This window comes from Simochromis diagramma, unplaced genomic scaffold (genome assembly GCF_900408965.1).
Source record: "Simochromis diagramma unplaced genomic scaffold, fSimDia1.1 OVJJ01000602.1, whole genome shotgun sequence".
In the NCBI taxonomy this organism is placed as follows: domain Eukaryota; kingdom Metazoa; phylum Chordata; class Actinopteri; order Cichliformes; family Cichlidae; genus Simochromis; species Simochromis diagramma.
This window is the reverse complement of record NW_024387040.1, coordinates 4,254,421-4,369,438: the sequence shown is the minus strand read 5'-3', so window position 1 is coordinate 4,369,438 and position 115,018 is coordinate 4,254,421. Positions and strand designations below refer to the sequence as shown.

Below are 115,018 nucleotides of genomic sequence, written 5' to 3'. Positions count from 1 at the left end.
TGCTACTCAGGTAAATTCTCCGAAATGTAAATTTTCTTTCTCTTAACTTAAATTGCACTGAAACTGTGACTTCATGTACCAGCATGCTTGTCAGTCCATATGGTCACTGGTTTAGTGCACTACGTCATGTGGACAGCTGGGACCCTTGCTGACATAGCAGTGATTGACTGGGATTGACAATGGCCTCTGAGCTTGCCACACTCTCTGAAGCCATAAATTTAAAGCAACATCAAGCGTAGTCATTTCATTTCTTTGAGACCACTGCTCCTACCACCCTGTCAATGATGAAACGGCCTCCAGGGATGCGCTGCAGTAAACACTGCAAATGACATAACATCCTCATCCTTGGACAAAAATGTTTTAACCTTTTATTAAGAAATACAAACAATACACAATAGAGATTCATTAATGTAAATCATGAAACTTGCCTTTTGAGGAGGACAACGTAAATGTCTCATGACATATATTGATATTTCTCAAGAGGACTGCAACACCACTTCCACTCATAAAAAATGAGATTGTAAAATACATTTGTTCGTTTTTCACTTGTAAATGTAGATATTAAATGTAAAACATCTGGGCTGAAGGCTTTCCTTTTTTAGAGACTAGAGGCTGGCCTGTCAGAAAGATGGATCGCTATGCTGGTGCTCATTAATTAATTTCCTGGTCTACAAGCTACATCAGTCCTTTCCTCCTCTCATTCGGATGTCTTTCAGCTCCTCCGTGGAGGAGCACAACTTTTACAGAGACACAATGTCCAGGCTTAACATTTGATGTTGTTGTGATGTTCTGACATTGAAAGTTTCCTGTGACCTACACACAGAGAGGTCAGTGGATTCAAACTCTGGACTTTCTTTTTGTGAGGCTGCAATGCTGACCACTGCCTATAACGCCTTTACATTTCTATCCAATGTAGAAAAGTGTGATTATCTAATTATGTCCTATAATATTTGGTTATTATGTGGGTTCAGTAGAGCCACCATTCACCTGGCAAAGTTATGAGGTCAGGACCTCCAACACAATATCTCCATTTAGTTCCAATCATGTGGAATGAATTGTAGATGTTCAAGAAGTATCTGTCTACTCCGCATACTGTATATTCATGGTGTACGGCAGAAATGCCAGATGCTGTTTTCAGAGAGGATAGCAACATTTTAGCCTTATCCTGGGGACATTTGGTTAGCCCATGACCTTTGTGAGAACAAGGAGAGTGAATGGAGACTTCACAGATGACAGGAGCAGCCTTTTCTAAAGGTTAACACGAACACGTTTTCTCAGGGATAGTTTTTATGGAGTTCAGTCCTGCTTTAGAAGAATCTCTCTTAAATGCCAGCAGAAGAACAAAACATGCCTTTTTTGTGCAAAAGGACAAACAGAAATTTTCCCACATAAACAAGCAAATTTGTACCACAAGGGCCTGAACAAGACTGCATTTTAACAGTGGAGCCACTACAAAGCTTTCCTTCACATCTAAATGGTTCCCACAAGCGCTGCCAGCTATTATCACTGCATTGCATTTCAGATATTCCCACCAGTAAGAATTTACAGCCACTTATTATAATGACTGCAGAATAGTTTATTACTCATATGGGGTCAGAAATCAAACTACTGGAAATTTCAATATTGTTGGGCAATACACAGAACAGATGTTTTATGGAGAAACTGATCATTCTCTGCTGAACTGGCACTGAAGAGGGAGACCGGCACTGTGGATTTTTTTAAAAACAGAAGGATTAACTGGAATATACAGCAAATAAACATCAAAACCTTTAGTTTTATTTGTATTTGTAATGTGAAGTAGGGGCACAAACTAAGCGCTGGTCCCTTGGATGAGACAAGTACAACACTACCCTCTAGTGCATGGATGCATGCAGAGTAGCTATTAAAAGCAGCGCTTTTGGCTTTTTAATGATGACCAGTAGATGGTGCTTTGACCTCAAGATTAGCAGCTTCAACCAGAGGATGCTTCTGGGAAGACATACAGCACTGATTTTCCTGGTTGTAGACTACAAATGCATAGTTTATCTAATAATTTTTTTCTGATACTAAATATGAAGATATGCATTAATCAAGAAGAGCATTGCTTAGCCATATCTGCTGCATGTCTGAAAAACTAACCCTTCTCATCTCAGGCTCTCAGATTATTATTAGTAGTAACACCTGAAATGATGAGGTAAGGTAGGTTAGATCCAGCTCTTTCAAGAACCTTCTAAGACACATCTTTACATGCTGGTTACATCTGACTAACAACTAAAAATCAGGCATATCAGATGTGGATATTTAAGAATAAATTGCACAGGTGCCCCTTAAGATTCATTGTGTATCCTGAAAAACAGAAAATGGCTTTCTCACCCATTAAGTGCATTATTTAATTTTTAATCTCCTAGGACCTGGCGTCTACATATGTGGACATCACATTTTGGGTTATTTAGACCAAAACACTACATTTTGCTCTACAAGGGCCTGGTGTCCACTTATGAGGACATTATACTGCCACTGATCTATCAACATTTTATACTAATATCCTCATATGTGGCTCTCATTTTTCTTATAAACAAAAATCAGATAAAAAAAAAATCAATCTGGTAATTCTTTGTTTTTACATTCATTGGGTCCCACTATGCCCAAATATCAAAGAGAAATTAAAAATGTATGCCATGGAAGAGCTCGGGTCTTGGGAGGTTAATGTTTTTCCTAATGTTCTACCTGAAGTATAAGATAAATAAGGATTATTTTGAACTTGACTCATGCAAAGCTACTCTAAGAGAGCCCAAGAATAGAAATCATAAGTGGTAAATAAGCTTCATAGTCCCCCTTTACATAGTAGCCTCATTCTTCAGATTCGGTATTTACATGATGCCGTTACTCACAGTTTGAGTATTTTTATGTCTGAAGTTATGGAAATATCTTCAGAACGTTTTGGTTATGCTGAATAAGCACGGCTCTTTTTCATTCATTCATTCATTTTTCAAAGTTCTCTAAAAGTACACAATGATTTCCAGAGAAATTGAAACATTTACCCATATGTGTTACACAACCTTGCAATACAAACACTTCCCACCCCCACCATAAATTAGTGGTTTGATCTTTCTGGTAGCATCTAAATCACGTGAACAGTAGATATGCTTCTGATTCATTTTCAGTGATTTTCTGTTATTTGTATCTATATATGGACTCTGTCAATCTTAGTTTTTCACAAATGTCCCACGAATGTCTCAACTGAATGATGCCATGTGGTGTACTGATAGCTGCTAGAGTCAATAATGTCAATAGTGCAAAGATTTCCAGGCTCATCAGAACTCCTGATATTATGGGGCTGCAATCCTGTTGCAGGGTTGAATGCGTTTTACATTTTCTAAAATATTTCATTGGTTTTATTAAATGCACATATTCAGTTATTAATGGGAATGGTGGAAGTTGTTTTACAATAACAATCCGGAAAACAGCGAATTTCCTAAAAAACAAACTAACAGATGAACAAAAACCTAACTGTACACTCACTTCATTAGGTACACCTGTTGGACTGCTTGTTAACAGAGACATTGTTGGTGTCAGGCAGGTACCAGGTTGAGTATCCTGACCGTCTTATCTACTGGGATTATTCTGGACAACCACCACTAAGGTGAAAATAAGGGTGATGATACCAGAGGTCAGAGAATATTTAAGCTGACTGGATGTCTACAGTAATTCAAATAATAACATTTTACAAGCAACGTTTGCACAGGAATAGACAACACGTCGAACCTTGAGGCAGATGGGCTACAGCAGCAAAAGAGTAGCTACATCAGGTGTTACTCCTGTCAGCCAAGAACAGGAACCTGAGGCCACAGTTCACACGAATCATTACAACTGAAGACTGGAAAACATTCCCTGATTTGATGACTCTCAATTCCTGATGCAACATTCAGATGGTATGGGTTGGATATTTTCTTGACACACTTTGGCCCCTCAGTACCGACTGATCATTCTTTAAACACCACAGTCTACCGGAGCATTGCTGCTGACAACATAAAGCCCTTTGTGAACACAGTGTAGTCATATTCTATTTGCTACTTCCAGCAGGATAGCATGCCATGTCACAAAGTTCAAATGATCTCAGGCTGGTTTCTTAAACATGACAGTGAGATCAGTGTACTCACATGGCCTCTACGGGCACTAGATATACATCCAACAGAGCATCTTTGGGATGTGATGAAATGGGAAAGTCACATCAAGGCTGTGCAGTCAACAAATCCACAGCAACTGTGTGATATTGTGTGACACTACCGTGTCAACATGGACCAAAATCTCTGAGATCCTTAGTCCTTAAAGAGATATGTTGTCTCATGTGCCCTCAAGGTTAGGATATTTCTACTATTTTTCTAATTAAATAAATACAGTATGACTTCATTATGTGTTTAATTGTTCGTACTGAACCTGGAAATATTACATTTACACATTTTCTTATAATAATTATAATATGTGCAATGGACAGCTAAACTGGGATGCTGAGAATTACCAAAAGAACTTTGCTCTGATAGGGTTGAATTAAAGTGTGAAATGTTTCAGAAAATATTGTATAGTAATTACCAACATCTGGATGTTAAGATGGGAATATGTATTCTCTCAAACATCACATTAAAAACAAATACTCGGTAGGCCTTTGATTTGGGGGATTTAAGCTTTTCGTTGTCCACTGGTCGATTGTACACAGTCTTTACAATACTCAGAGTGCTTCCTGTATATTTACTGTGACAGTGAGATCTCTCTCTGTCAGCTGATGAGTGATGGGCTCACCACCGTCATCAGCCTGGTCCAACACATCCCATGGCCTTGGGTCGGTCTCCCCCTGCCCCATCCCACACTCTTCCTGTTAACCATCCCAACTTTATTGACATTACAGGAATCACTAATGAAGCGCTGTCTGTTTCTTAGCTCACAGTGTCTGCCTGTTACAGGGAACAGCACACACACTGGCATGTTTGTGCATGCATATATATATATATATATATATACTGTACATGCCCATCCCCCACTATTCAAATCCACACTTTTTCCTGTATGTGCAGCCTTGAGCATCATGTCCACCGAGTGACATACGGGAAAAATCTAATAATGGTAGACACGGAGGTATGTGCATCTGTAACTGGAAGTCAGGGGTGTTACTATGAATTCCTGGACCACTGAGCAAATGTGATACTTTCTTTATAAGAAATACTACTTAATCTTTACAATAACAATGCATCTTTTTTAGGTCTTTTGCTGTTTTTGCGTCACTGTTTGAAAAGATATAATTCAGTTTCTGCTGACTGTTGCATGGCTTCATCAGCTAATGGCTTTACAGCAGCACAAGATTTAGGAGAACTCTGTGCTTGAACTATAACCCTCTGTGGTACTGTTTCACCATCTTCTGCTTGCAAGAACGGCATCCTTGTAAATTAGCTCTTCTCTTTGTGCTGCTTTTCTAAGTCTACATTCTTGTGTTGTGGACAGGATCCCCGGTCTGTGTCTTAGGACTACTTCCCAAATTAGTTCACCTATTCACGCAGGCATGCATCTGGAAACTTCGCAGCCCAGAGAGCAACTGATACATATGAATGAGTCAAGCAGGTCAGGACAGAAGGTTGATGTAGTTGCTGTGGGGTTTTTTTAAAAAGGGGGGGGAAAGTGCAAGAACCCTGAAATAAAGACCCCTGGTACAAGCCTGTGGAGGGCCCCTTACTGTGCAGAGCAGTCCTAGCAGATTGAGCCCATGCTTATGCTAAAGTCCTCACCCCGCTTTCCCCAGCCCATCCTCCAAAAAACTCTGACCGCCAAAAGCCTGATTGGTAGTCCTGCTCACCCAATGAGAGCTCTTGTATAGAGGTCTCTCCATGACAAAGGCTCACTGAATGTCCCTTTCCCAATAAATCAGGAGGACATTAACAAATATGTGCCTTGTTAAGAAAAGAGCACAACAGCTCCTTTCCCTGTAGGGATCTTTAACACTGATAGAATACAGGTTTGATTAGCAAAGTTAATTACGCAGTGATGGCCGAGAACCATCTCCTGCTGAGGGCGGCATTGGAAAACATCTCAGAGCTTAGAACTAATCTAATGTGATTATAGATTGCTGTAACAGTGTAAGAGTTAAAAACAGATACTTGAAATCATTATGTAGAATATATAAACAAAGCATCATACAGTTCAATAAGCATAAATAAAATAAAGACACGATTGCGCTACACATAGGTCAAGCTGTTGCATTAACAGCCTACATTAACAGCAAGTGCTGGTAAATAATAAATGAAATCTCTAATCATAAATCTGAATGCATCAGGAACTCAAATGAAATGTTATAGTCGATTATCGTATATCAAAATTTAAAATAACTCTGCGCAGTGCATGCGGAGAAATGATCTCAGCTCGGGGAGTTAAATGAAGAGCAGCTGGCGGGTGAAGGTTAAAGAGTAAGCTGCTGGTATGAGTGCCAGCTTTTCCAGATCCTCTGAAGGGACCAGGAGTTTACTGTAAACAGTGGGATGTTTCAAGCTTTCCTCAATTCCCCCATATGGAAATGGGACATACCTTGAGGGCTTTGTTCTCCACCAGGAGCATCAACAGAGCTCTCACAGTGTTAAAGGAGAGACTGCCAAACATTTCATATTCATGGGAGACAATTACCTCCATATGAATGGAATAATTGAGGATTAAGCTGCTATCTGTAGTATGTGTGAGTGTTTCAGGCCCTCAGGCACAGGTAATCACCATCAGCCACTCAAACAGAGGTTCTGTCTTATCTGTCAGTGGAAAGGAAGGTGTGTATGTGTGGGCTCTACCTGCCTGCTAGCAAGTTAGCAAGACAAATGCTAAACTGATTATTTCTCTTGCATGTTTTCATTTTGAATAGGAAGCATGATTCCTGAAGAAAATAAAATATTTTGAATATGACTTTGTGACTGAAATAAACCAAACCCTCTGAACTGAGTTGGTGCTAGCACGGGTGCTTCTAAAAGGGAAGCTCTTTCCTTTTGTTATCAAGCCACCCAGAAGCACACCAGCTCCACTGGTCTTCAGAAGCCAGGGGTACTTGAGTGTGTGGCTTCTTAACCCTTGAAGAGGATCCTTCTGCCCAGCTCATCCCACTAATTACCTTCTAGCCATACTGTAAATGGGCCACTCCTGATAATCAGCCTGAGCTTGGGGGGGATAATGAAGGAAATGGTAGTATTTCAATGAAAATGACAGGCTGGACCAAAAGGCCTTAGTTTGACAAGTTTTGGTAACAGTTCCCAAGATGCATTTGGTGAGCTAAGATCAATGCACATCTTAGATTGCAAGTGTGCTTCGTGTTACAGTGTGAGAAAACAGTAAGCACTGCTTTGTGCATGCATCTACAAAAAGACACTTAGCACTGATAGTGTAATAAAAATAGGTCAGTTTAGTAGTTTAGAGTTTGTGATTCTGGGGCTTTGGATAAGCGGTTAAGGAAATGAGTGAATGAGATGGAAAAAAAAAAAAGGACAAATGAGTAGTTTTGTGTGCACATTCAAAGGGATATTTTTAAATTCAAACAGGTCTTTTGTTTTTCTCATTGTGCTGTGTAGACTTTTAGCTGATTTTAAGACAATACAATACGCACTTATTTAAAATAATATAACTGTAAATGTAGTTTGGGAATACTAAAACAAACACTTTAAAGGATGAGTCTTCTTTTCTCATTGTCCTCGTCCAGTAAAAGAAGAAAAGTCAGTTTTTTTATTTACTACGTATTTACTAAGAATTTTAGGTATTTTTCACTCGTGAGAAATAAATTTGCACACTGTTAATTTCTGTCTTTTTGAGAGATTTGCTGATGAAGACTGAAATGTATGACATCACTGCCATTTTTTTATATATTTATTCATTATTAGTGCAAAAAACCCTAAACAAACAAAAATACACAAGCTGCAGGTCTCTTTCCCTTTATTTCCTCTCGGATTTTAATCATTCTGCAGGCCACACACACACACACACACACACACCTCTTCTTACAGCGATCAGGTTCTTGAGACACAGCTGCTAACAGAGCAATGCCCTCACTTCTGTGGAACCACATGCACGCACACATACACACATAAACACAATACAGCGGTGTTTGCACTGTAATTGCCGCAACACTGTCTTTGTCTGTACCATAATCCCATGGATCTCATTGTTGGCCATACGTGCCTGCTCCTTCATTACTGCCGGTGCTCACCCTCCTCCTCATGCCCTGAACCAGCCACCCCCCTAGACCCCTCCAAAAGCTCCAAAAGGCTGTCTTTCTTTCGCCCCACACACAAGAGAAGTGTGCTTTGCCACAAAGGGACTAAGCAGAGGCACAATTAGCCCTGTGACAGTAAGCCCCGCCATGGGCCAGGAAGCATGGCCCACAATGGGCCAAACTTTTATACGACATCTTAATGCAAACACTGGAGTGTGCTGCCCCGTGCCTCTGTGTTTAGAGGCCGGCCACTCTCATCACAGGTCTTTTGTCACTGAGAAACAAGTGGTCATTTATTTCATTTATTAGTTACCCATTAATTGAGGAGGTACGGTGTTTCTATTGAGGCACTGAGGGAGGTGGTGTCATGCAAGGTGGATGAGAAAAAGAAATCATCAGTGGGCTGAGCCTTTAATTGAATCCCATGCCAGTCATTTAGAGATTGCTCCGTCAATGATTATATGGGGATCAATACAGCGAGGGCGACTGCTGCCTAAGATGAGATGAGCACCCGGCCCTCGCTCCATCAAGCAGAGTGAGAAATCAAGCTCGCAACTCTCGATCTTGCTTACAGAAACTCCGACAACAGCCTCACACACACACACATCTGGTGCTGGCCTTGTTTGTGCTGCTGAGCTCTTCCAACAGGTTTCCATCCCTGCTCCGTCTCTGCACTGCAGGCCCCACATTAATGATCGGCAGGCTTAAATAAACCCTCAGTGGTTGTTCTCTATCGATCAGGTGATCTGGCTATCAGATAAACTAACAGATCTATGAAGGACCCGCGCTGTAATTGAGTTGCTGTGGGAGTGTGCCTGTGCTCTGGTTTGCAGGCACATTTGTATACGCCCCAGGTATGCTCCATGTAGGATTATCATCATCATTTAGACACACAGTGTTGCTTTTTTTTTTTTTGCATGTGTTTTTCAAACTCTCAGCCCAAATGGGAGATGTTTTCCCCGTGCTAATTATCAGTTGTAAAGCAGATTGTGATTGTGGTTGTTGGTTTTCGTCCCAGAGGGGGATCAGTATTCATCCTGTCCATTGCACTGTGTGATTAGAAAGACCGGGGGGGAGGGGATTGAGACGTGTGGATTGAGATGTTAAACCAATTAATGCAAAGAACAGAAATAGCAAGCACATAGGTCACTTCACTTCGCTTTGGTCATTTCGTTGCATTTGAAAGATCTTAAAAATCATGGAGACACATGTGCTGGAAGGCTGGATGCAGAGGCCTGGGCTTAAATCTGTCCTCAGGCTATTTACTGTGTGTCTTCTCATGGTTTCTCTGTTCTAATGCAATAAAGACTAAAAAAAAAGCTGCCAAAACTTAGAAGGGATGCTAATTAAATTAAACAAGTTTATGTGTCTGGGTATGTGCATCCCACTTGTGCATGTGCGTGCACCTGTGCTTCCCCGTCCACCTCTGAATACCTGTCAGCTTCCTCACCACACACATCAAAACCGCCTCTCAGCTCAGAGACTCGTCTCAAGGCAGAGACATGTTACAGGACAACAACAGTCACAGTTAATGGATGCTCGATCTGGGAGCTGCCTTCATTATGTGTGTGTTTGTCACAGGAGTTGAAGGGACAGTGTAATGGTCAGGTTTAAAAATAATGGGGCACAGGGGGATAGGAGCACCTGAGTGAAGCCCATTGCTCACGTTACACTCATAAGCATGATCCTATAAGCACAAATGATATGAATGGATGAACCAACCCTTTAAAGTTTAATTAGAAATTTAAATAACTTAAATATAATAATATCTTATGCACAGTAAACAGTATTTAACCCCTGCAATGTCTCCTTGTACGTTGAAGCTAATGTTCAGCCGTCCAATGTAGCAAAGTCAAGCATGTTTCTTTCAAAGCAAAACAAATGAAGGATATTTGTGTGACAAAGTTCATAACCTCCCTTATAAAATAACCAGCAGGAGGCCTGTTCGAATGACCTGACACGCACATCTGTGGCAACAGCGAGAATCCATAGATTCAGATGGGCTGTGATTCTAAATCAGTGCATGGAGCCCATTAGAGTTTCTTCCAGCCTTTCTCTTCCCCTGCTCCAGACAGCAGCGACGGCTTTTAAAAATCATCACTCACAGCTGCTGCTGTAAATCTGGCGGGCCTCAGCAATCCGGCAAGAAAACCGAATGAGATCATCCTTTTTCTTTCACGTGGCGCTTCTGTTGCAGCGGTGAAATGTCGAGGAGGAGGACGACGATGATGATAAGGGTGATTATTGGCGATTTCCTCGGCTGTGTGTATCTTTAGGAAGAGGAGGGGTGTGTTGTCCTTTGTCTTGTTTATACACACGTGTTTTTACACTTAGGAGGGTCTGCTCAAGGCGGGATGAATTGTCTGTCCTCGGGTTACTGTTTGGATCGCTTGGTTGATTGTATTTCAGCTGTTGATTAACTAAGGTCGGATTAATGTGAAAGCTATTTCTGGCAAAACAAACAGTGATGACTGTAACTCTGTCATTGCTCAGCCACTGTCTTTATAAATCGGTGCTTTATAAATGAAGCACTTAAGCTCTCTATCTCTCTTCAAGGCAAGCCCTATAGACCCCTGCTCTGCTTCTCTCCCCATCGCTATGTTCCCTCTTCCTTTAATTACTGTGTTCATGCTTGACGGGCACTGATGACTTGATTAAGCCTGCCGTGCACAGTTCCAGTCTCTACCCTGCTGATGAATGAGTCTAAAGCTTATTAACTTACTCATTCTGATCAATAAGGCGCTGGGCCTGAACACCGCAAGGACAGAAGGGAAACTCTTGTGCCGCTGACCCTCTTCACTGGCAGCTGAGATTAAATCAAATCAACACACATGATTAGCATGTGTAACCAATCTGGATGCTCTGGGGAGATAGTACAGAGTACAGGTGGATTTATTTCCTGGACTACTCTTAGTTGAGGAGGCTTCAGAGCTTTCTTCCTCTGAGTTTCTTCAGAAGTACAGAATTATTCATTTCTCCTGATTATAAGTCACTATAAAACCATTTAAATGAGGCATAAACTTAAAGAAGACCTTGACCTGGAGGGAGCCTGAATGCAAGGTTGAAATGAAACCTGCTCTACATATTTTTAAATCAACACTTTATTTTTTGTCTTGATTCACAACAATGTGGTTAATCCATCTGAAGATCCATAGACTTCATATAAAAGATAGATCTAGTACTTTTACGTCATCCATTGGTTTCTAGGCTGTTTTCAAGCCTTGAGTTCAGTGTTTTCTTTTTCTTTTTTTTTTTTAAAGACAAGTGACCTTATTTGAGAGAAAAGGTGGACTCATAAATATGGTACCAATATGTTTTGGACCACCACAAAAAGAAAAAAATTCCATAAAAATTGTCACCTCATGCATTACGATGTCCCTCTGCTTGCTTGTCCTCAGGAGGCCTTCCCACAGTAGAAAGCAGAGGAAGGAAGGGTCACATCTAAACCCTTCTCCCCTGAGGAGGCCTTTCAGGTCCAGCAGGACCTTTAGAGATGAGTGGCTCATCAGTGAAGCTAATTTGGCTTCCAATAAGCAGTCACTATTTTTCAGTGGTGAAGGTGACATCTCCAGTTGTTATCCACTGGTCATATCCCTGTCTGCAAAAAAAAAAAAAAAAAAAAAAATCATATTCAGAATTTTTTGGTGCCCGTGAATCGATCTTTTTATGGTAGGAGGTGCCATAATTTATGTTTTGCGGTCGGTGAGAAAAAAAGAAAACACACACACACACATACACAGCGAGAGAGAGAGACAAGAAGGCTGAAAGGTGCTTGATTTATTTTTCATGTCAAGAAAACAGATGCTTCCTGTTGCAGAGAACATGCAGATCATATGATAGCCACCCACTCCACCCTCCCTGCGATATGCCACCAAGTCTGAGAACTACCGCTGGTTTTGTTGGGGTCCTTAATGAACAGGACCTTGTAATGTAAGCTTCTGACTGTTAGCAGGCCTCGCTAAGCTAAACACTGGACTGACCTCTGTCTCCCCTCTGCTGGCTACTGTGTTTGACGCATGTATCAGAGTGTGAGGAGGAAGGTCTTCTGGGAAGAGCCCTTTAAGATGATACGAGCACCATTATTGCCGACTGCGGGTCGGCTCCATTTCAGACACATTGATCTGCTCCTGGAGCTCGCTGGGCGAGAGCTGAGGTGGAGCCTGAGAGACGGACCCAGAGTGGATATAAAATCATGCAATGAGGGCTACTAATGCCACATGCTTATCTTTGCTCAGACCTGTCATCGGTGTATCCCAAAAAATCCAAACAAATTAACTCTCCTCACACTTTCTGGAAAGAACAAAATGTCTGTATAGTTATTTCTTAAATAAAACAAAATTTGCAGATATATTTAAAAGGTCTTGAAACTTTTAGTTTTTTTATTGGTCCTCTGGAATGGCATTTTAACAGTGTCTGAAAGGTAGCTTAGTGAGGGTCTGGTAGTCTCAGAGTAGAGAATAAATCAATGTTAAAGAAAACTTCTGCAGAAACATGCTGAGTCCTTTATTTGAGTACATTAAAAACGTCTTAAGATCACTTCACGAGTTTATGTATGTTGCAGTTGTCTGCTCCCCTCCTTTCAGTTTGAGACGTGGCTTAACTTCCTATCAGCCTCGTATGTAAATATGAAGTCTTTTCTAGAGGTGGAAAAACTACAGACATTTTTGACTTAAGTAGAAGTACACATATATGTGTTAAAAAAATACAGTAGAAAAAGTCATGAGCTTCAGCAGATGGGGGAACCCTAAGATCTGTTGCAGTTGCTCAGCGCAGGGAAAACAACTACAACTTTAAAAAAAAAATTCAAACGTGAGCTCCAACAGATTTTGTTTGTGTACAGACTTTGATCAGCTGACCTGCTGCTCTTGTGGATTTATACAACTGAATTCAACCTAAATCTGACCACGAGCACCACAGCCACTGTGCAACAGTCCAACACAGTGCTTTACTGTAAATTCACCACAGTACTCCAAGGTAACCTTTTTATCCTGCACAAAAAGTCCTTTCATGCAACATTTGAATAACACAAGGTTGGATGTTTCACAATATGAAAATACATAATTTATGAAAACACATCATATATAGATTATAAATGGTAAAATTACATGTATTCTTTAAATCTGCAGTATATCAAGTGTCACTGATCAGATCTTACCTTTAAATATATCCCCTCTTCTTCCATCCCTTTCCCTCTTTCTTACATCTTTCTCCACCTCCGACTAAAACCGTTCTCAGCCTTATCTCTCCCTGTGAAATACAGCAGGTGGACCTTCAGCTACCAACACACTGTGCGAGTGCGACAGACTGCTCGCAAACAGTTTGTTTTACATTTGAAATAACGTTGCTCCCTTTATGCTAGCCCCTCGTCTGTAGCGCTAGCTTAATGCTAAAGTACCACAACTTGCTCTGGTCCACTTTAACTCCTATAAAACCATAAATTATACAGTAGAACCTAAAGTAATGAGCCTGGTAAATGTAAGGAGTACAAAGTACAGATATTTGTGTTTAAATGTAGGGAGTAAAAAGTTGTCAGAAATACCAAAGTACAGATACCTGAAAACGCTATTTAAGTACAGTAAAAATATACTTGTACTTCATTACTTCCCTCCTCTTGTCTTTTCTCTTCCTAGCACTGCTCAATGCATGATAATTATTGTATACTTATTTTCTTGTCAGTACCACAGATTAGTAAAGCCACAATTCCCATAGTGTGTGTGATAACTCAATTATCTGATGACACCTAGTATCACACTGGCATTGTTTCCAGTCTGCGATGTGTGTTTTCAGGATTATGCCATCTCCCCTGCCTTAGGTGCCACCTTTTTTTGTACAGCTGACTCCCATCCGCAATTAAGAGTGCTTAGGGCCAGAGAAAGGTGAGCCCTAATGCCAGAGAGCTTTGGTGGTTTTGCAGCTAGTGAGCTGTGTGCATGGTGGTTGATTGCTCCTGCTCTGTGGAAATGAGTGTTTTAGTAACTAACCCTTTTTTTTTTTTACTTACTTTTCAGTTTATTGGCCAATGCCTGGGTTTTGTTTTCCTTCTTTAAAAGTTGTCTGTCTTTAGTTAGTAATAGGAACATTAATGAAACCTTTTAATTTATCCATTTTGCCCCCATGTCTCCTTTTTTTCAACCCGAACACCTTTTTTCCCTTTCCCTCATCCCTGGACCTTTTAAGGGAATGTAACAAAGGCTAAAACTCAAATTCAGCCTTTTTAAATTTCAAATGGTCTACTGTTTAATTTAAATAACACATTTATGTCCATTTCTTTTCTGTTCGTGACACTGAATATTTCTGGAATTACTGGACATCTGGAAAAACTTCCTCTTTGCCCTTTATTTGTCAGTTCATATGTGCATCCTGCCTCTTTTTGTAGCCCATCTTCCTTGAGCCTGAATTGAAATGATTTAATTTTGGGCATTATTTAAATTTTTAATTTAATGTCAGCTTAGCATAGATTTTTGTGTAGCAGCTCATAAGTAAAAGCTCACTTTTTGCCTGCTTGTATCGTGTTGTGCTTTTCAGTCTTCAGTTGAAGTGATTTACAACTTGTAATTAGGATCATTTAAATTTAGCAAACTGTTTAGTAAAACAGATACAATAAAGATGTTTGGACACAGTTTTATATCTGGTATGTAGACACTATGCACCATTTCTTCACTTCACTCCAGAAGTGAAGAAAATTCTTGCAGACGTGTGCGGTTTTCTTCTGATGAATGTACATTAAGAGAGATATGGACTGGTCCTTACCGTATCCTGAGGCATTTTCTATGACTATTATCTCAGTCAATAAGAACATTGTCAATAATGTAGTCTGGGGTGTAAAGTTGTGTTGTGTGAGCCTATATGTGTTGTTGAATGCTTAATTAAAAATAAAACAAACCAAGCAACAATTATTCAGTTGACTTCCTGAATTGTAAACACTGTGAGGTAATAGATCACTACCGCTAATTAATTGGTCTGGTGTTACCAAATGAATCAATGAGCATCAGAAGATTGTCTGTGACCGAGATGAATCTCATGTGTTGGAGATTGTTAAAAAAAAGCATAAACAGATCAATGATGTTCTACTTTATAGGCTTAGATATAGCTTAGATATCCATTCTGACTGATGTTGGAGTGTGTGTGGGGCCGATGGGCCGCCTGGAAACCAGAGCCGTAACACTAGCCCATTTAGCATATGGCATTTTTACCACGGAGAGGTAAACACAGTGGGGAGGCCGAGAGAATAGTAAAACACACTGCTCAGGCCAGATCTCCCTGTGGACCCACACAGGGTGGACACACACAGAGGACACGGTCCAATGACACACTGAGGTCATTTTGCTCAGTGCAGAAAGCTTTACAGCACTTTGACTTTTTCTTAAGTTTTATCTTCTGACTTTTTTCTTGTTTTTTTTTTTTTTTTTTAAAAAGCAAACTATGTAACTACACACAGTGGTCCCTTCCTGCTCTTCAACGCCTTCCTGTCTGCTCTCCGGGTCACTACGCAGCACTAACGGATGCTGATATCAACTGTCTAACCTTAAACCCTAATGGGGCTTTTTTTAAAAGTGACAATCTTAACAGATCAATGCAGTGCTTAGGAGTCAGGTTACAAAAACTGTCAATGACCACATGTGAAGGATGAAAGAAACAAGAAGGGAAACAACATGAACCTGGAAGCAAATGACAGAGCCTGCCTTAGCCATCCCCAAAGACATGGAGGACACACATGTGCATATATGCAGCTTTATTTAGAGCGTCTCTTGGAGTAATGACTATGCAGCCTTCCTTTGTCTGCTAGGGAAAACTTCCTAAGACAAGGCCTCTCCAGTAAAACTGCTGAAAGGGCTTAAAAGACCAGCAGGGTGTTAAGGACTTAGATGCCGGGAAGCAGCACTAAGGTGACGCTAGGCTAGAGTGAGGCCATAAAGGCCTGTTAGGGTACATTAGTTGGAGGAGAGGATCATAAGGCTACATGAATGTTTCAGCAGGACAGGGGGCATTTGCCTTCCAAGCTCTACTGTCAAAAAGCCATCATGACTCAGTATTGGGGGTGGGGATGGACGGCTGCGGCTCCAGGGCCAAGACGCTTTATTTTCCTGTGGCAGGGCACAGTCACAAACATTTGATAGACAATACACTTAGGAACACGCATGCACGGCGTGACCCGCAAAGCAGAAGCACATGTACTTTTAGCTGTGGTAGTGCACTCAGTAACCGCCTCGTCATTTCATCTCCATCACTGTCAGCCCGCGCTCTGTTGAATCATTACCTCTGGTCTCCTGGATGAGCAGGTTTACGACTGTTTGGCCTCGGATTTGCCGATGTTTGGCACCAGTGCGAACCATCAGGTGCTTAAACAGTCATGTCAGTCTTGAGGTAGCTGCTAAACATCCACACCCTGGGGCCTTTTAGTTTCTTCTATCCTTTGACCTCACAGACCAGCGGGAGCTGACTGGAGTCACAGTAAATTGTTTCACGAACAATAGAAGCATAGTTAGAATTACAACATTTTTAAAGGCAAGGGAAGAGCATGATATTTACAGAGACTGTACTAGCTTCAGATGACCCTATCACAAATAAGCACCTGGCGACAGTGGGAAGAAAAAGCTCATTTTTACACCCTTTTGCTGTGTTCCCCAAGCTGTTCTGAGCAATTATTGCAGTTTGGTGCGGCGCACTGTCCTCCAAAGGGAGGCTGCTGCCATCAGTGAGTGCCATTACTATAGTGGGCTGTGTGTGGATGACGTTACAGTGCACATTACTGTAATGAGATGATCAATCTTATTCAATTCACCTGTCAGTGGTTTTAATTTTGTGGCCGTCCAGTGTACACTCACTGGTTATAGTAGATTGCACAGCTCACTCCTATGCTCTCGTGATAGTCAGTGGGAAAATCAATCACTGGCTGTCCTGTGTGGCTGGTGACTGTGCATTCTCTGGGAAAAACTGATGAAGGAAACAAGGAAGATGAGGAAAAGACAAGGGTGCTTATTAGCTAATCCACCCCAAGAGGAATGAAATCTCCCACTTCCTCCATGTTCACATCTTCTGTGCTCTTCAGTATTTGTAGAAAAGTGACACTGGTACAGTAAGCTATGTGTAAGACTGTCTCTAAATCTTTATCTCTCTTTCCTCCCCCAAGGAAAGATCCATTCCCCAAGATGTGACAGTAAAAGTGAGAAAGTGAACTGAACTCTGGCACTTACTCTTTGTATACCATACGGGAGCGACACCCTCCAAGTGTTTATCTAAGTGGACAGCTTAGTCAGGATTAGCTGGACTAACGGCAAACATCTTTAGAGGCAGAGAGGTCACCTTGTCTGTGCATGGATGCGCATGTTTCAGGAGTACAGTGTCCATATGTTGTAAATCCTTCCCTCAGGAACACACAAAAAAACAAAACATTAAGGATGCCTGAAGTGCCTTAATGCATGTATGCACCAGAATGAAGAAAATACTCACCCCAGAAAAGACTCATGCACAACTGGGGGTCTAACAACATGAGGCAGCTCTTCCAAAGGAATTACATGGTCAGCGTGTGTCAGCGGAAAAAACAAACAAAAACAAAAAAACATATACAGTATTTACACCAGTTCTCATTGGATCAAATAACCTTAAAAAGGTTCTGAAGAAGTATTTCAATGCATGCACATCAGAGGCGTCACAAGAAAAGGTGGGATGATGTACTGTAGAAACAGAAGCAAAAGAAAGAGGGAGGGAGCAAGGGCAGTACAGTAACACTAAGTCCTCTCCTCACTAACCTACCACCAACTTCATCACCCGCAGGAATAACAGTTGGGCACGGACAAAAGCCTTGCGGCTAAAGACACTCAGATAGCACACAGAGAAAAACTTTTGTAAAGCGCAACGCATGGGGAGGAGAACTCTATAACACTTTCTAACATCCCGAATGACAATGCCACATGTCGGCCTACAAGAAGAATCACTGCTTTCGGCTTAGTTGCATATGAATTGACTCGAAAGAGAAGCCCTGCAATCCATCAGGGGTTAAATAGTTCAAACAGGATGGGTGGATATAAATAGATGGATTGATAGATAGGTACCAGAAGACTCAGATATAATGTATACAGTAGATTCTCATAGGTTGCTTTGTGAGTTGCTGGGGGTTATGTGAGGTGTGTGTTTGTAAGAGTGTGTGTCAGCAAATATGTTGCCCCATGGGACCACAGTGGAACCTCACACCAGCCCCCACAGGGAAGGATAAGGCCATCTGCCCACCCTACACACCAATCCCACCTAGAGGATACACACTCTCAGGAGCAATATGGAGGGGCTTTGCAGACAGTGTTTGATCTGCTTTCATCCAGCCAGCAGCATGCAGGATGCTGATCCTCTCTGTATGTCTACTCCTCTACTGTCCACTGTCCCAGTGGAAATCACTGGCCGAAGAAAACATCTTCAACCCGAGGCATGAATGGCAGGACACAAGCTGATCAGCTTCATCTCTCAGCTGAGGGAACAGGAGGGGGTGGCATAGCTCAGTAGGTCCTTTCAAACTAAAATGACTTAAGTCTAATATTTCTTTGAAAGAAAGGGTCACACAGAGAATACCTTCTCTGAAAGGATGAACTAAATGTCAGAAAGCTGGGATTAAAAATGCAACAAAGTAGATTTAAAAGACTGAATTAACACATGCAAAAATCAAAAACAACTGCAGAGTCAGTGCCTACATGCTGTTGAACAACATGAAACTAATAAAATTAATTAAAATTAAATTAAATGAAAGATGCATTACATTCATTCGAAGTACAAGTGAAACAACAGATGATTGAGAAATAAACAAATCACTGAGAGAGGACCAGAATCTTTCCTCTGATTCTTCTTCGGACTCTCTGGACATGGTGATAAAGAACCTACTTTCAGCTGCTCCCTTATTCACAGGGGGTCTCCACAGCAGGAAGCTGTACATGCTTGGTTTGGCTGAGTTTTTACACCAGACACCCTCCCTGACACGAATCCCTCTGGGTTTGAGCTTTCTCCCAGGACTGAACCAGGGATCTTTTGTTAGTTAATCAAATGGTCAAAACGCTACACCACAGAGCCGCTACGGTGACAAAGAGGAGAACTCTGTCTAAAGTGAGAACCATGATGAACAATGGATCACATCTCACTCGTGAAATACTAGTCGTCAGAGGTTACATTCAATTATTTATCTCGATTAATAATCTGGCAGATGGCTGCCCCTCCCTGACTGGTGTAGACGTTTCTTTCTGTTAAAAGGGAGTTTTTCCTTCCCACTCTCACCAAGTGCTTGCTCATGAGGGGGTCGTCAGAATGTTGGGGTTTTCTCTGTATTATTGCAGTGTCTTTACCTTACAATATAAAGCCCCTTGAACCTGTGACATGTGATTTAGCTCTATAGAAATAAAACTGAACTGTATATTGGCTAAGAGAGTTCAGGCAAGAGGTGGTACAGGAAGTCACCCTTGTCAGCTTTTTCTTTTGTGTATATTTTGTGCATAAATTGCATATTTTGACCGAAATGCAAAAGACAATCAGGTAAATGCTGGATGAAGGGGGCAGTAGCAATCAAAACTAAACTTTGACCATTTGTAAAGAACAAGAAGAAACATGTTTTAAAGTTCTCATGTATCTTTTTCATCAGTGAGTTGCTGTGTGGTTTGACGCAGGCTCAGGCACAGATGGACGCCGAGCTGCTGTGGTTGTATTTTACGAGTCCACTCAGCTGAAGATCTGAGGCCTGTCTGGAGCAACGGCTAGCCTCAACATCAGACTACAGCACACACAAACACACATACACACTGACAGCTATTAGGCAATCGATAGAAGCTAATACATCAGAGCATTTGACTACTCAGCTCTGTATGAGAGAAGAGAAGAGCTAATCATGCGTGTAAATGCATGATTAGCTCAATATTTGAATCATACCACTGAATGTTGCACTCTTACGGGTCGCATTTGAGTGTTACAGAGTATCAAAGTATTGAAACTGCTTTGTGGAATGTTATGCTCTATTGCTTCAACCTCAGAGGGAATTAACTGCCATAAAAACTCCACTCCTCCCATCATTAATATCACATTAATACAGAGATGAAGCCGATGGATTGCCCTTTAGAGGGCCCTGTTAGCTTGCCAGGAGGTTAAGTGTGAAATCAATCCACATAAACGACCTAAATAAAAATTCTTCCACGCTTTAGCGCTGAGTTCTAAATCAGCCAATCACAGAGGCACTAGTAAAACCAGTCTTTTAGCACAGCATGCTAACAATCTCAGTATTTCAGCTCTGGCAGCTCATTCTCGCTTTTCTCCTTCTGTCTTTCTTTTTGTCTTTGTTTCTTGTCCCGTCCTTCTCCTCCACCCCTTTTGCTCCTGGAAGACCACAAAGGGGAGTATCTTGTCTTTTCACAGTGGGCCCATTCATGGTGGCTTGAGGGGTTGTATACGTGGGAGGGGCTGGTCCATTGAAGGTTGATCTACACTTGCTCAAGCATCCATATTTTGGCTATTTGAAGAGAGAGGGAGGCTGTTAAACACTGAGTAAGGAGGTGACCCCTGACCCTGACGACTGCTGTCCATCCATTATAGAAAATAAACAGAGAGGCTGGAGTGATTGCTAATCTCTTTACTGCTCTTATCTCTGCAGACAACCCAGGAGGAAGTCTAATTTTCAGTCTTTAATTGCTCTGAGCTGATGGCAACTTTGAATGTCTACTTTGAATTAGTTTTACTGGTACTTGTAAAATGTCGTGCTTCGTGATGTGTTTTCGCTCACTTTCTTCAGTGTCTTGCTTCATAGTTTTCCTCTTCTACGTTCTACTTGAACCTACCTTTGCAGTGTGATTGATATTACTCCTCCAAACAGTTTGAAGGATGGCAGCCAAGAGGTTAAAGGTGACATAACAGAGCACAGAGACAAAGACTGGACACTGTGTCATCTGTCAGACCTCATGCTGTTGCCACCACCACACTACCAATTGGGGCTTTCCTTAAATTAACCCTAAGACACAGACACAGACACACACACACACACACACACACACTTTTCTCTATCTATCCGATCTCAGGGGAACACATGTGGGACAGTTTGTGCCAGCATGAGGGCAGATGTCAGTCATGGCGACTGCCTTTGTGTGTGGAGAAATGACCCTTACTGCTTCATTTCATTGTCATTCATTTGGTCCTGTGGGGTTTGTTCATTTTTACTGTGAGCATGACGCATCCAATTCATCACGTGGCTTAAAAAAAAAGAAGCTCGGCAGACTGTAAATGCATATGGAGTGACATGTGCCTGACTGGATGGATGCATGTCTGGAATTGGGAATGGAGATTGCATTAGGCATGTTGAGATGCAGTTATGTTAATTTACATAAAATAAAACTCTTGCTTCTTGGTTGTAATGGTAAATAACAACTGTTTAAAGGTTTTATTCATCATGAAAACATAAAAAAACAAAAACAAAAACAAAAAAACCCTTTAAGACTATTAACAAGCCAGAGTGCACAGTGTGGGCAGTGTTAATTTATTTTATTCGTTTTAGAAATACATTTTCTACATTCGGAAATAAACAAGAGCAAAAACACTCTTGTTGCATGCGCTGATTTTTGTTTTTTAGGTTAACCATGAAAAAGTGGACGCTCAAAGTGAACAAACGACGACTCTTGTAGTTGCTTTCTGGCAGCTTAACATTACAGTAAAAAACATTATCATACATTATAAATTAGGAGGGGGTACATTTATACACAAATCGACTCAAATCTACAGCGATAAAATAGGTTTGCTTTTGAAGCGGTAGATGACGCAAGGAAATAATAATAATAATAATAATAATAATAACAATAATAATAATAGGCATTACAATGCATCAAAACTGTCCCGCACAACAATAGTAGAGAAGCTTTAAGCCACATGACAATACACAACATGTTCATATATAAACAGACGCGGACACAGTTGCCCAGCAGCTCAAATTATCCAGTTATTATCTACCTATTTAAATAGGCCTGTACAACAAATTTACCTTCATCTTTCACAGTCTCACCACAAACACTGCGTAAAGATTCTTCGCTGTGTTTGTGCTGTCTCAAATCATCTAGAATATATCACAGGATCAGTCATGTTTACAGAAGAAAGTGGAGTCTAGTTCCAGGGCCGATATTCTGGATTTAAAACTGTTAAGCCGCTGTAAGGAAAGTTTTGTCCGCTATTCTTCTGATGGTCCTTCAGCGGAAACAGGGACTCCTCCTGCAATCCTCTCTCCGGAGAAGACGGGAGAATGGTGCTGTCCAAGATTTGCCTTTCTGCGGGGAAGAAAAATACCAGAAAATATGTAGTTTAAAAAAAAAGTATGCAACATTTTAGTTTGGCAGTTTGCAGTAGTTTTTTTTAAGGGCATTGCCAATGACAGCAGTCTGTAGCAAAGCTAATTAATATTTCAACTGTCTTAGGTTAATTTTATTATGGAATATTATTATTATTATTATTATAATAATAATAATAATAATAATAATAATAATAATAATAATAATAGTACTGAACTTCCATTCCTCTTAATATTCGATTGCTTCAATTGCTCTACTGTAATGAAGCTTTAGACAGCACCCATAAAAACGTCTGAACCCATAAAAAAAACACCTGATGCCATGCTGTTAGCCTAAAACACTTCCCATGCGGGTATTTTAAATTGAGCGCTTACTTTTGTGGCTTTTCATGTGGTATTTAAGCTCCTGCTCTTCTTGGAAAGACACTCCGCACAGCTCGCATGGATACGGCTTGTCTCTGGCGTGCGTCCGACGGACGTGGCTGTCGTGGGCGGCGTGGGAGGCGAAGGCCTTCCCGCAGTGCTTGCACTTGAAGGGCCTCTCACCGGAGTGCTGTCGGATGTGTGTGCGCAGAATGCTGGAGGCAGTGAAGGCCTGGGAGAGTGGAGTTTAAAACACTGGGTAAGCGTAAATAAGCGCAATTTCAGTTGTCAAGATAAAGGCAAGATAAACGTTGTTTATTTTTTTTATAAGCTAACAGTTACCTTTTTCACAGGAGCCATTAAAAAAATATTTTTCAGAAAAAGTTTTGATTTTTGATTTTTTTTAATGCTCCTTAACATTTCGTGAACACTTTTGTTAAAGGATTTTTTTTTCCCTGTTTTTGTGGCATTTTTAGGGGCAGCCTACTGCTCAAAGGCGGCAAAAACCTTTGGGCTCGTGCCACATTGCTAAAATAGTCGAAATAAAGGAGAAAGTGGAACAGCTTGAACAAAACGTCCACAGTCCGCATAAAAAGGGAAGGATATCGAGAACAAAGAACGAAAAACACAAAGAAAAACTTCTGCTCATTCCAGGGCCATAAAATAAAAGTATAATCTTGGCAGACAAAGGGGTGGGTGTACATCTGGCGATAATTAGCATGTAAGTGTCTATGCAGAGCGTGCCCTCCGCGAGGAACAATAAGGAGAGGCGCGTGCCAAATGCACCGTAACAGGAGGAAACCCGAAATGGTTTAAAGAGGAACGAGTAGAAAGCCTGCAGGTCTAATAGAAGCAGGTTGGGAAAAACCTCTCAGAGGACAGTGTCGTTATTGCTGGTAAAACAATTTATGTTTCTAAGATTTTCATTTTATTTTGTTTGTATATATTTATTTTTGGCAGCACACCCATGGCGTATTCAAACTATTCTGGCACCAGCAATTAAGTCGAATTCCAGGATTTATTCCTATTTTTCTTTAGCATCGAGCCAATTGTCAAACGGTCTCGTCTTTGTCAAGCCAAACGCATCTTTAGAAAGAATTTTAAAAAAAAGCTTCTTACCTTATTGCAGTAGACACACTTGTACGGACGTTCACCCGAGTGCACGCGCATGTGTTTGTTGAGACTGGAGGACTGGGAGAAGCTTTTCCCACAGACCGAGCACTGCAGCAAATTCACATACACAAAGTGTCACTCGAATGCATTAAGCTCAAAATAAAGCTAAAAAGAACCTAACCTCATTTTGTGAATGGGTTTAAATACATTTCGGAGTTGTTTTCGCTTTTCAGAAACAAAACAAAATGCAAGTCTCATATAAATGTTATTCTTTTTTTTATTATTATTTTTTTTTTTACGTCCAATAAAAATCTGACGGTCCCTGTGACGCAGTGTAGGAGCTGTTCTTTCAGCACCATCTAAAACTTTTCACAGACCACAACCATGTAAAGGGAGGTTTGTGTGGAAATCCCTCACAAAAGCAAGACTGATGCAGGGATGTTGTACCTTGTGAGGTCTGTGTTTCTCGTGGACGTGGAGGATGTGGATCCGTAATCTGTCCCTCTTCTCGAAAGATCTGTTGCAGAGGTGACACGGAAACTTCCTGTCCCCCTGATCCACGCAGCGGGTGTATTTCAGGTGTTTGTCTCTGTAGTATTTGTACGCAAAAACCTTCCCACATCTGTCACACTTGAAGCCTTCGCTTGAATCTGGGGAAAAACGTTTTTTTTTATAAACAAACTAAATATATGTATGGTGATTAAAAAAGTGAAGAAGATTAAATCCTGACCTTCAGAGGGAGGCACCGCGTTGCTGTCCTCTCTAGGGTCTTTCAGTGTGAGGGGGATCCCGAGGAACTGGATGTAGCAGTCTCCGTACCACACCAAAAGCTCCTGGCCTGGCGTGATCTCCTTGCAGGCCTCGTAAAATATCTGGCCCTGGACCTGCACGGCAACCAGGTTCTGCTCCTCGGGAAAGCGAGCGCACTTCACCAGAGACATCCAATTACCAGATCCTCCTCTCCCGTCCACAAAGTGACTGAGACGGCCGTTCTCAAACACCTGCAGGGTGTGTTAGAAGTATTAGAAGTACCGACAAAAAATAATCTAGATAAAGACCAGTACTGTGAGGAGACAATTCACCACCCTACCTCCCACATCAAGGTGTTATCGTCGTATATTTTAATTTCGCTTGTGTTGACTAGTTTTCCTTGGAAAGGTCCAAAACGGGCGCCTTTAGGAATACTGCGTTTATCCGCAAAAACACCACAGCTCGAAGCGTTTCCCCAGGGTGCCTGGAGAATGGTTAACCCTGCAGCACAGAGCCAAAGCGGTCTCAGATTTCATTACTCTATCATGCAATCAAGGACACACGTAAAGGTGATTCAAATAAATAAATAGATAAAAATGGTGGCTTCTTACCCTCTGGAAGTTCAAGAGTTTCTTTGTCCAGTGGGAAAATGTGTGAGTCAGAAACTAAAGAGAAAACAAACAAATGTGAACAAAATAGGGAGATAAAAAAGGTTTCTCGTTACTATTTCAGCGGGAGTATTTGAGCAGTGTTTCATCTTTAACCGCATTACAAAGATTCTGATCGATGTGTTATATTCGGCTATAATAGTAGTGACAGGGAAACATTTATGTTTGGGAGATAGCGTGAAATCAAGGGCAGTTTTTATTATCGCACACCAAACAAAATGAAACGCCAGTCATTTTAATCCATAGTCCGTAATCTGAATTCTCACTTGAGTTTTCCGGCAGGGCCACTCCTGATATGGCGTGACCCACGCTACGCTCCTGGCTGCCGGAGTATCCGTAGAGCACCGTGAACAAGTCGTCCTCACTGAAGTTGTACGATGCGCCCTTTTTCTCTGTGGAATGGTCCGTGCTCCGGAGCCGAAGGAAGCTCTCCTTGGGCGGTGTGTTGGCGGATGTAGGAGCAGAAGAAGACCGTTCACTGGACGGGCTGCTGAAGTCTGAAGACAGCGGACCGGCGGCGTGTTCGGTCACCACAGCAGCCAGCTCCTCCGGTTTGGAGTAGAGTGGGTGTCCGGGCAACATCTGGCTCAGATACGGGATGCTGGAGGCGCTCAACATGTGTTCGTGGAGGACCGAGGCGTTGTGGCCGGCCTGGCCGAGAAAGGGAGTGGCCCCGCCGTGCAGGCTGAGCGGCAGGGAAGCCTGAGCGTCCGACACCAGACGACCGAGGGACTTGAGCGGGTGGAGAAGGTTGTGCGTACGTGGGAAGAAGTCCACATAGTGATGAGGGCCGGGGAGAGGAGCTGGGTAGAAGCCGCGGGCAGGACTGCCCTTCAGCATGCCGGCTGGATAGCTCTTCTCCTTCAGCATTACAGGGATGCTGGACAGGGACACCGACATGACAGCACAGGAGGTGAGGCAAAGGGTCAAATGGAGAAGATGATGTAGCCTTCTGTGGGGAAGAGAGATAGAAGCAAGTGGGAGCGTGGGTAGAGGGGAGGGGGTGTAGTCATAAAAGTTTAATGTAAGAAATCTAAAAAAGGAAACAGGACATCAAAAGAGGCCGAACCCACCAGAACTGATTATTTTAATGAACGTAAGACTTTACTTCGCTCTCCAGTTATGAACATTTCTTCCAAATATTTTAAGATTTTTCCAAAGGTGTTAAGAAGCTTGGCAACCCTCTGGTTAAATGTGGAACTGATACAAACTGCAGATGATTATGGCTAAGAAATTGAAATCTACAACAGGTTCGCAGTGTTTTTCTTTTAAAATGAAAAGCAATGAAACTGTCGGCGACAGATGAAAATACTGAGCACATATCGAGTAAAGGGGGAAAGCAATCCGCAGTGAACTCGGACAGCCGATTTTGCATTATTTCCAGCTGAAGGGTCACACACAAGCCACACATCAAATGTTCATCAGAGGCTTTTCAGATGACCCCACTGCATGATGGTGTGCTTTTTAGGAACAGTTTACCAGTCAGCCAGTAAATAGAGAGACAAATCAGGGTCATGACACTAATTAAAGAACCGCTGGCCAGAGCAGAGGTCAACATTAATGAAGCTTTTAATGACTTTTACAATCAGCCCGCTGTGTGAAGGGAAATAGGGTCGCAATAGGAGTGCGTAATGCCCGCTGGGGGGGCTTTAAAATTACTTTTTTAAAGGTACAAACAAATATGAATCATGTGAAATGATGACTGAAATTAAAGCGGACCGCTACAAACATTTTGTGAACTTTAATAAAGAAGCTTACCTTCTGAAAAACAATTAGAGGAGCTTCACGCGGGCGATGTGTCCGTCATGCCCACAGGCCAGAGTTTGATCAACCTCCCGTGCTGTAAAATCAAACACTGCAGACAAACGTTCAGATTCTGCCGGGAGCAGCCGAAACTTAAGAGAGGATGTGCTGCTCTGTGGTCATCTGAGGGCACCTATGCCGTATACAGCTATCTCCTTACTCCTATTGGCCAGGAGTCAGCTCAACCTCATGCATTTCAATGCCACCCACCCCATAGGAATAGATTTTCTCAGGGCCAACCCACCCCCGTGTTCTTTGCACTTCGGAGTCGGCTCTCTTTGCCACAGTGAGGCCGATTATGAGAACGAGCCTAAGATTTCAATTTGCTCACGAGGCGTGGAGTGGATTATCGTGCTTAACACTTAGACGCAAGAAATAAAGAAGAGATTTAAAAAAAAAAAAAAAATAGCGGGGAAATGACCAGGCATTTATTAGATCACTGCTCCGACCTTTATTGAATACAGAAAAAAAACTTAACCCAATCCCCATCAATACTTCAGTAAAGTGCAAATGTAAAGTTGTTTGCTTTTTTATAAAAGGTTTTTATTGCTAATTTTAAACAGGCAATTTTCTTGTGCTCTAGATCAGCGGAGCTTCTTGTGTTTTTTTTGGAAAAATAAAACAAACATAAGAGGCCTACACCTTCATAAAACCATTTAAAAAGCTCAGTTTTTACTGGCGAATGAAATATTTCATTCGAAACTTTTGGCGATTCGATGACTTGCGATCTTTTATATTAATAAAAAAAAGTCTACCAATTATATAACATTTACAATAGCTTATCATATACTGAAATATATTTATTCAACTTTGTTACGTCTATGAAAAACTAAATAAAGAGGTCACTAAGTAGCCAGCTAATAACTTTTTTATGTTTCAGTTAGAAAAACAAAACCTGAACACTAATCTTCGTGCGCTGGGAAATGAAATAAGAGTCGCTCGATTAAATAATGCAATAACAGAATTCTTTATTTACAAGGCAAATAGCATCAGCGAAGCCATATTAGTTCACAACTTGCATAACTGTGGTTTTAACTTCTCTTGTATATCTAACTTTGCATAAAACGCTCACACACTAGGGGTACAATGATCGATGCGGGTATACAGTGTGACTCGTGAACAATGCAGAAAAAATATCTCGGGAGGAGGGGGGTAAAACACAACAGTAAGCTTTCTTCAGAAAGTCCATAGAGTATATTACATATTGCTTCGGTATCCCTATGTATCATCACCTTTGTCCATACAAACAGTGAGCGGAGGGCGAGGAGATGACCCAACACGGAACAGAGAGCAAAGGAGAACCGTGACCAAGTTCCCAGCAGCTGAGAAGAGTTGAACAATGATGCACCCATTCAATATTGTACACAAGTCATTATACAAATTTATACAGACAGCGGTGTAATGTACAAGAACGGACAAAATCTAAGGCATTATGCTAGGGTTTTTAGCATTTCAAGGTTGCATCTTAGCTCTAAGAAATTGGCAGACAATACAAAAGGGCATTTAAAGTTCTTCAAAACCATAAGTTACAGAGGAAAAAAATATTTTTGATTGATGGGTCCAAAGCCTGGATATCTGTGAGGGGCAAAAATCATTTATTTGCTCCTGTCCTCATTATAAGTGCTAAAAAGAAAAAAAAATGCACTGCTACCAACATGGCTTTAAGTCTTTTTAAAATCTTAACAATCTTTGGAAATTTTGCAAAGGGCTGTGATTCCTTTTTTTAAAATGGCTCAAAAGGCTGATTCTGCACGGCCGCATCTTTTATTTTTTTCCCTTGTACAATCAAAACAGCATCTATCAAAAAGGTGGGATCTCCTGTAGGTCTACGACAACAACTAGAACAACAAAAAAAGCACCTGCAGAACAACCAAAGCGTTAATGCAGGCTTCCTTTGTTCCACAGTTGAATTGCTACAGCTTCAAATTTCATACAGAAATTAAAAGTGGAAAAAAACAAGGAAAAAGAAGCAACGATGGATAACGTCAGAAACACCGAGAAGAGCACGGTGTAACCGCACATGTTGTCCACACCTCAATGCACCACCAGTCACATCCTTAGGCCTTTATGGACAATACATTCAGAGTGATTCTCTTCCTGTTTTATGATGTAACATTTACATCAGACCCTGTTGAGTGACATCATCATAAATTTCTTGTTTTTCCTGTGGGCCAAACCATGGTAACCATCAAATGGTTACTTAGAAAAAATAAATAAATAAAAAGAAAATGAGTAGAATTCAGAAATCCAATTGAAATGTGAAGATTATTTGGCTTGCTCAAAGTCTGTCCTGGGTTAAAATAGTCGATATAAAAAGTTTATTTTTTTTTTGAGGAAAATCTTCTGAGGTTAGAGAAGATGACTCGCTTTAGATCTTGTGAAGGCCAAACCAACCCCCCGTCTGGTGGGGCACAAGAACAAGCAGGTCATTACTGAACACTTTATAGGTGAACTAACTGCCTGAGGTCATAAAATATGGCTAAGTGTCTGTCAGAGCAGCTCTTGTGAAGCGTGCAGTCTTAACTCTGACCTCTGCTATAGAAGAACGGCTGGAGGCAGAGAGGGCATGTGTCAATATGGGGACCACAAACTAACTCCCTCTCCAGATCTCAGCCTATGCTGCATAATCTAATAGGAACGCTGTGTGTGTGTGTGTGTGTGCTGTGTATGTGTGTGTGTCTGTGGATGTAGACTTTCTTGGTACAAACTGCAATAAAAAACTGTGTTTAATACTGCATCCAAACGCAGAGGAAAAACGTGTCCTTTTTTCCCAGGAAACTGTACAAAAATTACAAAAAAAAAAACCAAACCAAAAAAAACCAAACCAAAAGATTCTCAAGTAATTGTTATTGCTTGTTTACAACACACAGAACAGTTTGCACCTAGCAGCTTGTATGAAGCATTTTTCCACTCCAGACAACATAGAAAGCACACTTTATCTTTTTTTTCCTTTTTTTTTTTTTTTAACTGTATGGCTGTGTTGAATTGATTTTTTTCCTTCTTTTATTTATTTTTGTTGTGTTCTATGCTAAAGGCAGAGAAGCAAGCGATAATCTGTACACTGTATACACAGCACACCCATTTACAACCCTCCCTACCTCCTGCCCGCACCCCTGTCTGCACTGTACCAGAACTTTAAGAAGGTGAAGGTTCTCCCTCCACTTCCTCAAAAAACACACACACACAACCCCTCCCCCCAAAACACTGCTCTGCTTTAGGAGGCAGTTGGGGACCAGGCTGAGAGACGTTAAGCCCCAGGGAATAAAATAAATAGGAAAGAAAACGATTTTACTTATTGTTATGTACAAACTCTGTAATTAATTTCAAACTATATTTGATTTTGACATCTTCTGAAACTACATGACCAAAGCAAAATCCACCATTCAGGTTAATAGAAGAATCTTCTCAGAAAGAATACAACCATTGCTGTTAAAATTATAAAAAGAAGTGCCTCTTTCACAATTTTAGAAATATTCTTCTTCTTGCTACTAAGATAAAGAATAATCTACAATAATTAAAATGAATCTATACAGAAAATAAAACTTAATTTAATACACTATATAAACCTCTTTAATTAATCTAATCTTAGAATTCACCATTCAAACCAGTCTTCTGCAGTGTTTTCTTCCCCCCCACGTTCAGTTTCTCTCTCACTCTCTTTTCTAAACACCATATTTTTCACTCTACATCTTAAATTTTCACAACAACAAAAATACAAACAGAAACAAACAAATAGGAAAAATCTAAAAAAACAACAACAACAACAACAATAATAATTATAATAACAAAAACAATAAAATAAAGAACAGCAAAAAGGCAAAATCGGCTAAGTGTCTGAGCTCCATCCATAAGTGTGAACATAACTTGGGAGTATTTGCTGCCATTCGGAACTATGTGGAAATTTCTCCAACGATCCAGAGGTTGGGGGAGGGGGTGGAGAATAAAGGGGGCTCCGGGGGTAGAGAAGAGAAGAAATCAGTGTATGTGATCTTTCGAGATGAGATTGTAAATGGCCGCTGTCCACTGAGAGGAATACATTCATCTGAACAAAATCCACCCACTGCCGCCCCCTTAAGTCAGTGTACCCCACCAGGAGGCCTACAGTAAGTCACACTACGGTGAATGCAGGTGGACAGGCAGATTGACTGGCTCGTCACGAGGCTCTCCCTCCAGGAGGATTAGGCTTGTTGGGACAGATATCCGCGATCCTTCCCCAGCCAGTGTCTGAGTGGGATCCAGCTGGACAGACGGCAAACTTGAGCTGGGGAGGGGCGAGGGGTCCGGGGGTCAGGGCACGGCCTGGCTGGTTCAAGGGGCAGTCGGTTGATTACGTGTTTTCTTTCTCTCTCGCTCTCTTTTTCTTTTTTAAATAATTAAAGGGCCGACGCGCTTCTTGAGCCAGGTTGATCACTGAGGTCCAGGTGAGTAGCTCCATGGGGGTCAACAGTATTTCTGCAGAGAAACGGCACACTGTAAGTCCCAACTAGAAAGGCAGTTACTGAATCCGCAATTCAACAGCAGCACATCTGACTGGTTAACTTGAACTTGCAGAACCTAAACTTGTTTGCAGAGCGGAGTGCATCGTCGGCTCAAAAACAAGTCGGTAAATCACAGATGCCTGCACTAATGGGCAAACAGTAAATAATTGAAATAATCTAAGTGCCAATATTTTTCTATAATCCTGCAAGGGAGATAAATCAAGTGACACGTATACTGGTGTGTTACAACAGTCTCAAGTGCAGACATCGAATGGCAGCCCCTTGGTTAAATATTCATGGCCCTTTATTGGCTTAAAAGCATCGCGGACAACAACAGTGCTTTCCATATACCAAGCTAACAATGCCAGTGAGACAAAGGAAGAAGGATTAACTTGGACAACATTAAAACAATGATAAACACCAGCAACTAAGTGCTGCCAAAGTGAAAACATTTTCACATTTAGTGAGTGGGAGAAGTAGCTTATCTACATGCAAGTATGACTTCACCTCTCCTAATGACGTAGGGTCACTCTCCTGAATGTGTGTAAAGGCTGTGGCGATTTGACAGATCTGAGGCCTTAAGGAGTCAAGCTCTCCATGTTAAGCCAACCAGCTCGTGAGTCCACAGCTGACAGAGGCTGGTCTTTGATCGGCATACCCGTCTTTAGCCGTCTACAGTCTCAACGCTCCGGCTTGGAAGTGCACATTGCTAATTACATCACTGACCTCCAAGTTCAAGTTATGCAGCAGAACTACAGCAAGAAGAGTTACGTAAACAACTAAATTATTCACTAGCCTGCTGGTTCAGTAAGTGTACCCAAACACTCGGGGTCGTATGATAAGACAAACACTGATAGTAGAAGCCAGGAGTGGAGAGAAAAGCCTTTTAGTATTTCTTGGTCCCCTGATTACTGTGTAAAACTTTGTGGGGTCCATTCAGCTAACCTGGAACTGATTTCTACAGAGTACGACTGTAAAGAGATACCCTGAGGATATTACAGGAGCCCCTGAACACCTCTAATTCGGTCAGGCCAAGCCTGATGATGCCCGACTGTGAAAGGATGAGAAACACCAGTGGGTATTTCCTAAACCACTCAAGTTTCACAATTTTTGCTCTAACCAATTAGAAAAAATAAAAAAGCTTCCTAATGTTGTCTCATTTAAAGAACCAATGTATCTGGACTGGCCTGAAAGTATTTACCTGTTCTTGCCCCATGGAGGGCAAGCCAGGTGAGGGACCCGAGGCCATGGACGTGACACTCATTTGTCCGGCCATCTGGCCCATGCTGCTGGTTGCCATGTTGGAGGCCAGTGACGCGTTGTTGAGGTTTATGCCATTGCCGTTGTACATGTTGCTGTTATTCGGCTGGCTGAACTGCGGCGATGCCTGCTGCTGCGAGAACATACTGCGGAGGAGAGAGAAGTTGTGTAAGTAAACACAAAATCAATAATATGAATGCAGAAAGAAAAGTACGTGACAACACTCACTTTGGGGTGTGACCTGCTCGGTCAGCCAGAGAAATCTGGCAAGTTTTTCATCTTTAACAAGTGGTACAAACAACTCTATGGATAATGGATGTCAATACTCTCTATGGATATCAACAATGTTGTTGATAATCATGAATCTCCTCACGAGCCCTTCCTAAAAATAGCTACGCATATATTCATAGAACTCGAGTTGACAACATGAACTGATGCTGTAATGAGGTGCATCAGCCATCCTTACCTGTTGACTCCCATATTACCCTGCGGCCATCCATTCATGTCAGGGGAACCCTGGAAAGCAGCACTCTGCTGGCCCTGCTGCATCATCGGGGACTGTGTGTGGGCCATGCGGGGTGAAAGCAGAGGGCTCTGTGGTGTGCCGGGACCTCCAAATGTTCCATCTGCCTGTTGGCTCATACCTGTGGATCAAAAGAGGTCAGCCCGACTCAACCCACGGAGACTTGTTAATAAACCAATGCAATGAGTAAGGGAAGTGTAGTCGACTCCATGCAAATGACACAAACATGCCACATAAAGACAAAACACTTTGACGAGCACCTCGCGCGATAATAGCTCATTCCAGAATTATTAGCCAAGATTTTATATTTCCTTCATGCATGTGACAAATAGAAGGCAGAGAACTAGAAAGAAAATGGATTGGGAGATAGGTCAGGAGGGAGAAAGGGGAGAGAGAGATCAAACTATTGCTCTGCAGGCACCCACAAGCCATAAATAAAAAGTTCTCTAACAAACCAGATTACCAAATTATATAGATCATACCCAGGCTGCATGTCAAGCTGTTAGACTGACAGGTACCAGAGATGATTCATGTCCTTACTGATCACAATATTTAGAGTTTGGCATCAGTGTGGAGCATGAAATAATGCTTTATTGTGCTTCTAGTGTCCCCTGGTGGAGCAAGAGTGAATAGCCAGGTCACCCTTTTTGGACAGCGCACAAAATAATAAAGACATATGGCCACACTTACAGACAACTACTCACAAGTTATTCCGTTTTAAAGGGGAGAATATTAAGTATGATTTGCATGATGCAATGGAAGCTGATTATTCTAGTCATCAGTATATAAAGTTACAAATCGCATGATAGCAGCTACCAAAAAGCACATGAAGCAGCTCAGGTGGTCACATCAACACACACATACGCACACGAACACAGGTAGTAGGGTGAGGTGTGTGGTTGGCTGGGGTGGTGGAGCAGTACCTGAGTTGGGAAACTGAAAGGCACTGTGCTGCATTTGGGGGCTGAGTACGGCCCCGTACTGTCCGCCCATCATGTTTGTGTTTCCCATCATCATCTGTGAGGAGGAGGAGGGAGTGGAGGAAGAGGAGGAAGTGCCATGCAGGTGGAGGTTGGGGGTAAGAGAGGGCAGGCTGGGGGAGAGAGGAGAGGGGAAGGAGCTGGTAGGGGGAGGTGACGAGGCCAGGCCTGTACTGGTACCGTAGCTGGGCGGGTAGGGGAGCTGCTGGGGGTTGGCCTGGGGATTCCGAGGGTTACTCATGCCTCCGGCGGCCATGTTGGGAGGCAGGTTGAGGCCCTGAGCCCTCATGGCCATGCTCCTTTGCTGCTGGACCTGCTGGGCCTGTTGCACCTGCTGCTGCTGCTGCCTCTGTCTCAGGTGATTACTCAGCAGCTCCCGCTGACGTTGTGCCAACATCTGAGCATTGATGGTTCCCTTCAAGTAAGAGAGGTGGTTTGAATATAAAAAAAACAAAACAAAAAACCCCACTAACAGCATCTACAAAAAGCAAGTCTACACAACACTGACATCATAGCCTTTAATTTACTGCAAGCTATTAAAGAGATGAACCCTACCTACAGTCACAACATGTCTGTGCAGGCGGCTCATGTAATGATAGTGGGCATATACCTGGTTTGGAGCATTAGTTCTAAGAGGTAGGTTCACATTTGACACACCGCTCATCTGAGTCATCATTGGTTGGCGATTCTGCTGGAAGAAAAAACAGAAGAAAATGGTTGTTACAGAGAGAAATATACACTTTTTAACCCTCTGTAGCTGACGGAGATGCTGTGTGTCTAAAAAAACAAAACAAACAAACAAACAAACAAACAGGATTTTCAAGGAAAGCCCTCAAAGCACTAACACAAAACACAAAAACAAGACACCTTTCCTATTGGTGGAAAAATACATCACATCAACCAATCACACACTTCTATGGCAACATGTGGTATTTGGTTGCTAAGGAAAAGGAGAAAAAAAATGAAAGTAATGGCAAAAGAGAGCGATATAAATAGCAAGTTTCGAGACATTTAGCATGTTTGGATTCTACAGTTAGTGTGTAGTGTGTCAAAACAATGAGGCCACTCGTTGTGTGTCAATGAAGCCACTACTGAATATCAGAAATGGCCAAAAAGCCACCAAAGGCAGATTGAAATGTACACGCTATCTGCAGGTGGACAACAGGAGTCACACACCTCGAAGGTTTCATGCCTGTGTACAAATTTAGCAAACAACAATTTATATTTGCATTTCAAGTTATGAATATGATGCATTAAACATATTTGTGGTTTTCATAGTTTAAAAAAATAATTTCAACTTTATACTTAATTTTAAAAGTATAAAGTAAATTAAAAGTAGGAAAAAATGGCCAATTATATCCATGACCCTGGAGGGTTAAAACCCTTAAATAATCTAATTTTTATGAAGACACTGTTAATCAGGATTTGAAAATAACATAATCTATAGTTTTACATTAGAATTAGGCTAAAGTCCACTGGAAGCCTAATGCGTGGCAGGTAGATTTAAAAGTTCCTATGTTGTCATCGAAGCTGCTAAAATGTCACCCTCAAGGATAAAAACACAATTCCTGTCCGTGTGTTCGATCCTAAAGAGAGAGGTTATAGTAGAGTCAAGAATCAGTGAGCAAGAGTACTTCCAGCAGTGTCAGGACAGTCTAGATTCATGTGCACCTGCTGTGACTGAAGCCGGTGCTGGAGCTGCAGTCGTAGTGTGTTGGGCTGGTTGGGGACGACTCCAGTAGGCCTGAGTCCTGGCCGGGCCGGCATTCGCATCATTTGGAAACCTGGCCGTGGACCCATCTGGCCAGGCATCGGGTGGAAACCTGGCTCTTGCATGGGGCCACCAGGGTAGCCTCTCGGTGCCATGTGTGATGCTGGGGGACCGAACTGCTGGGTGTACATGGGGGGCTTCTGATCCAACATCACCGAGGGCTCCTGGGGGAACTGGTCTGGCTCCAGTGATTGGCTCTGAAAAAGGCAGCCATATATTATTTAAAAAAATGCAGCACCACAAACAAAAATAATAAAACATCACTTAAAAACCAAGAATGTTATAATGTAGGTTTGGCAGGATGGAAATCCCACCTGTTCTACCAGAGCAGGGATCCCCAGAGCACGATCGAGCTCCTCCAGGCCATCAAAGTCTTTTAGTGCGGTGTACAGCTGAGACATCAGAGCCCCCTCGTCCACTGCGCTGCCATCACTTGAGCTGAGCCCTGTATTGCACAGCAGATCATCCTGGGGTGGAGCCCTGAGCGAAGAGGAGACACAAACAAATATTTTAAAAACGTTGTCTTGTATATGCCACAGCAAACATTTAGACCAACAGTTAAACTATTAAAAAATATAGAAGTGTGATGAGAATAAAAATGTTAACTGTGTAAAATTATGCCACTGAGCTACGCTGGTAATGAGCTTACCTGCTCTGGTTTACAAAAGCTGTCTGATCAATTGGCATCATGCTGTCTGGCCAGGGGGCCGTCTGGTTGGGTGGAGCCTGTTGTTGTGAGAAATGGTCACCAACCATTCCAATGTCTATATCTGGTTGGGCTAAATAGAGAAGAAAAAAAGATTGGCTAAATATTAGACAGTGAAGTACTTATGGGTCATGATGAATCAAGAGTGAATACTCTTTAAAATAAAGGAACATGCAGGGTAGCAGATCTGAGTTAACGCCATGTGCTGCACTGTGGTTAACCACTAGATGGCAGCTTTTACAAGTATGACAAGTAGATATCTGCTAAGGAGTTTTAGATGGATCACACCTGACAACTCAGATCTAATTTCCACAAAGTACAAGTAATTTTGTTCTGGGTTTCTATACTGACATGCTGGAGAATCTGTTACACTCTTAGGGGCTGGGAAATAGCTTTATTGCATTGCTCAGTCTGAAAACCAGCAGTGTGGTTCTTTCTGCATTTAAAACATTGTAATATGTATTTTTTTGGTACACAGCGCTCTTACCATTAGGCATAATTGGAGACTGCATCATCTGTCGGGGCCCTGGTTGGCTGTTGGGCCTCATGGGAGTACCACTGGGTCCCGTCCTGCCCTGTATGGCATTTTGATGGCCAGGCCCCGGCGCTCCTATAGGAGGTGCAGAAGCTGGGCCTACCCAGCCCTCCTGCTGCTGCATGCCTGGCCGTGGACCACTTGGAGCCATCAGTGCTGGGGGAACACACACACACACGAAGATAAGAACCAATGAGAAAAATCTCAGGACAGATTTCAGTAGATGCCCGCTGCCCCCATGATGCTACATAAGGAGGAAAGACTAATATGTGGGAGTAGCAGTCAGAGAACTTTGTGCCAGTGTGGGTGATTGTTTCCTGTCACAGGAAGTGAGTCACAGTGCCATGGCATGATATGTTAAAGGGTGAGCGACACACACGAGGAACGAAGTCCTTCCTCAGAACTCAGGAGCAGCTCTAAGTGTTACCACAGTTATCTAGGAGAAGAAAAATACATTTCTGTCTCTACTTGTTTGGCTGTTGTGAGATTGAAAGGTGGAAATCACACTTCACAAAAACCTGTCAAAAACTGAAAAGAGATTCATTACAGACAGTCAATCTAAACTGAGGAAACACATTCAGCGCTATGTAATCTGAGAAACAATGATCTCAAGATTTAGCCTCCGAGCAAGACGGCCAATGTTTCAGGGTTTCCTTCATGCAGCTAAAGCCTGCTCAAATGTGTTTTATCATTAGACTACAAAACTAAAACAAAGCTTCTGGTAGCTAAATACCTGCACAGTAACAAGATAAGCCACTCTTACAGACTGAATATTTTCATCCAGCAATCTGAGCATAAACAAGCATTTAAACATGGATTTAATTCTTTTTTTTTTAGGATATACTGAGGTGTGAAGGCAGTATCACACACATTCAGACAAATACAAGCTTCTAAAAAATCATAACCATCACACCTACCTGCATTGACCATAGCAGCCTGGTTACCCATCATGCCATGGTTCCCCACCATGCCTTGCTGTTGCTGCATAACAGTGTATGGGCTTGTGGTCCTTATGGGGTACTGTAATGATGGTTGCTGGGGGGACATATTCACGTCCAGAGACACACTTCTAACAGACAAACCCCTTCCTGGCTGGCCTGGTCGAACACCGCCAAAGTCTGAAGACAGGAATAAATGCAGCTTATTCCTGCATGCTCATTGGAGTATTTTATGAATATACAGTGTGGTTAGTGTACTTTTTTCTGTTTTTCAAACAAAGAAAGGGACTCACTAGTGGGTCCCATGCCGGGCCCGAGGCCCCGGTGTTGCGGCTGTGCAGCCATGACAGGACTGCTCTCAGACATCTGCAGGATGTCATTGATGATGTTCTGTTTGTCCATGGGACTGGGCAACGAAACAGGCCGCGGCTCACAGAAGAGCTGTGGCTGAGCGTTCTGCAGGTCATTCAGGATGTCATCCAGCTCCGATGACTAGAGGACAGATAGACAAGTGGGGAAAAAAATGTGAATTAAATTTGCTGTTAAGGCTCCCATTAGGAACCCTTCACTCATTCACCTGTAAATGCACAAATCTAAATTATTATTAAGCACATCTACCGAGAGCAAACTTCCACGAGGTGTCTTTCAGTGGGATTGGCCTTGTTTATAAAACAGGATAACTAGAAGAAAAAAAATGGAGCACTTTACATCAAATCTAGGCCAGACTTCACTTTGACTTAGCTTCTGGCTGAGTGGTTCTTTCAGGAGGTTTATTACACGTTCTCTACTTTTAAATCCAAAATTTTACTCCCACTGAACTAAGAAAACAACAAATACAGAAAACATGTGGCTACTTAAACTTTGTCCTGCCAAAGTAAAACAGTAGAGCAGATATAAGCAGCAGTCAGGCTAACGCCAACTGTTTGAACTCCTCTCTGCCTCCTTACTGTAAACAGCTGTACTGAGCCAACTCTTTGCAGCCTGAAGCTGCATTCATACACAGCTGGACTCTCTATACAATTTCTGTTTCATTTCTCCACACAGACTCAAACACAACGGCATGCTGTGGACCTGATCTTGAACAAAAGAACTAGAAGAACCACAAAAGAATAAACTTCTTAGTGTGCGTTTCACAACACTGGCATGGCGTGTATTTATCTTTCTGTCACAGATGCGGAGGACACAATAACAGGAACTCTTGAATAATGCAGCTCAGTAAAACATCTCGGCAACCCACACCCTTTAAAAAAAACAACAACTGTCAAAGCATTAATAAGCAACAACCAAAAAGAAACTACAATTCCACAAAAGTGATCCGGGCACTTTCTAGCGAGGCTTGAGGGACTTTGAGTAAATAAGTTGCACTAGCTGCAACTGTCCACCAGAGTGCAGCACACACAGAATCACTGAATCCCCTGATCATGACATACTGTACAGCAGGAAAGCAGCACACCAGCACTGTTTCAATGTTGTACTTGACAATGACATGTATTTGTTGGGCATGTAACTGCTGCTACAGATAGAAGGCTGCCAAATATGCCTGATAGAACAAATTATCTAGACGGCTCAAGGACTGCAGCCTCATCTCGGTTATGCCCAAATGCACTTCTTATTTATTTATTTATTTTACATCTTGGAAGATTTTATTTAAATAGTATCTCAGTACAGCCGAATATAGACAGCCGCACATAGCTGATCACAGCTAGAAGCAGACAGGATATGTAGGAAAGCTAGAGAGAGTAACAGAGTGAGGGGTGGCGGTGGTGGTGGGAGAGAGAAAAGCCCTAATGAGGTCAGGAATGATGTAATGCTTCTGTACACTCTCAGTTTGCTCTCCTCCTCCTCCTCCTCCTCCTCCTCTTCAATTCTCTCTCCTCCCATTTTCTATTCTCTCCACTTCTCCAGTTGCTTTTACCCTTAATGGGTCCCATTTCTATCAATTCATGTTACACTCCACTTTCAAATGCATGTTGGTGCATGTAATGCAATGTGAGCCCTCCTTTTCTGCATCTCTCACCATTTTACTGTATTTCATTTAAAACAAAATAATGAAAGAAATCAAAGATCTTAAAACCATAAAAAGGATCATTTTTCACTGCAGAGCTGATTTACATTTCCAGCAGCCTTTGTCGGACAAATACACAATATATATATGAAGTGGGACACATGGCTAGTTGTAAGTTGAAGCCACATGTGAGTTAGAAACAGCACATGTATCATAAAAGGCATCAAAGTAAACTGCAAGCAAACTATTCGAGCGCTCCTGTATGAAAGGAGCACTGCAATTTTCAGGGAGTGTAGTAAGATCGTGATGTTTGACCTAACAACTTCTTTACTGAGTCTTTAAAAGGTCTGTTCCAAATAGCAACTACAAAAGGCACTACTTAAAAACTCTGTTATCTGTTGCAATAGTTGTATTCGAAACATTAGTTAACATACAGTCTCAAAGCACGCTTTCAAAGTACTGAGCTGGTATTTAGTAACGGACCAACACTGCGAGTGTGACATGCGAGTAATCTCCAACTCTTCCATTAAACGTCCAGTGCCCTAATGGTGATGTGGACTTCAAAAGGACACAAGAGCCCTCCAGAAGCCATGATATAGCGCATGAAATTTTATAGGAAAGGGAAGTGAGAAAGGCCAAGAAAAGCAGAAGTGGCACTGTCAAGTAAGGAAAAAGGAAAAAGTCACCCCAGAGTCATGCTGCTCTTTTGTTACCTAAATGTAAACAAGTGTTAAATAAAATAAAAGTCAGGACAACACATGGCTCCAACATTAATTGCAACACTTGCACAGACATCTGACATTTAACTGGGAGTACAAGTGAAGATTTTCTGCTTCTGCATTTGGTGCAGAAAAGTTATTTCAGTCATTCTGATTTACTTTTTTGAGTAAATCAGTTGGAGTTTTTTGAAACTAGCTTAATTCCAGCTTTTTAGAAGCAGAATTTAAACCAATTTTCTTTTTTTCCCACCAGTTAGATCCAAAATTAGGTGTCAATTGATCAGCTAGTTCTTGAAGTTACATTGGTGGACGCAGGAAAAATAGGCAACGGAAAAAAACTTGGACTCACTTTGTGAAGAGCCAAAATGTGATAGCTCAAAGAAGCCACCAAAGGAAGTGAAGACTAGTCTGAGAGTTACTGTAAAAACTGGTGAAACCTGCATGCTGACCCATGTCCACTACTGAAAGCACCACTACTGGGAAATGTGGCCTAGTCTGACCACCTGTGGGCTTTTAACCCTGGAAAGAGAAGGCAGAAGGCAAGCTGGTGAAGGTACGTTAATACTCTGGGAATATTCAACTGAGAAACTTTAGATTCACGCATTGATGTGATATATTTTAAAATATATCACCTAGCTAAATATTACAGACCACAGAAACACCTTAATCCATGATGGGAGTGACCTCTTTCGGCTGGATAATGTTTGCATCATAAAAATTCCTCAAGAATGATTTAAGAACGATAGTGGTGAGTTCAAAGTTTTCACTTGGCCTCCAAATTTCACAGATCTCAATCACACTGAGCATCTGTGGAACATGCTGGAAAGAAGAACCTAACAACTTGAAGAAATAGATCTACTTTAAACTTCTTGGTGCCTGAAACTGAAAACCTAAAAGCACAAACTCAGACATAATGTGAGTACCATGTCTCAACGGGGAACACGGTGCACCACAACAATGTAGGTGGTTTTGACGGTGTGGTCTATTGGTGTATATATGGTACAATAAGAAGTCAATTTTAGCTTCAGAGATAGTCTTAAGAAAACAGAAAATGTAAAGATAGTGAAGCAGGTAAGAGAGAGAGTCAGATACAGCCTATTACCTCATTGGTCACCTAAACTTCTAATCTTATTTGGCAGATGTGACACAGCGAACATGTGACAAAGCCAGATGCTTTGGTCATGAGCAAGCACATGAAAAATGAAGTTAAAGATCGGATGAAGGAATAACAAACTGACTTCCTTAAATTAGGGATTAAAGAGCAGAGTCACTTTTACGGATTTAATATCAAAGATTATCATTGTCAGGGAAAATATCTGGTAACTGCCTCGTCAATCGCTAATAGTCGATCTGATCGGCAGTTTGGTACAAGTCTGAACCACCCCTGTTTTCAGCCATACTCATAACTCCATCAGAGCTCTGCTCTGATTTCTCATTTAGCTCTGCTCCAGCCATCAATAATTCAGCCCTCAACAATCATGAGGACGAGAAAGGCAGAGGAAGGGAAGGAGCGTCAGCGAGAAAATAGTGGGTGAGGTTAGTGGAGAGGAGGATGAGTGGACTCAAACTAGTACAGTCAGCTCTCACACATGGCCAAGCAGCAAGTCACCAGTAAGGAAGAGAAGCCCACTCACACACATGTAAAGGCTCTAATGAAGCCTCAGCTTAGTGCACGTCTAACAAAATGCTCTTGTTCTAGTTAATGAGATCTGTTAAACTGGAATGTGTCACCACATTAAGTCGTGAGTGTGTTAAAGTACTAAAGGCAAAAACCCAGAATTCCCTCATTTCAGCTGCACTTTAAATGTAGGGCAAACGAAATCCTTTTAAAATACAGTCTAACTGTGTTCCCTTGTATACTGGCCACTTCCACAAAATAAAACTCTTTGGCATTACACATTAAAACCTGGATTTCTCTCAATTTCTAATTCTCTTTATTGTTTCTTGCACGTTCTGCAAACACACCACTCCCTCTCCCCTCTATCTCCATGGTAGCAGAGAGGACATGCAGGAGCATATGGCTCATCATTTTCACTCTGCCTGCCGAGGCTGGCCTCTCCTGGGGGTATCTACACCTCTCTCCTCTCCCGTTCTTTGTTCAGTTTAACAGCGGCTCTTACTGTATTATCCAACCAATCACCTTTCCCTCTTCTTCACATTATGTACCCCAGCACACGAGCACATACTGTACATACACTGCGAGCGTGCATAGCTGCGTGACAGTCGGTGCCGCTGTCTCTCTCTGAATGGAGAAAAAAAAAAAAAAACAAAGCCTAAAATATATTAAAAAATAAATAATAATAATAATAAAAAAATATTGATTTTTATAAATTCCCTTAAAACCCACTGTGACGCAGGTTATTCTTTTGTAGGCGGACATTTCAAATTGGACAATCAAACCAGGTTATCTGCACTGTCTGATCCCTCAACCACATTAAGCACAGTTTGCACACAGATTACCTTTTTATAAAAAAAAAAAAAAAAATGAACATGCACTTTGACAAAAAAATGTGACCTCTGTTCAGTGTTACTGACATTTAAATGGCATGCATACAACCCAGACTACGTGACTGGTCGAAGAAGAGGAAGCTAATGATACAGAGACAGAAAAGAAAAGGAAGGGCATTTATGTAATTATATGTAATTTGTTGTAATTCTGCGGTTTAGCAGTGAAGAGTACGTGATAGAATGACACTTGCAGGCTTGCATAGGTGTTTAGTAGAGCGTGTCATGCGCAGGTTTCCTGTATGAAAGCTTGTGAGTGTCTGTGACGCCGGGTTTCTTTCCTGCATTAGGGCATCAGCAGGTTGTTCTAAACACTCTGCCTTGCTAGAACATCAGCTACAAAGAAATTTTGAGTTTCACCAGCAACACTCTGCCCGCTCACTTCCTTTGACTCCTTTCTCTCTTTCAGCGCCAGTCTTGACCTGAGCACGGTGCCAAACCTGAGGAATCTGGCCAAAAGCAACCAGGATCAAATGGCTGAAGAACCACAGGGGCTCCTTCCAAATGTCACAGTTGTTTGAAGCTGGCGGATAGATTCCCTCAGCTGCCAACACACAGGCAGTGAAAGGACCTGATGTGTTTATATACATTAATAAAGAGCATACACAATGAGTTCAGTGTATATGATGGTCATTCGGAATGTATATATGCGCAACAAATATTGTTTGCCTTCTGCATTCCCTGACTGTTTGTACATTTAGCTGTAACATCCTGCATGAACGTGGCATCTGCTACCTAACCCAGATTCATGCAAAACAGAGAGAAGAGGCAAGTGGAGCAATAGAGGGCAGAAAACTTTTGCTTTTTGCAACAGGCTAAAGAGGTTACAGTTAGTTTTGGGGTAACTCTAGTCCTTTACTCATTTCAAAGAAGAAAAAGACAGGAAACAAGATTAACTCCGTTAAACTGACCTGTTCAGCGCGGTCGTATCCTGCATCTTGTTTCTCCGCCTTGACCTGCGGGTGTTTGCCCCCTTCAACTTTCACTTCCCCAGGCTCTAGCTTAGGGACCTTGTCCTTCATTACAGTGTCATCCTTATCCAGTAGGTAGCGTAGCAGGGCATTGTCCTTCTTCTTGGGGCTCAATGGCTCCTGCTTAGGAGTAATGTCTGCCGCAGAAGCAGCACTACCGGAACCCTGGGGTTGGTCTTGGCCCATCTCTTTGCCTGTAGCCTCTGCGGTGAGCTTAGCAAGATCCACGGGAGATGTACTGTTCTGAAGCAGTTGGTGGAGGATTTTATGTTTTTCTTTAAGGGACGTGGCGTGAGTGTTGCCACCCCGGACCCCTGTCCCAGCCTGGTCCTTGCCCTCAACTCCTGCACCAGGGGAAAGAGGCGTCTCCAGGGGTTCTGGCTTGGTGGTGAGCAGTTGCAGTAACTTGGTGTGGCCCTTGTTGTCATGTCCACGGCTGTGAGCATCATGGCCCTCGAGGGGTCCATCCCTCTCCTCCTTGGGCTCCACTAAGTTCCCCTCTGTTTGGGCCTGGGTGTGTCCCTGACTCATCTCTGAATGAGGTCCAAATGAGTCTCCTGAACCACCAATAGCACTGGTGGATCCTCCAAGTTTTGACATCAGATGAGCGTTTACCGCTGACCCTGGTGTGACCCCAGCTGGGGAGCCCATTTTCCGGTCTGGAGACCCTAGTGTATGTGCATGAGGGGGTCCATGCCCGTGTCCTACACCATGGCACTCACTAAGGGCCTGCAGAGCTGACAGAGAGCTGCTAGTGTAGCTGTTAGCATGGGTGCTAGCCGTACTACTTCCTGCACCTCCAGGCCCTCCACTGCACATCCCCACTGGTGAGGGTGAATGCAGACCCCCTGCTACACGAGGGCTGCTTGCACCCCCAGGACTCCCTCGGTGCCTGGGTGATAGCATAGAGTTCTGCTGAGGTGGATGGGGTCCTCCGGCTGGGCTTGGGCTGGCACGAGAGGGGCTATTCATCCTCCAGTTGGGGCCCTGCTGTGGTGGTTGCATGCTCCCATTGTGGTTGTGTGGCTGAGGACAGCCAAAGCGGTAGCCCTGCATATGCCCCCCCATAGCTGTTGGTTCTCTGGGACCAGCAGGACCTGGGGGGGAGAAAGGCGTGCTGTTGCTGCTGATGGTAGTGTCCTGGCCCTGAGGCCCTGAACCTGGCAAGCTGCCTGGGGTTGGAGGAGTCATGGAGGGAGTGGAGGAGTTCATTGGTTTGGGAGCCATCCCTGTGGCCTGATTGCCAGGGCCCATGTCCTGACCCATTCCACATACTGTCTGCTCCCTGGATTTTAAAACACAAACACACACATTAGAAAAAAACAATACCAAAAGTTGTACATGGGAGTTAGAAATCTTAGAAAACTGGCTGCTTTAAACTGAAAAGGAACATTTCTGCATTTCTTCAAATACGCTTTTTACTATCATATGAATGCATGCACAATGAGATGCACAGAAAATCAATAGGGTAAAGGGTAAATAATCTATACAGTATAAACTATACTGCAAGAAAAATGTCAATGTGCATGCCAAGGATGGGATATGACATGCAATAAAACTCTTCTGTTTGCCAACAATGAGACAAAGTATGAATACAACTACATGAATTTACCATGAGGAGGAAGTGAGAAAATATGTTTGTTTTGGGGTTTTTTTTTCTGGTTTTGTTTCTCTTTGGGGGGGTGTAACATATCGCTGTCTGATTTTGACCAAGAACACTTGGAAGCACATATTTTGAAAACCGTGCCATCCTCACAATTTCCATGAAGCCAACAGGCAGTGCTGCAGGGAACTCACAGGACAAAACATGCTAGCAAGTTGATGCCTCGGGTTTATGTCAGTCTTTTTGACTCACGTGGAGCAGGTAGGACATACCTCTGTAGGATGTGCAGGGACATGTAGAGCTGAGGTTCGTTGGTGGCAGACGAGCGTACCAGTTTGCTCTTGGTGTGGGCTGAGACGATGGTTCCGTCAGAGAGGGAGAACCGATAGATGGGGCTGAACGCCTGGCCGTGTCGGAGCACTAGGCACACATGTACACACATTGATGGCAAAATAACACTTTTCATTTGACCATTTCCTTAATGTGGCTGCAGCCCCTCTTTAAACAACCGTTTCATGCTAATGCAGCCATCCACAATGACTCTAATATCCAGAGCAAAAAATTAAACACGATTGTCCTCATAGTTAATGGAATTACCTTCCTGCTGGTGTCTCTTTGCAAAAGACATCTCTCCATCATTCTGTAGGTGGAACCTTTGGATGCAGCGCCTCACAAGATCTTCCCAGCCCGGCTTCATGGATGCTCGTAGCAGACTGGTATCTAGGGATGTTATCTTACCTAAGCACACAGTACGGGATTAGAGAGATCTTAGTCATAAAGGAAAGCATTTCGGTTGACATACACAAATGTAAAGATTTAATGTCGACATTAAAAATAAATGTCTCTTCTGTTGACTCGGCCAGGATCTCAGTGGTTTAATATTACTTAAAGAATACATTATAAATCTTTGTTTACATTCTAATTACAGCTTACCCAACGTTAGAAATGGCTTCTGTGTTAGTAAACAGAATAGAAGGTCCTGACTATATAGGATTAGACATGGAAATACAATTACAAGTGCTGTCAGTATAAATTTAAAAAGACCACCATTTAGACACTCATTACAGCAGGTAATGAGTTCAGGGCAGCTCAGCCTCAACTATCTTTAGAGCCCAACAAGTACTCTCATGCTGCGTGTGTAAACACAGTCACAGCAGTGTAACAGTCGTCCCTCACTGGAATGCAATTTAAATGAAAGTATGATGCATTTGAAAGGGTGACAAGCACACTGCTGCTTGAATGACAGCCATAGGGACTGACTAAAGACTTGTCAAACTAGCATCCATAATAGAACTATTCACAGCTCCGCACCATGTCCAAGAAGCTCTTGTAGGCATAACAAGAATGTAGAGGCAGTACTTTCAGCAAAATATGAGAGAAAAATAATGCTGTCAATCTAGAATAAAACAAATCACGGCAATTATTTAAAATTGTGCAGTCCAAATAAAGAGGCAAATAAATAATAGCCCTGCCTAGATGCATGGCTACTGAGGTCTGTGTGGGAAACCACAGTAAATTACTATACATGAGTGACTAAGTGTGTGTGTGTGTGTGTGTGTGTGTGTGTGTGTGTGTGTGTGTGTGTGTGTGTGTGTGTGTGTGTGTGTGTCTGTGCCACACAAGTGGTACGGGTACATCAAAGACCAGGTGAAACACAAACAGCTGTCTGTGTCTGTGTGCCAGCGTTCAGGCAGGTACTTTACCTCCCAGAGAGCAGCCTGTGGTAGGAAGCTGGGTCTACTAAGTTGTTCAATCCTAAGGATCTTTACCGAGGATATAATATTCTTTGAATCCCTAACTGTAGTGCAAAGTGATTTACAAGCTGTTGACATCAAATAAGGTACTGCTGGAACTTTGCCTTACTAGAATCGTTACACCATTCTTTTGATGCAGGGCCAAGTTTTATTTGAAAAGCCACATATGGAAAGATGCTATGCTAAAACAAAGAGGCAATAAAAAAATCAAGAGCAAAGTTTTCTGTGAACAGCGGTTTGTAGTTCACTGCCGGCTGACATGTTCGTGTACCTTGTAGGTCCTGACGTGTAGTGAAGCTCTCGTGCGTGGGAAGCATGGGTCTTTCCTTCGTTGGCACTCTGCGAGCTACACAAATCAGGCACGACTGAAAGTCTAAAAAAAATAAATAAAATAATAATAATTAAAAACTCAGAAAGAGAAAACAGAATAGCACAGGAAAGAAAATAGGAGATGGAGTATATAACAAAAAAAACAAAAACAGGGAGATAAACAGAAGAGGTGAAAGGGGGAAGGGATGGGAGAGAGGGGAGGGATGGGGTGTAAATGATAGAGACAGAGGGAGGGAAAGAAAATGAAATGCATGTTATTCCCAGGCAGCATAATTAATACAGTTATTAATGAGCATGGGGATCAGGGCTCCGCTCCTTTCATGAGGAGGAGCAGCTATCGCTGGCAAGGGAAATGATGAAGTGTGACCTTTGAAGGCGTGTGTGTGTGTGTGTGCACACATGTGTGTAAGCGAGCTTGAATGCCCATCTCTGGCTACTCTCACCTGCAGGAACATCTAACACTGATGACACCTCTCCTGGCTCAACATTAAAGTCTGTGTGTGTGTGAAGCGCTGACTGACTGATGGCAAATATGACACTGCCAAGTCCAGGACTGGGGTGACCCCAAAAAGTCTGCCATCTAACTTTTCGGTGCCAGTAATACCCACACTCCCATACACGTTTCTTGTAAATGAATGCATGCCAGAACTAACACACACACACAAACACACACACACGCACACACAGTCCTATTAAAAAGCCTCTTGGGTGGTCCGACCCTCAAATCTGTGAATCTACATTAATTTCTTGCTTTCCATCGCCTCCATTCCCCCTGTTTCTGTCTATAGCTGGACAGATTCCTGCACTGGTAACCACTCATCTTGCTTAGCCACTTCAGTACACACAAACACTGGCACACCTCTGGCCCGAGTCCTATTTGGCCTACTTGCCAAAGTATGGCTGGCAAACAGCTGGTGCACAAAAAGCAAGCCAGAGAGTAGGGGAAAAGGCTCTAACTAGATTTGGAGTGAAAAATTTGCTTATTGTTTTAATTTGACGCTGAGTTAAAGATTGACAATATAGCCTTTGAACAAAAGGGATTTAGGCCGCTGTACAATCATAAGTCCTGAAATATTCTGGCTAAAGGTAGTTTGTAATGGAATTTTACACTCTTCAGCATCTCATGCTCCCATCTAAAGCCTTGAATACCACTGGAATAGCCCTGTGACCTCTCAGTGACTGAACTCCGAAAGCAGAGCAGAAACAACATACAATTTAAAATCGCTTCCCTGGAAAGGCAAGCAGATGTTTATACAAGAAGCTAACACAAATTCCTCTTCTTTCTTTACACACAAATGCTCCCAAATGTGTCGAGTTTGTTTGTATTCTGTTGTTGTGTTTAAGCTGTTGTGAAAAGTACTGAATGACTGCTTTTGCTGTTGCATTACATGGTTAAAGCACATGGTTCCCTTGGAGTCATAGGCCCAGGTTTGGAAGGGATGTACATGAATTATAGATGAGCTTTAATGACAGCTGCCCAACCTCCCGTCTCCCTTGTGTCACTTAACTTTTCATGGGTGTAAGTTGAGTGGCAGCAGCACTGCTCTTCATCATTTGGCTATACAAATCCAGTTATAAGACAGATAATGGTCAACAATCAACGCCCTATGAATGACTAGCAGCTGATTATTACTTTAAATGATTTTACATTGGGTGGCAACCAGCGTTTCTTAAAGACAAGCAAGCTTTCTTATTTTCTTTCTCCAGGTTTTGTCGATGGTGTGTCTATATCTTTACACTACTTAAAAAAAAGTCTGATCCCGCTCACCTCGACTCAGCTCTCCACTGAAGAGGGCAGAATTCAGTCTAATGTTATAAGAGTAGACAAATCCTTGCTTTTGTTTGCTTTTTAATTGAACGCTCCAAAGCAAACTGTCAGTTTTAATTGAATTACTTTCTGAAGAGGTCTTTCAGTCCTCTGTGAAGTGTTTTAACGTGCTGACATAAGTGTGTGCAATTTCTAAAAGGGTCAGGTTGCTGAATGTTAAAATGCTTCCACCGATGATTCAAACACCTTTGTACTTCAGGCTATATTATTTTCTCGCTCTTGGAACCTAATCATACTATAAAACTATTTAACAAGGTTACTGCAAATGGTTTAGACTTAATCAAAGCAAACTATAACATTCAACGCAATTGTGCCTAGTAGGAAATGCTTAAGTGTGTTTCATAGGGTGCCACTTTAGTCTCCGTTTTTCCCTCCTTGCATACCGTCTCCTTCCTCCTTGATGGACTTGGGCTCCGAAACGGCAAAACACTGCATGGTCTCATATTTCTGCTGCTGCGGCTCGTGCTCGTGGGGCTCTTCCTGGCTCTCGCCGTGTGGATTGACCAGCATTCGGCAGTTGAAAGTGTGGCTGTTCCTTCTTGGACCCTCGCTGGACCACGGGACACCATTTACTAAATCGAGGGGGAGGAAAGGGAACAGGAGATTTTTTTTTAAGCAAATTGTACTGCAGCAAAAACTGAACAACAGAACGCGGAGAATGGGAGCTGCAACGAGCGAGCCAAGAGAGGCTACCACGCTGCAAGTGAAAGACATAATGAGAGCAAGACAGAGAGAATGAAGGCAGAAAAAGTGTAAAAAAGAGAGGGTTGTTGCTGGGTAGAGATCAGTCATAATGAGCAGTTGGAACCCTGAGCCCTGCGCCATCTATCCACAGCTATGCATCACAGCCAGGCCTCCATATGCATGTCCTGTAAAACATCATTGCCAATCTTTCTTCTTCTCTCCAACACTTACACAGGCGCGAGCAAACACACCAGAAAGGGCACACACATGTGTAAGCGGCCGTGCGCGTACGTGCACACAAAGAAAGAAACGTATAGTCACACACGCCACTCTGTTCACTCTAACTCCCATCACACTCCATCTGGTTTGTGATCTCATTCAGTGCATTGATAATCTCCCAGTATCTGGGACACAGCCCACTGATCGTTTCCAGGGTGCTTCGCTCTGCGCTGCTCTCCCACCCAGATGGGCTGGGTACTCAGACCTCAATCCGAAGCGCCACGAGAGAAGGAGAGGAGAACTTCGAGCTCCTGATGAGCTCCAACGGCACAGATCAAAAATCACCTCTCGTGCGGAAGTCATGCAGAGGCAGGATGTTAAATGGCCGCGGCTATGAAAGTAAATTCTATCTTACGTGATAGAATAAATGGAGTAAGGTGAGGATAAATGCAATGTTTTCCGTGTGTGGGCTAAAAAATGGGAAAGTGAGAACATGAAAATAGGAACTTGGTGAGCGTTCGTGGCAGAGAAAGAGAGAATGACACAAATAAGTGAAGAGAAGGAGAAGGAAGGACATGAAATGGAAATATAGGAGGCGCACGATGCTGCTGACAGGGGAGAGAAGCCAAAAAAAGGAAGTTAATTAGCTGAAAAGGGAGGGAGGAAGAGTGCGAGCAAATGTTTGGGCTGAGCGTCAGCAAAAGGGAAAAATGAAGAACCTATAGGTTTTTGCAGCATCCTAAAAGTCTCTGTTAAACAGCTGAATCAAATGCTTTCTGACCGTGACCGTTTAAATGTTTTAATTAATCTGACATCACTGCAACAACAGCCACCTACAACATACCTGTTTGAATAAGGAGAACGAGAGAGGCGAGGGTGTTAAGAGGCAGCGGAAGCACAGCACAAAGGACATACATGCAAAGTCAGGAAAAGCGAGGGACATGGACTAAAAGAGACACAGTGAGACAGAAACTGACAGCAAGAAGAAGAAAAAAAGGAAAAAAAAAAGGGAAAAAACAATCTCTGAACCAACCGAGGGATTTAGGCAGCAGGTTCTTGATGAACTCAGCATGATCCCCGACATGCAGCACGCTGTAGACACTGGTGTTCATCAGCTCCTCCTGGTTGTAGCGCAGGTACTGGGTCACGTTCTCTGACACGAACACAATGTTACCCTCCATGTTCACCACAAAGAAGAAGCCATCCAGAGCCTGGAGGATTAAAAAAAAGACAGTTCAGAAGTTTGTTCACTATGGACTGGGTCATTTTTCTTTCACTGGTTAATGGTCAGGATATCCAGTTTTAAGCATATAAACTCCACAAACAGATGCAGAGAAAGATGTATATTCTACTGAATTCTATTGTTTGTTTGTCTTATTGTAACTTAATTACCAATTAGCTCGTTAGCTCATTATCATTAGGGATGTTCTATTTGCGCCTACTGTGCCTGAGATGTGATTAGTGTGCTCCAGCAAGAATGCTTATACAGCACAAAAATGTTGGCACAAATCATGGCAAATTCTACAATACGCAATACTTCCACAACTCCCTAACAAAAAAGGAAATCTCGCCACGTCTGGTTATTTTCCGCAACATCATCTAATGCACTGTTACCTCTATGATCTCACAGATAATGCCAGGCGACTCAGTGAAGGCGCAGTTTATCTAAAAACTCCAACGACTGCTGATGCTAACATCCCCATGACAGCCGACACATGTACTAGTTGTGTCTGAAGAGGAACGATTAGTACGCCATGTGCCGGGTACATGATCACTCCCACAGACGCTCACCATCGCTGTGGCTGATAAAAAGCAGGATAAAAGCATGTGCCTGCAGAGACGGGCGGATGTGAAGGAGGAGCAGTACTTAATTGAAAGAATACAGCCCCAGGTCAGCCATTACACACAAGGTGGTGTCAATTAGGCCATCAAATCACCGGGAGCTCTTAAAAAGGGAATTCTGCTGCTTGTAACGCTGTAAAGTTGATGTCAAGATAAGACGCAAGAGACTCTTCTCAAGGTGTCTCACCTCAGCTTAAATAAACATTATCTACACTACACACACACTTGTCAGCGTGTAGGGTCACATGAATTGTTCAATGGGTAGCAAGAGGATTTATAACGTAAATGTTTATTTTGTATCGTGTTGGGTTTTTGGCATCCTTGCTCATCTATAACTACAGTGTATATGTCTCAAACTACACTTCCTAACAAATCTACAGTGAACCGACAAGTCTGGATGTAGCAAACCCATATCCCAGGAACACATGATCATGTTGAGAAGAAAGTTTTCCTTTGCACGCCTTAACACAGCACGATCTGAAAATAGATTAAGGAGATCTCATCTATCACTGCATGAAGCAGAGCTGTTCCAAAATGCAACACGGTTGTGTAAGTCCAGTCTGCATGAAGAAAGGCCATGAACTGCACAAGTAGGGCAAACAAAAACAGAGCAAACACTCTAGTGCCAACGCCTGCCTTCCTCCAGACACTCTTGCATAATGTTCTTAGCCAATACCTTAATTTGAAACACCCTCCCTAAATACTAAATATAAACACTAGAGACATTTCTACAGCAACTACAAATTAATAAAGCCTGAATAAATACATTGTGAGTGATATCATAGAACCTATTGTTTTCACATATGATTAAATATTGCTACACAGCAGGTAATGAATTGCAGCAGGGTAGGAATCTGGGAATTTCTCTGGATTATTTAAATCTGAGCAGTGCTTTGCAACCAGAGTTCTCTCTTCTCATAAATTCTCGCTTAATATTAGCCATTTTCTACATTTCTGTCTTAAAGCAATTCAAACATGCCTCTAGTACTGTATGACAGTGATGCTTAACACTTTGTTGGTAGAGGTAAAAATATGCATGAAACACACAACAGCCTCTGTACCGCGTGGGCTAGCAAGGATGCAAACTACATGCCACAATAAATCATGTGACAGAAGAAGACTGCTCCCAGAAGGTTAAAACAACAGCACACTAATGTTTCTTCACAGCCTTGTCCGTCTTTGAGTTGGCATGAGAGTGGGCAGCAGAAGGCCTTGAAGGAGGGTCATGGGGCGCGTGGGTGCATTTCCTGCCGACAGCCATACTCCGCAGAGCACACTGTAATTAGCCTGGGCTGGCGGACGGGGACATGGCTAGAGCGGAGCGGGTGTGAATGGCCGATCGCTGTGTTTTGGGGCTGCTGACAGATGGGAAAGCTTGCAGGCTGCACTGGTCTATATTTAGCTGCGAGTTAGTATGTCGATTCAGTGACGCTGGACCAGGAGAGCTATAAATATTCCATGACAGGACAGATCTAGAGGCGAAGGAAGAGAAGATGGGGGGGGGGAGAGACAGAGAGGAAAGAGAACTGAACAAGCAGGAGAGAGAAAGGGAGGGAGGAAGTGAGTGAGAGGACAGGCTCAATGGACTGATTCATCCGCCAGGCTGTTGCTTTCTTTCCTATTATATGTAAGCACTCCAGTGGTCCTTCGTGGTACAACGGGGCCCATTGGCCCGCTTGTGATTTATAGCCAATCAGGGGCGGATACAAGATGCTGGCAGCTTTAACTCCGCAACGCTCACACACAACCACGGCTGGCTCGTTTCTAATTGTTCTCTGTAGATGGGACACTTTATATAGCAATCATGATTTAAAGAGGAGAGCATCTCCTGTGTGAGTGGTAGCAAATGAGTGGAGTGTGGGGTACGAGTCTGCACGAGTCTGGCATTTCATAACATTTTCTTCACATATGGCGCTATGAGTAAGGAGGAAAAGGCCGTGCACCCACCTCCAGCATCATTGGTCCCAAGGCGTCTTTGTCGATCACACTTTGGCCTGTTGATGAGACGTCAGCCTTCTGCACCTCCTCCTCGTTTGCTGCTGCAGCTTTTTCTGTTAAAAGCGAAGTTAGTAAAAATTTAAGAGACTGTGTCAGGGCTCCTTACTGTTTCACAATGAGGAAGTTACTAAAAAAAAAGAAAACTGTAACATACTGTACTGTCAAACATGGAAAAAGAAAAGGCTGAAACAAACAACTTTACTTTTCCTCTGAAACTAACCCACATACTATAAAAGAGGTCAGCCACTGACGAGTCTTTTAACAGGTATCCATGCTGCTGCAAAGCAAACACATCGGTCCCCTTTGTGAAACCATGTGGCCATGGCTCACACCGAAGCACAGAGCAGCAGCACAGTGCGAAAGGTGTGTTAGAGCACACAGCTGCCTTGTGGGGGGCAGTCACTGTTTAGATTACTCTGTTATGCCAAAGCCCTGACAAACAAACAAACAAAAAAGGCCAATATGGAAACAATTAAGCATTGATGGTGTCCAAGCAATGTTGTTCCAAATTGGAAAACAAGTTGTAGCAGTCAATACTCCTGTTGATTTTCTATTAATGGATATGGAGAGTATGAATTACTGAGCACATAGATGCGTATGGCTTATAATTTACTACTGTTTTCATCTTATGTCCAATCAAAATCCACTTAAAAAAAACAAAACATAAATAAATATAAATATCCTGTAAGCTCCTGTACCTGTGCTATAATGCGATGCATGTGTCCGTTTGAGTGGGTTAATAACCATGCAGAGAAGCCTTATGTTCAAAGCGTAGGCTGCCCTACTTTTAGAGATGATGATGTGAGGCGGAATATCATTGGGTTTTTTGTTGTTGTCGTCGTTTCTGGCTTCTTCTTTTTTTTTTTTTTTGGGGGGGGGGGGGGGCATGTTGCTTTCGCACGATGCCAAGAAGCAGGCTGACCATATGGTGAATAAATATTGTGGTAAGAATCAAACAAAATTATCCCGTCCCTTGTATTTTCTTTTTGGAAGGGTGAAAGCAAATGCAGGGTTCCCTTGGCTTTGTGGGTTTGTGCACCATCGCACAGACACAAATTCATCTCTTTCAGCATTAATGATGTGCGCATCAGCAGGGCCTCTCCGGGCCCAGCGGGGCCCTGTAGACCAGCACAGCTGCCCTGGGTGCAGACCCATCACTCAGTGTCAGTGCGGCCCTCCCTGCCTTTCTGTCTGGAGAACTGTGGAACTGTGCCAGACACAGAGAGGGACTGACCAGTTGGGTAACAATTGCTGCTTAACACACAACTAACAAGACATTTGCTATATACTGTTCCTTCTTTCAGATATTTAACAATTTGCTCAGAGTTTATTTTTATATTTTGAATATTGGAATAAATAATGTACTAGGCTCAGCTTAGCAGCTACACAGACCCCAGTCCACAGTTTTTATGAGTCTTAACTGGGTGCTCCTGCCAACACGGAGTGTTAAAGAAAGAAAAAAAAAAAAGCTGTAAAACTCTTGGCTATGCCATTATTCTAAAGGCTCTATAAGCATATTTCTCCACATATTGTCTGTGAAGGTGCAACAAGCTGGAAAGAGAAAAGACACGCAGAAAATTGCAACCAGTTTCCAAATCAGGGTGGAAAATGTACGCAGACAGTGTGAGAGGAACAAACAGGGATGAATTCATTGCTTTTTTTTTTTTTCTCGTTCCTTTTTCCAAAGGCCATCTTCACCACATGGCACATCTCTACAGGAAGTCACCAATCAGAGAGAGATATTAAGTCACATAAGTGTATTTGAATACATGTAATATTGTCGCTATAAGCAGAAAGTAAACTAAATGTGGACAACAGAAAAAAAAAAATATACTACTAAAAAATAACTACACCTCTGTTTCAGATCACATTAAACACATGAGGTGCAATGAAAAGCAAATAACAGTAGGACATAACATAAGCTCACAGCATCCCCGTTTCACTTGTGCAGGATGAGATGCAGTAGCTTCCTGCTTTAACTACACACACACACACACACACACACACACACACAAAAGGTTCATCTACGTGGCCGCTGACGTATGGAGGACAAAGCAGAATAGGAAAATTTAGCCCTTCCCTCAGGGGTTCCTTCTGTACTAAAATGTTTTGCCTTGAGAGTCAGGCAGAGGATGTCATTATAGCAAAAGGGTTAAAAAAAAAAAAAAAGAAAGAAAGAAAGAAAAAAGATGATAATGCAGAGAGGAAGTGTTGGAGGTAGAAAAGAAGGCAGCACAGAATAAGACATCACAAAAGGGGGTGGGAGCAACAGACACTAGCAAGAATTTGATTGTGATTTTTGCATCACCATTACATAACAGTTGGCTTTGTGAGTCACAAAACATGATGACATCATCAGCTGGTCTGATTCATACACACCTCGAGTGGGCCACTCTTTGTCTACCAGCCACTCGGCTGTTTTTTCGGCTGTGCGACGGTAAAACATTTAAGATCAGCACGTTCCTTCAAATTGAAGCAAGAGAAGAAGCCCTGTTTTTTTTAAAAGCTTTAAGTGTTCTACCACTTACTAAAGACCCCTACTTACAGACACACACACACACACACACACACACACAAAGAGGCAGCAGCGAGTACAACCAAACATGCTGATCGATTTGCCTGATGTTCTGGCTCAGAGCGCTCCTGGGAAAGACTGGCAGCCAACAAAAAAAAGAAATAAAAAAACTGCTCTGGCTCATCCACATTGTATGATGGAGTGTTGGAGGGAACATTAAATCAATTGTGCTGCTCTTTAATAAGAACACCAGTTACTGTGTATGAAACAGATCCCAAATCATAATATTTATGCCATCAGATCTGAGATTTCTGTCAACACAAAGCCACCCGTGGAAGCTGTGTCGAACTTTAAAAGCACAACTAAGAACACAGCAACGAATTCGATTTGCAGCTGTGTCAAAGCCACTGACGTGTTTTCACTAAGGTTAGCCATGGTATAAAACTGGGCTTTATGACATAAAAAAAGCTGAAAGGGGAAAATTACAGAACTTCATGGGAATAAAGAAATAAAAAAATAAAATAAAATAAACAGCTCAAATAACTCCGTATTCCTTTCGCTGTTGCACTGTAGGGATTCTTGATTGTTTCTGCAACAAAGTATCACGTTTCAAAAATATTAGAGGCTGCCATTTGTACCTTGCTCCTTTATTTGCCTGATTTGTTTCACAGTTTCCTTCAGGATTGCACATTTGTCAGGTTTGACATTGAAGTTGTCGATGTCGTTGAAGTTGGCGAAGATCAGCTCGGCGAGCTCTTCGATGTATTTGTTCTCGTGCTCGCGGTTACGCTTCTCGTTGCTCCGTTTGGGACTGCAGAGACAAAAACAGAAGGGTGAGAAACTGCACTGAGGACAGCAGTAACACAACACGGGCGATACAGATTGATGGCTAAAGGTTCAAGAGAGTGGAAGTGCATCAAACAGCTCCAGGGTAGCAAAGTCCATCCATCTATAAAACTACACCAGGGTTCCAGTGTCCACACATTTTTCCTGAGTAGAGCTGAAGAGGCCTCTCATTTTGAAAGCTGCCAAATGACAGCACACTGACAGTGCAATATATCTACTGAGGCATCGAGGAGAGTCAACACTAGTGTCAATTCATCCTTCTAGGAGCTTTCACGCTGCTAACATGGCACAAGGGTAAGCCAATATTACACTTAGAGCCCGATTAAATATAGGATTTTTAACATTCTTGCCGACTTAAAAACTCTTTATTTCAATATGTCGGCCAATATTTTTCTCTTTCGTACACATGAAACAAACATTTCCCCCACATTGGATCTATATAGTTATTTATTTACGTTCTGATTTGCCAGACTCTGCTCAGTCAGCAGGTGGCTGTGTTTGTGATTGGGAAACTGCAGAGTGCCCTCTGGTCCACAAACTATTCAGCATCAGTCAGCTGAAGGGTGTTTCTCTTGTCTTTTCCTTCATTAACAGTTATAAATGCAGATACCGATAGATTGGCAAATAGCTAATATAGGCCGATATTATCAGCCTGCTAATAAATCAGGTCGACTCCATTTATGCTACAATAGGTTAAAGAAAAAGGTGTGCAGGAGATTGTGAACCGGACAACTTTGCAAAGTCGTTACTCATTTGTGTGGACCGACTAAAACTGGATCTGACCTTTAGTGCATGATAACTACTTTGCCCCACATTACATTTAACTGTACACAGCAAAAACTCGCAGAAATGTCAAAAACATAACTCCTAAAGGGACCAAATACCTGGGTCCAAGAAGTTCAGCAGAACATTCTTTGCGTTTCCGTGACTCTGCCCTGCCAGGGTCAGATGAGTTTTCGCCGACTCCACTCATCCTCAATGCATATCAGCGTCTGGAAAATGAACACAAAGAGGCACAAAAGAAGAGTTTTACATTTGAAAGAAATGCTTCAGCACTACAAGCATAGGCCGCTATATAATGTGAAGAACACCCATGCTGGCCTGTATACATGCCAACATCGGAATCTGCATACAACACACGCACACTCTACAATGTGCTGGGGGCACAGGCAGATCCACTCCAGGAGAAATGAGTGAAAATGGAGCAGAGAAAGAGATTCAATCATTTCTCTCTGATGGTGGAGCTCTCCCTAGAGAGACTGAAATGAGAACACAGCACCTTGCCCACAGCACCAGACTGCACGCTCAACCATGTACCAAGAAAAACCCATTTGTTACACAAAACCAAAGCAAAGCTGGCGCACATTAAGAGCAGAGTGGGTTTACAATGACAACATGTGTTCTTTGTTTAAGTGCCTCTGAGAATGCTTCACATTGGTTTGTAAGAGTCGCTTAAAATGTAAATGCAGGAATCATATCTTGCCTGTTCTCTCTGAACTTATGGAACAGACTGTAAGATTTTTAGTGAGTAAGAAATCATGTTGTGACCGTTTTGTGTTATCAGAACTGACAAGGAAGCTGAGACTTTGCTGAATTTGTCTCAAACCCTACATGCCAACACGTTTTGAATGCTGCTTTTACTCCAACCCTGAAAGCAACCATAGGCTGCCACTAAATGAAAGACAATCAATTATTGATCAGAGTAATGTCTTATTAATTACCACCTGATCTGAACATCTGATGGTGCCTAATGGACTTGGGTTTCAACATAAAAGGATATCCTTCTTTATAAAAAAAAAAATGCATTAAAAAAACAACAACATTGCGTTGGCTCATGCAACATGATTAACTACACCTTTTTCTGCTTTCGGAGTTTGACAGAGCAAAGGAGGGGAGGTTAAAGGCAATTAAGACTAAGAAACAGGCAAACCTGGAGAAAGAAAATGGAAAAGTCTTTCCTCACTACAGTGCCCAAGATTGGGGCATGCTGTGTTGTTCTACGCTCTCAGCCACTCTAACCATGGAAACGGCTATGACATACACACACACGCCGCTTTACTGCTCAGCCATTACATAAGGAAGAACAGAGCAGAAAACAACACAATGTAGAGCAGAGTGGAAAGGAAAAGCTCGTCAGAAGCAGGCTAAACTAAAAGGAGAGAAAGTGACCATGCAAACTTGAGTCTGGCTCCCTCCTGGCCTGAAATGACCTACTTTAAGCTAATGGTAGGGTCTGTGCACAAATGGATGAAGCAGTCATGATTGGCCAGAGAGACAGAGGAGAATCTGAAGGGTAAAAGACATTCGGTTGACAAGCGACTTGAGCACTGTTGTTGGCCTGTACAGTGAATGAACAGAGCATGACACACAAACGTCACTGTGCATGTGCCCTTGTGTTACGCTCTTTCAAATGCCATTAGGCTGCTTTCATGCCGAGGCACTGTGCTGTTCACTGAACGTATAACAGTCTCTAAAAAGAGAGGTTACAACTTTTATTAATGACAACGGAAACAGGCAATTAAACCCTAATAGCTAAGTGGCACTCTCTGCTCCGATTGGCTGTGCCCTGGCTTTCAGGCACAAGTTACCATGGGAATTCTAGACCTGATTGGCTCCACCAGCCCCGTGAGGCCAGATATGATTGGTTGCTTCCGTCTCCTTGACATGGCAGTAATGATGGGTCATTGTACGTTGAGACAAATAAGAGAGACTGGATGTAGAAGGCACGTCTCAATGACACCAATACAGACAGCCAGACACCCTGGCAAGCAGGCTGGTAGGCCATTTTTGTTGCTGGGGGAGGGCTCTGATCTTCACATGGGCAAACTAGGAAAGGATTTCTAATCCTGGAGAATGCTCTGGTTCCCAGGGCAGCTATAAACAGCTGGGCACTGGTGTTAGTACTTACTATATGGGAGCTAAGATTTGACTTAATTATCAACATCACCCCCTCGGGAAGAGCTCCTCAAAGCTTAAATGCTCTTGGACACAGTAGGTATGAAGGAAGCGAATAGTGGCATGCTCCCCAAGTGTGTCTCTGGCATGATAAATTCTTATCCCCATCCCCCAGACCTGAAGTGATGTAGACGATTATGATGACAGAGGTAACACAGAACATCACAGTTATAGTTCCAAATGCAGGGATGGCTATGCCTAACGACTCTGCCGTGATCCTTACCGACTTCCCATATGCATATGCTTTATTCAATTAAAAAAATAAATAAATACATAAATAAATAAATAATTTAACACCATACTTGCATTTTGCTTGTAGCAGACTAGGTAGTAGCACGAGGGGAGAAGTGCAATTCAAAACAATTTAATTGGACTAAATGATATTTTAATGCAGGCTATGTTAAACTCTGCAATAACAGGGCTGATGAGACTCAACACAGATTAATGACCGCATAAGAGAGTAACCTCATTATGTAGGGGAGTGATTGGCATATTCTGGAAGGCATCTATCAAATGTTCAGTTCATCAAGCTGTCAGCTCATTTAGTTCATTAGTGCTGTAAGTTGAGACATATGGTCCATCACTCATTACAAGCTACCTTATGTTAGTCATACACAGTGTGACATCTGTGTAAGACCAAGCAGGTTTTGCCAAGATTCGCACAGTCACAATAAAAGAGAGCTGGGCCACTTCTAAACAAATATTCTTCACAAGCCAAAAGAGCTACAGAACTGACGGATAGTACCTCAGCTGGTCATACCACATGTCCACTGGAGTAAGAAAGTGAAATTGAAAAGAGAAGTGTGCCCATACACAAAATTTGGGCCTCTCCATGAACTCTTCCTACGCAATTAGGAGTTGCACCACCAAATTAGCACACATGTACATGTTTTTATCTATATTGTATATTATGATTGGAGTGGGGGGGGAAATCAACAAATAAAAAACAAAATAGTGTTGTGGAATTTTACATGGCGATACTGTAACAATACACAGACACCAAATATTGGTATTTCATTAAATAAATTAAAAATAGTCAGGGAATAGTAGCAACAAGAGGGCTCATCTCATGCACCACCATCCTGAGAAAACATTAGCCGAGCAAATTTACATTAAAATCAACCCCAAAAAACACAAAACCAAATTAAAGCTGCAAGCAGCGTTATGAGGGCCCTCGCACCCCCAGCGCGTCGAGCCACGCCCAACACCTAAAACCAGCACCTCCGATCTGATGTCACATTGATGGAATTCATGCATTTAACCACCAGCTAACATTTCAACTCATTCATTCATGATTAGTTAGTCATTCCACTAGGTGGCACTCTAACCATTATGTACAAATGGCATAACAAACATTTCCGAGCTGGAGTCTCATCACGCCTATGAGCTTTGGGAGAGATTGGACATTGTGTTTTTGAGTGACAGCAGATTACTGCTTTTTGGCGAGTGATTGAAACTCCACGTGCCGCCATGACCACCCCGTTTCCCTGAACGTAAAAAGCTTCGCAATTTAACATCACAAAGGTCTTTAGATTCCACACACAGGAGATTGCATCAATCTGATGAAATCCCTTGGAGGAGTTCGTCAAAGAACGGTGCCTGAAAAGAGGGGAAAATGTTGCCAAAATTGCACATTAATTTTAAAATGGCTGACTTCCTGTTGGATTTGGGATATTGCACCAAGAGACTTTTTTGTACATCTTGATATCTCCTATAAGCTTACCAGGTTTCAGACTCATACATAGAACACAGAGCAGGGGCTGATATTTTGAAATATTGTAGGGGGCGCTGTGGAGCCATTTCGCGCTATTCAATGAAAATGATCACATGACAACAAAGTCTTCATCCATTTGGAGGTGTGTGCCAAATTTCAAGCCTCTATAAACTTTCCAAGCCCCTCAAAAGCCACTTCATCTTTCATGGTGAACCGCGTTGCCACCAGGGTGCGCCGTTCAGTTTAAAGTCACAATTTTTGCACTGAAGCATCACGAGGGACTGATGGTGATATTCACCGCTTTTGAGGTGGCCACGATGAACCTGTGAAAATCAGTACAACAAAATTAAAGCCATGACATTTCCTGTTCCCACTAGGTGGCGCTGTCCGTATTTCCGACAATGGGCACATCAATCTGTTCAGGGCGGGTCTGACATCATGCCTGTAAAGTCTGGTACTGATCAGACTGGATTTCATTGAGTTATACTAATTTGTTTCTTCATGGCGTGACATCAAAGTTCGCCATGCTGCTGGGGTCACACCCTTTCGCGAAAACTCACAGTTTTCACTGTAACCCAAGACCAACTCCTTAAGGCTTTCCTGGAGAAATTTGAGGCTGCAGATGTCACCCATCACTATACTGTACCCCAAAGTGTAAAACATGACATTTCCTGTTCCCACTAGGTGGCGCTGTCCTTGATGTCAAATATGGCAGTTGAAATATGTTCAGGGGTGGAGCCTTATCATATGTGTTCACTTTGGTCAAGGTCAGAAAATGTATGACAAAATGAGAGGCAATAAGATTTTCATGGCGAGTCATCGAAATTCGCCATGGCGCCACGGCCTCATAGTATTGTGAAAACTCAAAAGCTCCGCAATTTAACATGGCACAAGGGTGTAGTTGACACTGTCCAAATTTGAAGTTTATAGGACCAAATCCCAAGGAGGAGTTCGTTAAAGTACAAGGCATGGAAACGGTAAAATCAGAGCCAAAATGTCACCTTCAATCCAAAATGGCGGACTTCCTGTTGGGTTTGCGTCAATGGGCCCACAGACTTTTTTGTTCGACTCGGCATGATACACATGTGTGCCAAATTTCATACATGTAGCTCAAACGATGTGGTCGTAGGGCTGCATTTAACAAGGCATAGGTGGCGCTCTAGAGCCATTTCCCAGTGCTCATATGTAAAACCATTAAAATACAAAATTTTTCACCAGACCTGGCATGTGTGCAAAATTTCATGAGTTTTTGAGCATGTTTAGGCCCTCAAAAAGGCCCTTGTTTGGGGTGAATAATAATAATAATAATAATTAAAGCTGCAAGCAGCGTTATGAGGGCCCTCGCACCCCCGGCGCGTCGAGCCACTGCCCAACACCTAAAACCAGCACGTCCGATCTGATGTCACATTGATGGAATTCATGCAATTAATCACCAGCTAACATTTCATCTCATTCAATTATGATTATAGTTGTCCCACTAGGTGGCGCCATAACCATTATTGACAAAGGGCATAACAAACATTTCCGAGGTCGAGTCTCATCACGCCTGCGACCTTTGGGAGAGATTGGACTTTGTGTTTTTGAGTGACAGCAGATTACTACTTTTTGGCGAGTGATTGACGTTCATGTGCCGCCATGACCACCCCGTTTCCCTGAACGTAAAAAGCTTCGCAATTTAACATCACAAAGGTCTTTAGATTCCACACACAGGAGATCGCATCAATCTGATGAAATCCCTTGGAGGAGTTCGTCAAAGAACGGTGCCTGAAAAGAGGGGAAAATGTTGCCAAAATTGCACATTAATTTTAAAATGGCTGACTTCCTGTTGGATTTGGGATATTGCTCCAAGAGACTTTTTTGTACATCTTGATATCTCCTATAAGCTTACCAGGTTTCAGACTCATACATAAAACACAGAGCAGGGGCTGTGGTTTTGAAATTTTGTAGGGGGCGCTGTGGAGCAATTTCGCGCTATTCAATGAAAATGATCACATGACAACAAAGCCTTCATCCATTTGGAGGTGTGTGCTAAATTTAAAGCCTCTATAAACTTTCCAAGCCCCTCAAAAGCCACTTCATCTTTCATGGTGAACCGCGTTGCCACCAGGGTGCGCCGTTCAGTTTAAAGTCACAATTTTTGCACTGAAGCATCACGAGGGACTGATGGTGATATTCACCGCTTTTGAGGTGGCCACGATGAACCTGTGAAAATCAGTACAACAAAATTAAAGCCATGACATTTCCTGTTGCCACTAGGTGGCGCTGTCCGTATTTCCGACAATGGGCACATCAATCTGTTCAGGGCGGGTCTGACATCATGCCTGTAAAGTCTGGTACTGATCAGACTGGATTTCATTGAGTTATACTAATTTGTTTCTTCATGGCGTGACATCAAAGTTCGCCATGCTGCTGGGGTCACACCCTTTTGCGAAAAGTCACAGTTTTCACTGTAACCCAAGACCAACTCCTTAAGGCTTTCCTGGAGAAATTTGAGGCTGCAGATGTCACCCATCACAATACTGTACCCCAAAGTGTAAAACATGACATTTCCTGTTCCCACTAGGTGGCGCTGTCCTTGATGTCAAATATGGCAGTTGAAATATGTTCAGGGGTGGAGCCTTATCATATGTGTTCACTTTGGTCAAGGTCAGAAAATGTATGACAAAATGAGAGGCAATAAGATTTTCATGGCGAGTCATCGAAATTCGCCATGGCGCCACGGCGTCATAGTATTGTGAAAACTCAAAAGCTCCGCAATTTAACATGGCACAAGGGTGTAGTTGACACTGTCCAAATTTGAAGTTTATAGAACCAAATCCCAAGGAGGAGTTCGTTAAAGTACAAGGCATGGAAACGGTAAAATCAGAGCCAAAATGTCACCTTCAATCCAAAATGGCGGACTTCCTGTTGGGTTTGCGTCAATGGGCCCACTGACTTTTTTGTTCGTCTTGGCATGGTACAGATGTGTGCCAAATTTCATACATGTAGCTGAAACGATGTGGTCGTAGGGCTGCATTTAACAAGGCATAGGTGGCGCTGTAGAGCCATTTCCCAGTGCTCATATGTAAAACCATTAAAATACAAAATTTTTCACCAGACCTGGCATGTGTGCAAAATTTCATGAGTTTTTGAGCATGTTTAGGCCCTCAAAAAGGCCCTTGTTTTGCCTGAATAATAATAATAATAATAATAATAATAATAATAATAATAAGAAACAGAGCAGATACAATAGGGCCTTCGCACTCTCGGTGCTCGGGCCCTAATAATAATAATAATAATAATAATAATAAGAAACAGAGCAGATACAATAGGGCCTTCGCACTCTCGGTGCTCGGGCCCTAAAAAGATACTTCCTAATTCAGAGCAAGTTAATGAGTAAAAATTCATCAGCAATTTCCTTGCATCCACCAAACAAAAATTCATGGCTGCCTGGTCAGTGTACTGATTTTTTTTTTCCCCCCACATTTTGCCAACGACTACGAGTTGTGTTGACTAAATGTGCATTCGCGTGGCAACGATTGACTCCTACCAGGCAACCTGTGCAATCTTTCTGCAAAGAGTCGCGGCATGACTTGGACTGATTGCCACTGCACTCAGAGAGATGGCCACAGGTTTGCAAATAATACTGATTTATAAATGTAGACAACTGGTTGCTGGCTGTATTCTGGTCATATTCCTATAGAACGGGAAGGCTGATGAGCACAAATGTAATAATTAAATGTGAATTCCTATGTATGTAGACAGCAACAGATATGAGTTTTTGATGGGTTATCACAGCTAATTATTGTATTATCAGATACATTTCCAAGTTGCATGTAATTGCCAACTTGACACCATTCAGTTGCAGACTGATAGTAGACCAACTCCATGTTACATTAACATTCTGGTGATTCCCACATCTAATTATGATGTCATTATGTTGCCTAGCGGCCTCCTACCAATGGGTTAAAACCATCTATTTCTAGTTTATGTACCTATAGCACTTCATAATGGTTCATAACAATAAGACATAATTCTACATCTCATTAAAAAAAAAAAAAAAAAAAAAAAAAAAAAAAAAAAATTGCTTTGCTATATAATGTCATTTTATGCTTTTTTTTATGTTGCTCTTGACATTTGTCAACTATAAGGCATGGATCATAATCAAAATTAGATTATGAAATCCTCTTTAACATGTCAGTATACACTGGATTAACACAACCTTTTATACCAATTTTTCATTATACACTTCATAATAATGGATTGGATTTATATAGCGCTTTTCAAGGCACCCAAAGCGGTTTACAATTCCATTATTCATTCACTCTCACATTCACACACTGGTGGAGGCAAGCTACAGTTGTAGCCACAGCTGCCCTGGGGAAGACTGACAGAAGCGAGGCTGCCATATCGTGCCATTGGCCCCTCTGGCCAACACCAGTAGGCAAGTAGGGTAAAGTGTCTTGACCAGGACAGAGAGCCCGGGGATCGAACCGGCGACCTTCCGGTTACAGATGCGCTTCCCAACCCCCAGCGCCACGGTCGCCACTTCATGTATAATGTCTTTCACTTTTCTCAATGTGATTAACTATATCAGTTTTCAAACAAGCCAAACAATACCGCATCATGGGGAGTGTAGTAGTAACTATGGTAGTAAGCAAGTCAGTTTTGTTTGTTTTTTTATATCATGAGGAAGACCATGCAACCATGACAAACATTAGCCTGTAGACTGTAAGAGACTATCTGGAATCAATTTGTTTAAAAGGGGGATGTCTTTTACATACTTTACAGCTGGCTGCAGCGGGCTGGTAGGAGAGAGAGAGAGGAGGGAAAAGAAAAAAGAAAAAAAAAGAAAATCAATGGGAAAGTACAATTCCATATAACATGAAAATGCAGCCATTCCTGTTCTATACTTTTCAAATCCACTTTGAGAAATTCTCCTCAAGGGCACATGCAGTAGTTGCTGCACGTGTTGTGGTCTAGTGTCTTTCACAAACACTCTGGCAGGCATGTGGTCGCCTGCAGACAGCCTTGCATGTACCATCTGATTACAGAACGTCACTCGTGCACAAGCGGGCCATCACACACTGGCCGTGGAAACTATAATGCCTGCATAATAATGCACTTGGAAATTATCCTGTGGTCACTGAGGTCCTCTAACACACGTTTCCATGCAGATTTTCCACAACTTGAAAGCTGTTAGGTCTCAGCTCATGTAAGTGCAGTAAACACTTACCCACTGCCCCAAATTGACACTTCATTACAGTTTTAGATCTTTAGCGCATCTGTGTGGCTGATTCACAAGGCTGAATTAAAGGTCAGGTAATTAAACCTCTGTAACAGCCACACCCACTACCATAGCAACACAACATTGATGACTTTCCAATAAAAGTGTCCGATCTGTTTTAATCAGAATTATTGATTTTGTCAGAACTTAGACAGAAATGCAAATATGTAATGCTTTCCAGCGTATTAAAACACCAAAGTGTAAATAAAAATAAACCAAAAAACAAATGCAAGCAAAAAGCTGGAGAAATCAATTGACTTTGAAAGTACTCTGTGCACTTGAGGGAGGTGCTCATAGGTGAGTGTCATTGCTTATATCTTAGGTGTCACCTAAGTGCAGACTCTCCACAACGGACCTGGAGCCAACCAGTCTGGCGAGGATGGACTGAAGAGACAACGAGGGGCTGCTGCTAAGGTTGCCTCTGCTGCTTGAGGCAACCATCTTTCCTCTGATCAAACTCAGCTGCTTCAACCTTTACATGACATACACTATTAGATGGCAATGAGCACATCCAAAGCACAAAACAGAATTTATCTGCATCTGTGAGGAGAGAATGGCACAATACAAAACACTTCACTTAAAGAATACACAGAACCAGAGGAATTTGCTCTGCAGCGACTCAGCTGGGAAACAGTAAGATGAATAGATTAATGTGCAGTATCTCCACCTTTATGGGGTAATATGTGAGAAATCTTTTGAGCAATTTTAATAATTGAACTTTCATTTATGCACACAAAGAGGCTGGGAAAGAGCATTTTAATTCAGATAGGACTTTATAAACATTTACAACACCCTGAAGTAGGGCTGGGCGATATATCGCGTTTTTAAATATATCAATGTCTAAGGAGCTTGGAAAGAAAAGCGTCTGGACTTCTTTGAGTTGCCTGAAGACGGGGAACTCCCACTGGGTTTAAATCTGGGACTCCCCACCATTTGACCTTAGAACTGAAGAAGCTTCTCGGATGAGAGGTGAAACGTCTTCAAGCAACTCAAAGAAGTCCAGACGCTTTTCTTTCCAAGCTCCTTAGACTACGATGACCTGGATGACTGAGAACCTTCACAGACATAAATATATCAATATATTTTTTATATGTGACAATATCGTTTATATAATGTTACTCTGCCTCGCCTTTCTCCTTCACTGAACACAACTCCCCCTCCCCCATCGCTTCACCTGCAGGCAACGACAAGATGGACACGGCAGCTATCAAAGAGGAGCTGGTCGGTAAAAAGAAAACATTTGGAGATTACGATTTTAGTGCTGTCAGCGTTAATCTCGTTAAAATGCCGTTAACGCCATAACTGCTGTCAGGGTGTCAGCCACGCAGTAGAACTTGGGAACAGAGCAGCTGCAAAATCTGTCTTTGTTATTATGCTCAGCGTCTTTTAGTTTACATTTTGACTGCACAATTGCGAGCTTTTTGTTATGCACAAAACCAACATTGTTTTATTTTATTTATGGAGCATTATTGTTTAATAAATGCTGATAATTTATTTCTGAGTAATTTTTTTTATGTACATCTACGCTCTATGATAATAAAAGTGCCTGTGTGAGATCTGGGACACAGCATGACTAAGAACTCTTTTTGCTCTTACTTTATGGCTTTAAAAAAAAAAAAAAAAATAATCGCGATATATATCGTATATCGCCATCCAACTAAAGAATATCCAGATATGAATTTTGGGCCATATCGCCCAGCCCTACCCTGATGTTTTTAGCTGTATTTCCAAACCGTTAACAATGCAACGGTTTCTGCTACCTTAAATGGGTTTGTAATACTCTTAACAGTATACAGCTCATATACCCACAAAAGGTGAACCAGGCTTAATGCGTGCCACCAAAGGGGGCCTTTAAAAAAAACACTGAATCACCCATCCTAGTCATACTATAATGATGGGGGAAAGGGATGCAACGCAGGGGGGGAGGGGGAGACTGTGTCTGATTGCCAAGAGGAGAGGGTATGTGCCAGTGTGCCATTCCTGTAATCATGTGGGTTAGCAGGGCTTTGATTATAGAGACACACCCAGTGATTCTGGAGCTCAGAGAGCTGGGCATGACTATGCATCAAACTGCATCAAAAGCTACTGGGGAATCGTTTGAAGTCTCCTGCACTATAATAATGAGAGCCCTTCCAGAAAGTGCAAAGCCTCTGTGGGGCACTGAACATTGTCTCGCTGGTGTGTAATCTCTCCTCAGTTGGCTCCTTGGTTCAACAGGCCCCCTGAGAGAGAAACGGAGAGCAAGAGTGCACCAATAAAGACTGCTTCTGGAGCGCTGCAACATGGTCCATTTATTTCCCACAAACTGAAGGGGAAATAGTGAAAGGGGAGGGGCACAGAGGACTCGTGGCTTCTCATTTTACGCTCTCGATATTTGCGATGGGTGAAAAGATGTGCAGAGAGTGCCAAAACACAAAGAAACATGACGGGATCATGTAAGATGGTATTAAAGACAAATGCGTTTGTCTTAAAAACAATATAAATATCAGCAAAATACCCAGTGGGGTGGGGTCTGCAGTGAACTGCTGACAGCTGCTATTACCTTAAACCAGATGTTGTGATATTAGGCTTGGGCTGAGAAAGAGGCAAAAAGAGATGGAGGGATGTATGTGGTGATGGATTTAGTGTTTTGGAGCAATATGACAATGGCGCTTGAGTGATGGGTATTTCCCTGTAGATATATTCCATGTAGAGGAATCAATGGTAAACTGTGATTACAAGAATTCAGAGTCAGTAAATGAACAGAGGGGACAGCAACACAGCACGTTTTGTTTTGTCTTGGCTTTTTTTTTTTTCCCTTCCCCCATTTAAGAGAAGGTTTGCAGAGTGTAATGGCTTGTGTTTAGTGGTTCAAATGAGTGGTTCAAATCCGCAACAAAGGTTAACTTTCAGTTCTCTCCTCAAAAACATAATCACTTACCCACCTATACGCTTACCATGACATTTAAACAACCATTGTTATGAGGGTTAGCCAGTAAACAAAGTAAATTCTTTATTCAAATTACATGTGTCCAAAAAGTTAGACACAAACACACAAACAGACCACTGCTGATTAAATCAACAGAGAGGTAGGATATTTGCCTGCTACCAAGTCCCACTCAAGCATTTGTCCACTCTAGAATCACTGCAAGGTAATGGCTCTAAAGTGCCCGAGTGCAACCAAGAGCCCGGTCCCCATTTACTGAAAGCTGATCGCGCTCATCAATCTTTTAACGCTGGCAGTCACTTCAGGATGTCGCAGGATGCGAAGCAGAGGTCTGTCGGTATAATAAGCACAGAGTGCTGGCTTCTGGCTGTCCGAGAAACACACAAGATTGGTCAGATAGGTGAAGTGAAGTGTCAGCTATCGAGGGATGGTGAAATTGATTAACTGGTATAAGTAAGCGACTCCCCACAACAATCCAGTCAACAATTCATCTGTGGCTGACAGCAATGCCAGAAAGGAGATTCAGATATCACTGCACAAATCAGATTATGGAAGAAGCTGGAAGTAGGGAAACTATGAGCTGATCTTTGAAGTATCAATTGCTTGATTATTTACTTGCAGCAGTATATGGCAGTACTAAAGGAATTACCACGGTTTCTACAAAGGTCAATAAAATGTAGCCTGATCTTCATCTAAACCACAACTGTAGAAATGCACTGATGAAAGTACTGAAAGTGCGTAAATCTCTGTTTTAATGAATCCCCCTAGAGTCAGGTGTTCCAATCAAGGAGATGCTACTGAAAGTGTGACTTGCAGAAGGTTCCCCTCCCTATAGATTAGGCCATTTTTTATGTCATGTCTTAAGATTGAGGCACAATTCCCACCAACCGCTCAGAATTTTCAAATGATCTCAGAGGAAGTGGCATAAAATTTAAGAAAGGTTAGAAAAGCATTTCTAATTACTTTGGCATTCATGAAGTAAAAAAGACACCAAGAATGTCTACAAGTCATGTAGTCATCATCGTCATAGGAGTGGAACAAGTTTAAAAAGGATAAAATTCAGGTTTTTGAAAGGCCGAATTGAAGAGTACTGACCTTAACTGAAGTAAGATGCTTTGGCAAGACAGAAAGGTCTATTCAATAAAAAACAAACACACAAACAAACAAACAAACAAAAAACCCAAAACAAAACACTCAAATACTCAAGTATAAAAGGAACAGGAACAGTCTAAAATTCCTCCTAATAATTGTGCAATAAGTATCTGCAGGAAAGGAGTGTCTTTGTTACTAAAGTTAGAGTTTCATGTTAATAGTTTAGTCTGATTGTGTGTCTAAAACTATGACTTGGATGTAGATGAGAACAAAACAGAGCACTCCAAACAGCTCAAACTTTATTTTGCAACTGTACTGTGCGGTGCTGAGAACTGCATACCTTTTTTTTTTTTTTTTAAATATTCACTGTGCCACTGTGGATCAGCACGTGGCAGCGCATTCAATCCACACAGACACACTTAGAGTGTAGCTACGTTAAACAAGTGCAGGCTGCATCAAAAATACAACAAAACTCAGAACATGAAGAAGAAAATCCAGTTTTAGCAACAGCAACCAAAACCATGCCATCTTATGCAAACTATTATGATGATGAATCCCCTCAGAAAATGGTGTAAGAACAGTGAGCAATACAATAATCCCAGGCCCCAACTGAAATGTAACCTTTAAAATAACAGAAACTTAGTAGTAGTAGTAGTACTACTGGTTCCAAGAGTAAAACATTCTCTCCCCTCACACACAAAATGGTTGAAAAGGTCTCTCACTTGCAAGAACAGCTGCATCTGGACACTGTTAAGCCTTTAAAGCCAGTCGGAGTGGGCATGCTCCGTTTTGCAGAACTATTTTTAAATCCCTGTAGAACCGGAACCATGTAAGCTAGCGCAATAGTTTTTTTTGCATATGAAACCGGAGGAGTTGTACTTACATCTTATGCCATCAGCTTGTCCTAGGTCACGGTTTCCTTCCACATATAGCTTTGCAAAAATTGCATAAAAAGTGCTTGCTGGAACAAAAACATAATATTCCAGAAACACGCTTTGCCGATCCGATCAGCTGTTCGTAAAACTTCCTACATTGAAATAGACGTCAGCGCGAACGATCGCATGTCCGACATGACCTGCCCGAAACCGGAAGTGACGTCATTTTCACGGAAAATGTCCTTTTTTACTTGTAGGCCTTAAAAGCCCATACTGATGTTTTTAAAAGTTATGTTTGACTTTATGCTTTTCTGAATAGTTTCTGGGATGCTTAGAACTCAAATTGCACTGCTTTAAATAGTTTATTTTGATGCACATGCTGGTTTTTTTGCAAATTTGCATCATAGGTTTGTTTTTTCTGCAGTATATAAACATTGGTGTATCTCAAAAATAAAACTATGAAGACACTCAAAATAAATTTCCTGTTGTTGTAAACTATTTTTTGCAACTTTTTTGTATTTAAAGTTTTGAGGGATAAACCTATTAAATTTCTCAAAGTAGAAATATATGTAAAAAAACAAAACAAAAACGATTTTCAATTTTTTTGTAGTTTATTGCACTTTTTTGCAATTTATGTAGTTACTATGGACTTAATGCATACATATAATTAAAATTGGGCTATAATGGTTGTATTGATGTATAGCAACTTGAAATGCTCCCAAAAATGGCACTACAGCATGTAAAAATATAAAGTAAGCTCTGGCGGACTTGGTTCTATGCTAGGTCTTAAAGGGTTAAACACAAAGAAAGGGGTCAGGCAAGAGCTGTGGTAAATCAGGAGAGACGGTTAAGAAGGCCTCGATCTCCCAGTAATATCTGCATCAGGCAGACTGATCCCTCCAAAGGGAGCTCTAACCTGTAACGAAAATCTTCACTGTGTAGCTGCTCTTCTCTTAAAACTACAAAACTGATCTAAGAAGCTGGAGATAATAGAACACATGAACAAGGTGCTGAAGAAGACATGCAAGATTGTTTTCAGACAAGCTTGGAGACAAATCTAAACTCCCCCCCCATAACTTATTAAGGATTGAAGAAAAAAAAAAAAAAAAAAGGTTTGAGCCTTGCATCATCAGTACATCTGGTCTTTCTGTGTTTGGAGAGGAGTGCTCATTTGCCATGTTGCACAGCAGAGTTGCGTTAAACAAGAATTGGCTTTGGCTTTGCTTCTCACCTTGGCTTCAGTCCAGAGAGTCCCTCAGGCCATTGCTGCAAGACGTTAATGCTAGGAAACCTTTATGCATCATCCACTTCTCCCTGATGAAAGAAATAACAGCAGAATTGGGGTCCACAGTCCACAGTGTGAATCAGCACAACTCAGGACAAAAATAAATTAAATCTGTAACTGTGGTATATTAGAACATGTTCTAAGTCAATAATGCAACATCTGCATGTTGTAAAGTGAAGACATATCACGAAGCAGAAAGCCTGGCCTTATTTTCTTGCAACTGTAGCATTAACAGTTTACATTAAGTTAGTGTGAAACTGCAAGTTAGTCGTCTGCAGTCTTATAATATCCTTGGGGATTGTGAAGCCTATTACATCGTGGAAGACAGTGAGCACCTTTTTAATCATGGCATACAATTAATTAGATCCAGAAAAAAAAGGTTTCAATTTTAAATGATATTCCCACTTGGGTAATTATAAAATGCAATGGTAACTTTAAAAAGGACTCTGCCAAGTTATTTGGCTACACTGGGGGGTGGGGAGTAAATGAAAGGCTTCAGTAGCCTCACGCAGTCGTCCTTCTGCATGAAGGTGCCAAGTGAGTCAGCCGAAGGAATTCACTCACGTGATGTCATGTGCTGACATAAGAGTAAACTGATTCCTCTCGTGAACGCTACACAACTGCACGGCTAGAAGCCATGTGGAAAGGTGATATTCGGCATTCTCAACTGCTGCACACGACACACTTCAATACCTGGCATCTAAGAGGAGTCAGGGAAGGGTTACCAAATACTTTAAAGACAAAAATAAATTAACAATTACTGTCAATCTGCACGAATTAGCTCACATGTCTGGAAAAACTGCTACTGTCAATTTCATTTAAAGAAAAATGTCAGTATTACTGTATTTATCAGCTCCACCTTTCATTTCCTCTTTCCTGCATGGCTCTTAGTTTTCCTCCTCTGGAGGAATTTTCACTAATGCGATCACATGCGCACTCACAAAAAACCCTTAATCTGTGGGCTAAGTGCGAAAACACTATAGAGTTGCTTTAACATTAATATTCTGTACATGCTCAACTGGATCAATACATGTCAGAAGCTATAATCAAAAATAAAATGGATCTCACAGATCTGTTGTTTGGATCATGAGGAGTTATTGCTATGATGCACCACAGGGGGGGAAAGGGTGGGTTACGAGTAATGCTGAAGCATCCTTCCCATTACATCACTTTAACTGGCAGGTAGCATCTCTCCAATCTCATCTAACAATATCAATAGTTCCTGTGACACAGGGAACCCGGTGGTGACATTACCGGTGTCATCGCAGACTAGGATCAAGAGTCATAGCAGAAATATGCAAGACACAAGCATACAAATTATGTAATTAAAACTGAGCAGAGCTGCCCCTAAGAAAAAGGCGGTGTCCCTTTAGATCCATGGAACCTTCACGTTGTGATTGCAAAAACAACAACAACAAAAAACCACACACACACACACACACACACACACACACACACACACACACACACACACACACACACACACACACACACCACTGTCAAGACAAGCTACCACTGTGCTTAAGCCGCAACATTAACTGAGTTATGTACTAACATTCATCCAGTAAAACACAGACACACAAAAGACGCTCGCTACTAAAAAGACCACAAAACCTCAGTACTAGAAGTCACAAAGTTGCAGACTCACTAACAGTGCTGGTCACACAAACCTCGAAACCTGTCACTGCGCTCTGTATGGCCTCAGTCCAACCATCTGTTGGCATTTAGAAAGAGGTCAAAGATCATGAGGTCAGAAGTTCAGGTTCCCCTTAAACAGACTTCAGCCAATTAAACAGTTAACTGATAAAAGACAGTTTCATTATACGCAGCAAAAATCCCAGCTGAATGAAAGAGAAGCTATAAACTATGAGGGAACTATGAACTACTATTTTATCAATAGCGTTTACTTCCAGGTTTACACAGCTATAAGGTGGAATCAAATGTGTGCGTGAGACTTGCACTCCACTCTCTGATATGACACATCAGATGGAGAGCTGATGCTGCTATGTGGATCTCACTAAATCAGGGACTACAATCACCCACTACATTTTTAGTTAGTGAAGTTGGGAGTCGACCACACTGGAAGAGGGGCTTACTAGAGAGGCAGCATGTTACCGCTGTGTTATATCCTGACATTAGTTTGCTCTGCTGTGATGCATACTCTGCCACAGGCTCTTCAGATATGCTATTCAAGACCTAATCAGCATTTCTAAGGAGCCAGTTATGGTGTACTTTACATTTGGCTTGTAGTGCTCATTATCCATGTAGATAAGTGCGGTGCTAATTGACAAGATAAGATAAGACAAGATAAGATTCCCTTTATTAGTCCTGGGGTTGGGAAATCATTACGGCAGAAAAATGAAGCGTACAGGAATAAAATAAATAGATATTGTTATTGTTAGTTTGTTCCTTGATTTTTGGTGCCCACTTAGGGCTGTAAGATATGAACAAAATCTCATATCCCGATATAAGAATTCTATCGTCCCGACAACGATATAAATCACAAAAATGTAACATTTTCTGTAATCTCGGGCAGCTCGACTTGCGGGAAGTGTTTCCAGCTGCGCATCATGTACCTGGAGTCGAGTGTTTTAACCGATGCATGAAACTATACATTTTTAGACATAAGTTGTAACGGCCGCCGTTTTTTGTTTTTGAGTATTTATTACACGGCGTGCTGCGGGGAAAAGCCTGTTCTAACGTTTGAGTCTAAGGTTTATTTTTTTAGCACCTGGCGGCTCTTTTTTACTTCTCATCCGTAAATAATCTGCTGTCTATGCACACAGCAACAGATATATGATTATCGACAACTTGTCACAGTTAGTTTCTGTACTATCAGAAACAGATTGCATGTAATTGCCAACTTGATCCCATTTAATCGCAGACTGACAGCAGTCTGACTCTGTCTTACGGTAACATTTATAACAGGTTTTAGTGACCATGTTGCTTTTTTTCAGCAAAAAAAAAGTTAAGTATCATGATAATATTGTATTGTTGAACCTTAACAGCAAGACAGACTATTGAACATTGCACAGTTTGAAAACTATTGTACTCAGAGATATATCAGACCCCAGACAAGCCTTAGTTCATAGCCTTAGTTTGTAGGAACCAGGGTCATGATTCCTGGAAAGACATTGCTGTTAAGTGACAAATGTATTTTTTGGCACATTGAGTACCACAAGGCAAGTGCCATCAAGTTCCATTATACTCAGAGGGCAGAAATTTCTAAAGCCAAAACTGGGTACCCCACACCAAAGCAATTTTGATGGGTAACATTTTTGCTCTGGTTGATGCCGTTATCTAAAGCCAAAACTTAGTAGTTGCAATCCCTTACTGCTTACTGTTCATTTTGAGTCCAAGACTTTGTCATTGAGGCTGGGCTAAACAATGCTACAAAGCCAGCCAATCAGGTTTTCATTGGACAAAGGGTAGATAGTTCATGACCATAAGAGCCAGGTCACACAAGGGTTAACCACCAATGGAGCTATAGCTATGTGCCTTCTGAATAGGGCACTAATGGCCATCAATTTAATTTATGAAAAAAAAAAAAAAAAAAAAAAAAAAAAAAAAAAGGTTGATGCCTATCCTCATGGGAATACCTGGCCGTTAAGTCCTTTAAGCCATTGTGAAGTCAAGATATGGTCAAGACGCTGTGGTAAAAAGAAAGGCAAAGGAGAAACTGCAAGGTGTACAGCATTTTGCCAAACTGAGATTTCCTACGATCTTGAATAGTTGTGGTGATGATGATGATGATGCTGATGGCGAGTGCTAGCTAAACAGAATTAGCCTGAGGTGTTGGGTTGAGATCTAGTGACCGCAAACGCAAACGCAAACGCAAACGCAAAGAGCATTCACATACTTATTTAAACACAGAGTCCCCCCCTCATATCTTATGAAGTGGGACATTGTCACCATTGAATACCATTCTTATCAGGAAATAAATGTGTCATCGTAGGATGATGATAATCACTCTGAACAACTTGTACAGATTTTCATTTACTGCTACAAAGAATACAAGCAGCAAGCACAAAAGGGGAGAGAAGGAAAGAGCCTGCTATCTAAACTATTTGACTAAAAATTCAGTGATTTTTAATCCAGTGATCAGTGAGATCAGCATATACAGAGATATGCTCGTTAATAATTCAAAAGACTGGTGCAGATGAAGCCCTGTGTTTGGTGCACTTACATATGTTGCTCAAATAGCAACAGCTAGCACCTTCAACTGTGACCTCACTGGCAGTAAACGCAAATGTATAACGACCGTAATGACATTAATAACGTGTGATGTAAAAGGTGAGTCACAGTGACAAGAGGAAGCACATGGATACATGTGTGTGTAGCTAAAAGAGCCACGGGAACACGAGGTTGAGAAAGGGTGTGAACAGAAAGAGCAATCTGTGGCCAATTGTATCAAATTTTAGGATGATCTGGAACTTGTCTTGTGACTTCTCTATATATCGACTGCATATCTGTGTGTGTGTGTGTGTGTGGGGGGTGGGTCTGCCATCTTTTATTGGTTGTCACAGTTTGTAAGGAATTAGTTCCCATGGCGCCTGAAGCTGTACAGTAGAAGCAGAATCAGGATAAGGCTCCATGTTAGCGCAGGGGGAGGGGCAGATCAGCTGACACAACTATGTCACTTTCTCAGCCAAAAGCTGAGACAATGTGACAGGCTAACAGTCACTGCAAACACACACAAAGACTGATGAATCTGCAAAAGGCTTAAATAAACGTGCTTCAGCTTTTAGGACAGGAAAACAGTTCCAAATGCTGTCTTCTGCTTCACGCTACACTGTAAGCATGAGCCCGGTAATCATCTGTGAAGCATGTTTAGGGGGATGACTTTAAACCTCAGCATTACCTGATTAAGACAACTGCTGCTGCTCTGATAGCGGAACATGTAATTGGACAAGACAGACTAAAGACCTACGCAAAGCACCCTTCTCTTCCTCTCTCACCATTCCTTTCATTTACACAGTATCCCGCTGAAACACTTGTATATGCCAGGTCAAGTAGACCCTAACCTATTTGACCTACACTTGGCAAAGCACACACTGACTATCTCAGTGGAAATCACTAACAGGAAGCAGTCAGTAGTAGCTGAGTTGGTAGCACCACTGCCTCACAGCAAGAAGGTCCTGGTTTCAAATGCAAGCATGGTTATCCTCAAACTTGTGTAAATGTCATGCACTAACTTAGTGTCCAGGTGGCGGGGAAAAACCCACACAAAAGATTCTTGATCTCAACAGTTTCACTTCCTGGTTTCATAATTTGCCAAAAAAAAAAAAAAAAAAAAAAAAAAAAAAAAAAAAAAAACCCACACACAATCATCTAACACAACAGTAATTCATACTTTTCAAAACATAGAGATGCTTAGAGATGGACAAATAGAAAAGCCAAGGCTTAAGTTCCTTAAACTTGCCTTGTGATTGCTGGGGGGGTTACATATTCCTTATTGGGCACACATTGGATGTTAGGCTCTAAACGGCTTGAAAAGACTGAAGACCTGGATCACTTAAACTCTGGTGTCATGTTTTCTGAAGAACTGAAGCACAAATTAAATCTAAATTGAAAAGATTATAAATGAAAATAGCTTAGAAGTTTTAGTAGGTGCGATCTTCTGCCCCTGCAGTTCAATTTGTGTGTTCAAAGGTGCTCTTCTGCAAATCTTTGTTGCATGTAACCAGTGGTTGTTGAGTTACTGCTGCCTTGCTATCAGCTTGAAGCAGTCTGACCATTCACCACTGACCTCTGGCATCAAAGCGGCATTTTAACCCAGAGAACTGCCACTCACTGGATTTTTTCTCTTTTTAGACCATTCGTTGTAAACCCTAGAGATGGTTGTGTGGGGAAAATACCAGTAGATCAGCAGTTTCTGAAATACTCAGAGCAGCCCATCTGGCAACAACAACCATGCCACGTTCAAAGTCACTTAAAACACCCTCCTCCTCCATCCTGATGCTCAGTTTGAACTTCAGCAGGTCTTGTCGACGATGTCTACGTAGCGTTTTACTGCGTTTGGCCTCATTCCAAAATGTTTTATTCTGTGACTTCAAAAGAATTTTAACTAGACCCAACAATACCTTTCAGTCCTTATTAGTGCGTATTTATCTAGTGCATAATGGTTTTATACCTTTAGTGCACATGGCTATTGTGCACTAGATAAATGTTGCCCAGCTTGTACCTGAAAGAATAACAAACTAACAGATAAAAGCATTTGGAAATTATTGTAGACTCCAAATGTGTAGGATAGTTTAAATCAAGCCGAGAACAGCAAGAGTAGCTGTTTGTCATGGGTTATGTAATTCTTCTTTAATTGATTTTTATTTCTTTTAGAATTTTGTTTACTATAATTGCCTTTTTATCTCTGAGGAAAGACTTTATGGACTGCCATGAGTGAAACTGTTGGAGGCATTTCTTGTCTTTTTTGTCTCTGTTGGTTAATTTCTTAAATAAATAACCAAAGAAAAAGTAAGTACATTTTTGATTTAAAAAAAATGGAATGAGAAAAAAAAAGGAGTTGAAGTGCCAGGCAACTTTCCAAACATTAGTGATGTATTATTTAAATATTCAGTTTATGAGGATACGAAATTATTTCCTGTCAGCACTGCTTTTAATACCAAAGAAAGCTCTCCCCACTAGAAGAGTTGTTAAATTAAGATACTGTCAGTTGGCTTCCACAGCGTAGCATCAGTGCTCAGCCTCTCCTGTGTAATCTCCTCTCCAGCGAGGGCCTTTGTTTTGAACTCCACTGCCAGATGAGATGGGAGGGAGTTTTGTTTTGACAGCCCACATCTTCAGGTGCCAAAACCACAAATCTCTAGAGTTCAGGCATGAATGGTAGCACGTTAACATGCAAACAAACACATGCACACTCACATACAAACACGAGTGACAAATATCTGACAGTTCTGACAGGAAAGAAAACATTTTATTAAGTTATTAAGCATTTGAATGCTTGCACATGTGAATTTCAATTACTATTTTTTTTTTTTGCTTAAATCTGGACTAGAGATTTTTGTGAAAAACAGGCACTTAAATGTTATAAAATTCGCAAAAACAAAACCAGGTTCCAGCTTAAGGCCACTATAAGAGCTGGCCTTTAAGGATGTGTGTGGGCTTTAACTGCATCTTGTTTTTTTGACGTAGGAATTGGATGGGTTAAGGTTACCAAACAGCTAACCCAAACCAGGCATTTATCCTACAAGCAAGTTGCATCTCTTTAGCCTAAAATTGTTCTCGTCTGTATCTTAGGTGGTAAAACTCCACTGTTTACCAAAATCAAATGTCAGAGCCACACTTTTGCATGGAGGTATGCATGCATACTTTCAGTACTCTGAACAAAGACTTAAGTTTACATCTCTAAGGCTGTCAGCCTCGCTGTCAGTATTTGCATGATGTGAGCCTGTTAAACTTAACATCTAAAAAAAAAAAAAAAAAAAAAAAGGTTTTGTGTAAAAAAAAAAAAACAAAAAAAAACACTCATAAGTGAAACATCAGAGGAAAAACTCAACATACGTGTTGCTTTGTTTTTACTTCTCTCTCCTTCCGCATGTAGTAGATTTAGATTGAGAGCTGAATAATTTGAGCAGTCAGACAATTTTTTTGACTATGCTCAAACCCATCTGCTATTTGGTCTTATCACAAGCTCTCTTCTACATTCAACAACAACAAAAAATAAATCTTTCAATTTTTACTTTACACTTATCATAATCGAAGCAGATTAGTTCAGCAAATTCTTGTTAATTATTTCCTCAATTATATAAAAGCCCAACAGCTGAAGTGCTGTTGTTATTTGGTTACAGTACTTCATCTTTATACCTAAACTCTAGTCCAGATTGAAAACAGGTTGGCTAAGGAGATTCCCATGCCCACGGAAAGCAGTAAAGACAAAGCACGCAAAACCACATTATAGGTCACTGACGAAACGCTGCTGAGTCAGCAGAAAGAGGTCGACAGAGAGATGAGAGAGATGGGAGGGTTAGGAGAAATCGCACTGGTCAGAGTTTGACTCTCACAATGTGCACAGAAGTGAAAAGCCTGAAACTGAATCCCCGCATTCCTCTGGCTTTATGACAAGCGGGTGAGAAATGCTGCTGCTCTGCACATCATTCCCTGCCACCCTAGCTCGGCCTGTGATGGCGGTGGAAGTGCGGCGTTTACCTCTGTCCTAGAACAAGAGTGAATGCATGGCTTTCTCAAGACCAATTCACACTGCATATTTTTGGACCACCCACCCAACTCCAGCAGGCAGCTTGCTCAATCCAAGTTTTCTCTCCCTCCTTCAGTGCCAAGGATTCCATCCTGGGCAGTGGGAAAGATGCCAACCACATGCTAGCACCCAGAGCCACAAACACATTGTGGCAGAGGAAAAAGGCAATTCACCCACTCACACAAATTAAGACAGCATACTCAAAGACCCTTATCTACAACGCACTACATCCTGTCATGCATCAAATTAGAAAACGCCAAGCTCCCTTTATCATAAAGCTCTCCATGAATGTCTATTTATTTAGACATTTAGTTTTATTTAAGTAATCTTTTCATTACACTAGCGATGACTGTGGAAGGAGCTCCTCTAAAATAATAATGAGCACCTTACGCATTGTTAGATCTACAGTATTGTACAGCTGAGCCATACCAGGTTAACAAACAAAAGGGCAAACAGCAGCAGAAGAACAGCCACACAGACATGTGACCTCTGCTGTCTCCTCTGGTAAAGCCAAACAGGCTGAGGGCACCTTCTTCTCAATAAGCAGTAGATATCACAATATCATTTAGCTTAAGAGATCAATATGCACTTTGCTGTGGCTGACCTACATAAGCGGAGGAGCGCAGAATGTTGAAATCATTGGATTGTCTGTGAGCATCACCATCCCGAGAGGCCTGGTGGAGTCTCCATGGGAGTAGGGCATGAGTCAATCTTTGTGTGTTGATGTTTTTAAAACATTAATGTCAAAACATTCTCAAACATCTCGCAGGGTTTCTCCTGCACAGAAACACCCCCAGAAGAGGAAAATCACCAGCATTTGTAGTATTTTTTTTTTTTTAAAAACAGATCTGTTAAATGAGATTTCATCTGTTTAAATAATTTCACTAAAGGTCATAAAAGGAAAATGCACTGATGTCCAAATAAGGCTACACAGACTGCAAGTTGATGTATCACAATTACATCAAAAGGCCCATCTTAAGCCAGGAGTACACCCTTAACAGTGCAGGTGTTTCATAAGCTAACTGCCACAGAGAAATAGCCCGCCCTTATTATGATTAAATGCAAGATTAATAACATTTACTTACTGAGCTTAAATGTTCTGAAATATTACATTAAACTGACATACTCATTATTTAGCACAGACTGGTGTCCTTGAATGCCAAATACTGAGCACGCTTAAGGCACAAGTTATAACTCTAACCTCAGAATTAAACTTCTAGAGTCCTGATATCAGCACAGCTACCTTTGCTCTGTTTACTGAATAATAAAGTCCCAATCTAATCATTGAAGCTGGCCTAAAGATTTCTTGGTTAAAAAACAAACAAACAGGGGAGTTCTTCCTTCCTACAGTTGCCAATTACTTGCTAATAAGACAAGTCTGATTTTCAAACTGTAGAATTTCCTTCACTCCCTCATGAAGCACCTTGACATTTGTTTTGAATGAGCTCTATATAAATAAAAGTGAACTGAAATTAATATCCAGTATTCGTCACGGGAAGGAAGGACACACATAAACTGAAAAAATGAGAGCAAAACTGACAGGAGCGACATTGTCAAAGGACTTGCCCATAGTTTGCTGTTAAATCAAAATTTTGACACAAATTAGCACAAACAAAGAGAACTTGTTGGCAAAGTGAACCTTTAATGCCTCCATACTGGAGACCCTTTGTTGTTAGCTCTTTCAACGCTATGTAGCTAGCCTTCTAGCCAAATTGTACTGACGCGTGACATAGTACAAGGACATATGCATTAAAAAAAGTTAACATAATTGTCCAATAGATCAGTTCCAATCCTGTATATCAACTTATCAGACAATATATGATATGACAAAGCATCTTCAGAACTTTCTAGAAAGCCCACAAGCAGTTTAACTAAAAAGAGAAACCATATCCAATGTGGTTTCTCTTTCCACTCCACATCGCAAATAGATGAGATGATTGATTTGAGTTCATTTAATAACACAATGAAAACAGTCTTGAAGCAGAGAGGGGATAAATCCCCCCCCACACACACACTTCTCCTCTTGGCGTCAAAGCCCTCACAGCTTTTTCACCAATCATCTCGGCCTTGCTTCAGATACCTCTCCTCTGCCGTTACACCCTCTTCTCTCCCTCTGCTGTAAAAACCTGGCCATTACCCCACAGCTCATCCCTCACGCCCACCCAGGACCTGTCACATTGCTGTTTCCATGACAACACAAACGCAGAGACAGCAGGGTGAGATGCCCAGCAAGACAAGGCATATAGATACCAAGGGGAGGGGTGCACCATGTCAAGAAAACACTCACAGCATGTGATGGCTAGATAACACAGCATAGGTAAATCTGGTACATCTAACCTACCTACAAACAAGAGCCACTTTAAGGTAATAATTCCCCAGTGGTCACTGTAAACTCTGTTAAAAGCAAAGAAACACACTGAATTAAATGTGCACACTTGAAAACAGACCAGCGATACATTTCAACATTCTCATAAATATGAAGCTGCACAACTGTGAGTGTTAGCTGTTGTCTTTAAAACATTAAAGCCCTCAAGGAAGTCAGAGGTCTGTGGTGATGGTCAGAGCTGACTGTGCTAAGCAGCAGACACATGGATGTCATCTTCCAGCCTGGTTCAAATGAGTCAGCTTAACAATGTTAGCAACTGTGTAGTAACAAGAGGAGTAGTTTTGTTCACCGCTAAAATGTGACATGGTTAAAAAGGCTTCTGATGTCATTATTTAAACACTTGTGTGTTAAAATTAACCCAGCATTATCATTGCTCACCAGATTGCTCATGGGTCACAGAGGTACCATATGACAGTGGTTCCCAAACTTTTTTTGCTAGGCCCCCCTTTGTTTTACAAGAATAATGTTCGCACACGCACAAACACATCCTCCAACCACACACACCCCTATTTTGCTCCATTGCGGTTTATTTCACACCTCAAACATTTAGTAAACAATTAAGCAAATACAAGTAATCTGCAATAAATTACAGGTAGTAATAAAATAAACTACTAACTCTGTTACGCTACGTCCGCACCTACACGGGTATTTTTGAAAACGCAGCTGTTTCGTTCACACGTAAACGGCGTTTCGAATCACCGAAAACTGAGATTTTTTTAAAACTCCTTTTTTGCGTTTAGATGTGGACGAGGACTACAGAGTTCGTCATGCAACGTCAAAGGTATGTGCCTTTTTTCACGTCACGCTGTGCGCCACGTTATTGTTTACATGAGATGAATTGCAGAATGGCAGATAGAGACAAAATACTGTTAATCTGACTATCTTCAGTTTTTACACGCTTACATACACACACAGTTACTGTCCCTCCATTTAGAAAGGCAGAGGCGTCATGGTGTGATTATTTTACGTGTACAGGGAGTGCAGAATTATTAGGCAAATGAGTATTTTGTCCACATCATCCTCTTCATGCATGTTGTCTTACTCCAAGCTGTATAGGCTCAAAAGCCTACTACCAATTAAGCATATTAGGTGATGTGCATCTCTGTAATGAGAAGGGGTGTGGTCTAATGACATCAACACCCTATATCAGGTGTGCATAATTAGGCAACGTCCTTTCCTTTGGCAAAAATGGGTCAAAAGAAGGACTTGACAGGCTCAGAAAAGTCAAAAATAGTGAGATATCTTGCAGAGGGATGCAGCAGTCTCAAAATTGCAAAGCTTCTGAAGCGTGATCATCGAACAATCAAGCGTTTCATTCAAAATAGTCAACAGGGTCGCAAGAAGCGTGTGGAAAAACCAAGGCGCAAAATAACTGCCCATGAACTGAGAAAAGTCAAGCGTGCAGCTGCCAAGATGACACTTGCCATCAGTTTGGCCATATTTCAGAGCTGCAACATCACTGGAGTGCCCAAAAGCACAAGGTGTGCAATACTCAGAGACATGGCCAAGGTAAGAAAGGCTGAAAGACGACCACCACTGAACAAGACACACAAGCTGAAACGTCAAGACTGGGCCAAGAAATATCTCAAGACTGATTTTTCTAAGGTTTTATGGACTAATGAAATCAGAGTGAGTCTTGATGGGCCAGATGGATGGGCCCGTGGCTGGATTGGTAAAGGGCAGAGAGCTCCAGTCCGACTCAGACGCCAGCAAGGTGGAGGTGGAGTACTGGTTTGGGCTGGTATCATCAAAGATGAGCTTGTGGGGCCTTTTCGGGTTGAGGATGGAGTCAAGCTCAACTCCCAGTCCTACTGCCAGTTTCTGGAAGACACCTTCTTCAAGCAGTGGTACAGGAAGAAGTCTGCATCCTTCAAGAAAAACATGATTTCCATGCAGGACAATGCTCCATCACACGCGTCCAAGTACTCCACAGCGTGGCTGGCAAGAAAGGGTATAAAAGAAGAAAAACTAATGACATGGCCACCTTGTTCACCTGATCTGAACCCCATTGAGAACCTGTGGTCCATCATCAAATGTGAGATTTACAAGGAGGGAAAACAGTACACCTCTCTGAACAGTGTCTGGGAGGCTGTGGTTGCTGCTGCACGCAATGTTGATGGTGAACAGATCAAAACACTGACAGAATCCATGGATGGCAGGCTTTTGAGTGTCCTTGCAAAGAAAGGTGGCTATATTGGTCGCTGATTTGTTTTTGTTTTGTTTTTGAATGTCAGAAATGTATATTTGTGAATGTGGAGATGTTATATTGGTTTCGCTGGTAAAAATAAATAATTGAAATGGGTATATATTTGTTTTTTGTTAAGTTGCCTAATAATTATGCGCAGTAATAGTCACCTGCACACACAGATATCCCCCTAAAATAGCTAAAACTAAAAACAAACTAAAAACTACTTCCAAAAACATTCAGCTTTGATATTAATGAGTTTTTTGGGTTCATTGAGAACATGGTTGTTGTTCAATAATAAAATTTTTCCTCAAAAATACAACTTGCCTAATAATTCTGCACTCCCTATAGTTGTTTTTTTCCTGTGTAATAATATTCAACATTGCTATCAATACATTTTTCCAAAAATGTCTCTCTGTGCAAAATGAGTTTAAAAACCAGCTGTGGGATACTGTTTGTCCGGGATTTGAACCGGGGGAACAAATTGTGGCAGGATCAGCCTGATATTATATGTATCCCGCTGTAATTTTACTGTATAAAGAGCTAACATCTCCAAAATGTCAGGAGTAGTTAGTCATTATGAGAAGTGTTTGTGAACTAAAAATCAAGAATGTGGGATACTGTTTGTCCGTGATTTGAAGAGCCCAGCGCTGCTCCCGACGAAGGGAAAACCAATTATGCAGGAGAGACCTACCTCGGCACTTGTGCAGGTGAAACCAAAGGGCAGATATGCTTCACCATATTTTCTAGTCTTTGGCTTAGAATGAAGTTGGTTTGGAAACATATTCAGCGATGCTTCATCTCCTGCTTTGCGTTTGTGTGGGAACCCCGTGCTAGCAGTGTCCAAGCCCCCCCCCCTTTTTCATACCGCGCCCCCCCCTGCAATGGCTCTGCGCCCCCCTAGGGGCGGGCCCCACACTTTGGGAAGGTCTGCCATATGACAAGGCTGATTTCTCCAGCAAGGCTTTCCCTGGAGGGAGATCCAAGTTCTGCATAATTTTCCTTTTGAAATTCCTTTTTTAGGCAACCAACAACCCCAGTGACCATCAGTTTACGCTCCAAGAAGACTAAAGAAACCAACTACAATTAAAAACTGTAAGTTCGAACTAGAAAACAGCTTACAACTACCTCTTAACAATCTTACCAAAACATATACAAGTGATTACTGTCAACAGATCATATTAATAACTCAATAAGTCATCGACTGCAACTGGGTTTCGAATCCTAGACACGAGTCGTCAGTCACTGTTTATTTTACTAAAACTAACTGTTATTTGAATAGAACTTTGGTTACAAGTCTAAAATATACAGATTTGCTAAGATAAACGTTAACGTACCAATAACTAGTTTCTGTGTGTCCAATGCAGCGTCAATCAGAACCTGTTGATGCCAGTGCTGTCTTTCCCCTCTCTTGTTAAAAACACATTTGTCTGAACACATGTCAGGGTGCCAGATGTCAGCTGTGAAACTACCCATAGCAACATTATCCGAGCGTCATGTTGACACATCTCTCTTTGCTGCATGCCTCTCAAAATTTAGTTAAGAATTTATGCGATTGTTTAGCTTAATTGATCATACTGAATTACAATCTTCCATCCCCTAAAATGCGAAGCAGTAATTTTGCCAGCATCTGAGTGTTACCTCTCCTTTCAAATACCAATGGACAAAGATTACAGGAAGCTTATGATTTAGGAATTCACCTGCGCATGTGGTATACAGTCATTCACACTGTACAAATAAAGTAAGATAAAATAAAATAAAACTGAAAACGAGCTGAGACCACAGGTGACCACAGCGATAAGAGTTATGGCAGGCAGACCCTGTGACAGGACTCAAACTTAACAGAATCACATGATATTATTGTTATATATTATTTTACTGTCTTAACAGCATTTATAAATTGCAACATGACCCCAGACATCATTACAGTTTTTTCCCCCTCCAGGTCTAACAAAACTGTTTATAGTGCTGTGGGAGGATTTTCTTTACAGGTTAATGGAAAACTTAGCTTGCCAACTTATCGGTCAATAAAAACAATGTGTATCAAAAAATAATAATCTGGTTTCAAAAGACTATATTTTTCAAAGTAACAGACACATAAGCTTGCAGTAAGTTGTAAAAAATATGGCTAAATATACAGTTTTACATACAAAACTTTCAATTTTCACATGTGTTTTCCAAGCACATCTGGCATCACTGCAGCCACTGCTACCTACCAGCAACCACGTGAAACTCACAAATCCCCTCTTTCTCAACAGTACGTGTTTCAAAGGCTAACCCGTGAACACCTACTGAATTAAAGCACTTTGAAATTGTTTTATACACCCTGTATCTAAATAAATAAATCGATCATTCCTTTACCACTGTCAAAGTTGTCTTTATATGCCCTGCTTTGCCTGACAAATATTAAATTCCCTAAAATTCAGTTATATTCATTCACAGCCAAAGATGACATTTTGAATGAAAGTCTGTACAAATCACTAAACACACAAGTTGCATGCAATTCTATAATTGCACTGAAATCCAAAATAGACCCATTACTGGGGCTAGATATTAGTCCAACTGTGATAATGGAATAATAAAATATAAAAAGCCAAGAATTGGCAACACAAATGCAGCAGAACAAAGGTCACGCTAATACAGTATCACTTCGTGTGACACAACAAAGCAACTCACAATAGGACAAAAGTCAGCATGTATATTAGGAGGGGCTTATCTCCAAGTTCACAGCAACATATTGGCTTGATTTAGGAAATTATGAACACATGGTTAACAGGCAGTAGGACGCCACAAGGACCTTAAGGGAAATATACAAAAAGTCTGTCACCGAGTGAGACAACAAAAAGAAAGCAAGTGTGGAGCAAGGAGAAAGGCTTGATTCTGAATCATGTGACGTGACCAGCACGTCTGTGCCACACACCTGTTGCTGGAGCTGCAGTTTACAATGCGCTCAGGCTGAGTTCTGCTTTTAGGAAACGCCCATCGCACAAATAGTGCCAAGTGAGTGTGAGAAAACTTCCACCCAGTTATCCTTGTATAAACATCCACATACTTGCTTACATGCTTGTGTGAATCCCAGCAGTCATTCTTTCACTCTGTTCAGTGAAAGCTATACAAAAATATTTTCCTTTTTTTTTTTGCTTTCTTCAGTAGTCTAGTATGTCTCCTCTTTTAAACTAGACAAAAAGCATACAGGCATCTAACAACAGCGCTGGAAAGCAGGTTTGCCTCTGAATAGGACTGCATTCCTTTAACCAGTAGTGGGCTGTCACATACACGTCATACAAGAGATCCACACCCCTTATCTAATACAGCCTGAAAATTTAAATCGGGTCAGCTCAGGAGGACATCTTTACTTTCTCACAAGGACGAACAGTTTAATCTGCCTCGATCACCACACACTGAAATACCTGAACAATTTTCTTTCTGTGCAAACTACAAAGTCAACAACTTCTATGCCTTGGAGATTAAATGCTGTTCAGGCTTGCAAAGAGGGATACTTTCAAAGCGGTTTAGACACAACACATGCATACATGGATGGGGGGGTTGAAAAAAACCCACAATAAGTTAAAGAAATACACTTTTTGCATATTCCTCTGGTCATACTTCAGATGTATGATTACAAGATGCATGCAGACATACATGCACAGCAGCACACATACACAGAAGAAAAAAAAAACAACAAACCACATTTCTGTCTGTTACATCTTCTCCAGAATTTGCATATGACTACTGTGAGATCTGACAGAATCCCATCTCATCCCATTTCCATATAAGCAGTAAAGCCATAGTCAAACCTGCAGCTGGACAGCATGTCATGTTAAATCTCGTATTGGTGATGTGACAAGCCCTGTGCACCATCAGGTGGGGAGAGGGATGCAACAGAAACTGCTCAACTGGTTCCACGGGATGCGCTCCTGCAGCATTACTGAGAGAACAGTTGACAGACATTGAAATGGCACAAGCTGTGTTGTCTGTATAGTCCAGAATCAGTCATGCAAGAGGGGCCCTTAAAAAGGAGAGTGCTGCACTCCTTCAACACAGGCACAACAATGCAACACACAAGCAGACCCACCACCACACACACACACAAAAACAAACAAACAGACACTGCATTAATGCCTAAAACTGTATTCCAGATTAAGTTCCTTCCTCCACCAACATGCGACTGGTGCATGTGTGAATCCATGGCAATTTTACTCTTAAAGCAAAGCCAAAATACACTACAAAAAAAAAAAAAACCCTCCAGATTTATCCTCTTACAACCTTAAGTGTAGTGCACAATCTGTGCTCGTGTCATGTGACCATGTGTCCATGGGCAACTTTGACACTGACTTAAACTGCTACAAAGTTACAGTTACAAAGCGCTCATTCTGACTGCTGTAACCAAGTCCACGAGTAGTACCGTCAAACACAGGAGAAACATTAGTTCAGGAAAAAAAAAGAAAAAAAGAAATGAAAACCAGCAACAACAAAACAAAAAAAGTGGTCTATGCTCCCTAGAGAAAAGGGGGGGGGGGGAATCGCCAACTTACCTAATGTGTCAAGTACTAATGAGGCTTGGATAGTACAACAACAAACAACAACAGCCCGCTCAAGCACATGGTGATGGGAATTGTCCTGACTCACGTTTTCTGACAACAACGTTAAAAAAAAAAAGAAAAAAAAAAAAAAAAAAAAGAAGGAAAACATAAAAAAGGGACTCCAGCCTGTGCGGCTACATCGTTAGCATGCTAACTGGGCTCCTGCTTACCCTGGCGAACTTCGTCCGGTGTTGTAGGCACGGTCTCTAGCTCACTCAGCACAAAAAAAAAAAAAAAAAAAAAAAACAGACACACACACACAATGACACATGAAAGTGTTGTGCACTTCGCATTTTCACTTTTTGCCCATTTCACATGCGGCCACCGCCGAATAAAAAGCGGAGCGCGTACGCTGCAGTAACTCCCCGCTTCAAGGCTCGCTTTTTGCCCGTGTCGTCTAATTAAGTTTGCTGCAGAAAACACCACCGATACAGGCGGCGAGCTTAGCCAAGCAGCTAGCGCTTGCTAATTTAAGCTAACGCCGAAGCGAGAGCCTGTGCCAGACAGACAAGACACAACCGAGATTTGAAGAACCTCTCGCTCCTGCTCAGCGGATTTCACACACACAAAAAAAACATAGAAAAAAAAACAAAAACACCAAGCCGCGTCTCGACAAGGAGCACAAACGCGTGTGGCTACTTACGATTTAACACTTTTGGCCGTGTCCTCGCTGTTAAATTCCGCTTATCCGAAGCAGCTCTGACCTTCGCGATAGTGAAACAACATTTCTGCTGGCTAACTGTGCCGCCATGTTACTCCTGCTCTGCAAACCAATGCCGAGTGTTTATCTGGCTGGTAGCGATCCTATCCTCCCCCCACACACACGCCACACCACATCACGGGGGCTCCACAAGCGCTATGAGCTCGGTTACGACCGGGGGACTCGTGAGCAGTCCTACGGCGATTTACCTGTCACGATGACCCGGCCACTTGCAGTTTGATTGATCGGCGTCGGATTTGGCAACATTTTATCTGACAAGCAGTTACTTTGACGCGCCACTGTGCCACGTCAGTGTCAATAATATTTCAAAAATGTGTTGTACTTTTATGCGCGGATCGAGCAACTCCCCAACTCCAGGTTCACACAGGAAACAAGTGCATTTTTATTTATATATTTAGAAAATATCCCCAGAGCTGTGGTGAAATGGCTCGTCAAGATGTGTGTAAATGTAAGGTCATAAAGATTTATGTGTGCCTATAAATGATGTGTGTAAGCGCTGTGCCTTGAATAAAACGCCTGGTGAAAGCAGTGTTGGGCTTCACTTCAACCACAGCACTAAAAGTGCAATTTCGGTCTGTCCTGGTTAACCCTAGTTTAAAAATCGCTATTACACTCGTCAGATACAGTAAATGCATGAGGGAAATGTACAGCAAGGCCATGATTATTCGCTACACTATTCCACTTTGGTGGCTATTTAACGAAAGGGACCTTTAAAAATACTAAAGGGGCTTTAAAAACCTAAGAAATGTGACAAGGCGTTTCCAGCTTATCTGGCTACCTTGATTTACTGTCTGGTCAACTATCTGTGGATCAAATGAGCAAGCAGGCGTTTTCTTTACATTTAAAAGCTGTACAACATCACCTCCCAGTGGTGCAAAGCTGAAAAATTAGGCTTAGAATGGAAATCCCTCGGAGACCTTTAACCCTATTTGAAATACATGGAAATTGAAAATTACAACCTTAGAATTTTTACCTTGTGTGACTTTTTGCAAACCTTTTCATTCTTATGTTGCAAATCAAGTTCAATGAAGTTAACATATAGAGGGCTGTTGTGGCTCAGGAGGTTAGAGCAGATCATGTACTGACTGCAAGGTTGGTGGTTTGAACCCTGGCTGCTCCACTCGCTTTCATCGGAATGTGAATGTTACACAGAAAGCACACTGAAGTCGAATTTTTTTTTTTTTTTTTTTTTTTTGGAGTACGAAACAACTGCTTTGTGGTACTTGGTGAAGCTGCTGTAACTCTGTAATAATGTCAAAAAAGAAACTTTGGCTAAACATCTTCCAAGATATGGCATGTGATGTATATATAAAACAAAACAAAAGACATTGTAATTACTATGGTATAACTATGGTGCCCTTACTATTTTTCCTAGATTTTTCTTATTACAATTTATTAAATATTATATTTTATTTAAAAAAAATCAGACCTTTACCACCCGTTTGATTATGTTAATAATAATAATAATAATAATAATAATAATAATAATAATAATAATAATAATAATAATCACTTTATTTATGAAGCAGCTATTTGAAGATAAAAAATATGTATAAATAAATAAAAACTATACAGAAAAAAATACAACTTAAAAACTGGTAACATAAATATTTCAGAACCAAGAGAAGCGAGAGATGGCATGCCATGATACCCAGCGCCGTCTTCCACTCTCTCACATGTCCTTGACATAGTCAGACATAGTCAGACATCGTTAGCATATTTACTCAATCATATATATACAAAAATAATGGTCATTTTATGTGTTAATAAAAACAGCTGCAATGCTTTCAACAAAGGATATGAATGGTTGCCAGGTAACCTAGACTTTCCCAGCAGCTCTTCTGATGGTGTACCTGATCTTTTCTTTCTAGATGAATATAACATATAACCCCTCTAATCTACTAGCCAGATGCTGGGCGCAGAGAATCCTTCCACCTCGAAAGAATGCACACTCTCGCCAACAGAGAAGATACAACAATCATGTTCACATCATGCTCACTAACAGAGATATTTAATGAGACCAACCCTGAGCAGTGAAATCAATAGAAATAGATTTACTGTTTATCCGCATAATTTAGAAGACGTCCCAAAAATGTGTGTGAATCTGTGTAGCTTTATACAGATTTTACTTACATCTCTTTGGAATCAATTTTGCATTAAAAAAAAATCAATCTAAAATTGACTGGCCAGAATATAAAGGGTGAGAATCTGAATTAGATCAAACAAAATACCTGAGCTGCAAATAGCTTCGTGTGTGTGTGGCCTACATACATACATACATACATATATATATATATATATATATATATATATATATATATATATATATATATATATATATATATTTATTTATTTTTTGAGAAAAACTATTAAAAGAAGGCAAAGCTATTTCCTATATATAAATCATAAAGTGACCATATCCCAGATTTTAGGCATCAGAGACTGCATCAGTTACAGTAGGGATAAACACATTGCTTTTTATTACCTGTGCATGAAACTACAAACCAAAAAGGCTGGCATGTGGTTTTAACTGTATGAAGAGCATTGGATGTATAGCTTGAAACTGGCTGTTTGAGTGGTAAAATAAGTCATTCCTGTCTTGTTTTCAGTTGTAGATTAATTTACACATTTTTTTATTATATAGGTTTTGAGGGGTCTCATGTTGTTCATAATTTTCTGTCATATAACTAGTTGTTGTCAGAAGCTGGCATCCACTCGTGATGGGCATGAACATTATAGTAGTTATGGGCTTTTAATGATTTCTTTGAGGCCAAGACCTATTAACTTCCTGTTAGTGATCATGATTGACTATAACAGGTTAATTCTCTTTGCCAGCACAAAAATTAATTTGTTTGACAGAACTTGTTGGATTGATCAATACTCTGAACAATAGGAACGTCCAGTTGCCTCAGTGAACATCCAAGAAGGAAAATTGTAGCTTTATTTTTGGCTCAAACAACTGTACATAAATACAAGTTATTTGGACATACCAATGCCATGGTCTGTAGGAAGACCCAAATTATCACCCTCAGATAAGAGGAAATTGTTCATGATGTTCAGGAACAATCACCACCATGAACCACCAAGGGTCAAATCTGCCATGAATTGGAAACTGCTAGAATACCAGTGCCGCTATCCATTGGTGAATCAAGTTTTACATTAAAATGGGCTAAAAGGGAGCTGACCAAGAAAGAAGCCTGTGCTCCAAAATCAGCACCTTCAAGCTTGACTTAAATTTGCAAGTCTACCAAATGTTTTATGGCCATACAAGATAAAGATTGAGTTATTTTGCCACAATGACAAGAGGTACATTTGGAGTAGTAAAGGTGACGCTTTCAAACCCTAAGAACACTGTACCAACTGTCAGGCACAGTGGTGATAACATTGTGCTCTGGGTCTGGTTTGGTACAAGTGGTAGTGGTACATCGAACAAAGTGGATGGAATAATGAAGAAGGGGGACTACCTCCCAATTCTTCTAATTTACCTCAAGCCAAAAGCTAGATGTTTGAAAAATGGACACACATTCCAACAGGACAATGATCCAACAGCACACATCAAAAGTTGTTCTGGAACGAATAAAGCAGGCTAACATTGTACTTCTACAACGACCTTCCCAAACCCTGACCTCAACCCTATTGAAAGTTTGTGGGCTATGCTTCAAAGTCTGGTCTGTACCAGGAAACCAACCAATTGAAATAAATGCTACCAATTGTGCCAAGAAGAGCGGTCAAATATCCAGCCAGAATTATGCCAGAAGCTTGTGATGGCTACTTAAAGTATATGGTTGTGGTCCAACTTGCTAAAAAACACTTAACCAAAAATTAGTGGGGGTGTATGTAAATATACTTTTGACAATGCGGATTAGAGAAAATCCAAAATAAATTTTAACTTGTGCACCCAGTTCTTGTGTGTTTTTTTGTTTTGTTTTTTGAAGCCACTTATGTCGTTGAATTGTCCAATCCTGGGAAAACAAACCAAAAACATTTAAAAGAAATCATTAAAATCCCCAAATTACCATGAAATTCACACCCATAGTGAGTGGATGTCATCTTCTTACCACAACTGCACATACCTACGTGACAGAAAATCACGACAAACACAAAGCCCCCTTTTAACTTGTATAGTGAAACAATTAGAGATCTTAATTTCGGCGTCTAAAATAAAAGCTTCATACAGTGTTGAGGCATAATTCGTCGTAACACTGCCCCCTTCGCATTAAATATCAGTGAAATGAACTATTCTTGATTTTTCACTCCAGGTTCCCAGCAGGTGTTGCGTCTATGTAAGAAGTGATTGCATTCAAACGTTAAATACCAGGCTTCATCTAAGTGATCTCAACTGTGTGCCTCTTTCGTCAAATAAAAACTAAAATGTGTACACGGATAATAATACACAAGTCACAACTCAGAGAATTTGTTTTCAATACATTTTATTCCTTTATCAAGATAACCCCTCAGGACAGGTTCAGAAATCCACATGCAGCTTAAAGGCAACCACTGCATACCCAACGGGTTAATCTTTTGGAACAGGCCGGTGTTAACTGGGAAACTACTTGAAAACGTATTTGATTGCTCTCTGTAGCTTTGCAAATTTATCTTATGGCATGTAAATAAAAGGCATATCAACCAGGCTCATATGGCACAGTCAATAGTAGGGTAAAGGGAGGGGAGGGGGGTGTTAAAAGCTAAACAAAACAGTTATGTTTAATTCTCGGTCCATGCTTTTACAACAAGTCATTCATGTGAACATTTTTCAAGCAGGCCATACAAACACAGGGAAACAATTCCACTTAAACAGCAAATGAGGCAGGATCATACAAGACAGCGATTCAAACTCACTAAACCGACATATTGCCTGATTAAGTCTTTTCCGTCTCTCTTAGAAAGTCATCTCATCCAAAGCTAAAACACAAGGCGTGTTTATTTCTTAGAACTATAGATACAAACGCAACAGTTCATGATCTCAGTACAAAGCTGTTCTGAACTCTGACACTTAATGCTACATCAGGTTACTTTGCTGGCAGTTTTGCACAATACTGAACCGTGAATCTACTTACATTATTACACAAAGATGTCTCCTGTTTTCCTCGAATGCTTTGTGCACACTCACCCTTATTCTTATTCATAAGGGGACTTTAAAATTTTCCATATTCTACCTTACGTTCCATCTATAGGTGTCCGCTGAAGAACGAAATGGAGAAAACACTGAGTTTGAGTCGATTTGTGACCCCAGTCTTAATCTGAAAGACAAAGATAAGATTTTGTTTCCTTTTTGCATCCCTCACTTAGGGGAAAACAAGAGACATTACAGGGAAATTCACATATAGTGTCTGCAAAATCCCCCCACAGAGGGGCAGGAGTCGGTGGCAAAGAAAAGGAGCAGAGCGAGCGGTTATAAATAAAAAGAGACGGAAAAAAAAAACAAAAAAAAAACAGAAGAGACGAGTTGAAATACACAGTATTTAGAAAAAGCATGAAAAGATAAAATGGGAGAAACATTAAAACACTGCAGTGATCATTCCTGAAATTTTAAAATTACACTCTGTACAAAAAACGCTCCGTATCAATAGGCACTTCTTAAATAAAGGTCTTTTTTTTTTTTTTTTTTTTCCCCATAGTTTATTTTCTTAATTGGTTTTCTTTTCATTCACAATAGCACAGCAGGGCAAAGATTCAGAAATGACGGTGTGCTGGATGAGAAGCGAAGCTGCATTCTGGTCCTTGAAGTCCAGCTGGGAGGTCAGTCGTGTGTGGGAGCTGAAGATGCGTGTCGTAGATCAAGGAGCCGGAGGATCTGCTGGGCCGGACGTGAGGAGGGGACAGAGAGTGAGAGGAGAGTTCTCTGAGGTGGGGAGGCGATGGAAAGGGCTGAGAGGAATGTTTTTATGAGGATTTCTCTTTTCTGGCTCTTGGTGAATCAGCTTGGTGAGAGTTAACTCCATTTACTCCGTTGGCTAAAAAAAAAAAAAAAAAAAAAAAAAGGAGAGATCAAAAATGTGAAAGAGCAGACAAGCCTTTAAGTTATGTACTGTTTTGTCATTTGAAAAACTGAAAAATAAAAGACATTTAATCGTGTATTTTAAAGAACAACTGTGGTGATCCCACTGTGTGAATGAGAGCTGTGTTCAAATAGTGCTTTTCTACTCTGAGCACTCAGGGCAGTTTTCCACTACAATTCCTTTTATCGTACATAAACACTGCCCACGCTATTTTACTACAGAACAGTTTCATAGTCCAAGCTGAGCTGAATGCAAGCACCTATGATGATGGCACTGGAAGTGAGTGGTAGAAGGGTAGGTGGAGTTGGAGATGAGGACTAATTTGCATATGCACCACAAAGCCGAACATACTCCAAGAAAGAAAGGTGTAGAGTTACATCCAAGCCAGTCTAGGGCATGAAAGGATTATTTACACTAAAAAAAACAGCTAGATATTATGCTTTAAATATGGAAAGTTGTAAGCTTAATTAATCCTGGGAGAGGAACCTCCAGCCATGTTTTTGCAAATAGGGAGCTAATTCATGCTCGTGCTCTCACCTTTGTCTTTCTTTGATTTGCTCTTGGAAGGAGCTTGTTTCTTTTTCAAGGTCTGAGCTTGGGCATGCTCTCTCCACCGGCGCAGCTGAAAGTTGATAAATTTCCACATCATAAAGGCCTGTGTGAGGCAGATGGCGGCCAGGACAGTTACCCTAGTAGAGAAAGAAATAAAAGCATCGCACTTTATCTTACGCACAAGACATTGGTAAAAACGGCACACAAAAACAAAGTAGGAAGTGTTTAATCTGCTTAGCACAAGACGCATTGTGGTTGCGCGTCATGCTCATTTATGGACGCAGGAGTGCACTTCCTGTTGTATGACGATGTTCTTGCTGTAGGTTTATTTTAGCTCTATACAACATGCTCTTAAAGGTCTACAAAGAAGGCCTCATGTCTCCACTGTGAGCGGTCTATGAGCGCTTCTTACAAATTTGCATTTGCCGCACATGAATTTTTTAAAAAAAAATATCAAGAAATTTAGCTTCAATCTCCACGAAATACACATTTTAAAAAAAGGTTGTCCGAGCAAAAGAAATTAATTTCAGCTCCGTTTGCAAGTTCAGATATTTCAGTTTCTACTCTCAGAAACACTTACCGAACAAAAAGGACGTTAAAGTTTCCTGCGGCCCAATCGAAACCTTGGTTCTCAGCTGTGGAGAGGCCAAAGCCCACGGTGAGGACAGATAGGGACAGGGTGAGCAGCCGTCCGAGGACAAACAAGACCGCCCAAATGGTGAAACTGCAAAACAAGAGGACAAGTTTTAAGACTTTGCCCTCTTTCGATCTAAAACCTCCTAAATAGTGAACTCACCCCAGTTGCCTGTTCTCATTGCTGAAGTAGATCAGACGGGAAATGTGGAACAGAAGCTCGACAAAGTAATGACACACAAGGAGGACCAGACCCAGGCGGTTCAGGCTGTAACACACAAAGAAACATCTTTAGAGAGTTTTTCATTACAAATGACAGGAAAAAAACCCCCACAAGGACACCACAAACTTTCTCCTAAAGGGCAGTGTACAAACACAAGCCACACCAACTCACACACTTAATTAAAGGCTTTCTACAGTGGGCGCTTCTTACTTTAGAATGTAGGCGCCAGCGATGTGGACCAGGTACAGGGAGATGTACACAAGCTGGCGTGGAATATCCTCCTAAACAGTAAACACAAAGGGTGGGAGGCCAAACATGGTCAAAATATTTACAGCAGTGCGGCTCTGCACATGGTGATTTAAGCGAGAGGATGATGAGACTTTGAAACAATGCGGCTCGGCCGTGGAAGTCAAACAGGAAACTGCGTCGCATCGTCCCATCCCAAAGCGACTGGCTCCGCACGTCCTCTTACCTTCTTTGTCTTTTGGAAATACAGCTCCGGTAGAGCATGCAGCCAGTAGCCCAGCTGACAGATGTAGTAGAATTTCATCTGGAATCTGAAAGAAAGCGAGACATTACAAAAAGCTTAGAAACGTCCCAAAGGATTGATGAATTTCCACAATCAGCATCACAACTTACGGCATCAGTGTATGCGGATAACCCTCCCACAGGCTGACTGGATTGGACAGGAAGTTTTCCTAAGAACAAGCAAGCTTTTAAGTATGTTTTATGGGGTCAGGCATAAGCAAACAAAAACCAAAGGCGGCTGGCTATTGTACGTACAGAGAGCAGGATGCTTGTGCCCCAACCAAAGGAGAAGAGGTAGAAGGCGCTGAGCTGGCCGGACTCATTGAACTTGCTGTGTTTGGTTTTGGAGAAGTGCTTCTTCCTGTTGATTTTCTGCAAAGATGACCAGCAGTGAACAATACAGAACCGTTTCTAACAGAGATGACCTTAACTCCGCGTCTTTATCCCACTTACGTCCAGCACATACTCCTGGATAATGGCATGCATTATGATAGCCACCAGCATGTAGAAGAAGATAGTTGCCAAGTCCTTGATCCCGTGGTGGAAGTGGTTCACGGCAGTCTCCTCTGGTGCTTCTGCAGCACACAAAAGTCACGCAGAGTGAAAAATCAACACCCATCTGTGATTGATTCACATCCAAAATGTCAGGTGCGCTTTCCTGGAGTGAGATGTTTGGATTAGTGAGCCCCGGCTGTGCAGAATTACACCGCTTTGAAAATGAGACTGTATTTGAACTAATATACACGCTGAATCTCTTCTAGCTTTCTAAAGTTACATTTATTTCCATGCACCCTTGAGCTCAGTGTCCATAAAAACAGATATAGCAGATACGTGAACACAGTTCCCAGCAAGTATTCTAGATGGACTGAGTGGTTTTGGTCATCATTTACAGAAACTCGCAAAGAAATCGATCCAATTGGTCGCTTGAAAAATAAAAATACAGCAGCCATCATTGAAATTGTTTCAGAACACTCACTGCAGAGAGATTAGGACGCTGGATGCTATGTGGCTCATGAGATTCGAGCTGTAAATAAGTTACAGAATACGGCAAGTCGTCAGGTGCAGCACATAAGAGCTGAATCACCGAGCTGGAAGCCTACACACCACACACAGCACGAACAGGTCCTGCAGTCTCGGTGTCTGAAGTCAGCTGGCAGAGATTCTGTTAACCTTGAAAGGAGCAGGACTCGGATTGTGAGGCCTATATTACACCTTAGCCCAAATTCGCCCGGCGCAACCTTGCCACAAGAGAACTTTATAAATCAGGCAGACTAAATTTAGCTCGGAAGCAGGGGGGGGGGAAGAACCCTGAAATGGGTTTGTGCAGGGCTGCGTAAGTGCCACTTTAGAATCCAAATGAGAGGAATGCAGCAAGTAAAAGAAAGTACTGCACTGAAACATCTGTTCTCCCCACACACCACTGGTTAACCTACCATTTGTTGATATGGTGACGTTGTACTGGACAGTTATGAAGAAGACTGCAAACTTAGAGGTGACCTGCAGACAAAAGGCAGTCGTGTCAATCTCAGTCAGACAGCAATTGTACAAAATATAAGTCAAAATGCTTATTAAAAATTGAAATAATACATTTAGGATGTGTATGAATATAGTGGTAATATAACACACCTGCGTTAATGCTGTTATGTTTAACACAAACTTACCGATATTCAGTATTTTTACCTGTTTGCTTTCTCTGTTATGCTTTTCCCTATTCGGTCCAGGAAAGCAAACATATCGTCACTATAAACACAACTTTTCTGCACAATAGACACAGTGGAAAAAAAACACTTAGAGTTTATATTAGTAAAAGTCTTTTTATTAAGCTATACACCATATAGACACAAGATTCTGGGCCTTATCTTTTAATCACTGAATGCTGTGGGGTTGTTTTGGGGGGGCCCTGGGCCCTTTAGCCCCAGTGAATGTTAAATCTTACCGAGACATTTTGGACAATTCTAGGTTTTTCCAGGTTTGTGGGAACAGTTTGGGGAGGGGTTTTTCTGTTCCAGGACAACTGTGCCCCCGTGTAAAAAGCAAGGAAAACGGGTGGATGCGTTTGGTTAGGAAGAACTTGACTGTGCCACCTTGATCTAAAAAAAAAAAAAAACCTCTTTGAAAGAAAGACTTTGAGCGAGGGCCTCTCGTTCAGCACAACACTCTTCTGGATAAAAGGGCAAAAATTTCCACAGACACACTCCAAACTCTTGTGGAAATCCTTCCTAGAAGAGCGAACGCTGTCCTAGCTGCAAAGGAAGGGGGGTGGGAACCAACTCCATATTATGTAATGCCTATGTACTTAGAATGGGATGTCATAAAAGCTCCTGCAGGTGCAGTGTGTAGGTGGCCAGATACTCGTGTCCATATGAGTAAAAAGGCTTTTACTAATACAAGAAGTCAGAGTTTTTCCTTTGTGTCCCACTAATTTTGTGCAGTTATATTTATAGTGGAGATATTTGTTTTCCTGGCCTAAAGAGGGAAAACTATAACAGAAAGCAAAACAACAGGTACAAATACTTGACATTTCTATGCCTTCCAATTGCTTTACTTTCATTTTGCTTATGTATTTTTTGTATACAACATTTTTAGTCAGAAAATTTAAGAACACGAGATAATGCATGACACTAAATGTGAATTATGTAGAGCAACAAACTCCTTACCCTCACTGAAAGTAAAGATAACTTAATCAAGGCAGGCAGCTAATGAGATATCAGTTGGAAGTTGCATATTAGTCCTTCACAGCAAGACAACCCGGCTTGCAACAAATAAATATCTCAAAGCAAAGGGAAAAAAAAAGAGCTAAAGCTAAAGTAGCACAGATAAATCTAACAATTCCTGCAAATATCACGCTTTTCAACATCCACGCTGCCAACAGCACGTAGTTCCCAGGAGTTTTACTTTGGAAAGCACAAACAGGAAGCGGTTTTAATTATGGCCGGCTGGACACCAGCAGCGGTGGTGCTTTTTTTCCGCCTGGGATGAAACGCGCTTTGACATTAACGCACATTTGCTTCAAAGCAGAGCAGATTGCGGCGCGTTAAGAGACTGCCGTGCTGTGTGACACGATCCCGTGTGTCAGCTCGCTGTGTCCGGTCACGTCTGAAGCGCTCTCCCAGCTCCGGTGACAACTTTGAGTGACGGAGAAAGCGGGTTTCGGTGATGACAGCGCTGTGTGAACCTCTGCGCGATTGCCACGTAACACATACAAACTAACCCAAGTCCAGAGTGTTGCCAAACACCGTAACCACTGAGCTCGATAAAGTGCTGCAATGCAAACTTGCCGCTTGATGGGAAATTTCTGCAAAACATATCGCAAAAAAATACTTTTGTTTTTGATTTTCTTTTTGCGTGCATACTCGATCCGCGGGCCTTAGTGTCGATGATTTTTTTTTCTTAAATAGCTTGTCGAATTTTAGGTGGGAAATCAGCCAGATGTGAGTGAAATAGTTCCCACGACGCTTTAAAAAAAAAAACCTCACATTTAGTCACTGTAAATAACATTACCCGAGAGCAGTTGAGTGAGGTTAGAACGCTCTGGAATGAAACGCAAACGCGAGGCCATCGTGATGGGGAAAAGTTTCGATTACGAGAGGAAGTAGTGTGAAGAATAGATCAGACAGCCATGTCAGTTCTCATGAGAACCGATTGGGAGTATTCAGCATTCATTCTAGCGATAATCCCCCTCACTTTTCCTGCCGAGCATCCCTCGAGTGATCCACAGTTTAAAATAAGCCATTCAACATGTGGACTCACCTCAAACATCAAGCCGAGGAGAAACACCATAGCAACACAGGAAACAATATCTGCATGGTTCTGGATGACAAACTCATGGCTCAGCACCGGCGGATTCTTGTTAGTCTTTTTTCGGATCCCCATGTCGACGCGATTCGTCCAACTTTTGCTTCACTGTAGCCGGGTTTTCTCCCTCCTCCTGCCTGATAGTAAGATATCCTTGTGCTCAAAGCTCCCTCCTGTTTCCTACATGCAGCGGGCCAGCCAGCAATTGAATGGCGTGTCACTCTTCCACTAGTGGGAGGGTCCACGGATAGAGCTGGTGCGCCTGACCAACGAGCCATCTTTACGCACAGGAGAGTAACAGCTGGGGCTCTCTGTCGCTGCCTAGAGGTTCGGAGTACAAGATGTAAGCTGAGTTTAGTGGCTGGAGAAAGCCTTCCCTTAAAATATTTTCTATCATATCAGCTGCTTAATTTACTCTAAAAATAACCTGGACCAAGCCACACCTTCATAAAGTAGATAGTGAGAATTAGTTTGCACTCTTATGTCATTTTGTTAAAGGATAGGGAAAAAACACAATTTATGAGCAAATATACACTGGTCAAAAAAAAGAAAGAAAGAAAACTCAGTGGGTAGTGATGGGATTTCTCTTTTTAGAGAACCGGTGTTGTGCCAAAAAGTGATTTCCAGTGTTTCTGTGTATTTTTTATGTGTAATATCTTTACGTATGTTCGTAAATAGACTTCGGTGAACAGGGTTTACAAAGGGGTTATATAGAGAATTAAAAAATTATCCGTTTTTCAAGTATCTTTACAACTCTGTGTTATTGTACTTACATTATAACCAATCCGGTCCTTTATCCCCACTTAAAATATTTTTACAGAACTATTGTAATATTTGCTGCCATTTCTGCTGTGCTCTTGGCCAACTTACTCTTACAAAAGACATTTTAATGTTAATGAGATTTTTTTTAACTGCATAAATAAAGGTTATATAAAAGTCACTGCCAAAAACTGATTGCGGCTTCTACCTTGTTACACGAATGTTGTTTGTGGCTCAAGATGACTTTGTCATCCATAAGGGATGCATTTGACATATGTTTCACATAGTATAGCCCAACAAGTTACTTATAGCAGTTTAAATACGAGCAATCAGTTTTTGGCAAATACCGGAAATCAGTTTTTGGCAGACAATCACTTTTTGGCACAACACCCGGCTCTTTCGGTTCGGCTCACTAAAAAGAGCCGGCTCTTTCGGCTCCGAACCGGCTCTTCAGGTTGTTTTGTTGCTTTAATTAATTTATTATTAACAATAATATAAAATTATGCACAAAATGAATTACTAATGTAAAAAAGAAAAGTGGCTTTATTTATATATGTTTATATATAAATATATGCGGTGGCCCCTAGAGACAAAACACGTACAAACTCCAAAACACATTTCTAGCATGAACTGAACTTCCAAAACAGAGCTACCTAGATCAGCGTCCCCCAACCTTTTTTGCGCCAAGGACCGGTTTATGCCCGACAATATTTTCACAGACCGTACCGAAAAAAAGAAGATTTATTCATAACACACGTGAAAAGACCCAGGAAAACAGAGTAAACGATAAAAACGATAACAAAATAACACTGAAAACCGATAAAAACCCTGAAAACCATACATTTCACACCTGAGCCTCAACTCTCGCGGCCCGGTACCAAACGACTCACGGACGGGGGGTTGGGGACCGCTGACCTAGATCACTTAAATTACACAATTGAAAGCATATGTGTATTGTTTGTGTATTTATACACAAGCATTCATATATAGTCAAATAATAATAAAAAAAAAGTACATTTACCTGTTACTACCACACACCAAATCCGGTCGTTGGTACTTGCTGGCTTGTGTAGTCACTAGGTAACAAAAGTTCAACACTGCCCCTAGCATCCTGGAGCACTTCTGTTGTCTTTTGTACGTGTTTTGAATTTTTATGTGCTTCTGAGGTTTTTACGTGTTTTGGAGTTTTTACGTGTTTTTACATGATTTGAAGTTTGTATGTGCTTTGTCTGTAGGGGCCACCGTAAATATACTTTTATTTATTCACTCCACATAAAATGTAATAAATAAATCATATAATACAAAAATCAACTATTCACATTTCAACTTTTAACTATTTAAATTTTCAGCTTTTTCCTTTTACAAATTTAAAGTGAAACAACACAAAACACTGCAAACCACAACACAATTAAATATAAATTAAAATATGAAAACAAAAAGAACATGCATATTCTCTGTCATATGGGCCTGCATGAATAAACTTTCTGAATCCTTTATCATCTGCAACTGAAAATTAGTTGTGGATGATTACTATACCTTTCTATTGTGACGTTGTTGTGCCTGGCTCTTTCTCTCTCTCTCCCTCCTGCTCTGTTCCTGTGCTACTGCCACCGCCCCTCCCCCCTCTGCCCAGCGCAAAGCACAAGGCTGGCATGCTGAGTGAAGCGAAAAAAAAGTGCGAGAGAGAGGGTGAGCGAAAGAAAAAAAAAAAAACACGGCTCGCGATAAGGAGCCGGCTCAAGTCGTTCACGTCTAAGAGCCATTTCGTTCGCGACCGACCCATCACTATCAGTGGGGGAAAAATAATGCTGGATACCCACAGTGATACAGGATGGTTCATGTGCTTGGAATGAAAGGATGCCACACCATTTGATAGAAATAGAAATAATCATCCGACAGAGGGCTGAATTCAGAAACACCCCAAAAAATGTTGTGGCAAATGAGTCCATTTTGGCCCCCAAGTGCTTGTATGCATGCTTGACAAAGTCGGTGCATGCCCCTAATGAGATGATGATGGCGTCCAGGGTGGATCTCTTCTCAGATCTGTACAACCTGAGGTGCAACCTGGTAGCGTCAGATGGACTGAAACATGATGTCTCACAGGTGTTCTGCTGGATTTAGATCAGGTGAGTGTGGGGGTCAATCAATAGTATCAGTTCCTTCATCCTCCAGGAACTAACTCTGTTCACGAGGTTGGGAATTGTGGCATGCCAGGAGGAACCAAACCAGACATGATGAACAATGTTACAGCATAACATTCTCCATGCTCAGTCTGATTCTGCTCTCGTCTGTGAAAAGCACAAGGCACCAGAGATGGTCAACTCTGGTGTTCTATGGCAAATGCCAATCAGGCTTCACTGTACCAGGCAGTGAACACAGAGCCCACAAGAGGACATCAGGCCCTCAGGCCACGCTCATGAAGTTTGTTTCGGATTGTCTTGACAAAGACATTCACTTCACTGGCCTGCTGGAGGTAATTTTGTAGCTCTGGTAGTTCTCATCCTGTTCCTCCTTACACAAAGAAACAGTTACGGTCCTGCTGATGGGTTAAGGCCCTATTCAGCTTCTAGAATAACTGCCTGTCCCCTGGAATCTCCTCCATGCTCTTAGACTCAGCAAATATTCTGGCAATGGCACATATTGATGTGCCATCCTGGAGAAGGTGGATTGCCTGTGCAACCTCTGTAGGGTCCAGGTATCGGCTGATGATATCAGTAGTCACACCGACCCTAGCCAAATGCAAAACTAGTGAACAAACAGTCAGAAAAAACAAAGAGGGAAAAATGTCAGTGGTCTGTTTAGGACACTGTCTCATTGTTGCTCCTCTAGTGCACCTGTTGTTAATTTCATTAACACTAAAGCAGGTGAAACTGACTAACACCTTCCTCTGATCAATATGCCAGAGGTTTTAATGATATCAGCTGCTTATTTGACTCAGAAAATATACAGGGCAAAGCCACACCGGCCTCAGGCCACAGTGTTTGTTGCCCTCATATGATTCTTATGTATATAGCAAGGGAGGAACTCAAATCTTGGCTCCCTTATGAACAAATGAAAAACATATGAATACATGATGTAGCCTATTTGAATATTTGACAAGATCCAAAAACTTACAGTGAGGATCCTGTGCCTGTTGTCATAAAAGGAAGCTACAGTAGTCATTGTTATGCCAATATCAATGTTTATCTATCAATATATTATTTATTTTTTAAAACTAATTTCTATTTTCGCCATTTCTATGTTTCACTTTTGGAAAAAGGGAAGGGCAAGCTGCTTATTGAGCTCAGGCAAAGGTAATCACATGCTTGCAGTAATCATTCAGATTACAGGAAATCCGCTGAGGTGTTACATAACTTCACCTGTCTACGCCTATGTGCTCAGAGCAATTAAAAGGTATGTACACAGATCGTCGTGCACGAGTTTTCTGTTATCAAGTTTTAAAATATGTGGAAACCCGGGCATTTCGTCACTTGCTGGTGATATCAGATATGAAACTGTTACAGGGAAGTGTGAACTGTGACCCTGTTCCTATACACGTATACACATTTCCGACCTGACTGTATAGTTATGTGAGGTGGAGCCCTTTAAAAGAGAAAGGACAGCGGCATTTACAGTTTCCTTCCCTGAATGAACACCTCTCTCCTCTCAGAGTGCACTGGTAAGTTAAAATGCTTGTGTGTGTTTGTTGTAGCCTGATTTCAGTGTGATAACACGCAATGATAACTGTGTAGACTGAATATTATCAAACAGATCTGTAAATGACATCTGAAAATTTTATAAATCAGCTACCTGAACATAAACTTTTTTTTTTTAATTGCAGTGCTGTTTTATTCAAAATGTTTCTTTTGCCAGCTTTTGAAAATTCCTAATTGAACAACATAGATTTGGCTTATTTGTTGTGTGAAATGTAAGAACAATCCAGTCTCTTATGTAAGAGTTCTAATGCTCTGATTTGCCCTGATAGAAATAATCAATAATTGTTCTATTACATAAATTAAGTGCTTATCAGGACTTTTTTATGTGTTCATGACATGGATCAAAGGTCAGTATCACGCAGCACCTGACTAAAGTCACGCTGCATTTCATATCAATGACAAAAACAAGCAGCAGTTTGTACAAGACAAAATGTTACATACACCCACACACACATGTATATTATATATATGTCTTTCTTTGCTTGCCTTCTTTGCAGATTGACCAGAATGGCCCCTGAAACACTGGAAAGGGTCCACAGCAGCATTTCTCCAGACGCTTCAAAGCAAAACTGAACTTCAGGCAAAAGCACATCTGTCTGCAACACAGACGGATACTTCAAGTTTCAAGTGACAACACGATGCTTCAGCCAGACATTCGGTACACCAAAGTGCGATGGCTATTAACCATCGCTGGAGTCTTCCTGTATGTCGGGGACATTTGGACAGACATTGTACTGGCTGTGAAATATTTTCAAGAGGAACAATACGTCTGGACTGGGTTCACTGTGATGTTTATTCTGATCGGGCTACTGGTTACTCAGATCTTCAGCTATGCCTGGTACTGGGATGACTTGAATGACCCTCTCTTAAACCCTGAAGGAAAAAAAGAAATATCAGACATGTCAAAACCTGGGCTTGTTGTCCTGCATGCATTTGGATTTGGCATCTTTACCAGGTATGCCATTAAAATTACAGCTTTCATGAGACCACAGTAGCCGAAGTAGGATATGACCTTTGAGTTTAACACCTGCAAATTAACTTGAGGTTGCTTGCTGTACCTACAAAAAGGAGTGCCTGCATGTTGTGAGTCAAAACGTGCTTTATGATAATCACGCACATTGACAAAGTGGTATTTAATAAACTGGAATGCCCACATTCAAGCTGTGTTCAACTTGTTGTATGGCATTAAGATAAAAGCCTTACAAATGAATCACCGTCTATGCAGCAATAGCACGCTATGCAATAACACGTGCACTGCAGGGTGGCAGCTTGTTTGTTTTCATTGTGTTTGCCTTGTCTCTAGGTATTACCACCTGCTGAAAGAGGGTTTCCAAGTGGTTTGGACGAAATCAAATGGCGATGGGGTGGATAAGCTGAGGGAAGTTCACAAGAAGCTGTTTTGCGTGGCCACCGATCTGAGCATGCTCAAGCTCTTTGAGACTTTCCTGGAGAGTGCCCCCCAGCTCCTTTTACAGCTTTACATATTACTGGGCCACAACGAGGTCTCAGTCATGCAGTGTAAGTAGAGACAAAAGATACTCTACGCATGTGTGCGAACCTGAAGAATCATTACTTACACTGCCTGTTCTTGTCTTTCAGGTCTATCTGTGGCCTTCTCCTTCTGTAACATTGCATGGTCACTGGTGGACTATCGCCGCTGCCTGCGGAGATCTCTCCCCCATATCAGAGAAATGCTCTCTGGCCTCCCCACAGCAATCTACCTCCTCTACAAAATTTGTACCATCACCAGCCTCATTCTCAGCTACAGCCTCCTTCTCATACTGAGTATCTACACCACAGTAGCACTCACTGTCCTCTGGCTGCTGGCAACAATATGGACACACTTGCTTGAAACCAAATTCTGCTCAAGCAGAAGCCTGGAGTTTCTCTACAGGGCAGTTGCAGGAGTCATCCTGACATTCACATTTTTTAATGTGAAAGGACAAGACACAAAAGTAGCCATGACCACCTACTACATTTTCTACACCGTTATTAACATTATGTCGCCGTCGTTGATGGCTTTGTTGAAGCCGGAGCTGCAAACAAGCACTTTGCTGCTGACAATCAGCGGTTTAATCTGTGGATGCTCAGTGCTGGGACTGGTGTGCCTCATTTTGTACTACGTCCAACTGCATCCCAGAAGGGTGCAGCGCGAAGAGGATGAGGTGGACGACCCGGGAAAGGAAACAAAGTCACTTGCAAGAATCAAGAACTTCTTGAAACCTTAATGAAGAATTTCTTTTTCAAATTAGTGTAAAAGGGTTCAAAAAGACACGCACAGGTTCAACCGGCCTAACGATTTCACACGGAGATAAAATAAAGGAGCTTTTAGAGGTTTTGAAGGTACCATTTGCACTATTGGTGGCTAGCTAGACAATAATATATGTGGTTGAATGTCTATTTTATTTTTTCTTTACCTATTTATTCTTACAATGTGCAATAAAGTAGGTAATCTGCAAATATTAATGAAAGCAGAATTATCTCTTGATGTTTTCACATGACTTTTAAATCTGAGAAGAAACTGAAAGACAAGATTAATAAAATAAAGGATTTCCCCCAAGTGTGTGTAGTATAATATACCAGTGATGAGAGCAACATAAATACATTGTTGTGCTTCTCCTCTGCTTCTTAAAGGCTTGTTTGTCAGTGCATCACCCCACCCATATTAGCATTTCTACCCTTAGCAGCTTGGTGAAGCACCAACCAAAGCGTTGTGCAGTGTAACATTTGTATATCCAAATCTTGCAAGTGGACCTGTAGTGCATATGCTCAACACAGGATGGCGCCATTATCTAGGCTGTGAGCTCAATGGTGGCGTGAGCAACAGTAACAAAGCCACCAAAGTTGTTCTTTTAGTAAGAAAGCATGAAAGATTACTTAAAGATGGGGTCAAGTCATTTTTAATCCCTCTAATGTTTTCTCCTTAACATTTTCCATAATCTTTAAAATTATACTGTAGTTGATTTTTTAGGATTCCTAAGTATACTATTTAAGCCTTTAACCTATATATCATTGCCTTATATCGCTTCTTTTTGCCGAAAAGTAAAAAAAAAAAAAAAAAAAGTTCAGCTGATCAAGTACAGGATCACACACAAAACAGGAAAGCTGGACAGTCGAGATGCTCACCAAGAGTTGAAGAGTGGATCATCTACCACTTCAGTAATGTCACTGAACTTGAATATTACTGTAAATGTAGCTACCAGAAGGATCCTCAGCATCCTAATAATCAGAAACTGAAAGGTGGCAACTAAACATCCCCCCTCCCCTCCTGAGAAGTAGTGAAGACAGGGGGTCATGGATGAGCTAACCAGAAATAACAAACCACTGCTAATTTTGTTTTGACTACCAGCAAAATATTGTATGAGTCAAGCCGGAGAGAGCTGCGGACGCTGTTTCTTCCTGGCTTGGGCAGAAAAGGAGGGGAGGGGAGGGTGGCCCAGTGTGAGCTCACCTGGGAGGAACGCTGACAAACCGCAGGGTCCAGAGAGCACGATGGTTGCTGGCTCTCAAATAAGCGCAGCACGTCCCCCTCCACCCCCACCCTCACCCCTGGCCTTCCTTTAATTTAGCCAAACTCTGAGCTTTCTGACTTGTTTACTCCAAGAGGCCACTTTAACTTTCATCTGTCGGTTGTGCCGTGTCAGAAGCACTCCATAAAATGACAAATTTAAGTGAGCAACTTTTGTTGGAGAGGAAATGAATCACTGCCAGGTAGTGCACAGAATTTTACTGTGGAACCTCATCGGACACACTCCAACTCCACGGCGTGCATTTGATTTGTGCGTATTTAGAGAACACAAAGGTGATTAGATATAGTTCAAAAAGACAGAAATGTATGTGCAGATTGTCCGTGATGCTGATTTTTAACAACTTTCCTTTGGGTATTAGGACCTGCAGGGAGGACTCTCAACCAAAATCACATCAACCTTTGCATTTAAGATGATGAATGCGCACCTCTCTGCCCTCTACTGTATATTTCCTCGGGCTCAGTGAACTAATGCAATGTAAATCTGCCAGAGGGATTTTTATTGGGAGAAGACACATGTGTCTTGTGCTGGAGTCCTAAGCAGTCTCTCTCTCTGTGGTCTTTGTCGAACTACATATGGCGGTGACTCACCACTGATAGCACTGCCAGGGAACAGTCGCAAGCCACTGGGATAAAATGTGTTGAGTAAAGCATTACCTCCCTGTCTCCAGGAGAAAACAAGCAGAGAGAACGCTGGCGTTGACAGCCTCACAGTAATTTCCACTTCTGGCACTGAGAGCTTAATACCCAGTAATCTCTAACTCCGATCTCGTTGAAATGCGCCTCCAGAAAATGCTGGAGCGCTCGGTGAGAATCTGAGAAACTAGACCCAGATCAAAGATGAATCTTCAGAGCACCACAGGTCTCCATTTTGCCAAGTAAAGGCCTGATCTTGCGGTGCTATCAAACACTCGCACAACACGGCAGCAGTACCAACCCAAAGGCATGCAATCACCCACTGTCACCGCCTCAGCACCGGCTCTGATTTGTCTGATTTGAATAGCACTCCATGTCTACGTAAACAGTCTTGACCGCTGACCTTTCCATAACCACCGCTAAACTTTTCACCAAATCTTATCTTTTTGTTTTCCATCACTACATCCTGGAACAGCCGGTCAGAGTTGGAGAAACGAGGGGGGGGGATTCCTGGCATACACCATCCCCACAATTTGTACAGACACAATAAACCCGGGAAGGCAGGCTGTTTTTCATTAGGGCTTCAAAGTCCATATAAACCATGATTAATGAAGCCCTAAGATGCTGTATGTCTTTAATTATTATGGCTTGACTGCTACACCAGTGCCTCAGATGCATTAGCAGTGTTGGCGATCTGTACACGTCTGCCTGGCTCGTTCTGACATGGCAGCGTCGCCTCATTCTGGGAGAATTCCTCAAATGTGGAGGAAGGGAGTGATAGACCCCCCCCTCCACCACCACCACCCCCTTTTTTTTTTGCAGTGGCACAGAAATTTCTTTAATCACTGTACATGCACACTTACAAATTAGGTTGGGCAGTGACAGATTGGAGAGCAGGCTGAGTATAATTACATGCAGTGGGCTGGTGTGTGTGATCACAGCGTGGCATTGCGTTACCCAGAGGGTTCTGTAAATAAAGCTCTCGTACAATGAATGAGGATATTGTATGCATTATGGTGGGTACAATGGTCTTATCATTGTTACTACTAGGATTTTTGCTACGGAGTAGCTGTCAGTCTTGTATGTCAAGAGGCGCAATGAGGGAAAGTCAATCTGGGATTAAGCAGAAATTACTGTATATGAGGTCAGTTGTTGCTATAATTCTGACATAAGGCATCAATTTGCCTGAAGCAACGAGTCATCTAGCGTGGAGAATTAACCTCAGATAGACATATCTTAATTCTCGGGAGACATTCTCCTTATTTAGATATTTATTGAGCAATATGAATGTTGATTTAAAGGGATTGTCTGTTATTATATGGCCCTAATATTTGCTCTGGTTATTATATAGCCCCACATTTTTAATTGAAAAATGGAAATCAGTGCACTGATGTGGAACACACGTCTTAAACTGTTGACCTCATCTCTATTAAGAAGAAACTTGGTGTTTATGACTGTTTTGAGCAAACAGAACATCTCAGGTGAGAAAGGGGTTGTAGCTGATCACCTACTGCTTGCAGATTGATCCTGCTTGAGACTTAACCCTCCCTTCTATGTAGACTAACACACGATTGTATGATATAAGTTCTTTTACTGGCCTAAATCAAAACCAGTTCCTTGGAGCTAAGCTAATAGAAAATAAACGTTAAAACAATTACAGGCGTGTCACCTTGACCCCCATTTCGGCTCTTCACAAACCCACATGTGAGTCATCTTTAGAGGACTTCAAAGCTCTGAAGCAAAGCGTGCTCCCCGCTCTGCGTCTTGTCCAGCCAGTGGGACGCAGAAACAAAGAGCGAAGAGGAAGCTCATTTGTATAATCCTCATTTAGTGCAGGAGGTTTATGTTTCACAGCCACGGACAATCAGCGTGCACTAACATAATGGTGCTACCCATCCCAGCCCGCACACGCGGTCTCTCCCGCACAGACATAGACACAGATAGAAAACAGAAGCCATGTTTATGTTGGGCACACTCCCACAGCGCACAAGATGATGGATTATCCAGTGTTCTTGTTTATTTGTGCTGTGCAGGGTAGAAATATGGGTAAGAGGACCTCATGCATACAGCCTATGTATGGCAAATACAATCAGCCGTAAAATAAGATTGCATATTATGAATGAGCAATGGGTTCACACGTACATATGCACAAGGCTGCAATCAAACACACTAGCATACACACACACACACACATACACACACATCTTTGTGCAAGGGAAGCTTGTCTTGATTAACCTGGCTGGCAGAACCTGACATGTTTTTCCTTTTACGTCAT

General features: G+C 41.7%; 4 protein-coding genes across 15 annotated transcripts; 1 reads left to right on the top strand and 3 right to left on the bottom strand.

The window, feature by feature from the left end:
• Positions 1 to 21,687: 21,687 nt before the first annotated feature.
• prdm14 (PR domain containing 14) lies at positions 21,688 to 26,951 on the bottom strand. The gene is made up of 8 exons (XM_040043676.1): positions 25,651 to 26,951; positions 25,328 to 25,381; positions 25,057 to 25,217; positions 24,697 to 24,967; positions 24,414 to 24,616; positions 23,973 to 24,074; positions 22,866 to 23,085; positions 21,688 to 22,470 (listed from the first exon to the last, which is right to left on the bottom strand). The coding sequence occupies exons 1-8, from the start codon at positions 26,282 to 26,284 to the stop codon at positions 22,310 to 22,312; spliced, it is 1,806 nt and encodes a 601-aa protein (XP_039899610.1). The 5' UTR covers positions 26,285 to 26,951; the 3' UTR covers positions 21,688 to 22,309.
• Positions 26,952 to 28,135: 1,184 nt separating this feature from the next.
• On the bottom strand, positions 28,136 to 92,703 carry ncoa2 (nuclear receptor coactivator 2). 11 transcript variants are annotated; one of them, XM_040043665.1, is made up of 23 exons: positions 92,320 to 92,571; positions 90,891 to 91,021; positions 74,257 to 74,339; positions 59,082 to 59,189; positions 57,990 to 58,162; positions 54,786 to 54,889; positions 52,030 to 52,207; positions 50,477 to 50,665; positions 48,207 to 48,308; positions 46,779 to 46,919; positions 46,454 to 46,601; positions 44,519 to 45,863; positions 38,672 to 38,870; positions 38,358 to 38,558; positions 37,393 to 37,596; positions 36,849 to 36,978; positions 36,514 to 36,679; positions 36,100 to 36,396; positions 35,039 to 35,119; positions 34,372 to 34,843; positions 33,392 to 33,569; positions 32,867 to 33,071; positions 28,136 to 31,639 (listed from the first exon to the last, which is right to left on the bottom strand). In XM_040043665.1, the coding sequence occupies exons 4-23, from the start codon at positions 59,168 to 59,170 to the stop codon at positions 31,628 to 31,630; spliced, it is 4,614 nt and encodes a 1,537-aa protein (XP_039899599.1). In that variant the 5' UTR covers positions 59,171 to 59,189; positions 74,257 to 74,339; positions 90,891 to 91,021; positions 92,320 to 92,571; the 3' UTR covers positions 28,136 to 31,627. The 11 variants fall into 11 exon arrangements, with proteins under 11 accessions (XP_039899599.1, XP_039899600.1, XP_039899597.1 ...); XM_040043666.1 differs by lacking the exons at positions 90,891 to 91,021; positions 92,320 to 92,571 and adding an exon at positions 92,586 to 92,703; XM_040043663.1 differs by lacking the exon at positions 90,891 to 91,021.
• Positions 92,704 to 96,810: 4,107 nt separating this feature from the next.
• On the bottom strand, positions 96,811 to 104,386 carry tram1 (translocation associated membrane protein 1). Its single transcript, XM_040044226.1, has 11 exons — positions 104,083 to 104,386; positions 101,766 to 101,829; positions 100,786 to 100,907; positions 100,588 to 100,704; positions 100,444 to 100,502; positions 100,277 to 100,361; positions 100,015 to 100,085; positions 99,745 to 99,849; positions 99,529 to 99,672; positions 98,934 to 99,085; positions 96,811 to 98,351 (listed from the first exon to the last, which is right to left on the bottom strand). Exons 1-11 carry the CDS (start codon positions 104,203 to 104,205, stop codon positions 98,281 to 98,283), a joined length of 1,113 nt encoding a protein of 370 aa, XP_039900160.1. The 5' UTR covers positions 104,206 to 104,386; the 3' UTR covers positions 96,811 to 98,280.
• Positions 104,387 to 107,936: 3,550 nt separating this feature from the next.
• Positions 107,937 to 111,141, top strand: xkr9 (XK, Kell blood group complex subunit-related family, member 9). Of its 2 annotated transcripts, XM_040043715.1 has the most exons (5): positions 107,937 to 108,279; positions 108,390 to 108,544; positions 109,079 to 109,536; positions 109,885 to 110,099; positions 110,181 to 111,141. In XM_040043715.1, the coding sequence occupies exons 3-5, from the start codon at positions 109,220 to 109,222 to the stop codon at positions 110,807 to 110,809; spliced, it is 1,161 nt and encodes a 386-aa protein (XP_039899649.1). In that variant the 5' UTR covers positions 107,937 to 108,279; positions 108,390 to 108,544; positions 109,079 to 109,219; the 3' UTR covers positions 110,810 to 111,141. The 2 variants fall into 2 exon arrangements, with proteins under 2 accessions (XP_039899649.1, XP_039899650.1); XM_040043716.1 differs by having other exon boundaries at positions 107,937 to 108,544.
• Positions 111,142 to 115,018: the final 3,877 nt, after the last annotated feature.

Bases quoted from the DNA above. Each gene is read 5' to 3' on its own strand.
- prdm14 (XM_040043676.1), bottom strand. From the start codon at position 26,284: ATGTCGGTGTCCCTGTCCAGCATCCCTGTAATGCTGAAGGAGAAGAGC. The intron at 24,075-24,413 runs GTACAACATCCC...AATTTGCTGCAG, and splicing joins AGAAACACAGACCTCACAAG to TGCTCGGTCTGTGGGAAAAG. The intron at 22,471-22,865 runs GTAAGCGCTCAA...TCTTCCCCGCAG, and splicing joins CCACATGAAAAGCCACAAAA to AAAGGCAAATCTTGGACAGC.
- ncoa2 (XM_040043666.1), bottom strand. From the start codon at position 59,170: ATGAGTGGAGTCGGCGAAAACTCATCTGACCCTGGCAGGGCAGAGTCA. The intron at 54,890-57,989 runs GTACAAATGGCA...CGCTTTTAACAG, and splicing joins CAGGCAAATAAAGGAGCAAG to AAAAAGCTGCAGCAGCAAAC. The intron at 34,844-35,038 runs GTATATGCCCAC...TCTTACTTGAAG, and splicing joins GAACTAATGCTCCAAACCAG to GGAACCATCAATGCTCAGAT.
- tram1 (XM_040044226.1), bottom strand. From the start codon at position 104,205: ATGGGGATCCGAAAAAAGACTAACAAGAATCCGCCGGTGCTGAGCCAT. The intron at 100,908-101,765 runs GTAGGTTAACCA...TGTGTGCTGCAG, and splicing joins CGTCACCATATCAACAAATG to AAGCACCAGAGGAGACTGCC. The intron at 100,086-100,276 runs GTAAGAGGACGT...TTTACTGTTTAG, and splicing joins ATTTCCAAAAGACAAAGAAG to GAGGATATTCCACGCCAGCT.
- xkr9 (XM_040043715.1), top strand. From the start codon at position 109,220: ATGCTTCAGCCAGACATTCGGTACACCAAAGTGCGATGGCTATTAACC. The intron at 109,537-109,884 runs GTATGCCATTAA...CCTTGTCTCTAG, and splicing joins GGATTTGGCATCTTTACCAG to GTATTACCACCTGCTGAAAG. The intron at 110,100-110,180 runs GTAAGTAGAGAC...CTTGTCTTTCAG, and splicing joins CGAGGTCTCAGTCATGCAGT to GTCTATCTGTGGCCTTCTCC.